The sequence below is a fragment of the Plecotus auritus genome, assembly GCF_963455305.1.
Source record: "Plecotus auritus genome assembly, chromosome: 6".
NCBI classification, from domain to species: Eukaryota; Metazoa; Chordata; class Mammalia; order Chiroptera; family Vespertilionidae; genus Plecotus; species Plecotus auritus.
Genome location: NC_137773.1, coordinates 89,849,346 through 89,983,865, shown reverse-complemented (window position 1 = coordinate 89,983,865; position 134,520 = coordinate 89,849,346). Strand labels below are relative to the sequence as shown.

At 48.1% G+C, this 134,520-nt stretch overlaps 6 protein-coding genes, 1 long non-coding RNA gene and 1 pseudogene across 27 annotated transcripts; 6 read left to right on the top strand and 2 right to left on the bottom strand.

The window, feature by feature from the left end:
* Positions 1 to 3,000: 3,000 nt before the first annotated feature.
* On the top strand, positions 3,001 to 34,096 carry LOC308251449 (putative KRAB domain-containing protein ZNF788). Of its 5 annotated transcripts, XM_080674854.1 has the most exons (5): positions 3,001 to 3,132; positions 5,526 to 5,722; positions 25,366 to 25,492; positions 31,522 to 31,594; positions 32,148 to 34,096. In XM_080674854.1, exons 2-5 carry the CDS (start codon positions 5,660 to 5,662, stop codon positions 33,628 to 33,630), a joined length of 1,746 nt encoding a protein of 581 aa, XP_080530980.1. In that variant the 5' UTR covers positions 3,001 to 3,132; positions 5,526 to 5,659; the 3' UTR covers positions 33,631 to 34,096. The 5 variants fall into 5 exon arrangements, 4 of the variants coding, with proteins under 4 accessions (XP_080530980.1, XP_080530981.1, XP_080530983.1 ...); XM_080674855.1 differs by lacking the exon at positions 3,001 to 3,132 and having other exon boundaries at positions 5,608 to 5,722; positions 32,151 to 34,096; XM_080674856.1 differs by lacking the exons at positions 3,001 to 3,132; positions 5,526 to 5,722 and adding an exon at positions 14,180 to 14,331.
* Positions 11,434 to 12,272, top strand: LOC308251450 (high mobility group protein B2-like; annotated as a pseudogene). Its single transcript has 2 exons — positions 11,434 to 11,728; positions 11,806 to 12,272. The product of its transcript is annotated as a high mobility group protein B2-like (transcript).
* An 18,501-nt stretch (positions 34,097 to 52,597) lies between the features above and the next one.
* ACP5 (acid phosphatase 5, tartrate resistant) lies at positions 52,598 to 56,339 on the top strand. 7 transcript variants are annotated; one of them, XM_080674850.1, is made up of 6 exons: positions 52,604 to 52,644; positions 53,918 to 54,009; positions 54,236 to 54,496; positions 54,699 to 54,826; positions 54,951 to 55,296; positions 55,691 to 56,339. In XM_080674850.1, exons 3-6 carry the CDS (start codon positions 54,236 to 54,238, stop codon positions 55,940 to 55,942), a joined length of 987 nt encoding a protein of 328 aa, XP_080530976.1. In that variant the 5' UTR covers positions 52,604 to 52,644; positions 53,918 to 54,009; the 3' UTR covers positions 55,943 to 56,339. The 7 variants fall into 7 exon arrangements, with proteins under 7 accessions (XP_080530978.1, XP_080530976.1, XP_080530979.1 ...); XM_080674847.1 differs by having other exon boundaries at positions 52,611 to 52,969; XM_080674848.1 differs by having other exon boundaries at positions 52,613 to 53,188.
* Positions 56,340 to 65,117: 8,778 nt separating this feature from the next.
* ELOF1 (elongation factor 1) lies at positions 65,118 to 70,474 on the top strand. Of its 2 annotated transcripts, none has more exons than XM_080676770.1 (4): positions 65,118 to 65,191; positions 69,237 to 69,370; positions 69,495 to 69,565; positions 69,862 to 70,474. In XM_080676770.1, exons 2-4 carry the CDS (start codon positions 69,255 to 69,257, stop codon positions 69,924 to 69,926), a joined length of 252 nt encoding a protein of 83 aa, XP_080532896.1. In that variant the 5' UTR covers positions 65,118 to 65,191; positions 69,237 to 69,254; the 3' UTR covers positions 69,927 to 70,474. The 2 variants fall into 2 exon arrangements, with proteins under 2 accessions (XP_080532896.1, XP_080532897.1); XM_080676771.1 differs by having other exon boundaries at positions 65,168 to 65,376.
* Positions 70,475 to 73,859: 3,385 nt separating this feature from the next.
* On the bottom strand, positions 73,860 to 81,112 carry CNN1 (calponin 1). 2 transcript variants are annotated; one of them, XM_080674351.1, is made up of 7 exons: positions 80,974 to 81,112; positions 78,877 to 78,998; positions 75,793 to 75,859; positions 75,559 to 75,696; positions 75,288 to 75,398; positions 74,700 to 74,846; positions 73,860 to 74,619 (listed from the first exon to the last, which is right to left on the bottom strand). In XM_080674351.1, the coding sequence occupies exons 1-7, from the start codon at positions 81,034 to 81,036 to the stop codon at positions 74,374 to 74,376; spliced, it is 894 nt and encodes a 297-aa protein (XP_080530477.1). In that variant the 5' UTR covers positions 81,037 to 81,112; the 3' UTR covers positions 73,860 to 74,373. The 2 variants fall into 2 exon arrangements, with proteins under 2 accessions (XP_080530477.1, XP_080530478.1); XM_080674352.1 differs by lacking the exon at positions 75,288 to 75,398 and having other exon boundaries at positions 73,866 to 74,619; positions 80,974 to 81,103.
* Positions 81,113 to 85,228: 4,116 nt separating this feature from the next.
* LOC308252405 lies at positions 85,229 to 93,674 on the bottom strand. Of its 5 annotated transcripts, XR_013961028.1 has the most exons (5): positions 93,567 to 93,674; positions 93,184 to 93,472; positions 92,915 to 93,091; positions 86,888 to 86,980; positions 85,250 to 85,867 (listed from the first exon to the last, which is right to left on the bottom strand). It is a non-coding gene; the product is annotated as an uncharacterized lncRNA (long non-coding RNA). The 5 variants fall into 5 exon arrangements; XR_013961027.1 differs by lacking the exon at positions 86,888 to 86,980 and having other exon boundaries at positions 85,229 to 85,867; XR_013961029.1 differs by lacking the exon at positions 86,888 to 86,980 and having other exon boundaries at positions 93,016 to 93,091.
* A 104-nt stretch (positions 93,675 to 93,778) lies between these two features.
* Positions 93,779 to 114,218, top strand: ECSIT (ECSIT signaling integrator). 3 transcript variants are annotated; one of them, XM_080677023.1, is made up of 9 exons: positions 93,786 to 93,869; positions 94,074 to 94,215; positions 103,165 to 103,271; positions 107,382 to 107,799; positions 108,162 to 108,385; positions 112,841 to 112,898; positions 113,008 to 113,156; positions 113,316 to 113,421; positions 113,851 to 114,218. In XM_080677023.1, exons 2-9 carry the CDS (start codon positions 94,074 to 94,076, stop codon positions 114,099 to 114,101), a joined length of 1,455 nt encoding a protein of 484 aa, XP_080533149.1. In that variant the 5' UTR covers positions 93,786 to 93,869; the 3' UTR covers positions 114,102 to 114,218. The 3 variants fall into 3 exon arrangements, with proteins under 3 accessions (XP_080533151.1, XP_080533149.1, XP_080533150.1); XM_080677024.1 differs by having other exon boundaries at positions 93,802 to 93,869; positions 94,074 to 94,128; XM_080677025.1 differs by lacking the exon at positions 94,074 to 94,215 and having other exon boundaries at positions 93,779 to 93,869.
* Positions 114,219 to 114,642: 424 nt separating this feature from the next.
* On the top strand, positions 114,643 to 133,882 carry ZNF653 (zinc finger protein 653). Of its 2 annotated transcripts, none has more exons than XM_080672327.1 (9): positions 114,643 to 114,948; positions 122,723 to 122,766; positions 124,788 to 125,003; positions 129,942 to 130,553; positions 130,681 to 130,822; positions 130,938 to 131,049; positions 132,292 to 132,406; positions 133,186 to 133,285; positions 133,479 to 133,882. In XM_080672327.1, the coding sequence occupies exons 1-9, from the start codon at positions 114,656 to 114,658 to the stop codon at positions 133,654 to 133,656; spliced, it is 1,812 nt and encodes a 603-aa protein (XP_080528453.1). In that variant the 5' UTR covers positions 114,643 to 114,655; the 3' UTR covers positions 133,657 to 133,882. The 2 variants fall into 2 exon arrangements, with proteins under 2 accessions (XP_080528453.1, XP_080528452.1); XM_080672326.1 differs by having other exon boundaries at positions 130,681 to 130,861.
* The last annotated feature ends 638 nt before the right edge of the window (positions 133,883 to 134,520 follow it).

Genomic DNA, 134,520 nt, shown 5'->3' with positions numbered 1-134,520 from the left:
TGAGGGCTCCTGGACTGAGAGGGGGCAGGCTGGGCTGAGGGACTCCCCCTCCAGTGCATGAATTTTCATGCACCAGGCCTCTAGTAATATATGAGTTTATAGGTAGTGCTTTTTCCCCCTTTAAATCAGTTAATATTTCCATTTTGAAACCTGTTGGATTCATAGATGAAGTGTATTTTTTTTTAATATATTTTATTGATATTTTTACAGAGAGGAAGGGAGAGGGATAGAGAGTTAGAAACATCGATGAGAGAGAAACATCGATCAGCTGCCTCCTGCACACCTCCTACTGGGGATGTGCCCGCAACCAAGGTACATGCCCTTGACCGGAATCGAACCCGGGACCTTTCAGTCCACAGGCTGATGCTCTATTCACTGAGCCAAACTGGTTTCGGCTGAAGTGTATTTTTTAAGTATATTTTCTTTATTAATTTCAAAGAGGGAGAGAGAGAGGGATATCAACGATGAGAATCATTGATCGGCTGCCTCACACCCTACACTGGGGATTGAGCCCACAACCCAGGCATGTGCCCTTGACCAGAATCAAACCCGGGACCCTTCAGTCCACAGGCCAAAACGCTATCCACTGAGCCAAATTGGCTAGGGCTGAAGTGTATTTTTAATATGCAGTTGGGTTTAATTTTTTCATAATGTATTTGTTGTGTGTTAAGGGAATATTGGAAAATGAAAGTTTGGTTTTTGTTGGGATTTTCCTACTGGTTTTGTGACAGTTCCTGGATATCCTTAGTCCATTATATATATTCTACATTTCTTAATGAGAAAGCTCCTGTTGGGGTATAGGGCGTATAGGAGTCTTTTTTCATGTCCCACACTAATAAACGATTGGAATGCATTTTGTGTTAAGTATATGATAGTTTCATGTGAATTATTATTTTCGTGTGGATTTCTCCTTGGCAACACCAGGGTGTTGTGAGCTAAAAGGATGTCAGAGTCAGTGGCAGAACATATATGATGAGCTGATTCCCCTTAGTCACAGCTGTCACATTTATCAGACATGCTTTCTTAATTATTTTCACAATACTTAAAAATTGACTTTAAATAAGAAAACAAATGATTTGGAATTTGTTGAAATAAGTCACTCCATTAGTGTCTTTCTCCCCACACCTCTTTACTATAGAGGCATCCAAGGGTCTCCAAATCCATGGTGGACATCAATTCCCCAGGGCCATGGTCAGCAAACTGTGGCTTGCGAGCCACATGCAGCTCTTTGGCCCCTTGAGTGTGGCTCTTCCACAAAATACCATGGCCTGGGCGAGTCTATTTTGAAGAAATGGCATTAGAAGAAGTTTAAGTTTAAAAAATTTGGCTCTCAAAAGAAATTTCAATCGTTGTACTGTTGATATTTGGCTCTGTTGACTAATGAGTTTGCCGACCACTGCCACAGGGCATTCTCATTCAAGAGACTATTTTCCTCAGCCCATGCTGTATACAGTTAGAGCAGCCATTGCTGGCAACTGAAAAAATCCTTTTGTAATGGAGGCCCTCCCAGGCCTTGAGTTGATCTTGCTCTGCAGTCTGCTTCTCCTTTTGCCTTAGGTCATGAATGCGGGACCCTTGGGCTTTCTAGCTGTAGTTCTCATTGAAGAGATACTAGTACTTACAGCACAGAGCTGAAAATGGTGCCCCTGGTATATCCCACCTATAAGAGGAAGTGTGTTTCTTTAACATTAATGCAGTCTGTTTTGAAGAAGGTAACTTCTAGACATACTGGCCACTTTGGGAATCTCTTGGGAGCACATGAGATTCATATGCTTTATAGACAGTGTGCCTCCACCACACTTGGTGGAGTCCCCTGCAGAGATGCTGCATTTTGTCCTTAGATTGAACAGGCCATCCCTGATTAAAGATGGGACACAAGCAGCAGATCTGTTAAACGCCACACAGTCATGTTAGCATTAGAGAGCATCAGACTTGCTTTCTTAATTATTCCTACAATACTTAAAAATTGATTTATTTTAAATGAGAAAACAAATGACTCTAGAATTTGTTGAAATAAGTCGCTCCGTTAGTGTCTTTCAGACACTAATCGAACTCACTCATTTTTTGGCATTAGCCAATATCTAGCTGTCTCATCTTACCAATAGCAGTAACTCCTTATCCAATGTCACCCCTTTGGCATAACGAACTCGGAATATCTTGCTTTACAGTAACCAAGTCAAGTAATGGGTGGAAGCCTCAACACTCTAAGCAAAGATCACAATAGAGCTAGACTCATTATTTAGAGGCCCGTTGCACGAAGAGATTTGTGCAAAAGGCCTTCCATTCCCTTGGCTTCCAGCACCGGTTTTCCTCCAGCACCCAGGACCCAGGCCTTTGCTCCAGCCAGAGTCTGCCATCTTCGTCTTCACTGCAGACTGTCTTGTCTCCGCTCCTGTAGATCCCTTCACTCACCCCCCCCCCCCCCCAGCCCTGCCTCTCATAGCAGGCATCCTGCCCCGCCTGGCCACTCCATGCCTGGAGCAGCTGCATGGCCGCCATCTTTGGCCTTCTAATTTGCATACTCACTCTGATTGGCTGTGGGCATAGTGGAGGTACGGTCAACTTACATGTTTGTCTATTATTAAGTAAGATGATGAGGTCATTTTTAAATGGGATTACAGTTCCCTAAGTGGCTTTGCAGCCCATACCAACCCCTCATCCAGAAAGGACCTCAGACCCTCTCGTCCCAATCTGGCTTGGGCGCCCCTCTTGTTCAGGACAAGGGAGTCCCTCTATCTGGAAACTGAGTCTGGAATTTCCAGCGCACACATGGTCCCGCTTTCAGAAAGCGCTACAGGAAGACACCACTGCTCCTCTAAAGCCATGGACCAGTTGGTAAAAAGCAAACATCCCTAATAGAGACGTGTTCCCGCCCAAAAGCGGAAGCTGGTTCTGCTCTTCCATCTGACTTGTTCCATCGGTTGTCACTCAGGAATAAGGGAGGCGGGTCCTTGCGAACTGTTCAATCAGGGCCACAGCAGGGCAGGGGGGTGGGGCGATGCTCAGGAAACTGCTTGGGTTTCGCCTGCGTTTAACCGCCTGGTCCTCTGGTACAAGTCAGTACCGGTGTGACTTGTACCGGCCAGGGAAGCCGCAGGGACGACACCGGGAGATTCCAGAAGCCGGGAAATGGTGAGAGTGCGGAACCGGGTGTCCCAGGACCGGCCGAGGGCCTGATGACGGGACCCGGCCTCCCTGCGGTCACTTCCGGAGTCTGCGCCGCTGGGACCTCAGTCCCCTCGACCCGGGCCAGAGTTTCTCTGGGCAGCTCTGCGTCCCCAGCCCCGCGTCACCCCAGTTGGTGCGGTGACGTCCGGGAGGGTCTTGAGGGGTGGGGAGGACAATCGTGACTCATTCTGCGGGGTTTATGCATGGGAGGGGCTGTGGCCTGTGGCGTTCCCAGTCCCTCCTTTCTCCCCAGGGGACACATTTTCTCCTGAGTTTTTCCAGTGTGTGGCAAGCAAAGTCCTTCAAGTCTACAACCCATTAATACTAAGATGGCCAAGCTGAGGATCCTTTCATACTTATACATTTATTTTTGCATTGCACAATTAGAAAAAGCTGCTATAAAACTAGGCAGAATGAATGGAAAACATTAAATTGGCCTCAGCTTCCATTTAGATAAATGGATCAACCTATCATACTGTTTAAGTGCCAACTCAATTTTTATTTTTATTTATTTATGTATGTATGTATGTATGTATGTATGTATGTATGTGAATCCTCACTCAAGGATAGCAACCAAGGTACCTGCCCTTGACCGGAATCAAACCTGGGACCCTTCAGTCCGTGGGCGGATGCTCTATCCACTGAACGAAACCAGCTAGGGCTCAACCCAATTTTTGAGGTATTAAAAATGACTGTCCTTATTTTAAAAGGGGGAAAGTCATGTCCTGACCGGTGTGGCTCGGTTGGAGCATTGTCCCATACACCAAACGTCACAGGTTTCATTCCCAATTAGGGCACATGCCTAGGTTGCAGGTTCCATCCCCAGTCTGGGTGCATGTGGGAGGCAAAGGATTGATGTTTCTCTCTCTCCCTCTCCCTTCTCTCTCTAGGTTCAATAAAATAGATAGATAGATAGATAGATAGATAGATAAATGGTCATTTGAAACCTGACTTGTCAAGGACAGATATAAATTGTAAATGCCTCCAAAACAAAATTTGGATTCAGCTGTGCTCTGTGTGTGTGTGTGTGTGTGTGTGTGTGTGTGTGTGTGTGTGTGTGTGTGTGTTGTAAATGTGAGATAATTTTCTACCTCTGGATGGTATTGTTAAAATTAATTTTAAGGCAAGTGCCTGTAAGAATTGGGTTCTCTAAAATTCTCAGATATACAGACTGACAGATGTCAGAGGGGAGGGGGATTTTTGGACTGGGGGAAAAGGTGAAGGGATTAAGAAAAAAAAGACTTATACAGAAAACAGTATGGTGATTATCAGAGGGAAAGGGGGATGGGGGAAAATAGAAAAGGGTAAAGGGGAGGTAAAAAGAGGAGTGGGGAAAGTAGATGAGGGTAAAGGGAGATAAATGGTGACAGAAGGAGACTTGACTTTGGGTGGTGAACACATGATACAGTTGATGTTTTATAGAATTGTACACTTGAAAACTATACTATAATTTTATTAACCAGTGTCATCCCAGGAAATTCAATAAAAATTTAAAATAAATAAACTAACTCATGCTTTTCACATGATCTAAGATTAATCCTTAGTAAATTAAAAGCTAGTTTAAGTTCGTTGGCTTAAGTAAAACAGACATGTCTTTATTTTGCCTGGGTTTTGCAAAGATAAGTCCATGTTAATAATGACTTTTGTGTCAATGAAAAATGTTTCTAGAGATTATAAAATGTCCAAGCTAAAGAATGCAAAATGATTACTTCTTATTCTTCAATGGAAATTGAGGTTTTAAGGGTTAAAATCTCAATTATATGTTAGGAGTAACTGCAGTCTTTCAGAAAAGCTCCTGGAGCCCTAACTGGTTTGGCTCAGTGGATAGAGCGTCGGTCTGTGGACTCAAGGGTCCCAGGTTCGATTCCGGTCAAGGGCATGTACCTTGGTTGCGGGCACATCCCCAGTAGGGGGTGTGCAGGAGGCAGCTGATCGATGTTTCTCTCTCATCGATGTTTCTAACTCTCTATCCCTCTCTGTAAAAAATCAATAAAATATATTTAAAAAAAAAAAAAAAGAAAAGCTCCTGGAACACCTCAAGAATTGAAATTGCACAGGGAGCATTGTAAAATAAGTGATGATCTTCTAGGTTATATTGTATGGGTAAACAACGGTTATAAATTTAAGAATAATCAGTGCTATAGGAACCCCAAGATGTTCACGTGGTTCTTCCCTGCTCCCTGACTCTCCCTATTTAGGTTTTTTCATTCCTTCATATATCCCAGTGAATTTAAGCTGAACTTAGATGCAGGAACCTATGAGCTGATATTATTAAAAGGAAACATCTTACACTATTGCCATGTTTTGATAGAGTTATTTCAAGGAAATGCCAAGTTGGTAACAGTTTTCTTTCACAGCGAGCTCCCAGAAGACAGAGACTTTAAAAAACATTGATTGCCACCTGGAGATGTTGTTTATTGGAAAGGACAGCTAATAAAAGACACTCCAACTTCCTTGGAAAGGATTTTATCAGTTGCCTAACTGGAATTGGATGCCTACCTCTGTCTGTGGACTTCAAAGACTCTTTGAGGATGAGGAGCCGCTGACACCAAAGGTAGACAGCTATCCCAAGTAATGGACCAGATCTGTATATTTGCAGATTGATATTGAACTCAGAATCCATGTTATTTGATTGTCTTTACCTGACAGCTGCTGATATTAGTCATAATAATAGTTATACTTGTTCTTTGGGTGTTTCCATCTGTTCCAGCTGTTTATGATGGCTGGACATGTCTCAGATATCTGTTAATGCTCTTTTCGTGGCTCCTATAAATGTTCTACTAAATGCCAAGGAAGGATGAGAAGGCAAAACTTGGATCATGATAATTAATAGGATAGAAATGATTCATAATGTTTTTTCATAATGAAGGCCATAAGATCTGATTGCCTTCCATTTACCTGCCCTTTCCTTTTTTGGGTAAGATTCTGCTTCCACTCAGATCCCGTCCCCAGGGGACTTCCTAGGAATGAGCCTTCCTAGTGCTGTGAGACCACACTATCCGACCAAAAGGTTGGTCATCAATGCATCCTTCGGATTGATTTATGAGTAAAAGGGGAAACTGTGGAGGAAAAAAGGGTTCTATGAACTGTAACCTCACAGGGTGATCTGCTCATAAATCACTAACTGGGCAAATCATGATGAGTGGTCACAACCCAGGCCTATAACTTCTTTAATGAAAGTTTTTATAGCATCTAGGTTAACTCAGCTTTGAAATGCCAGAAGTGGGGTGTTAACCCTCAAAAGAGCACATAGTATTGTTAACTATCTATAATTCAATCCCTGCCTTTCTTCAGTCTTCCTTACATCCCCTTCTTAATTTTAAATGCATAAAAAAAACCTGCAAAACTGTTACTCTCAGGAACATTTGAGGTCTTGTTCCATGGCTATGTCATCAGTTTGACTCAAATAAACTCATAAAAATTCTCCCTGGGTTCGGACATTTCTTTCGTTAATACAGCATCACATTGCAGGTGTTAAACTGTGTTTCCCTTTTTCTTTCCTTGGGTGTTGTGGTTTGTTTCTGAGGGCTGTTCATTGCTTTTGGGTGATTTCAAATAAAATCCCAGGGCTTAGACTTGCAACACATGTTTAAGTATAATCAGTTGTTTACAGAACAATTTCTCAGCATGGAAATAATGAATTACCATTATTTTCTGAAAGCAGTAGATAGTTGAGGGTTTTCTTGTTGAGTTAGCAAAATACCTTATAATTATTTTCCCTCCTTTACACATAAATACTGGGTTTAAGTGCTTTTGCAGAATTGTTCAAACACTGGGTTTATGTGGTGCTTAAAATATAAATGGTGGTTCAGAGCAACTCCACTGGGAAGCAGAGCCTCAGGTCAGTGACACGAAGCTAAGACCCCCCCCTCCACACACACACACACACACACACACAAAGGGTGTGTGCCTGCAAAGGGAAGTACTTAAAGGCCCAGTTATTCTTCCAGAAGCACCTCCCCTGCAGGTGTCCTACCTGCTCACACCCACCATGGAAGGAGCCTTTACACTGAGAAGCTACAGCCCTGAAAGCTGGGGGTGCAGGTGCACCTGGGTGAGGGGGTGAAGACCCTTCTGAGGTTTTAGTTGTGCTTCCCCTGCGCCTGTTTCTAGGCATATAGGTTGGAGTTTTGCATCCCCAGTGTGGGTGCACTCAGAGTGTCATTTGTGCACATTGAGGAAGTCTGAAAGAGCAGTCTGTGTCCTGGGTTAGGGACTGTGAATTTGGGAGTTCGTTTGGATCAGAACCTTCAACTAAATCCAACTGAGCACTTCCTCGCTGTGAGCTGAAGCCTGAGAGAGGGAGCATTTCCATTATCCCCCGGGGAGAGGAGGGTGTTGGAGCTCCCAGGCTTTATTCCTTGGGCCGCTCAGGTGTCCCTCCTCACCTTTCCCAGGGATAGATCCACTCCAGGGGTTGTCTCAACCTGGAGAGTCTAGGATGTGGAACCTTCTGAAAATGGCTCTCCTTCTGTCCTGTGGGAAGCAGGCTGCTCATCTGAGCTGAATCCAATACTTGTTTCTTTCCTTCGGGTCCTTTATCCACTGAATAGTGCAGCCTTTTGCTCTAGTTTCCCTGAGAGCTTGGACTCTGAAACTGTAAGATGACTGAGAGATATGAGGTGAGAAAAGCAAGAAAACTGTGGAACCAAGTAGAATTTTTATTCCTTTATGCAAGAGAACTTGAAGAAATTAGTTGAGTTGCCCCATGTCCTTTTAGTCAGCAAGAGATTTGAAATTTTCTTTGTATGGTTTATACTTTTATAACTATTAGTGTTTAAAGAATTTAAATAATAGAATGGTTAGTAAATAGTAAATTATGGTATATATAAACTTTTGTGTTTATTTTTTAATATATTTTTTTATTGATTTCAGAGAGGAAGGGTGAGGGAGAGAGAGCTAGAAACATCAATAATGAGAGAGAATCATTGATTGCTGCCTCCTGCACGCCCCACACTGGGGATCGAGCCTGCAACCTGGGCATGTGCCCGGACCAGGAATCGAACCGTGACCTCCTGGTTCTTAGGTCGATGCTCAACCATTGAGCCATGACAGCTGGGCTCTGTGTTTATTTAAAATAAATCTGTAAGATAGCAAAGTCTAAGGTAAGATGACTCCCTGCAAATATCTTCTGGCCCCTCCAGCACTGTTACTCCAGCCACCCCCAAATACAGTTTTGATCATTTCTTGAGCCTCCTGTTAGTGTTTCTCTATATAAAAACAAGCCATTGCAAGTACATATTTTCTTATGTATGTTCTTCCTTGTAATAAGCTGTTAGACTCCACATCTTTTGTTGTTTGCTGACAGCTTAAGCCTCCCCCCCACTCTTCTCTTGTGACCATACCTGGACCGGCCAATGAGAAAAACTGGGGCTTCCTCCTCTGGCACTGGCTTCAGATTCCAACCACACAAGCCCCAGCCTATGTGCAGAATCTTGCTCAGGCTCCACCCTAACCCACAGCAGACACCCAAACCAAGCTCCTTTCCTTGCTTCCTGAAGCCATTTCAGAGCTGCCTAAGAGGCCGCCCTGCTCTCTCCAAAGACCTCTATTATGCAGTTGTAAGCCTTTCCCTGCCTACCCTCTGGGCCACACTAGAATCGGTCTCAACATGAGGACCACACCTCTGCAGGTAAAGGTAACATTTGGGTATGTAGGCAACATGTCCCCACGTGACCACCAATATGCATTTGTCTCTTGCTTTAACTTGCTCACCTGTTCTGCTGCCTGCTGCCTGCACTGTGGCTGCTGGGCTCTGGGAAGCTGGTGCTGTGAGCTGTGCCACAGGGTGTGGCATTGCTGAGACTACCAAGACTCAGTTCTATGTGCAGCCGACCAGAGTGGGCAGTTTTAAGAAATTCTAGACATTTGGGAGCAGGAGTGTGGGGTTGGGCCCCTCCTTAAAGTGGTCCTAGGTGTTGCCTTTGCTGGGATTTATCTGTGTGTTAGAGGGAAGCTGTGACAGAGGCTGGGTTGGCCCCAACATGCCCTGGAGTCAGGGGTCGAGGGAAAGACTACACCCTGTGGGAAAGGTGGGTCCATCTCATGGTCACTCCTGAAACATCAGTTATTTACAAAGAGGAAGAGAGGGTACAAGGTAGTCAGTAGGTAGCCAACTGAGTCCACTCCCCCACCCTCACCACCACCCATAAGCACCTCGGCTGCGGCTGCTCCTACCTCTACTGCAACACAGAACCTGCCCTTGGGGTTAAGGAGACAATACCCATGGCACCCTGTGGCACAGCCAAACCTGATTTCAGCTTAGGTCCTTGAACTCTATAATGCAACAACCAGTTATGGTGGAAAGGCTTCTAAACCTGACAGTGCTGGTTAGAGGCTCTCTGCAAGAAAAAAAATGATCAATGCTGGCATACCTCATTTATTTGTACTGCTTTATTGGGCTTTGCTTTATTGCACTTTGCAAAGGTTGCATTTTTTACAAACAACACCTTCCACCAGCACAAAGATCACAGCTCACTTTATTGCTATACTTACTTTCAGTGTGATGGTTTGGAACCAAACCCATGATATCTCTGAGGTATGCCTGCACTAGAAAAGAGAGAGCACACCCTTTCCTGAAGTAGAGCAGATCTTCAAATAATGTGGTTTTGTTCAAGGTCATTTTGCTATAAAGTTGATGAGGGGAAAAGTGAGACAAAGCAGCGAGCCTCATGGGCACTGGCTCACGCCACTGGAGAAGCCAAATGCTGGGTCACTCTGCTCTTTCCAGAGGTGGAGGAATCCCAGGCCTAGCAAGGAGTCTCCTTTGGCAGTGACGCGGGCTGCTTTGGAGAAGGGATGATGTGGGTAAAATGAAACTGTTAATTCTTACTGCCTACAGTGTGTCTGTTCTCAGTTAATTTGCTCAGCGGTGTGCTGCAACTTCTCCACTGGACCCTCAGAAAGATACTTTCATTCTTGTGTGGGTGTCAAAATCAGTGCACTCAGGAGATTTTGGTAGAAAACTCATATTCCACCATCTGCTGAAATGTCTTTCACTTGTATTTACACCATTGATGTTTAAAGTGATTATTGAAATAGCTGGATTAATACCTACCATATTTTTATCATTTTTATTTATTGCTCTTGTGTTTTCTTGTCTTCCACTTCTACCTTTTCTGCCCTCTTTCTTTTTGAGCATTTTACCAGATTACATTTTTGTCTTCTTTTAGCATATCATGCTGTTTGGTTTTTTTACTTTCTTTGTCATTGCCCTTGAGTTTGCAGTATACATTTATAACTAATCCAAGTCCTCTCTGAAGTAACACCATAGCACTTCACTGGGTGTGCAGGTTTCTTATAACAGAGAGTTCCCAATTTCTCTCTCCCTGTCACTTGTAACATTCCTGTCATTCAATTCACATATTCAAAAGCTATAATTACTGAACATATTGCTGCTATTATAATTTTCAACAAAATGTTCTCTGTTAGGTTAGTTAAGAATAACAAAACAGCCCTAGCCGGTGTAGCTCAGTGGAGAGAGCGTCGGCCTGCGGACTGAAGGGTCCCGGGTTCGATTCCGGCCAAGGGCACATGCCCGGGTTGTGGGCTCCATCCCCAATAGGGGGCGTGCAGGAGGCAGCCGATCCATGATTCTCATCACGGATGTTTCTATCTCTCTATCCCTCTCCCTTCCTCTCTGAAATCAATAAAGAAATATATTAAAAAAAAAAAAAAGAATAACAAAACAGGCTGAGGATTGGCTAAGTCCATGGTCGGCAAACTGCGGCTCGCGAGCCACATGCGGCTCTTTGGCCCCTTGAGTGTGGCTCTTCCACAAAATACCACTGCCTGGGCAAGTCTGTTTTGAAGAAGTGGCGTTAGAAGAAGTTTAAGTTTTAAAAATTTGGCTCTCTTCCCTTAGCTGGTCTGGCTCAGTGGATAGAGTGTCGGCCTGCGGACTGAAGGGTCCCAGGTTCGATTCCGGTCAAGGGCATGTACCTTGGTTGCGGGCACATCTCCAGTAGGGGGTGTGCAGGAGGCAGCTGATCGATGTTTCTCTCTCATCGATGTTTCTAACTCTCTACTCCTCTCTGTAAAAAATCAATAAAATATTTTTTAAAAATAAAATAAAATAAAATAAAAAATTTGGCTCTCAAAAGAAATTTTAATCGTTGTACTGTTGATATTTGGCTCTGTTGACTAATGAGTTTGCTGACCACTGGGCTAAGCGATAAACCAGTTCACGCCAGAACCCAGCGAGGGACCGGCCGCTTGGAGGGACTCTGAGGAAAACCTACCACCAGGTGGACACCGTCTGTCATCATGGGTAAAGGAGACTCCAACAAGCCAGGCGCAGGATGTCCTTGTATGCCTTCTTTGTGCAAACCTGCCTGGAAGAGCACAAGAAGAAACACCCCGACTCTTTCCTCAATTTTTCCGAATTCTCCAAGAAATGTGTGGAGAGATGGAAGACCATGTCTGCAAAGGAAAAGTCAAAGTTCGAAGATATGGCAAAGAGTGACAAAGCTCGCTATGACCGGGAGATGAAAAATTATGTTCCCCCCAAAGGTGACAAGAAAGGAAAGAAAGAAGATCCCAACGCTCCTAAAAGGCCTCCATAAGTTTTTTGTTTTTTTAAATCGCTCAAATTGCCCCTTGCTTTTCCAGTTTATTAACTCTGTTACTTCCTTTCAGATCTGCCTTATTCCTGTTTTGCTCTGAACATCGCCCAAAGATCAAAAGTGAACACCCTGGTTTATCCATTTGGGGTACTGCAAAAAATTGTGTGAAATGTGGTCTGGACAATCAGCCAAAGATAAGCAACCATATGAACAAAAAGCAGCTAAGCTAAAGGAGAAATATGAAAAGGATATTGCTGCATACCATGCCAAGGGCAAACGTGAAGTGGGAAAGAAGGGCCCTGGCAGGCCAACTGGCTCAAAGAAGAAAAACGAACCAGAAGATGAGGAGGAGGAGGGAGAGGAAGAAGATGATGATGATGATGAAGAAGATGAAGAATAAAGGCTGTGCTGTAATGATGTGTGCGGAGTATGTGTGTGTGCTCTCAGGCAATTGTTTTGCTAAGAATGTGAATTCAAGTGCAGCTCAATATTAGCTTCAGTATAAAACCTGTACAGATTTTTTTATAGCTGATAAATTCTTTGTAGAGAAAATATTTTATAAAAAAAATGCAGGTTGTAGCTTTTTGAGGGGCTACTACAAACAGATTTTAAGGCTTCTGATGTTAAATGTTTCTAAATATTTAATGGTTTCTTTAATTTCTTGTGTATGGTAGCACAGCAAACTCATAAGAATTAGTACCAATAGTAGTAAATTTTGGGTTTTCTAGACTGTTGCATTTTGTGTCTTTTTTAAGATTTTGTAATAAAATTATGTATATTAAGAAAAGAATAACAAAACAAATTATCTTATTTTACCTTTATTTATTCCTTCTCTAACACTCTACTTTTCTTTATCATTCACCTTCCTCCTGATGAATTTCTTACAAAGCAGGGATATTGGTGACAAATTCCCTCAAATTTAATCTGTCTTTATTTCTCCCTCACTTTTGAAAGATAATTTGACTTTACACAAAATTCTAGTTGGGTGGTTTCTCTTCCAACACTTTATTTCACAAAACTCTCTTCCTGCTTTTATTGTTTCTGAGACAAAGTTCCATTTCATTTTTATCTTTGTTTTTCTAAGGTTCCCCCTTCTTTTAGATTTTATCTTTGACTTGCTGTCCCCAGACACTTCTATTATGTCATAAACCCTTTTATATATTTCTGGCAGCAATATGTTGTCAGCCAAACCTAGAGTGGGGGCTCACCTGATTCTACAAGTGAGCATAACAGTTTTAGAAGAGGTAACATGATATATATTCTATAGATAAGTACTCCAAATCTTTACATATCAATACATATAATCTGTTCTTAAAAGGTACATATGATGACAAATCTATGTAACCCATTTTTCTAAATAGCCACATGGTTTGTTACCAATTTCAGCTGCCAAAACCATGAATGAAAACTCAGATTGCCACTTTACAGGGCAAACAAACATATGCAAATTATATTATTTGAAAAACTGAATTCCTTTATTGTTGTTAATCCTCACCAGAGGATTTTTTCCCACTGATTTTTTAGACTAAGTGGAAGGGAGGGGGAGAGACAGAGAGTGAAAACATTGATTTGAGAGAGACACATTGTTTGGTTGCCCCCCCCCCCTCACCCCCGCCCCGCCCCCGCGGAGGTTGAGCTTGCAACCTAGGCATGTGCCCTTGACTAGAATCCAAATAGAACCCTTCAGTCTGCCAGGTGACACTTCAACCACTGAGCCAAACCGGCTAGGGCCTGAATTTCTTCTTAAAAATTTTATCATCAAATATTAACACCCTTGGGATCAAGATTCACAAATGGTCTGTGGAAGTGGGGAGGGTCTCCTGATGTTTCTGTCATGATTTAGCTCTGTTATGCCCCATAAATGACCACTGTCCTGATTCTTTATTCTTTGCCATCTATTATTTTTCACTAAGCAGTGTTCTTTCAGTTTTGCCTCCTTTGACCTTTCACCAAATGGGTATTAATGGGGTTCCTTGAACAGATTTCCGGTGGTTACTTTGCCTCATATGTTTCACACATGCTGGCATCTGGGGCCTGGTCTAGGACTGTGGGTTTCAAACTTCCCTCCAGAGCCAAGTGCCCCTGACACCACAGGATTCTTTAAAGTATCAGATGAGTGCGTATGAGGGACAGAAGGGCCGACCTTTCCCCTCCGGAAATGACCAAATATCAAAATGGACCCAGACTGATCTTTATCTATGGTGAGGTCATTTTTTAAGAGAATGTGAAGAAGAGTCATAGTTCTGTGAACAGCCTTATGCTGGGAAGGGCAGATTGTGGCCCACTGCCATTGGCTCATAGACCTCGGCCTGCTGTCACTCAGTCGTGATAGGGCGGGGCCTTGAAACTGTCCAATCAGAAGAGTTCTTGGTAACATTTGTGGGCGTGGCGCTTTGTTAAGGGGTGGACTGCGCGTTTGGCGTGGACTGCTCGCCGGTAGCTTCTAGCGGCTAGCGCCCCTGCCACGCTGTGGGCCCTCTCTCGCTCCTCGGCCTGAGGGGGCTAGACACGTCCTCTGTGGTTGTGGCCAGCGCTCGCCGCTTGCCGCGGGAGGGAGTCGGAAGGTGGAAGGCAGGGAGCTCCGGAAACCCGAGAAATGGTAAGTGGGCGGGGCGGGTGTCAGGAGACCAGGATGAGGAGCTGGTTGGCACCAGCTGAGGTGGGACAGCGCCTCCCCGAGGTCCCTTCGGAGTCTGCGGACCCGGACCCGAGTCGCTGGGACATCGGTCCGCTCCGGCACGCAGCGCGGGGCCTCGGCGGCAGCCCGGCCTCAACAGCAGCCCGGACCCGGCGAGCCTTCCCATCACTGCGCGTGGTCGCCTCCCCCCCGCATTGCGCCGTGACCACGGGAAGGGTCACCAGGGGACGATCGTGACTCATTCCCCAGGGTTCTGCGTGGAGGAGCTGTGGTGTGTGTCCCCTTTCTCTTTCTCCCCGGGGGACTTGTTTTCCCCTCACTTTTCCAAGTGTTTGGGAAGCAGAGCCTCAAACCCACCACCCTGTCCCCTCAGCCTAACTCCTCCGAGGGCTGGCAGTAAATCCCTACATTTCCGGATTACCTACCACCCCCACCCCTGCCCAGCCCCCCATTCCGGAGGCCATCTTACCCCCCAAGTCACGGCCTTTTATTAACTAGTTGTCTTCTGCGGTGCATTTCATACAGACTCAGTGTGTTATCACTCATCTACTGAGCCATGGGTGGCTCTCTTCGGGAATTTATTTTTGTGTATATTTTACAGGAGAGGAAAGTAGGGAATAACCATATGAAATCCCCTTTCCTGTGGGAACAGACATTCTATGGGAAGCCCCTTGGGTGATTGTCCCGGGAAACTCCTGGGTGACAGATGCTTTCAGCGCAGTTCCAGGTCAGTCCTGCCCCTCCCTAGGTTTGTCATTTTGAAAAAAAAATTTATTCACTTGAAACAGTTTTTCAATAAATTAAACATTGTTTAAATCACTAGAGCTTGGGATACAGTAAAAGTATTTACAAAGAGGCAATAAACAGGTGAATATCAGGAAAAAATAAAATACTTCATTATTACATATATGAGTCAAAATTTTTGTTTCCCTTTTCCCTTCCTCCCCCATCTTCCCCCACAACCCCCACCAAATGGGTGTAGTAATATTCTGATGTCTGTTGTCTTTTTTGTTTGTTTGTTAATCCTCACCCTAGGATATTTTTCCTTTGATTTTTAGAGTGGAAGGGAGAGGGAGAGACAGAGAGAGAAACATTGATGCGAGAGAGACACGGCGATTGGTTGCCTCCGGCATGTGCCCCTGACCAGGGCTGGGGGGATCAAGCGTCCCCTTGATGGGAATTGAACCCAGGACCCTTCAGTCAGAGGGCCGATGCTCTGTCCGCTGATCCAAACCGGCTAGGGCTGTTATCTTTTGGGTGATTTCAAGTGGCACATCCATTGACTATCCTCTCCCGCCCACCCCCCCACCGAATGCTCCCCTACTGGGGATCAAACCCACAATCCAGTTATGTGCCCTGACCAGAAATCGAATTGGTGATCTTTTGGTGCACGGGACAACACTCAACCAACTGAGCCACACTGGCCAGGGCATAGTTACTAATTTTTTTGAAGTCAAATAGTTTTTTAAGATATGAAATGATGAGACTTCAGTTTTTTTTCAGAGCATTTTAGGTTTACAGAAAAATTAATCGGAAAATAGTTTTCATTTGGCCCTCTACAGCCACACTGTTTACACTGTTTGTCACATCTCCTATTACTGTGTTATATGTATGTGTTATAATTGAGGGACCAATGTTGATGCATTAAAGCTCATTGTTTATATTAGCATTGATTCTGTATTATAAATCTGCTAGAGGCCCAATGCACAAAATTCGTGCTAGAGTAGGCCTTCGCAGCCACAGCAGCTGCCTGGATCCTTCCCTCGCAGCCACGGTGGCTTCCTTGATCCTGTGGCTGCAGCCCCAGCTTCATCCGGAAGGTCATCCAGAAGGACTTCCAGTCTAATTAGCATATTACGCTTTTATTATTATAGACTAGAGGCCCAGTGCATGAATTTTGTGCACTGGGGCGCCCCTCAGCCCGGCCTGCACCCTCTCCAATCTGGGACCCCTCAGGGGATGTCCAACTGCTGGTTTAGGCCCCATCCCAACTAGCAGTTGGATATCCCTCTCACAATCCGGGACCGCTGGCTTCTAACTGCTTGCCTGCCTACCAGCTTGATCGCCATCTAACCGCTCCCCTGCCAGCCAGATGGCCCCCAACTGCCCTCCCCAGCCAGCCTCAATGGCCCCCAACTGCCCTCCCCTGCCGGCCTCATGACCCCCAACTGTCCTCCCCTGCTGGCCTCAATGGCCCCCAACTGCCCTCCCCTGCCAGCCTCATGACCCCCAACTGTCCTCCCCTGCCGTCCTCATGGCCCCCAACTGCCCTCCCTGGCCAGCCTCACGGCCCCCAACTGCCCTCCCCTGCTGGCCTGATTGCCCCTAACTGCCTCTGCCTCTGCCCCCACCACTGTGGCTTTGTCTGGAAGGAAGTCGGACAGTCAGAAGATGTCCCGTCTCCCGGTCTAATTTGCATATTATCCTTTTATTAGTATAGATGGGTTTTGATAAATGTATAATGACATATGGCCATTATTTCTATATCCTATAGAATCATTTTACATACCTCAAAGTACCCTGTGTTCCACCTATCCATTCATCCCTCCCTCCAACCCCTAAATTCTTCACAAGCAAAAATCTTTTTACTGGCTCTTCCAGGGTGTCATGTACTTGGAATCATATAGTATGTAGTCTTGTCAGAGTATCTCCTTTCACTTAGCAATATACTTTTAAGTTTTCTCCTTGTCTTCTCATGGCTTGAAAACTTATTTTTTTCATCACTGTACAATATTTCATGGTATGGCTATACCACAGGTTGGTTGGTTATTCTATTGAAGGATATCTTGCTTAAGTCTTGGCAGTTATGAATAAAACAGCTATAAATATCTGTTTGAATGTTTCTGTGTGAATACAGGTTGAAATTGCCTGTCTTCCAAAGTAGACATACCATTTTCCATTTCCACCAGCAGTGAATAAGGATTTCTGTAGCTTAACATCTTCGCCATGTTTGGTATTCTGAGTCTTGAATTTTATCCATTGTAATAAGTATCTAGTGGCATCCATTGTTGTTTTATATGCAATTCCCTAATGATATTTGATGTTGAGCTTATTTTCATATGCTTATTTGCCATTTGTATATCTTCTTTATGATGTGTGCTTAGATCTTTTGCCCATTTTTCATTGGATTATCTGTCTTTTTTTTTTTTGGCATGAAATATTTTTATTAAAAGTTTAACCTTAATGAGGAACTGCATTCAAGATACAGGATTAAAAATACACTTAGCAGACATCTCAGTGCAAAGAAATAAAAATAGAATGGAAGGTACTGAAGTAGCAGAAGGCAGTTAAACGCTTTATATAAGTAAAAATACTTCGCTTTTATAGAAAAAAATGGGTATATCAATGCAAGTCTCACTTAAGCAAAAAGCCATTTTTTTACATGCAATAAACCTTAATATTTCAAGAAAAACAATCTTAAATATAATAATGTTACATGCAATAAACATTAATATTTTAAGAAAAATGATTTTAAATATAATAATGTTACATGCAATAAACCCTAATATTTTAAGAAAAAAAATCTTAAATATAATGTTACATACAATAAACATTAATATCTCAAGAAAAGTAATTTTAAATATGATGTTACATGCAATAAACTCCAATTATTCAAGAAAAGTGATATTACATATAATACATGCAATAAACATTAATATTTCAAGAATAAAAGGATTTTAAGTATAATAATATTACCAAAACTGTACTAACATAGTGTGATATCACAAAATTAAAAAGTTGTAGGAAAATCTCCAAATAACAGGATAACTTCTATTATATTCTAGAATATTTTTTCCCTCTGGCTCTATTTTTGCTCATCAGTTTATGTTGTTTATTATATTCCACAAATGAGTGAGATCATATGATATTTATCTTTCTCCAACTGGCTTATTTCACTTAGCATAATGCTCTTCAAGTCCATCCATGCTGTTGCAAATGGTAAGAATTCCTTCTTTTTTAGCGCAGCGTAGTATTCCATTGAGTAGATGTACCATAGTTTTCTAATCCACTCATCTGTTGATGGGCACTTAGGCTGGTTTCAACTCTTAGCTATTTTAAAGTGTGCTGCTATGAACATAGGGGTGCATATGTCCTTTCTGATTGATGTTTCTGATTTCTTGGGATATATTCCTAGATGTGGGATTATTGGGTCAAATGGGAGTTCCATTTTTAATTTTTTGAGGAAACTCCGTACTGTTGTAGTTGCACCAATCTGCATTCCCACCAGCAGTGCACCAGGGTTCCTTTTTCTCCGCATCCTCACCAGCACTTGTCGTTTGTTGATTTGTTGATGATAGCCATTCTGACAGGTGTGAGATGGTACCTCATTGTTGTTATATTTGCATCTCTCAGATAATTTGTGACTTTGAGCATGTTTTCATATATCTCTTGGCCTTCTTTATGTCCTCTTTTGAAAAGTGTCTATTTAGGTCCTTTGCCCATTTTTTGATTGGATTGTCTTCCTTTTGTTAAGTAGTGTGAGTTCCTATCTGTCTTCTTATTGTTGAGTTTTAAGAGTTCTTTGGACATTTTAGATACCAGTCCTTTATAAGATTAGTGTTCTACAAAGATTATTTTTTCCCGATCTGTGCCCTTTTCGTTCTCTTACCACTGTCTTTTGTAGAACAGTGGCATTTCATTTAATGAAGTGATAGTTACTATATGCTTTTGGTGTTCTATCCTAAAATTTATCAGTTAACATAAGATCAACTTGAATTTTCTTCTATGTGATTTTCTAGGAGTTTTTTACTTTTGCTTTTTACATTTAGATCTATGATCTATTTTCTTTGAGTTCACTGATCCTTCATTCTGCTTCATCTAGTCTGCTGTTGAGCCCCTCTATTGTGTTTTTCCATTTAGTTATTTCATTCTTCAAGCTGTGATTTATAATTTGTACTTTTATGTTTTTCTTTGTTGACATTCTCACTTTGTTCATTCATTTTTCTGAGCTAAATGAACATCTTTATGACTTTTATTTTGAATTTTTATCAGGTACATCATTTCCTTTTCATTAAAGTGTTTTTCTGAGGTTTATCTTATATTTTGTTATCTTATATATTGATTTTTTTGTTTGTTTTTCTTGACTCTTTGTGTTGAGTTCTATGCATTAGATAAAACAGCCACCTCTTCCAGTTTTGAAGGAGTGACTTTATATAAAAGGTGTATTTTATCATTCAATACTGCCTTAGCTCTTGGTTGTCTCTTAAACCTTTATCATTGTCCAATAAGCCCATTTCATTTTTAGTGCCTCCTACTAGATGAAGATGGGCAAGACCTGTCAGTATCCCAAAGGAGAGAATCTCAGTGAGCACTAAGACTCAGACATATTGGAAGCCAGACCCTCAGGAGGCAGGGTGTGTTTTGTTGTTGTTGTTGTTTTTATTGATTTCTTTAGAGAGGAAAGGAGCGAGAAAGAGAGAGAGAAAACATCGATTGGCTGCTTCCTGCATGCCCTTCTCTAGGGATCGACCCCGCAACCTGGGTATGTGCCCTAACCAGGAATTAAACCAGTGACCTCTTGGTGCATGGGAAACGCTCAACCACCTGAGCCACAGCGGCTGGAACAGGCAGCAGCTTTTAAATTATGCAGTACACCTCTTTCAGGGGAAGACTGGTAGATGGGCATTTCTGTCTGCTCCTTCTGTGCTGAGCTCTGGGGTGATAGCCAGTTACGAACTATTTCTTAGCCACCATCCTGTGAACCCATGACACAAGCCCGGCAGGCCACCAGAGCCAGGCTGTTAAGAATGTGTTCTTTGGGCAGCAGACACAAACGCCAGGGCACCAGACATGTATACAGGCTCCTTTCTTGGATTCACCGATGAGCTGGGGCTGGGGCAGGATGGGGGAGAGGGTGACGATGGCACCCTCCATCCTCCCCAGTCTCTGGAGAGGAGGTATTTGGGCCCTAAATATGTGTTTAATTAGAAGCTACCCCTCAGGACATAGCTGTGAAGGTAAGCTAATAATCTTCTTTCACACATACTGAGAGCCTAGAGTAAGGCCGATGGAGGGCGCAAAGATGGTTACCTCCAGCCTTGGTCCCTAGAGAGTATCTCAGTAGGCCTCTAGGTGTGTGTCAAACCAGAAGCCTGCCCTTCAGGCCAAAGCTCCTGGACAAGCAAATAAGTCTCTTTTGCAGAAAGACTGGAGTATTTCAGCCTGCTGTCTCAGTGCTGTGCCAAGACTAGTTTCTCCTTTGTTGTTCATGGGACCCAGGAACGAAAACCCCACGAGTTAACCAGAGCTAGACAATTGATGTGTCTCCTGGGCAGCAGCCACAAAAATCGGGGCACCTGCCGAAACCGGTTTGACTCAGTGGATAGAGCATCGGTCTGTGGACTGGGGGGTCCCAGGTTCGGTTCCGGTCAAGGGCATGTGCCTTGGTTGCGGGCACACCCCCAGTGGGGGGTGTGCAGGGGGCGGCTGATTGATGTTTCTCTCTCATCGATGTTTCTAACTCTCTGTCCCTCTCCCTTCCTCTCTGTAAAAAAATCAATAAAATATACTTTAAAAAAAAAAAATCGGGGCACCAGACCAAGTGTAAAAGCTCTGCAGGAGATACTGGTGAGCTAGAGCAAGGCAGAAGTAAAATGTAAGTATTGCACCTGCTAGGCTCAGTCTTTGTGGAGTATTTCAATAGGTCCTTACATGTATGTTAAATTAGATGCCTGCCTTTCAGACTGCAACTGTGAAGATAAGCTAATAGGCCTCTTTCACAGAAAGACTGGGTATGTCAGTCTGTTGCCTCTCTGCTGTACCCTCAGTGTGGTAGCCAGTTAAGAACTCTTTCTCAATTTGTTACATTCTTTTGGGATCCTCAAGCATAACCCCGGAGCCAGGTGATCTGTCCACCAGAGCCAGGTGATCTAGAGTTGTTTCCCGGGTGACAGCTGCAAAAATTAGGGCACATGTCCAAGGGCACAAGCTCCTGCAGGATATTGGATTGCTGGAGAGAGGCAGAGGAAGAGTGCAGAAATTGCACCCACAGACCTCTGTCTTTGGAGATAATTTCAGTAGGTCCCTAGATTTGTATTAAAGTAGACACCTGCCGAAACCGGTTTGGCTCAGTGGATAGAGCGTCGGCCTGCGGACTGAAGGGTCCCGGGTTCGATTCCGGTCAAGGGCATGTACCTTGGTTGCGGGCACATCCCCAGTGGGGGGTGTGCAGGAGGCAGCTGATCGATGTTTCTCTCTCATCTATGTTTCTAGCTCTCTATCCCTCTCCCTTCCTCTCTGTAAAATATCAATAAAATATATTTTTAAAAAAATAAAATAAAAATAAAAAAATAAAGTAGACACCTGCCCCTCAGGCCAAGGATCTATATATATAAAAGGCTAAGTGTCCGTCCGACTGGTAGCTATGACACACGCTGACCACCAGGGGGCAGATGCTCAATGCATAAACTGCCATCACGTGCACTGGCCATTTAAAAATAAACAGCACCGCAGACCTGGCACCAACAAACCAACACTCAGCTTCCCCCAAGTGGGACACAGGCCCTGCCACCACCCTGGAGCGACACCCCACCAAATCTCAGCCAACGCTGCCAAGATGCATGGTGCAAAATGTGGCCCACAGCCCGGCCCAGCCGGGAAACAGTGGCTATGGGCACTGGGTAATGACATCACGTAGCAACGCCCGGCTTCCTCTCCCTAGCAACTAGCATCTTTGGAGTTTGCTTTATAACCAGGTGCAAACATTTCACCGTTTAACCAAATGTTTGTGAATTCTTTTCCCGTGCCTCATCTCATTTGATCCTCACAGAAGTCCTGGAATAGGTAGATAGATGTGGAATCCTATTTTCTTTTCATTAGCAAGACACGAATAGCAATATTAAAATATTTCTTCTAATGTGCATGAATCTGTGCACCGGGACACTTGTTTAAAATAAGCAAGTAAGCCTCTTTACAGAAAGTCTGGGCACTTTTCAGTTGGCTGCTGGGTGAGTCCACACACATGAGCTCTTTAAGAACTGTTTCTCAGATTACTATAGCTTTGTTGGTCTCATGGATGCAGCCCATTAGCTTTCAAAGGGGCGCATCGTCAGGTGCAGGCCTTAAAAGTTGGGGTGCCAGATGCAGGGTTCAAGACCTTTGCTCCTGAAGAAGAAGTTTAGGGTTTTCAGTTCCATCCCAATTATGGGTTTCTACAGCAGGAGTAGGGTTCATGGCAAGTTTGTATCTCAGCCTCTCCTACCTGCTTTGATGTGTGTTTTATTTCAAGGAAATTGTTCTGTGTGTAGCTGTAGATTTGGTTGTATCTGTGGAGGAAATGAGTTCAAGATTTCTCTTACATCACACTTTGAACTGGACTATTTTATTCTGCTTACTTTGGGTTTGATTTGCTCTTTTTTTAAAAATATATTTTATTGATTTTTTTACAGAGAGAAAGGGAGAGGTGTAGAGAGTTAGAAACATAAATGAGAGAGAATCATTTATCAGCTGCCTCCTGCACACCCCCTACTGGGGATATGTCCGCAACCAAGGTACATGCCCTTGACTGGAATTGAACCTGGGACCTTTCAGTCCGCAGGCTGACGCTCTATCCACTGAGCCAAACCAGTTAGGGCTGATTTGCTCTTTTTTATTGTTTCCTCGGGGAGATGCTAACTTCATTGATTGTAGATCATTGTTTTTCTCTAGTGTACTTGTTCAGTGCTATAAATTTTTTTCTAGGCACTGCTTCTACTGCATGCAGACAACCTCTGATATGTTCTACTTTCATTTCATTTAGAGATGGTCTCTGACTTACAGGTTTTCAACTTTACACTGTTGTGAAAGTGATACCATACAACCATTTTGTTTTTCACTTTCAGTACATTATTCAATAAATTACATGAGCTATTCAATACTTTATTATAAAATAGGCTTTGTATTAGATTATTTTTGCCCTACTGTAGGCTAATGTCAGTGTTCTGAGCACATTTAAGGTAGGCTAGGCTAAGCTATAATGTTTGGTAGGTTAGATGTATTATATGCATTTTTAATTGCCGGTGGGTTTATTGGGATGTCACCCCTTCATAAATCAAGGAGCATCTGTAATTCAAAAGAAGCTATAATTTCTCCAGAGATCTGTTTGATCCTGTGTGCTATTTTTAGAAGTGTTGTTTAGGTAGCATTCTTCCTCCAGGGAGCACACCCACACCATTCTTCCCTCTCAGGCATGCATCTTCTAAACCCTAAGAGTCCCCAGGAGACTTGCTACCAGGGGAGCAATGGGTGGCAGCAGCTTGTCCTGGGCTAACCCCCTGAACCTGTCTCCAAGGCCCCCTTTTCTCTGATTTTCAGTGAGCTGACAGCAGCCCCACCGTGGCTCACTTCTGTTGCTGTGACCTTTACTTCTCTGTGAGCCAAAGCAATCCTGCCCAGGCTCATTTCTTTCCTGTAACCTTTCTAGGGAGCCAAAGCAGCCTTGCCGAGGCTGCTTCTACCCTAGGCCCTTCCTTGTGTCACTGTCCCTAGCTTTAATAAACATACTCTCAAAATAAAAAGTGAAAGTGTTGTTTCATTTCCATGTGTTTGGGTGTTTACCAACTCTTTTCCTATTACTTACTTCTATATTAATGCCCCTGGGATCTAAAAGCATTATTTTGTATAATTTCTGTTCTTTCACATTTGTTAAGGTGTATTTTATATTCCAGAAGGTGGTCTGTCTTGATGAATGTTTCATGTGAACTTGAGAAGAGTATATATCCTGCTGTTAGTGGACGAAGTGTTCTATGGATTTCATTTAAACCAGTTGTTTGATGGTGCCGTTTGCTTTAACTACAGTCATGCACCACATGATGACGTTTTGGTCAGCAACGGAGTTCATATATGACAGTGGTCCCTATAAGGTTATAATGGAGCCGAAAAACTCCTATTGCTTAGTGGCGTCATAGCTGTCATAATGTCATAGCACAACATGTTACAGTTGCAGGGTCTCCTAAGACCGTCGGAAAACACAGATATTTACATTACAATTCATTAACAGTAGCAAAATTACAGTTATGAAGTAGCAACGAAAATAACTTTATGGTTGGGGGCACCACCACATGAGGAACTGTATCAAAGGGTTGCGGCATTAGGAAGGTCGAGGACCACTGGCCGAGAGGATCTCATAAAGTAGCACACTGTACAGGCTTGTAGCCTAGGAACAGTGGACTATACTTTACAGCCTGGATGTTTAGTAGGCTACACCAGTGGTCGGCAAACACATATGGCTCGCGAGCCGCAGTTTGCCGCTCTGTTGACTAATGAGTTTGCCGACCACTGGACTAGCCCATTCCATGTCTCCACTCCTCCTACCAATCTTGACATGGATTCTTCTGTATATCCTTAGTTGTAGGACTTCTGTACAGCTAGATATCAGGTGGTTCTAAATGATGGATGTTCTATAGTTTGTTACAGAAACCAGAGAAGAACCAAGCAACACTCAGAGAGATGGAGTTACATTTATTACGCACGGGTCCAGAGGAAAATGTATCTCAAATTCTGGGCCCCAACGTGGAGGAACTTTCCCTATTTATATGTTTTTACCTTCTTTGTCTCCCAAATATGGGGTGTTTCGGCCCCCTTTGCAGAAAGAGCCCCTATGTGCTGGGGCCTTGAGACCTCAACCAAAGGCTTGGCCTGGTGCCAGCACTGATAATTTCATCCGGGGAAGGTTTAATGGCCTCTCTGAAGTGGGAGTAGTCTTATTTTCCTTATTATTTAAGCAAGCAAGCATTTACAGAAGCGAAATACCAGGGTTAAAATTTCAAACAGCAGTTTTTATATAAGATGGATGCTTCAAGTTCAGTTGTAATTTTGTGTGAGGATGCGAGTACTGCATAATGCTGTTAAATTTATGAGGAAATAAGTATGGACAGAGTATTTGTTTCTGATGACCAAGACATAAAATAAATGTTGAGAAACCACAGAATCCTATGTAACCCTTCTATAAATTGAGTGTAAATGCCCAGTGCTATCAGATTGACGCATCCTACTATGTAGATATTTGCAATGTTTTAGGACTCAGTGACCTTTGAGGACGTGGCTGTGAACTTCACCCTGGAGGAATGGTCTTTACTGGATCCTTCACAGAAGAAACTCTACAGAGATGTGATGAGGGAAACCTTCAGGAACCTGGCCTCCATAGGTAAGAATGACGACTTTGTTACTTAATTTGTCAATTAGAGATCAAGTATTTTTTTTTATTGCTTTTGCTGCATCCCAGAAGTTGTGACATGTCATATTGTCATTCTCATTTGTCTCTATCTTTTGATCTCACCTTTTATTCTTTGACCCTGTCAAATTTTTAACAGCGTGTTGTTTAATCTCCACATATTTGTGGGGTAGGTTTTTTTTGCTTTCTTTTTGCAGTTGATCACTAATTTTAAAGCATTGTGGTTGAAGAATATATTGGTATGAGTTCAGTCTTTTTTTTTTTTTTTTAGATTTTGTATTGATTTTTAGAGAGAGAGAAGGGGAGAAGGAGATAAACATTGATGTGGAAGTGAAATATCGATTGGCTGCCTCCTGCCCACCCTCCACTGGGGATCGAGCCAAAACCTGGGCATTTCCCCCAACCGGGAATTGAACCAGCAACTGAGCCAGCAACCTTTCCGTGCATGGGACTACGCCTAACCAACTGAGCCACATTGGCTAGGACGAGTTTAATCTTCTTAAGTTTGTTGAGGCTAGTTTTGTTACCCAATATATGGTCTATCCTTGAGATTCTTCCATATGCACTGGAGAAGAATGTATAATCTGATATCCTGGAATGAAAGGCACTGGAAATGTCAATTATGTCCATTTCATCTAATGTGTCATGTAAGGCTGATATTTCTTTATTGATTTTCTGTGTGGATGATCTACCTATAATTTTTATTGATTTCAAGGAGAAACATCAATGATAAGAGAGAATCGTTGATTGACTGCCTCCTGCATGCCCTCTACTGGGGATTGAGCCCACAACCCAGGCATGTGCCCTGACCTCCTGGTTCATAAATCAACACTCAACCACTGAGCCACACTGGTCAGGCTATAATTGTGTTTTTTACAGTTTCTCCCTTTAGTTCTCTTAGTAGTTACTTTATATTTTGGTGCTCCCTAACTGGGTGCATATATACTAAGTGGCCAGATTATTATGATCTCTGAACACATAACAATCTGGCCACTCAGTGTATATCCTATATAATAAAAGGCTAATATGCAAATTGTCCCCTCGACCAGGAGTTTGGCCAGCAGGCAGGCCGGCCAACCACCCATTTCCCCTCCCCCTGGCCAGGCTGGCCGGACCCCACCCATGCATGAATTCATGCACCAGGCCTCTAAAATAAATGAATACACACACACACACACACACACACACACACACACACACACACTGAGTGGCCAGATTATTATACATTCAGAGATCATAATAATCTGGCCACTCAGTGTATATTGAAAAATATTATATCTTTTCTTTTAAATTTTCATTTATTTACTTATTTTTATTTTTTTTAATCAATGATTTTTTTTCATTGATTTCTAGAGAGAGTGGAAGGGAGGGAGGAGGTGGGGAGAAAAACATTGACATGTGAGAGAGACATCAGTTGGTGTCTCCTGCATGCACCCCTACTGTGGCTGGGGAACCTATATCCAAGGTAGGTGCCCTTGACCAGGAATTGAACCCACAACCCTTGGGCCCACAGGCTGGTGCTCTAACCACTTAGCAAAACCAGCCAGAGCAAGGAGTGTTTTATCTTCTTGAGGTAGTTTCCCCTTTCTATATATATAAAAGGCTAAGTGACCGTTTGACCGGCAGACCGGCCAGTATATATGACGTGCACTGACCACCAGAGGGCAGACCCTCAACACAGGAGCTGCCAAGCTGCGGTGACTTGGCAGTGGCGGTTCTCTGGGTGACACACCCCGGAACCAGAGAGAAGGGAGCCTGATTCTTCGCGGGGCCGCACGATTCCACTTTCAGCTGTGGGTTACCGAATCTGGTTTACTGCCGAGCTGCGGTTCTTCTAATTAATTTCCTTTCAATGTGCACGAATCTGTGTACGGGGCCACTAGTATCATTATAAAATGTCTATCTTTGTCACTCATTACCTTTCTTTTTTTTTCAATTTAATAAATCTTTATTGTTCAGATTATTACAATTGTTTCTCCTTTTCCCCCCACAGGCCCCCTCCACCCGGTTCCCACCCCACCCTCTGCCCTTACCTCCCTCCCACTGTCCTCATCCATAGGTGTACGATTTTTGTCCAGTCTCTTCCCGTACCCCCCACACCCCTTTCCCCCTGAAAATTATCAATCCACTCCCATTCTATGCCCCTGATTCTATTATATTCACCAGTTTATTCTGTTTCTCAGATTTTTAATTCACTTGACTTTTAGATTCACTTGTTGATAGATATGTATTTGTTGTTCATAATTTTTATCTTTACTTTTTTCTTCTTCATCCTCTTCTTAAAGAATACCTTTCAGCCCTAACCGGTTTGGCTCAGTGGATAGAGCGTCGGCCTGCGGACTGAAGGGTCCCGGGTTCGATTCCGGTCAAGGGCATGTACCTGGGTTGCGGGCACATCCCCAGTAGGGGGCGTGCAGGAGGCAGCTGATCGATGTCTCTCTCTCATCGATGTTTCTAACTCTCTATCCCTCTCTCTTCCTCTCTGTAAAAATCAATAAAATATAAAAAAAAAAGAAAAAAAAAAGAATACCTTTCAGCATTTCATATAATACTGGTTTGGTGGTGATGAACTCCTTTAGCTTTTTCTTGTCTGTGAAACTCTTTTCTGACCTTCAATTCTGAATGATAACTTTGCTGGGTAGAGTAATCTTGGTTGTAGGTTCTTGCTATTCATCACTTTGAATATTTCTTGCCACTCCCGTCTGGCCTGCATAGTTTCTGCTGAGAAATCAGCTGACAATCGTATGGGTGCTCCCTTGTAGGTAATTAACTGTTTTTCTCTTGCTGCTTTTAATATTCTTTGTCTTTTGCCCTTGGCATTTTAATTGTGATGTGTCTTGGTGTGGTCCTCTTTGGATTCCTTTTGTTTGGGGTTCTGTGCGCTTCCTGGACTTGTAAGTCTATTTCTTTCACCAGGTGGGGGAAGTTTTCAGGCATTATTTCTTCAAATAGGTTTTCAGTATCTTGCTCTCTCTCTTCTTCTGGCACCCCATAATTCTGATGTTGGTATGCTTGAAGTTGTCCCAGAGGCTTCTTTGCACTATCTTCAAATTTTTGGATTCTTTTTTCTTTTTGCTTTCCCAGTTGAGTGTTTTTTGCTTCTTTGTATTTCAAATCTTTGACTTGATTCTTGCATTCCTCTAGTCTGCTGTTGGGTCTCTGTATAATATTTTTTATTTCAGTCAGTGTATGTTTAATTTCTAGTTGGTCCTTTTTCATATCCTCGAGGGTCTCATTGAATTTATCGGCCTTTTCTAGGAAATTCTTCAAAAACCTTATAACCGTGGTTTTGAACTCTATATCCAGTCGTTTGTTTTCCTCCATTTCTTTCGTTTGTGATCTGTTTCTTTGTCTCCGCATTTTCGCTGCTTCCCTGAGTTGGTAGGGTGGCTTTGTGTGCTAGGTGTCCTATATGGGCCAGTGGGTCGGCCTCCCGGTTAGCTGAGGTGGACACTCTTTGTGCACCCCTTTGTGGACTGTGTGTACAGCCTTGTTGTAGTTAAATCTTGATTGTTGTTGGTGTCACTGGGAGGAATTGACCTCCAGGCCAGTTGTCTGTGAGGACCCGCTCTGTCTATAATGGAAGAACTGCTGCGCTGGTGACACGTTTAGGGACCAGGACTTGCTTCAGTGGGGCTTTGGTGCTCACTGAGTCTGCCTCTTGATGTGTCACTTATGGATGGATATGAGTAGTTGAAATCTGGTGTCGTCTCACACTGACCACTAGATACACTAGCTTCTGAATCTCCAATGGGGTGCTGGTCAGCTACTGTCTGAGGCCACCCAGCAGGAGGTACAGCGAGAACTACAGTTTTCTCCTCTTTGCTTGGGGTTTGGAGGTTTTGGAGCTGTCTGACCAGAGCTGCAGTTTGTTTGGTTAAGATGCGATAGGGCAGACCATTTATATGCAAAAGCCGCTGCGTGGAGCTTGGGTGAGTTTGTAGATTGTGCGGGTCGGGGTCTCAGGGAGTCACTAGGCTAGAGCGTGGCAAACAGTGATGGCTGCCAGTCAGCCCTCTCTGCGTTTCCGCATTTCCAAGTCCCCGCATCTCGCGCCCCAGCACAGTAAACAATGATTGCTGGACACACCTCTGCAAGAAAGTCACCCTCACTTTCCCACCCGATGGCAGACGTCCAGCTTCTCCCCGTAGGAGTTTGGGTCCCCAGTGTCTCCCCAGAAACTGGAGTTCAGAGTAATCTGGAGCTTGTCTCCCTTTGCGTTGAAAGAAGCAGCGCACCCAGACACCTGCCGCCAGCCCGATTCACACGCCTCCGTACCTCAGCTTTTCAGCACTGTGCATGTCTCAATGCTCTTTTCTCTTTCCTTCTAGTTGTAGAACTTCCACTCAGCCAGCTTTCCCATGGTTCTGGGTGATAGACGTTTTGTCTTTTAGTTGTAGTTTTGAAATTGTTGTGTGAGGCAGCAGTTTAGGTGTTTACCTATGCCGCCATCTTGGTTTCCAGTCTTATCTTGAAATCTATTTTGTCAGATATAAGTATGGCTACATCTGCTTTTCTGTGTATGCCATTTGCTTGGAGAATCATTTTACACCCTTTTACTATAAGTCTATATTTGTCTTTGCAGCTTAGATGTGTCTCCTAAAGGTAGCATGAGGTTGGGATTTGTTTTTTGATCCTCTGCCACTCTGTGCCTCTTTATTGGTGAGTTCAGTCCATTGACATGTAGGGCAATTATTTAATGTCTATGGTTTTCCTGTAGCCATTTTACCCTTTGTTTTCTGGTGGCTCTGTGCCTCCATGGGTTCTTTTTACTTTTTTAATCTTTATTGTTGAAAGTATTACATGTGTCCTCTTTTTCCATTGGTTCTTTTCCTTTGTGTTTCTCTCTGTTGTTTTTGTTTGGTGGTATTTTATATTTTTTTCTCTGTTTCCTCTTTTTTTAAGTTATGTGCCTCAGTTTTGTTTTTTGTTTTTGGTGTGGTCAAAATTAGGTTTATATAAAAGAAAGTTTCATATATATAGTAGCCCTTTCTCTTCTGAATGCATCTAATCTCCATCCCCCTTTTCAAATTCAGACCTTAACCATATCCCTTTGTCACAAATTATCCCTATTTACTCTGTGAGTTCATTTCTGAATTGCAGTATATATTGCCTTCTTTCTCTATTTTAATGTTATTACCTCCTCTAACCTTTATGTGACATTTAAGTGTATAATACCCTATTCTAAAAAAGGGGTTGTAATATCCTGATTCTTTGTTCCTGTTGGTGATCTTACTCATAGTTTTGTGACCTTTTGTTCTTTGTTTCAGGTATTATAACCCCTTGAGTATTTCCTACAACATGGGTCTTCTTGTGGTTTATTCCCTCAGCTTCTGTATGTCTGGAAAAGTCTTTATTTCTCCTTCATATCTAAAGGATAACTTTGCTGGATATATTATTCTTGGCTGGTAATTTCTCTCTTTTGAGAAATTGCCGATTACCAGATAACCGTGGCCATACCTCTGTGCTATGTCCTTGCACAGGTCACTAGCTTCAGCCACAGCATGTACTGACTACTCCTGCAGGAATGCTCATTGTATCTCTCTGCCCCTCTCTGCTGAAGGGAATGTCTGTGGCCACTTGATTCCTCCCCTCTCTGGGCTGAGACCTGCATTGAGCTTCGGGCTGTGAGCTCCAGGCTCTGTCTCTGGCACCATCTCAGCTCTTCTTTCTTCCCACCTTTCCAGTTTGCTCCCACTTCCCACCTTCATATGTTTCATTGTTTGATCTCTCAGATGTGTTTGTGCATTGAGACAAAGCAGGGAGTCCTTTGTTGAATGATAGCTGTTCAAATTGTTGAAAGTTTAAGGGGAGAAACCAAGGGGACCTCTCACGCTGCCATTCTTCTGACCAAGAACAAGTATTTCATGCACATCAGTATTGTTTCAAGATGTGGAAAAATGAATATATTAGTAAATACTAAGCATGGTCACAACTCATCATAGACTTAGAATCTAGTAATTTTTTTCTAACTTCTAATAATTTGGAATTGTTTTTTCTAGGTACGCATTTAGAGAAAAAATGGGAAGATCATAACATTGAATATCAGTACAAAACCCAGGGGAAAAAACTACGGTGAGTCACTCAATAAACAGCATTGTTCCACATAAGAATTCTAGTATGTCATGTTATATTTATTTTAATATTTTTTTAAATTTTTTTATTATATATTTTTATTGATTTCAGAGAGGAAGGGAGAGGGAGAGAGAGAAACATCAATGATGAGAGAGTCACTGATTGGCTACCACCTGCATGCCCCCTACTGGGGATCGAGCCCACAACCCGGGCATGTGCCTTTGACTGGAATCAAACCTGGGACCCTTCAGTCCACAGGCCGACACTCTAACCACTGAGCCAAACCAGCTAGGGCTGTCATGGATTTTTTAAAACAAGCAAATAAAACAGTTTCTACTTCAATTTATTTGCCCTTAACCTCATATATTAATATCACTGTTTTCATAATAACCAAGGTCTAGTCCTTTTACAGAGCATTCAGTATATTGAAACAATTCAGAAAAGACAAAAAACCTTCACTTTTGTTATAAATTATAAAAATGTAATCCAATACCCTCCTAAGAAATAGGAAATTAACAAAGAAATCACTAATAATGCTTCTCATTTTTTACAGAAGTTATATGGTAGAAAACCTCCAAGAAAGCAAAGGAGGTAGTCAGTGTGGAGAAACCATCAGCCAAATTCCAAATCCTGATCTGAACAAGGAAACTACTTCTGGAGGACAATCACTTAACTGTAGGGTGTGTGGAAAAGACTTCATGCGTCATTCATCCCTGAATATACACATCAGATCTCACACTGGACATAAACCTTATGAGTATCACAAATATGAAGATAAGCCATATAAATGTAAGGAATGTGGGAAAGCCTTCAGTTACCACAAATCTGTTCACAGACATGAAAGGACTCACACTGGAGAGAAACCCTATGAATGTAATGAATGCGGGAAAGCCTTTATGTGGCTCCCAACCTTTCAAACACACATGATAACACACACTGGAGATGCTCCTTATAAATGTAAGGCATGTGGGAAAGCCTTTCATTCTTCCACTTCATTTCGAGCACATGAAAGAATGCACACTGGAGAGAAACCCTATGAATGTACACAGTGTGGTAAATCCCTGAGATCTCTTCTAGGTTTGCGAATACATGAACAAAATCACACTGGAGAAAAACCCTATGAATGTGAGCAATGTGGTAAAGCCCTCAGTTGTGCCAGTTCTTTTCGAAGACATGAAAGGACTCACACTGCAGAGAAACAATATGAATGTAAACAGTGTGACAAAACCTTCAGTTCTCCTCTAGGTTTACGAATACACGAAAGAATTCACACTGGAAAGAAGCCTTATGAATGTAAAGAATGTGGTAAAGCTTTCATTTCTCTCTCAAGCATTCGAACACACATGATAACACACACAGGAGAAGAACCTTATAAATGTAAAGAATGTGGGAAGGCATTTGTTTGTCCTAGTTCTTTTCGATCACATGAAAGGACTCACACTGGAGAAAAACCATATGAATGTAAACAGTGTGGTAAAACCTTCAGTTGGCCCAGTTCCTTCCGAATACATGAAAGAACACACACTGGAGAGAAACCCTATGAATGTACAGAATGTGGGAAAACCTTCATTTATCGCACAACCTTTCAAGGACACATGAGAAAGCATACCGGAGAGAAACCCTACAAATGTAAAGAATGTGGGAAATCCTTCATTTCTTCCTCAAGTGTTCGAACACACATGATAATGCATACTGGAGATGGGCCTTACAAATGTAAGGTATGTGGGAAAGCCTTCAATTTTCCTAGTTCATTTAGGGTACATGAAAGAACTCACACTGGAGAGAAGCCCTATGAATGTAAAGAATGTGGTAGAGCCTTCAGTTGTTACACATCATTTCGAACACATGAAAATACTCATACTGGAGAGAAACCCTATGAATGTAAAGAATGTGGAAAAGCTTTCATTTATCGTACTACCTTTCGAGGACACGTGAGAATGCACACTGGTGAGAAACCATACCAATGTAAAAAATGCGGGAAAGCCTTTAGTCGTCCCAGTTCCTTTAGAAGGCATGAAAGGTCTCATACTAAATAGAAACTTCTTTAATGTAAGCAATGTGGACAAAGACATCAGTTGGCCTTCATCCTTAAATGTGAAAACTCCCACTAGAATGAAACCCTGTAAATATCAGTAATGTGAGAAAGCCTGATATAAATTAATCCATATATAATGTTTTGGAACACTATAATATGAAAGAATTATTATAAAAGTTATAAATGTATTGTCTCTATCAGTGCCTCATTTTTAAAGTGGGCCTCTGAAGTGTGGATATTTACTGCTTCCAAAAATGAACATTGAGACAATACTCTTCAAGCAATACTACATAAGATTAATAGATATTTCCTCCTTAAATCAGTTAACATTTTTCTCTTACCATTTTGAAGACCATTTGATCTATGGGTAAATTGAAGTGTATTTCTAATATACAGGTAAGCTTAATTTTTATGTTTCCATTGTTTTGTAAATGAGCAATTAATAAATTATATTTTGGTATTTGTTGGGATTTACCTACTGGCCTCCTGTGCCAAGTACTGGATATTCCTTGTCCCATCTTCCTTATAAGAAAACTACTCTCTTTGTTTTGGCCAGAAGACCCTTACTCCATTTTCCTTGCTAATAACAGGTGGCATAAATTTATAAATATCGCAAAGTTTATCATAGAGTACGGTCTCATGTGAATGACAGTTGATCCTTGAATAATGCAGGTGTTACAGGTGCTGACCTCCCACACAGTTGAAAATCTGAGTATAACTACAGTCAGCCCTCTACAGCCTCAGAGCTGATGTTCGGACTGTGTAGGTCAATTGAAAAAAATCCATGAATAAGTGGATCTGCACTGTTCAAACCCATATTGTTCAAAGGTCAACTGTATTTACATATTTTGCCCTTTGCTGTTTGTCATTCCTTCAGGCTAGGACTTTAAATAATAGGCTTTGCATTAAGACAGATCTGTTGTTGGACAATAAAATATAGAATTGGAGATGACTCTCTTAAATTGTATTTGGCACTAGGTAAGTGACAACTTCTAAAATCTATCTTTTATGGTTCCATGTAAGCTGCAGCTGAGAAGAAAGAGGAGAAAGAGGAACCAGAGGAGTCAAATGATGATATGGGAGTGATATGATTTGAAATTGTTCTCTTACCAATTTTAGAGAGATGGTTACAAAAGGCCCATATTTTTGTCTTGATTCATCATGGTCACTGAATAGCTTTGTCTGAAGATGGAAGTGATTGACATTTCACTCTTCAACACAATAAGAGACGGCAAGGCCAGCTCCCATCCACTGGAACACCTTCCCTGCTCATGATCTAAATACTGATATGTTTCCTACAGTGTATTGGACAGACACTGTTTATTATAAAGTACATCAGTGAAAACATATAAATCCCCTTAGTAAAGCACATGAAACGTTTTTGTCTCCTTTATAACTCAAATGAGTCCTATATGTTTAGGTAACTAGTGAAAGAACACAAACCTAGCAAGGGAGAAAGACATGACCACTATTCCAATCAGGCCTTTGTTACTTAGAGATCATACTCTTTTAAAAAAAAAAAATCTTTATTGTTCAGATTATTACAATTGTTTCTCCTTTTTCCTCCCATAGCTCCCCTCCACCCAGTTCCCACCTCACCCTCTGCCCTTACCTCCCTCCCACTGTCCTCATCCATAGGTGTACGATTTTTGTCCAGTCTCTTCCCGTACCCCCCACACCCCTTTCCCCCTGAGAATTATCAATCCACTCCCATTCTATGCCCCTGATTCTATTATATTCACCAGTTTATTCTGTTCATCAGATTTTTAATTCACTTGACTTTTAGATTCACTTGTTGATATGTATTTGTTGTTCATAATTTTTATCTTTACTTTTTTCTTCTTCCTCCTCTTCTTAAAGAATACCTTTCAGCATTTCATATAATACTGGTTTGGTGGTGATGAACTCCTTTAGCTTTTTCTTGTCTGTGAAACTCTTTTCTGACCTTCAATTCTGAATGATAACTTTGCTGGGTAGAGTAATCTTGGTTGTAGGTTCTTGCTATTCATCACTTTGAATATTTCTTGCCACTCCCGTCTGGCCTGCATAGTTTCTGCTGAGAAATCAGCTGACAATCGTATGGGTGCTCCCTTGTAGGTAATTAATTGTTTTTCTCTTGCTGCTTTTAATATTCTTTGTCTTTTGCCCTTGGCATTTTAATTGTGATGTGTCTTGGTGTGGTCCTCTTTGGATTCCTTTTGTTTGGGGTTCTGTGCGCTTCCTGGACTTATAAGTCTATTTCTTTCACCAGGTGGGGGAAGTTTTCAGTCATTATTTCTTCAAATAGGTTTTCAGTATCTTGCTCTCTTCTTCTGGCACCCCATAATTCTGATGTTGGTATGCTTGAAGTTGTCCCAGAGGCTTCTTTGCACTATCTTCAAATTTTTGGATTCTTTTTTTCTTTTTGCTTTCCCGGTTGAGTGTTTTTTGCTTCTTTGTATTTCATATCTTTGACTTGATTCTTGCATTCCTCTAGTCTGCTGTTGGGTCTCTGTATAATATTTTTTTTAAATATATTTTATTGATTTTTTACAGAGAGGAAGGAAGAGGGATAGATAGTCAGAAACATCGATGAGAGAGAAACATCGATCAGCTGCCTCCTGCACACCTCCCACTGGGGATGTGCCCGCAACCAAGTTACATGCCCTTGACCGGAATCGAACCTGGGACCCCTCAGTCCGCAGGCTGACGCTCTGTCCACTGAGCCAAACCGGTTTTGGCTGTATAATATTTTTTATTTCAGTCAGTGTATGTTTAATTTCTAGTTGGTCCTTTTTCATATCCTCGAGGGTCTCATTGAATTTATCGGCCTTTTCTAAGAAATTCTTGAAAAACCGTATAACCGTGGTTTTGAACTCTATATCCAGTCATTTGTTTTCCTCCATTTCTTTCGTTTGTGATCTGTTTCTTTGTCTCCGCATTTTCGTTGCTTCCCTGAGTTGGTAGGGTGGCTTTGTGTGCTAGGTGTCCTATATGGGCCAGTGGGTCGGCCTCCCGGTTAGCTGAGGTAGACACTCTTTGTGCACCCCTTTGTGGGCTGAGTGCAAAGTCTTGGTGTAGTTAAGCCTTGATAGCTGTTGGTACACTGGGAGGAATTGACCCCCAGACCAATTGGCTGTGAGGACCCACTGTGTCTATAATGGAAGAACTGCTGTGCTGGAGACACGCTTAGGGAGCAGGACTTGCTTCAGTGGGGCTTTGGTGCTCACTGAGTCTGCCTCTTGAATGTGTCACTTATGGATGTGAGTAGTTGAAATCTGGTGTCGTCTCACACTGACCACTAGATACACTAGCTTCTGGATCTCCAATGGGGTGCTGGTCAGCTACTGTCTGAGGCCACCCAGCAGGAGGTACAGCGAGAACTACAGTTTTCTCCTCTTTGCTTGGGGTTTGGAGGTTTTGGAGCTGTCTGACCAGAGCTGCAGTTTGTTTGGTTAAGCTGCGATAGGGTAGACCATTTATATGCAAAAGCTGCTGCGTGGAGCTTGGGTGGATTTGTAGATTGTGCGGGTCGGGGTCTCAGGGAGTCACTAGGCTAGGGCGTGGCAAACAGTGATGGCTGCCAGTCAGCCCTCTCTGCGTTTCCACATTTCCAAGTCCCCGCCTCCACAGTAAACAATGATTGCTGGGCGCACCTCTGCAAGAAAATCACCCTCATTTTCCCACCCGATGGCAGACAGTCCAGCTTCTCCCCATAGGAGTTTGGGTCCCCAGTGTCTCCCCAGAAACTGGAGTTCGGAGTAATCTGGAGCTTGTCTCCCTTTGGGTTGAAAGAAGCAGCGCACCCAGACACCCGCCGCCAGCCCGATTCGCGCGCCTCCATACCTCAGCTTTTCAGCGCTTGTGCACGTCTCAATGCTCTTTTCTCTTTCCTTCTAGTTGTAGAACTTCCACTCAGGCAGCTTTCCCGTGGTTCTGGGTGATAGACGTTTTGTCTTTTAGTTTTAGTTTTGAAATTGTTGTGCGAGGCAGCAGTTTAGGTGTTTACCTATGCCGCCATCTTGGTTTCTCCTAGAGATCATACTCTTGATGCTAATTTCTTAACATGCCTCATCTAGATTCAAAACATACCTAGTTTAGCACAGGTCATCAAGGTACTGTGGGTCTTGGATATAGAGGCGTGAAACATATCTGTGGTCCTGGTGCTCATATTTTTGGAGAGAAGGGAGATGGTTACAAATGGTAACACTTTGGTTTATAAGATGAAAATAAGGGCTTGGATAGAATGTAAAAAATAATGTGAGCAATGTGAGCCCAGCCAGTGAGGCTCAGCGGTTGAGCATCGACATATGAACCAGGAGGTCACAGTTCGATTCCTAGTCAGGGCACACGCCCAGGTTGTGGGCTCGATCCCCAGTGTGGGGCATGCAGGAGGCAGCCGATCAATGATTCTCATCATTGATGTTTCTATCTCTCTCTCTCTCCCTTCCTCTCTGAAATCAATAAAAATACAGATTTTAAAAAATAATGTGCGAGATTAGGGCAGCTGGGAGAAACACAGCAACGGAAGTAAATGAGCCGCTTCTGCTCTTACATGAAAAGAGCTTGATGCCATCAGTTATATTATTACAAGAAAAAAGTTGAATGAACTTAAATTTCAACAGAGATTTGAGGTTATAGGCTAAACCACTGCCCTGAAAACTGGAGGGACAAGAGAATATAGAGAACAGACACTGACTGGGAGCAAAAGCTATTGGAGCCAGCAAACTGTGGTAACACAGGAATAGGTGAACTGCTGGAGACATAGTATGGACTTGAGAATATTCTGGGGCCCAGTCATAGGGTACCCCCAATAACTCATAAAGTTTAACTCAACAACCCAAAGCCTAATGCTTTATACAGTAAAGGAGAAAAACATCTTGAAACATTCTGTTCTCTGTACCTTATGTCATCCCTCAAAGAAAATTAATTTGCCAAAGCCTTATCTGACCTGGGGAAAAGGCGGTTAGCTACCTCCAACTGTTCTTTTCATTTTTAAAAATGTTTTTATTGATTTTTTTTTTTTTTTTTTTTTAGAGAGAGAGAGGAAGGGAGAGGGATAGAGAGATAGAAACATCATCGATCTATCAGCTGCCTCCTACTGAGGGTTAAGCCTGCAACCCAGGCATGTGCCCTGCCCAAGAATAGAACTGGTGACCACTTGGTGCATGAGACTACACTCAACCATTGAGCCACACCAGCCAGGCCAGAACATGTTTTTAATGTTATCTTCTGTGCTGTTCCTAAGTTTGCTATTAAATTACATTAAACTATAAAAAATATAATAAAATACTTAGGAACAAATTTAACCAAGGAGGAGAAAGAGATGTATACTGGAAACCACAAGACATTCATGAAAAATTGAAAGAGACAAGTAAATGAAAGGCTATTCCATGTTCATGTACTGGAAGAATATTGTTAAAATGTTCATACAACCCAAAGTCATCTAAAGATTCAATGCAGTCCCTATTAACATTCCAAAAATGACATTTTCTACAGAAGTGATCCTAAAATTTATATGGAACCACAAAGACCCTGAGTAGCCAAATCAATCCTGAGAAGAGCAGTTTCCTGATTTCAGAAACCCTTCCTGCCCTGGCTGGTGTGTTCAGTAGTTAGAGTGTCAGGCCATGCACCGAAGGGTCACCAGTTGGATTCCCAGTCAAGGGCATGTACCTGGGTTGCAGGCTCAATCCCCAGTCCCAGTCAGAGTACATACCCAAGGTTGCGGGCTCTATGCCCAGTAGGGGGCATGCAGGAGGCAGTGATCAATGATGTTTCTCTCATTGATGTTTCTATCTATCCCTCTCCCTACCTCTCTCTCTATAAATCAATTAAAAAAAAATTTTTTTTTTAAAGTTTCTCACCGCCCTGACTGGTTTGGCTCAGTGGATAGAGCATCGGCCTGCGGACTGAAGGGTCCCAGGTTCGATTCCAGTCAAGGGCATGTACCTTGGTTGCGGGCACATCCCCAGTGGGGGGTGTGCAGGAGGCAGCTGATCGATGTTACTGTCTCATCGATGTTTCTAACTCTCTATCCCTCTCCCTTCCTCTCTATAAAAAATCAATAAAATATATTTAAAAATAAATAAATAAATAATAAAAAGTTTCTCACCATCTTTTAAAAAAAAATGGGTTAGCCCAGCCAGTGTGTGTGGCTCAGTGGGTCAGCATCAACCTATGAACCAGGAGGTCATGCTTGGATTCCCAGTTGGGGGTGTGCCAGAGGCAGCCAATCAATGTTTCTCATCACTGGTGTTTCTATCTCTCCCTCTTCTTCCTCTCTGAAATCAATACAAATACATTTTTAAAAATAAAGTATTTTAAAAATGGATTAGAGGCTTAAATGTAAGACCTGAGCCCTAGCTGGTTTGGCTCAGTGGATAGGGTGTCAGCCTGAAGACTGAAGGGTCCCGGGTTTGATTCACGTCAAGAGCATATGCCTGGCTTGTGGGCTCCATCCCCAGTAGGGAGCATGCAGGAAGCAGCCGATCAATGATTCTCATCATTGATGTTTCTATCTCTTCCCTCTCACTTCATCTCTGAAATAAAAAATAAAAGTAAGACCTGAAACCATAAAACTTTTAGAAAAAACATAGTCCATAAGTCCCTTGATGTAGGTCCTGATATGATTTTCTTTTTTTTTTAATATATTTCATTGATTTTTTTACAGAGAGGAAAAGAGAGGGATAGAGAGTTAGAAACATCAATGAGAGAGAAACATCGATCAGCTGCCTCCTGAACACCTCCTACTGGGGATGTTCCTGCAACCAAGGTACATGCCCTTGACCGGAATCGAACCTGGGACCTTTCAGTCCACAGGCCGACGCTCTATCCACTGAGCCAAACCAGTTAGGGCCTGATACGATTTTCTGAATCTGAACGAAAACAAAGGCAACAAAAGCAAAAGAAAAGTATAAACAAATGGGAATACATCAAACCAAAAAGGTTTTGTACAATTAAGAAAACCTTCAACAATCAACAAAATTATTAGCCAACCTACCGAATGGGGTAAAATATTTGCAAATCATATATTCAATAAGGGAGTTAGTAGCCAAAATATGTAAAGAACTCATGCAACTTTTAAAAAACACACACAAAAAAAATACAATGAAAAGATGGGCAGCCCTAGCCGGTTTGATAGAGTGTCGGCCTGTGGATCAAAGGGTTCTGGGTTTGATTCTGGTCAAGGGTACCTTGGTTGCAGGCTCCTCCCAGGCCCAGACACTGGTCAGGAGCTTGAAGGAGGCAACCAATTGATGTTTCTCTCAGATTGATGTTTCTGTCTATCCCTCTCTCTTCAACTCTCTCTAAAAAGGTCACGGGAAAATATCCTCGGGTGAGGATTAACAAACAAAAAAAATGGGCAGAGGCCGAGGCGGTGTGGCTCTTTGGTTGGGCACCATCCATGCACCCAAAGTTCACTGGTACTATTCCAGGTCAGGGCACGTGCCCGGGTTGCTGGCTCGATCCCCAGTGGGGAGCTTGCACAGGGCAAGCCAATTAGTGTTTCTCTCCTATGGATGTTTCTCTCTCTCCATCTCCCTTCCTCTCTCTGAAGTCAATAAAAAGCATTAAAAAAAAAAAATGGGCAGGTAACCTGAATAGACATTTTTCCAAAGTAGACATACAGATGGCCAACACACATATGAAAAGATGCCCCCCATCACTAATCATGAGATAAATGCAAATTAATTCCACAATGAGATATCACCTCACACCTATCAGAATGGCTATCCTCCATAAATCAGTAAGTGCTAGTGAGAATGTGGAAAAAAGGAACCCCTCGTTCACTGTTGGTGGGAATGCAGACTGGTGCAGCCTCTGTGGAAAACAGCATGGAGGTTCCTCAACATTTTAAAACGATATCTGCCATATGATCCAGCAATTTAAGACAAGAGATAAACGCTGGTATTTGAAGAAAACAAAACACTAATTTGAAAAGATATATATACTCCTATGTTCATTGCAGCAATATTCACAATGGCCAAGATTTTCTTTTTTCTTTTTTTAAATATATTTTATTGATTTTTTTACAGAGAGGAAGGGAGAGGGATAGAGAGTTAGAAACATCGATGAGAGAGAAACATTGATCAGCTGCCTCCTGCACCCTCCCCACTGGGGATGTGCCCACAACCAAAGTACATGTCTTTGACCAGAATCGACCCTGGGACCCTTCAGTCCGCAGGCCGATGCTCTATCCACTGAGCCAAACTGCTTAGGGCAAGATTTTCAACCTAGGTGTCCAACAACAGACAAATAGATAAAGAATGTGTGATTATATATACATATATATACTGACACAATCAAATATTATTCAGTAATTTTAAAAAATGAAATCTTGCAATTTGCAACAATATGGATGGACCTAGGGGGTATTATGCTAAGTGAAATAGGTCAGACTGAGAAGATAAATACTGTATGATTTTATTTATATGTGGAATCTTAAAAAGCAGAACAAATGAAAAAACAAAACAGAAACAGACCCATAAATATAGAGAACAAGCTGATGGTTGCCAAAAAGGAAAGGAGAATGGAAATCTAAATAAATAAATGGCAAAAAAAATAAATAAATAAACAAATGGTTAATTCTCACCTGAGGATATTTTTCCATTGATCTTTTAGAGAGAGTGGAAGAGAGAGGAAAAGACAGAAATATCAATGTGAGAGAAGCAACATATTGTTTGGTTGCCCCCTTTAGCTATCAGCCCCTAGTACCTCTGCCCCACCCAACCAACAGCCCTAGGCATCACTAAAATACTTTCTAGTAAATTTGCCCATTCTAGGTATTTCATATAAATGGAATCCTACATTATGTAGGATTCTTCCACTTAGTATAATATTTTCAAGGTTCACCTATGTTGTAGCATGTATCAGTATTTCATTTCTTTTTATTGCTTAGTAACATTTCATTATATGGATACACTATGTGACATTCTTAAAATGACAAAACTATAGCCCTAGCCAGTTTGGCTCAGTAGATAGAGCATCAGCCTGCGGACCAAAGCGTCCCGGGTTCGATTCTGGTCAAGGGCACGTACCTTGGTAGCAGGCTCCTCCCCGGCCAGAGCCCTGGGCAGAGCGATCATTGTAATGTAACTGTTAGGTGTCTTGATTGTGGTAGTAGTCACACAACTTTACTCACGTGATAAAACTGCAAAGAACATACCGGTGCATGTAAATCTGGTGAAATTGTATCAATTCCCTGGTTGGGATAGTGTACTCAAGTTATGCAAAGTGTTACCATTGGTAGAAAGTGGGTGAAGGGTATACTAGATCTCTCTATTATTTCCTACAACTGTATGCAAATCCACAATAATACCCAAAGTTGTTTTTTTTTTAATGTCACTAAAGTTTGACCCACACTTAAGGGGAAGGGCTCAAGCATTTGAAGGGAAGATGTTATAGACTGAATATGTGTGTCTCCCCAAATCCATATGTTGAAGTCCTAACCCAACGTGATGGTATTAGACATGGGGCCTTTGGTCGGTAATTCAGGTCACATGAGGTCTGAGGGTGGGCCCTCATGATGGGATGGTGCCCTGATAAGAAGAGACAACAGAGGTATCTCCCCCCACCCTTGTCCCCACCATGTGAGGACATAGCAAGAGGTGGCTGTCGGTAAGCCAGGAAGAGAGCACTCACCAGTAATTGAATTGGCTGGCACCTTGATTTTGGACTTCCCAAGTCTCCAGAACTGTGAGCAATAACTGTCTGTCCTTCAAGCTACCTTGTCTGTGTTTAGAATCCTGAGCTGATGAAGAATGAGAGCAAAGAATTAAACCCATCACATCAGAGATGTGTCACAGAGCGACAGTGTGTTGAGGTTAAGCCTGAGCTTTGCAGTTGGAAAGAACAGAGTTCACCTTGGACAAGCCACTTGAGCTCTCCGAACCTCAGTTTGCTCTTCTGTCAAGTGATAAGGCTGTTGTGAAGCCACCTTTAAACTGCATGACACATGGGCTGGCATCAGGTGAGCCTCAGTGAGAAGGGCAGGTGCAATTGTTCATGCAATGACACTGTGGGGTAGGCAGGGCCCCGTCCTCCACGACTTCAGGCAGTAGGCTGACAGGCTTGGGCCTCCTTCCAGAGCTGGGAGCCATGGGAGAAGTGGAGCAGGGGAGAGGCAGGGAAAGATACCCTTGAGACCGGGATGGACAAGCAGGAATTAAAGGCTGCGACAGGCACCCAACGCCCAGGTGATGGGTGTCTGGCCCTGGGTGGTGGCCATGGGGATGGCAGGTGTGAGAGGAAGAGAGGTGTTCAGGACAAGTATAGGCGTGGTAAACTCATTACCCAGGTTGGGAGGAGCAGTTTAGGGGATAAGGAGTATATCAGGAGTTCAGTTTTGACCTAGCTTTATAAATAAATGGCAAAAAAAAAAAAATGCCCTTCTTTCTGCCCAGGATAACTTTTCTTTTCTTTTTTTTTTTTTCTTTTTTCTTTTTTTTGTTTTGTTTTGTTAATTCTCACCTGAAGATATTTTTCCGTTGATCTTTTAGAGAGAGTGGAAGAGAGAGGGAAAGACAGAGAGAAATATCGATGTGAGAGAAACACATCGATTGGTTGCATGAGCCTGCAGCCAAGGTATGAGCTCTTGAGCCCTTGAGGGGAACCGAACCTGGGACCCTTCAGTCCGCAGGCCATGCTCTATCCACTGAGCAAAACCGGCTAGGACCAGGATGGCTGTTCTCACTGTGCCTTCCTGAAAAACTCCTACTGGTCCTTGAACGCGGACCAAAGACCCCTCCTCTGAAAACCTCTCTCTAGAAGCCAACACAATCTGCAATTTCCTGAGAAGAGCGAGGTTCATCGGTTACCCTGCAAACATCTGACTCCCCACACATTCACTCCTCACTCCTCTGGGAGAGTGTCTAGGACAGTCCTTGGCTGAATCCATTGCAGGACCCTCTGTGCGGCGCACAGTGGGCTGGGAAGAAGCCTTTGCGCACCAAAAAGGAAGAGCGGTCATCCGATGTCGCTGCAGTTCAGGCTGTAGCCACACGAGGGCAGCAATGAACAGGTCAAGGATCCTGAAGGTATTCAGGCTCCGGCGTTCTGTTCCTTTTTTTTTTTTTTTTTTTTTTTTTTTTAATTTAATGAATAAAAGGGGTATAACCTCCCAGGACCCAGTTTTTTCCATCTGCTCCAGGCACCCAGTGGAAGTTATGCAAAACCTAAATCAGATCACTCCCTCCTCTACTGAGTTCTCCACTGAGCCCACCTCACTGGGGATAAAAGCTCCTCCCCGCAGCCCCCACAGCCCCACGCGATCTGCCCCACACACGCCCTCCTCTCCTCCCCGCCTTCATGTCCGCCCACTGTCCCCCTCGCTCCCTCTGCCCCAGCCACACTAGCCTTTCGGTTTCTAAAATCAAACAAACTCATTAGTGTCTGGGTTTTGGGTCAGCTTCGGTGCCTCGAATAACCCATCTTCTTAGTTACTTTGTAAATGTTTAATCCGTTTAAGCAATACCTTGAGAAACACGGTTTCCCTTCAGCCTGTGATTCCAGCTGCAGCTGTTATGTGACTTTTACACCTGGCCACGTGGACCATCGCTTTCCAAGAGGCCATTGGATCCATGTAGAAATGCAGTGGGTTGAATTCGCTTAAACATTTTATTTATTTTCCCCTTTTAGCATGAGTACTGAAACACTTTACTTTTATTTTTTAATATCTCAAGAAAAACGATCTTAAATATAATAATGTTACATGCAATAAATATTAATATCTCAAGAAAAATTATTTTAAATATAATGTTACATGCAATAAACATTAATATTTCAAGAATAGAAGGATTTAAAGTATAATAATATTACCAAAACTGTACTAACATAGTATGATATCACAAAAGTTGTAGGAAATATTAAAAATATGCAAATAACAGGATTACTTTTATTATATTCTAAAACTTTTTTTCCCTCTGGCTCTATTTTTGTTCATCAATTTATGTTGTTCATTATATTCCACAAATGAGTGAGATCATGTGATATTTATCTTTCTCTGACTGGTTTATTTCACTTAGCATAATGCTCTCCAGTTCCAGCCATGCTGCTGCAAATGGTAGGAACTCCTTTTTTACCGCAGTGTAGTATTCCATTGTGTAGATGTACCATAGTTTTCTGATCCAGTCATCTGCTGATGGGCACTTAGGCTGTTTCCAAATCTTAGCTATGGTGAATTGTGCTGCTATGAACATAGGGGTGCATATATCCTTTCTGACTGGTGTTTCTAGTTTCCTCAGATATATTCCTAGAAGTGGGATCACTGGGTCAAATGGGAGTTCCATTTTTAATTTTTTGAGGAAACTCCATACCAGTCTGCATTCCCACCAGCAGTGAAGGAGGGTTCCTTTTTCTCCACATCCTCACCAGAACTTGTGGTTTATTGATTTGTTGATGATAGCCATTCTGACAGGTGTGAGATGGTACCTCATTGTTGTTTTGATTTGCATCTCTTGGATGATTAGTGACTTTGAGCATGTTTTCATATGTCTCTTGGCTTTCTGAATGTCCTCTTTCAAAAAGTGTCTATTTAGGTCCTTTGTCCATTTTTTTAAAAATATATATATTTTATTGATATTTTACAGAGAGGAAGGGAGAGGGATAGAGAGTTAGAAACATCGATGAGAGAGAAACATCGATCAGCTGCCTCCTGCACACCCCCTACTGGGGATGTGCCCGCAACCAAGGTACATGCTCTTGACCAGAATCGAACCCGGGACCCTTCAGTCAGCAGGCCGACGCTCTATCCACTAAGCCAAACCGGTTAGCCTTTTGTCCATTTTTTGATTGGATTGTTTGCTAAGTTGTGTGAGTTCCCTACAAATTTTGGAAATTAAACCCTTATCGGAGATAACATTGGCAAATAAGTTCTCCCATGCAGTGGGCTTTCTTGTTGTTTTGTTGATGGTTTCTTTTGCTGTGCAGAAGCTTTTTATTTTGATGTTGTCTCGCTTATACATTTTAGATGGCCTTTATTAAAGTGATAAATTTTATTCTTTAATCTGCTAAATGCCACCACCAAGCAAGCCCTTCTGAGGTCCTTAGCAGTTATTATAAATTTGAACATTAAACATATAAATAGGGGGCAATGTATTATCTTAAACATTCTGTACTGCTTCTAAACTCAAATTATCATATACTCTTCAATTTAAAGTTATCAGCCTGAAATCAATTAGTCATCTCTGGAAGGAGCCACAAAAATCTCGTAAGCTTGTTCCCTCCAAGTGGTGGCCGGGGTAAGCTGGGGGACAGAGTAGGAGGGAGGCTTCTCACTGTAAACTATTTGGGATTTTAAAAATTGAGATTAGGGGAGGGGGCTTCAACTTAATACACATAATAGCCCTGGCCGGCGTGCTCAGTGCTTAGAGCATCGGCCCATGCACCCAAGGGTTGTGGGTTCCATTCCAGATCAAGGGTATGTGCCTTGGTTGCAGGTTCAGCCCACAGGATGCCTGCAGGAGGCAACCGATCGATGTGTGTGTGTGTGTCTCTCTCCCTCTCCCTCCCTCCCCCTCTTCAACGCTCTCTAAAAATCAATGGAAAAAATATCTTCGGGTGAGGATCAACAATAATAATAATACACGTAATAGTGATGGTAATAATAATATTAAGCGGTGGCAGCTGGCTTATAGTTTGTGATTGCTCCGGGCAAGGTGTTATTCCGCATGTTCCATCTGCGGCAGGTCTTTTGGTTCACACAACATCCTGAATTGAGCGACAGTAACATCATCCATGTTAAAGATGAAGAAATGAGGCACAGGAAGGTACAGTCCCCAGCCAACAGTCCTACAGACAAATGCCATAGAGGCGCTGGAGCGTGGACGCAGGCAGACTGGAGCACTCAGGCCCGGCCATTTGAGCAGCCGTCCAGAGCGCCAACGCTGGGTCTCGCAGGCTCATCTCCCTCAGCAATCGTCCACGCTTTCGTCAACGTGACTATCTAGGTAAATATTGTTTTCCTGGTTACAAAAATATTACCAGCCCGGCTAGCGTGGCTCAGTGGTTGAGCGTTGACCTATGAACCAGAGGGTCATGGTTCGGTTCCCAATCGGGGCGCATACCCAGGTTGCAGGCTCCATCCCCAGGAGAGGGCTAAAGGAGGCAGCTGATCAATGATTCTCTCTCATCATTGATGTTTCTATCTCTCTCTCCCTTCCTCTCTGAGATCAATACAAATATTTAAAAATATATTTATCACCAGCTTATAATGTTTAAAGAGGAATTAAGTAAAGAAATTAATAAAGAAGAAATTAATAAAGTCCCATAGCAGCTCTCCCCAGAGGATACCACTCTTCATTTGGTTCCTGTTGGCACCAGAATTTCTTCTTGGTGTGTAGCACCGAGCACTTGCAGTTTTGCATCAAGATATAGTGTGACTGCCCTAATTGGTTAGGCTCAGTGGATAGAGCGTCGGCCTGTGGACTGAAAGGTCCCAGGTTTAATTCCGGTCAAGGGCATGTGCCTGGATTGTGGGCACATCCCCAGTAGGAGGTGTGCAGGATGTGGCTGATCGATGTTTCTCTCTCATCGATGTTTCTAACTCTCTATCCCTCTCCCTTCCTCTCTGTAAAAAATCAATAAAATATATATATTTTTAAAAGATATAGCATGACTGATGGATAGGTAGGTAGGCAGGTAAATGTAGACAGTGATAGAGAGATATCGGTAAACAGAAATATAAAGATAGATGTATAGACAGTCAGTTGGTATACATTTGTCTTTGACTTGCTTTGTTCCAGAACAATCTTTTTTTAATGTTTTTATTGATTTCAAAGAGGAAAGGAAAGGGAGAGAGAGACAGAAACATCAATGATGAGAGAGAATCATTGATCCGCTGCCTCCAGCACACCATACACTGGGGATCAAACCCGCAACCTGGGCACGTGCCCTGACCAGGAATTGAACTGTGACCTCCTGGTTCATAGGTCGCTGCTCAACCACTGAGCTATGCCGGCCAGGCCAGACTGATTTTAAAAACACAGCTTGGACCCCATCCTCCAAACCTGTCACTCTCCAGATCAAGGGCCCACTCCTTAGCTCCAGGCCCTTTTCCTATGGCCCCTTCAGCCTCTGTTCCCCACCTCCTGATACCTTCCACTGGCCTCTGCCCTCCGGCTCTCCTCATACCACTCGTGCCAGTCTGGTGCCTACCTCCCCTCACTGACTGGTGCTTGTCAGAAGTAATGTTAGCCCACTGCCCACCCTGCCCCCACTGAGTGTACATTGGGTGTCCACTCAGACCTGTATTCATGGGAACTCTTGGTGGGGAGGATGGGAAAAGGGTGCTTGACAATGGTGGACACTGAGAAGTGGGTGCTGGGGTGCTAATTGTATCCAGGTAGTCTGAGGAGGTGGCACTTCAGCCAAGTACTCAATGACAGAAAGATGGGGGGAGCGTGGTCCAGCGGAGAGAACAGCAAGTGCAAAGGCCCTGAGGTGGGAATAAGCCTTCGTGTGACTTGAGGGCTGTGACCAGGATGTGAGAGAGATGCCAAATCTAATCAGGGGTCACTGAAGTATCTCTAAGATATTCCAAGGCAGATTACCAACCACAACAGCACTAACATTAGAACCGAAGCAGCCAGAACAGAGTTGGTGGAATCCGCTCAAGGCATGAAGCCAGGAGGGGGGCCAGGGAGGCTGCACATTCAAACCAGAGGGAAGTGGGGTCCTGAAAGGGCACCCCTTCGCTCCATCATCCCCCGAATGAGCAACCGCCTTTGTGCGCCTGGATTCCAGATGCCAGGGAAACACAACTGGGAGCCAGACCAAGACGTTCTTGTCCCAGTGGAGATCTCTCTGGCTGGGTGACAGACCAAAATCAAGATGTGTGGCTTGTCGGGTCATAATAAGGGTGACAGAGGAAAATGCAGCAGGAGAGGGAGTCAGATGGGGGTGGAGGGTGCATTTTAGATAAAGAAACTTGAATACAGCGGCGGCGAAAGGAGCACAGGGTTGCGGGGCGGGGGGGGGGGGGGGGTGATCTGGAAAGGGAAGAGCCTTCTAGGCAAATGGAACAGCAAATGCCAAGGCCCTGAGGTCAGAGTGTGGCCCTATTCCAGGAGGGTAAAAAGACCCCAGAAGAGCAAGGGGAGAGGGGAGGAGTGGGCAGGGCACAGAGGTGCCAAAGGAAGAGCTCAATCACGAGATTGACGTGGCTGTTGGGAAGCCAGGCAGGACTGGGGGTGGGCGGGAGGCTCTGAGCCAGACCTGGATCCACCCTCACAGAAAATCAGCAGAGGAGGGACCCCGGGCAAATGGAGGGAGAACAGCGTATTCAGAATCCGGGAGATGACAGAGCGATAACCAAGAATCCACCAGTTTCACTGCACATGTTGCACAAAGTCATGTGCACAAGCTTTTGCATACTTTTTAATTATATATATATATAATGTTAACACTTTAAGACTTCATAAAATAGTATCACTAGCATCCCATTTTTCTGTTTCTTATTTTTGTATTTTGTTCATTTTCACCCAAGGATATTTTTCCATTCATTTTTAGAGAGAGTGGGAGGGAGGGGTAGAGACACAGAAAGAGAAACACTGATGTGAAAGAGAGACATCAGTTGGTTGCCTCCTGCATGTGTCCCAATCAGGGCTGCCAGAGATCAAGCCTGCAACCCAGGTAAGTGCCCTGGACTGGGATCGAACTTGGGACCCTTCAGTCTCGGACTGACGCTCTCTCCACTGAGCCGTACTGGCCAGGGCCATCCCATCTTTCTGAAGACAAATGTAGGCATAGAAAAATCAACGGAAAAGAAAAATGAATGAATAGTGACTTTCCAGGCAGAGAGATTACTGGAGAGTGTAATTCTTTTCTTTGTGCTTTTCAGTATTTTCCAATTTTTCTATAAAGACCATGTCTTACAATAAGATAAAAAGTATATATATTTTAAAAAATATTTTTAAATATATTTTTATTGATTTCAGAGAGGAAGGGAGAGAGGGATAGAAACATCAATGATGAGAGAATCACTGGTCGGCTACCTCATGCACGCTCCCTACTGGGGATTGAGCCCACAACCCAGGCATGTGCCCTTGACTGGAATCGAACCCGAGACCCTTCAGTCCGCAGGCCATCGCTCTATCCACTGAGCCAAACTGGTTAGGGCTAAAAAATATAAATTTGCGTGGTGTTAAAAAAAAAATACAGAAAGCATAGATTACTCCTAAAACACTCCTGTACCAACCATGTGAAGAAGCAAATGTTAACATTTGGTCCTAATTGGTTCTGATCATTTCTTTTTCCCTTTTTTGTGAAAACAAACAAACAAAACACACACACACACACAAACAAACAAACAAACAAACAAAAAACCCAGTAGGGATGGAGTTGAAGGCCCTTCCCAACCCCTTTGTCCCCCCACCCTGATTCCACTCCCCTGCCTGTCTCCCCAGAAAATAGCCCCTGCCCTGAACCTGAGGGGCCTGTTTCCTGTACTAGTATTTCCATTTGACCACAGATATGTTAAGAGGAAGTCTGTATTTGTTCTGCTGGCAAAATAATTAACAGGGCTTTTTAAGCAACACTCCAAACAGTACATAAATTATACAATGGGACGAGAACGCCCACCCCAAAGAAAGGAGAGCCATTAATGGCTAGCATATAAGTTTCTCCAGCATGTCAGCCCAGCAGGGAGGGCTTTCCTGCCTGTGCTGCTCACTGCTGTGTCAGCCCGTACTGGGCAAACAGTAGTGCTTAATACATGTTGAAAACATTCTTAAGTTTCTTGGATTAAACCCATTTTCAAAGTAAACTATTTTAATTTGGAGTATTTTAGATTTACAGAAAAGCTGCAAAAACTAATGCCAAGCGCTTCGACAGGCTCCTCACTGTTTCCCCTGTAGCCATAACCACCTGTAACTACTAAGAAATTGTGTTTCACCGAAACCGGTTTGGCTCAGTGGATAGAGCGTCGGCCTGCAGACTGAAGGGTCCCGGGTTCGATTCCGGTCAAGGGCATGTACCTTGGTTGCGGGCACATCCCCAGTGGGAGGTGTGCAGGAGGCAGCTGATCGATGTTTCTCTCTCATCGATGTTTCTAACTCTCTATGCCTCTCCCTTCCTCTCTGTGAAATATCAATAAAATATATTTAAAAAGCAAAAAAAAAAAAAATAAATAAAAAATAAATTGTGTTTCTTGGTTGTGTTACAATTACAAAACTGTAGGCTTTGGTTGGGTGTCACCAGTTTTTGCACCAACGCCCTTTCTCTGGCCCAGGACCCCACATTTCATTGGGTCCTCACGCCTGCGGGGTCTCAGCCAGTCTGTGACACACCTCGGACTTTTTTCTTCTTCATGACTGGGGCATGTTTGCAGAGCCCGGATTCTTCTGTCGAAAATCCCTCCGCTGAAGTGTATCTGGTATTGTGCTCATCATTAGCCCGAGGCCCCCGGCTGCTGGAAGAAACCCCAGAGGTCAGGCGTCCTCCCCACTGCATTCTATCAGGGCCACGGGATATCAAGCACTGGCCACTGGGATGTTAGCCAGGGCCATCTGGTTAGGGTGGTGTCCGCCAGGCGTCTCCACTGTGACGTTCCCAGCTTTTGCTTTTCCATACCTTATTCACTGGATGAGAGTCAATCACTTTTGAGCCCTGTCACACTCAAAGGGAGGACGCTCCATCCTCAGTGGACAGAGCGTCGGACTTCGGGCTGAAGGGTCTGGAGTCGGATTCTGGTCAAGAGCACAAGCCCGGGTTGCCCCCTCGATGGGGGGGCGGGGGGGAGGCCTGCACGAGGCAGCCGATCAATGATTCTCTTTCATCATCGATGTTTCTATCTATCTCTCTTAAATCAATTAAAAAAAATTTTAAGGAGGCTGGAAAAACTGAGTTCTGGCTCCCGAGGGGCCTTTGATTGACATGATTTGGAATTCTTTCTGAAGAAGATTTGACTCATTTGCCCTCACACCCATTTTAAAGACCAGAAGACTGAGGGTGGAGACTTCCTCACTAGACGGTGGCCCAGCCCAGGGCAAGGCCCCACCCAGCGCTGGACCAGGGCCGTGGCGCCCCAAGTGTGAAGGCAGGTGGCGACTCTGGGCCCGCGTGGGGGAACGGGGAGGAAATCGGGTCCGGAAGCCGCCGTCCCGAGCCCTAATCGTGTCTGCGCTGCCAGCGCCGTGAGGAGTGGCGGCGCGGGGTGGCTGGGCAGGATTCCGGGGCGTGGCTAACCCGGCCAGGTGGGAGCGCGGGGCCCCAGAGGACACCTGGGCCCGCCCCGGGCTCGCGGGTCGGGTGGCCCGGAGCTGGGCCTCCGCTATCTGAACGCGGGGCAGCCCCGCACTTGTGCAGCGCGGCTCCCCCGGCGCCTGGCGTTGACCTTGACCCCGGGCCCCAGCCAACCACAGGTGAGACCCGCCCTGCAGGTGTAGACTTGCCGGCCGACTCCCTTGGGAGGGGTCTCCCCGGGTCCTTGTGACCCACTTCCTGTTACCCTGGGCTGCGGCGAGGGACTGCCTGCCGTGCTGGGTGACCCCGGGGCCCCTGTGCACCCTGCGGGGGCTGCAGGCAGCAGCCTGAGTGTGCAGGGACTATTCCGGCCAGAAGAGGGAGGCCGCGAGTGGAGGGTAAGTCATCCGGGCCACCCGTGCTGGGGCCCCGGTGCCCAGGCGCCTGTCCCAGGGGCTGGGGTTACTCGGAGAGCCTCCCAGCCCTGCGGAGAGTGTGAGGGTTAAAAGCCCGAGGTCACATGCAGTGCCATCAGCTGCCTCCCGCCTGGGTTCCTCCTGCAGGAATGGGGGCAGGGAGGAGAGGAAGGTGTGGGCAGGACTTCCTGGAAAAGGGGGACCCTACTGTTGGGGGGAAGGGGTGACCCTGGGACACACACTCAGATGTTGTCAAACACACACACACGCAATTCACGCTAGAGACACAGTGCAGGCACACAACACGACCCAGGCACAAAAGAGGGACTCCCAAGTCATCGCCCCACACAGCTTCTGGCGCACATCACAGACACCTGGGCCTTGCCTGCTCGGGGGGCACGGGACTCCCAGGCACACGGCAGACATGTGACCTTGGCAGCTCAGACACAGGCAGGACGCGGACACCCAGATGAGTCTGGCTGGGTCACACACAGCATGCAATAGCGGCACCTCAGGCCCACAGCACAGACAAGCTCCCAGGTCAGAGCTGTGACTGCGGTGGTAGGTGGGGCTACACTTGTGTGCCAGACTCCCACCCATCCACTGCCCATGGCTGGGGAACTCCACGGCTCACATGACCCAAGGGGAGGGCTTCTGGAACAGCCCTGGAGAAACTGCCTCATCCTCACTAATGATCCATTTCCGCCCCAGAGCATAAAGGCTCGGTGACCCTGGCCAGTCCTGCCCTGTAACGCAACTGCCCCTTGGACTGTGCCAAGTGACTGGCCAGTGCCTCTGCCAGGGTGAGTGCTGGGTCCAGGATGAGGGAGGGCAGAATGGGCCTGCGTGGCCACCCTTCCTGGCCCCTGGCCGGACACCACCTACCCGCTCACCCTCCCAGCCAACTTTGCCCTGAAGTCCTGGGAACTAGGGCACCCGGGGGTTTCCTGCTGGGCTACAGCAGGGCAAGGGAGTGTCTACTGCCCACGCCTCAGCCAGGTCCCCAGACACTTGTCTCTCGCCTCCCAGATGGACACAAGGACAGTGCTGCTCGTCCTGCAAGCCTTGCTGCTGCTCCCCCTGGCTGATGGCACTGCCCCCATCCTGCGCTTTGTGGCAGTGGGTGACTGGGGCGGGGTCCCCAATGCCCCATTCTACACAGCCCGGGAAACGGCCAACGCCAAGGAGATTGCCAGGACTGCAAAGATCCTAGGCACAGACTTCATCCTGTCACTGGGGGACAATTTCTACTTCACCGGCGTGCAGGATGCCGAGGACAAGCGGTTCCAGGTGTGTGCCACTGGAGTGGGGGCGGGGGACACGCGGAGAAGCCGTGGTCAACTTTCGACTCTGAAGGAGGCAGAGGGAAGCCGCTGACACTTGTGGGGACCTAGAGCTCTCAGGGTCTCTCTTGTCCTCGGCTCCTGAGTTGGTGGGGGCATTGGGGTACTGCTTGACCCTGGGGTGAGGGTGCCCTTTCTGTCTGCTGCAGGAGACCTTTGAGGATGTGTTCTCTGCCCCCTCCCTCCGCAACGTGCCCTGGTACGTGCTGGCTGGCAACCATGACCATCTGGGCAACGTCTCCGCACAAATTGCCTACTCCAGGATCTCCAAGCGCTGGTGAGCCTGCTCCCCACCCATCCCCCAAGCCTCACTCAGGGGCACAGAGGGGCCCACTGGCCTGAGCGGACCCTGGGGCCTCTCCCCACAACGAGTGTGCACACCACCCCTGTGCCCTCCATAGGAACTTCCCCAGCCCTTACTACCGCCTGCGCTTCAAGATCCCACGGTCCAATGTGACCGTGGCCATCTTCATGCTGGACACAGTGACACTGTGTGGCAACTCGGATGACTTCCTGAGCCAGCAGCCACAGAGGCCCCGTGACCCACAGATGGCCCGTACACAGCTGTCCTGGCTCAAGAAGCAGCTGGCGGCAGCCAAGGAGGACTATGTGCTGGTGGCCGGCCACTACCCAATCTGGTCCATTGCTGAGCACGGGCCCACCCACTGCCTGGTCCGTCAACTGCAGCCACTGCTGGCCACGTACAAGGTCACCGCCTACCTGAGTGGCCACGACCACAACCTACAGGTGAGGGACCTGCAGGTGGGGTAGGGTGGGGAGCCAGGTAAGGGGCCACCACCCCAGTGGATGTGCCACATGGCACATTGGGATCCTCCTGCTGTTTGGGGTTCTCCTAAATGTCACGCTCCCTCAAACTCTATGTTCTTTAACCAGGGAAACAACCCAAAGTTCCCCCAAAGCTATCATGATGGCTACCAGTTGCCAGTAGCTTACGCAGTGCAGACTTGTGAAGTAGGATCGATACACTCCTATAGCTGGGGAAACTGAGGCCCACAGGGGGTTTATGTTGCTTGCCCAAAGTGACTGGAGACCCCGGACTCAAGAGAGGTGGGCACAAAGCCCGTGGTTGGCCTCACTGAGGGGCTGGGGGCTCCCCTGACCCCGAGTCCTCCATCCACAGTACCTTCAGGATGAGAACGGCATCGGCTACATACTGAGCGGGGCTGGTAACTTCATGGACCCCTCGAGGAGGCACTTTCGCAAGGTTCCCAGCGGCTACCTGCGCTTCCACTACGGGGTTGAGAACTCACTGGGCGGCTTCACCTACATGGAGATCAGCCCCAAAGAGATGAGCATCACTTACATCGAGGCCTCGGGCAAGTCCCTCTTCAAGACCAAACTGCCCAGGCAAGCCCGGCTTGAGCACTTGTGAGGGGCCGGAGGCAGAGACTTCCCTGCCAGTGGGGTCATGGGCCCCATTGGGACCCCTGCCCCTTGGCAGGACTTCTCAGGGGCCTGTGGTTCTGCTGAGCAGGAACCACGCTCTTGAACCTGACATCCTTCTGTCACTGCCAAATATTCAATAAAAGAATAGATGCGCCCTGGCCGGTGTGGCTCAGTTGGTTGAGCGTCGTCCCATGCGCCAAAAGGTCGCCAGTTCCATTCCATGTTGGGGCCCATACCGAGGGTTGCCTGTCCCCAGTGGGGGAGCATGCAGGAGGCAGCCGATCAATGTTTATCTCTCATCAATGTTTTCCTCTCTCTCACTTCCTTCCCCCCGACTCCCTTCCCCTCCCTTCCTCTTTCTCTAAAAAAAAAAAATTGTTACCAATAAAAACATTAAAAAAAAAAATAGATGCAAGACTGCAAATGTCCCTTTCCTGACCCTGGCAAGTTGCGTCACCTGGGTTCTAGAGTGTCTGCCCCCCACCCCTTGCTGGCCTGTAACTCCATCTCTTAACCCCATCCACAGCCAGCTGGCCCCCTACATGGATATGATTTTAAGGAAGGACTGAACAGGGCACACCATTCCCTTCCTCCTCTTCTCCCACAGATAGGCGTCTCCCCAACCCTAAGGGACCCCACAAGACTTGCAACCAGGGGAGCAACTAGCAGCAGCTCGCCCCAGGCTCACCCCCTGAACAACCTGTCTCAGTCCCCTTTTCTCTGCCTTCCCAGTGAGCCTTGCAAAAGTGCCTCCTTGAGCCCTTCCTTGTTTCACTGCCCTGAGTGTGCTTTTGCTTCGGTCAATAAATTCTTGCTTGCTTTGCTGCACAAAAAAAAAAAAAAAAAAAAAAAAAAAAAAAAAAAAAAAAAAAGGCCAAACAGGAAAAAAAAAAAAAAAAAGGTACAAAACAAGCCTTCCTCTCCCAGCCCATCTCCCTAGGGACAGCCACACCGTCACTGGTGCCTCCATCAGCAAAACATCCCTCTTTATGCAAAACAACATCTTTCCCACACAGTTCTGCACCTGCTTTCTAGTTAACCACGACTCTTCTTTCTACTTAACCACAATTCAACTGTCTGTAACAGAACACTCATTTTGTTCATTTCAACATGAAATTGCTAATAAGGTCATATGGCTCAAGGTGGTCTCCCACCCACCTCCCTGTCTTTCCCTCCCCCTCTCCTAAAAAGAAACAACTTTTTATGACGGCTTTGTTTCTTTCCGTATGTCTCAATGCAAATAAAGACAAGTGTGAATGCCTTTGTCTCCTCACTGATCTGCACCTGGTTTTGTGTGTGTGTGTGTGTTTTTCAAACCAACTTTATTTAGGTGTAATTGACACATTTAAAGCATACAGTTCCAGTCAGGCTGGTGTGGCTCAATGGTTGAGCATCCGCCCAAGAACTAAAGAGGTCATCGGTTCGAATCCGAGTCAAGGCACATGCCTGGGTTTGGGTCTCGATCCCCAGTAGGGGGCCTGCAGGAGGCAGGCTCTCATTGATATTTCTCTCTCCCTTCCTCTCTCTAAAAAAAAATTAATTAAAAACCATGTTTTTAAAGCACACAGTTCCATAAACACCTACCACAATTTAGATACAGGAATAAGCATGTCCCACATCCCCAAAGGTGCTTTCCTGTCCCTGCCTGTTATACCTGGAGATCTGCCTATCTGCTCTCCGTGGCTTCCGGCTCTTCTGCGGCTACGGCTACGGAGGCCCCACTGTGTGCCTGCTCCACTGCCTATCTAACCAGCCATCTCCTGAGGGTTGCCAGGATCGCATCCAATTGCTATCCTCAAACAAAGCTGCAATCAATGACCCTGTCCCTATTTCCTGCATGAGCAGGTAAGTTTGTAGAATAAACAAGACACATTCCAAAGAGCAGGACTGCCGTTCTTTTTTTGTTTGTTCTTTTTCTTTTTTTTCTGCTGCTGTTCCTTTTAACAGGCACGGAGCTTCCACCTATGTCACCGGTTCCTTGCTGGGGCCCTGTTGAAATCTCCAATCTTTTCCTTTTACCAACATAGTTATGGAATTGTATGCATTCCAGGCTTTTGTACATCTGTGCAAATATGTATGTAAAAAAAAAAAAAGTCCAGAAGTAGAATTGTTTGAGGGCCTGTTTCTTTTTCTTTAAGAGGATTTAAAAAACATTTTTGATTGATGGATGGATGGATTGATTGGTTTTAGAGAGAGAGAGGGTGGGAGGGAAGGAAGGAGAGAGAGAGAGAGAGAGAGAGGGAAAGAGAAACATCAATTTGTTGTTCCACTCATCTATGCAGTCACTGGTTGCTTCTTGTATGCCCTGCCCCGATATCGAACCCGCAACATTGGCGTATTAGGACCACACTAGCCAACTGAGCTACCGGCAGGGCTCAGGCCTGTTTCTTATGGTGAAGGCTGAAGGCTGAAGGCTGCAGAGAAGCCAGTTCCCCTCTGGGGAGAGTTGAGTAACAGCCATCCAGCTCCAGGCCAGTCACCGAAACTTCTCCTTTGGTCCGCCCTCAACTGCTGCTTCAGCTGCTCCAGGGCAGGGACGCCAAACAGCCTAGACACAAAGTAACCGAGGCCACTGCTGGGAGGAACCCGGGGAAGGGGCACCTTCCATGGGCTACTTAAGAGATGTCCATAGTGTTGAATTTGTTACAAGATACACGTGTTACTGCTAAAATTAAGCAAAGCGATCTTACCCAAAGACCAGCCCTAAGTACTTTACAACTGAGTTTACCCGGCTGGCATTATTACCAGCCAAGCTTTATGCCCCAAAAAACAACAACAAAAACCATCACTTCTAATCCTGACCCGCAAGGGAAGGGCCATAATCAACCTTGCTTCTCAGAGGACATTACAGAAACTGAACGGATTGCGTGCCCAAGGTCATGCCTAGGAGTTGGCAGACTCTCAATCTTAACCGCGACAGTCACCCTGCCTCTTCCCACTGACTCAGAGGCTCTGGGCAGAAAGGGGTCTGAATCAGAGGTCAGCCCAATGTCCTATTGGTGGGGCCTAAAGCGTGGAATTAGCCCAATGTCCTGGGTCACAGGGCCCAGAGCTTGGAAAGGAGAAGTGACACATCAAAGCTGACACAGGGAGTGAGTGGCAGGGATGGGGTTGGTCCCCTCCTCCACGACGGCCAAGTAATTGCTACCATGCACCAAGAACAGAGTCCTCTGCAGAGAGCTGGGGACACAGGAGCACCCAAAAGAATAAGGCAGGGTAGATAGTGATGCTCAGAGAGCTTTGGTCCGGCTCAAGGAACAATGCCAATCAGCACACAGCCATTGTTAGAAAGATGCCTTCTCAACTGCAAGGATTAAAATGACAGAGTTCCTCAAGGGCAGTTGCAGAAACCACTCTTCTCACTCTTCCTAAGCAACCACTTCTGATTCAGTCATCACGGATATTATCAGGCCCCTCTCCACTCTTCACGCAGAGTGCCAGAATGGGCACCATCACCCTCAAGCAGCAACAGGTTGTCTCCAGAGAGTCAGGCCACACCCACCTCCTCACCAGCTTCCAAGAATCATGAATCAGAAGGTGAGAGACCTGCCTTACCACACAGCAAAATGCACTGTCATCAGAACAGCACAACAGTGCCCTACTAAAATTAAGCAAAGCTGTCGGGTGGTGTGGCTCAGCAGTTGAGTGTTTACCGGAAACCAAGAGTTTACCGGTTCAATTGGTTTGATTCCTGGTCAGGGCACATGCCCGGGTTGTGGGCTCGATCCCCAGCAGGGGTGTGTGCAGGAAGCAGTCGATCAATATTGCTCCTCTCTCCCTCTCCCTCCCTCTCTAAAAATACAAAATATGTATTTTGAAAATATTAAAAAAATATAAAAACCAGCACAACATTGGCTTCAGGAAAATGCCCAGAGGGAATCCAGAAATTCCAAGAACACATGAGAATGTGATATAGGTTGAAGGTGGTATTGCAACTTTATAGAAAAGGGATAATTTGCCTTGTTGAATTGCCAAGAAGACAGAGCCTGAACCCTACTTCCAACCATATACAAGAATAAATTCCAGAGGGATCACATATTTCAGTGTAAAAATAAAAGAGTAGAAGATGAAAATGAGTATCCCCAAAAAGATCCGAATGAGATGGTTCATAGTAGTTCTATTCATCATTGTCCCAAAATTGGAAACATCCCAAATGTCCAGCAGTAGTTGAAAGGATAAACAGGCTGGTATCCTATCTAATAAAGAGGGAATATGCTAATTGACCCTCACACTGTCACAAAGATGGTGGCACCCAGAGCCAATCAGGAAAAAATATGCTAATTGACTGTCCTGCCCTTAAAGATGGCGGCGCCCACAGCCACAAGATGGCGGCACCCAGTCCCCTCAGCCCCACTGGGGTGCCTGCCTCTGGAGTCTCCCAGTCCCCTCAGCCCCCCAGCCACCCAGGGCCAGCCCGAGGCTCAGGTAACCAGGGCCAGCTGAGACTTGTGCTGCCAGCAGTGGCAGCAGCAGAGGTGTGATGGGGCATCACCTTCCCCTGATTGCCGGGTCACCTCCCGCCCCTGAGGGCTCCTGGACTGTGAGAGGGGGAAGGCCGGGGAGAGAGAAACCAAGATGGCGGCATAGGTAAACACCTAAACTGCTGCCTCGCACAACAATTTCAAAACTACAACTAAAAGACAGAACGGACACCATCCAGAACCACAGGAAAGCTGGCTGAGTGAAAATTCTACAACTAGAAGGAAAAATAGCCGAAACCGGTTTGGCTCAGTGGATAGAGCGTCGGCCTGCGGACTGAAGGGTCCTGGGTTCGATTCCGGTCAGGGGCATGTGCGTTGGTTGCAGGCGCATCCCCGGTGGGAGGTGCGCGGGAGGCGGCTGATCGATGTTTCTCTCTCATCGATGTTTCTGGCTCTCTATCCCTCTCTCTTCCTCTCTGTAAAAAATTAATAAAATATATTAAAAAAAAAAAAAAAGAAGGAAAAAGAAAAGCTCACAGAGAATTGGAGGTACGGCAAAGGGGCTTTGTGCGCGCAGAGAGGAAGGGCGGCTGAGAGCCTGGCTGACTTTCTCTGGTGGAAGGGGGAAGGAAGCCTCCGACTGCACTGAACCCCAGTTCTGACTGCACTGAACCCCAGTTCCGGGCGAACCACTGGGGACCCACGCTCTTACGGGGGGAGTCTGGACTCTCGGGCAGAGACTCGAGCTGGGAAAGGCAGAAGTCTGAAGGCGCACGCGGGCCAGTGCGCACAAAGGCTGCGGAGGTTGCCACAGGCTTTCCCTAGTGGAAGGGAGTCAGAGGATCCTGACTGCACTGAGCCCCAGTTCTGACTGCAGTGAACCCCAGTTCCAGGCGAGCCCCTGGGGACCCACGCTCTTGTGGGGGGAGTCTGGACTCTCGGGCGGAGACTCGGGAGCCGGGGAAGGCGGAGGACTGAAAGTGCGCACGCGCGCGCGTGCCAGTGCGCACAAAGGCTGCGGAAGTTGCCACAGGCTTTCCCTAGTGGAGGGGAGTCAGAGGCTCCTGACGGCACTGAGCCCCAGTTCTGACTGCAGTGAACCCCAGTTCCAGGCGAGCCCCTGGGGACCCACGCTCTTGTGGGGGGAGTCTGGACTCTCAGGCGGAGACTCGAGCTGGGGAAGGCGGAGGACTGAAAGCGCACATGCGCGCAAGGGCAAGGCTGACAGGAAGCCAAGACTGAGACTCCACCCCATCCAAGCTGAGCACAGAGCCTATTGCAACTTGGCAACTCTAATCCTATAAGGCTGTCTCCAGCACCGAACTTCTCCCAGCATAGACACAGCTGATCCTTATAGCCAACTGACCCAGAGGTCAATTCTTCCCAGTGATACCAACAACAATAAAGACTTAATTTCAACAAGGTTGTACACACAGTCCACAAAGGGGTGCACCAAGAGTGTCCACCTCCAGTTAACTGGGGAAGCAGACCCACTGGGCCTTATTGGAAACCTAGCACAAATATCTACCTTACCAACTCAGGGAAGCAGTGAAAATGCGGGGTCAAAGAATCAGATCACAAACGAAAGAAATGGAGGAAAACAAACGACTGGATATAGAATTCAAAACCACGGTTATAAGACTTTTTAAGAATATCCTAGAAAAGGCCGATAAATATAACGAGACCCTCGAAGATATGAAAAAGGACCAACTAGAAATTAAACATACACTGACTGAAATAAAAAATATTATACAGAGACCCAGAAACAGAATAGAGGAACACAAGAATCAAGTCAAAGAATTGAAATACAAAGAAGCAAAAAACACTCAACTGAAAAAGCAAAAAGCAAAAAAAAAAATCCAAAAAGTTGAAGATAATGTAAGAAGACTCTGGGACAACTTCAAGCGTACCAACATCAGAATTATGGGGGTGCCAGAAGAAGAGAGAGAGCAAGATACTGAAAACCTATTTGAAGAAATAATGACCGAAAACTTCCCCCACCTGGTGAAAGAAATAGACTTACAAGTCCAGGAAGCCCACAGAACCCCAAACAAAAGGAATCCAAAGAGGACCACACCAAGACACATCATAATTAAAATGCCAAGAGCAAAAGACAAAGAGAGAATATTAAAAGCAGCAAGAGAAAAACAGTTAATTACCTACAAGGGAGCACCCATACGACTGTCAGCTGACTTCTCAACAGAAACTATGCAGGCCAAACGGGAGTGGCAAGAAATTTTCAATGTGATGAATAGCAAGAACCTACAACCAAGATTACTCTACCCAGCAAAGCTATCATTCAGAATTGAAGGGCAGATAAAGAGCTTCACAGATAAGAAAAAGCTGAAGGAGTTCATCACCACCAAACCAGTATTATATGAAATGCTGAAAGGTATTCTTAAAGAAGAGGAAGAAGAAAAAAGTAAAGATAAAAATTATGAACAACAAATACATATCTATCAACAAGCGAACCTAAAAATCAAGTGAATTAAAAACCTGAGGAGCAGAATAATCTGGTGAATATAATAGAATCAGGGGCATAGAAAGGGAGTGGACTGACAATTCTCAGGGGGAAAGGGGTATGGGGGGTTCATGAAGAGACTGGACAAAAATCGTACACCTATGGATGAGGACAGTGCGGGGGAGGTAAGGGCAGAAGGTGGGGTGGGAAATGGGTGGAGGGGAGCTATGGGGGGAAAAAGGAGAAATAATTGTAATAATCTGAATAAAGATTTAAAAAAAAAAAGAGAGAGGGGGAAGGCCGGGCTGAGGGACCCCCCCCCCCTTCCAGTGCATGAATTTTCATGCACCGGGCTTCTAGTATCTTCATAAGGGAATATAATTCAACATAGAAAGGAACAAACTGCTGATAGATACAACATAGACTCGAAGGTAGTAAGCTGAGTAAAAGAAGCCAAATCCAAAGGCTACATATTGTATTAATCTGTTCATGTGACTTTCTGAAAAAATATAAAGCTATAGGAAATAAAAACAGATCAGTTGGTGCCAGGGGCTAGGGGCAGGGAAGGAACTGACTACAAAGAAACAGCAGGAAACTTCTTGGGGTGAAACATTCACTATCTTGATTGTATAGTTTCACGTGTATATGCATATGTCAAGACATAAAATGTCAGTTTAAATACATGCAGCTTATTATGTGTTGATTAGCCTATATAATAAAAGGCTAATATGCAAATTGTCCCCTGGATGGGGAGTTCGACCAGGGGGCAGGGCCAGCTGGCCAACTGCCTTCGGCCTCTCCCCCCAGCCGGCCCTGCTCCCAATCAGCCCCCCACTCCACCCCATAGGGGTAGGTGGGCAGGCCAACCTCCCATGTCCCTCCTCACCCCCATCCCGCCAGCCCCATCTGCCCTGACCCCACCCGAGAGGAAATTTGTGCACGGGGCCTCTAGTATTGTTACAGAAAACTGGAGAAGAACCAAGCAACACTTAGAGAGATGGAGTTACATTTATTATTATTATGCGTAGGCCCAGAGGAAAATGTCTCTCAAATTCTGGGCCCCAACATGGAGGAACTTTGCCTATTTATATGTTTTTACCTTCTTTGTCTCTCAAATATGGGGTGTTTCCGGTCCCCTTTGCAAGTTCTTAAAGAGCCCTATGTGTTGGGGCTTTGAGACCTCAACCAAAGGCTTGGCCTGGCTCCAGCACTGATAACTTCGTCTGGGGAATGTTTATGGCCTCTCTGGAGTAGTCTTATTTTCCTTATTATTTAAGCAAGCAAGCATTTACAGAAGCCAAAATAGCAGGGTTAAAATTTTAAACAGCAATTTTTATATAAGATGGATGCTTCAGTATCTCAATAAAGCTGTGAAGGAAGGGAAGGAGGCAGGGAAAAACTACCCTTCAGCAAATAGAGCATTGTTGAAATATGATTTATGTAGCTACTAAAAACAAGCGTTATCTGTATGTGTACTGACCATTAAGTGGAAATAGCAAGTTGCAAGGCAGCGGTTCATTGTATGATCCCACCTGTGTGTGTTCAGGTTTGTAACCAGCACTGGGAAGGGGGCTTCCAGAAAGGCACTTCAAAGGGTAACACTGCCCCCTCGTGGAAACCTTGGAGATAGGTTTATTTGACATACATATTACAAGTTTATTTTCTGAACACTCTAATGAAACAGTTCTTACAAGATCACCAATGATCAAACGCAGAGCTGTAGCAAGATCCAAAGGTTGTTAAAGTTGGAGAACAGCGTCTTACAAGCTCCCCCTCACCCTGATCCAGCCATAATAGTATTTGCAATTCCTTAGCACCGGTCATTTTATTTCATTTTTCTATAGCAAAGGTGGAAATTGATGAAGAATAAGCACAGACTATCACATGGGGAGGGGGAAAGAGTCCCCAGCTCCGGGATAGTTTAATGTGTCCCACGTTGGGGAGAGCTGGGTGGGCTGCGAGGGGCTGGGGCTAGAATCTGGAGAAGCAAGTAAGACATCCCCAAGAAGATACTGCAACCGAGGACAGGATACCTTTCCAGCTCAGGAATGGCCGGGCCCAACGCCCCTGGAAGGCGGGAACTGCCGCCCCTGGGAAATGAAGAGAAGTAGTACGCTTAAGCGCTCAAGCCCATGCGCAGGCGCACTGCGAAACTCCCGCCGGCTCCCCTCCCCGCCCATGAGAGTACGCATGCGCACAAAAAGATGTTGGCGGAGGGGGTCCTGCTTATTGGCCTATCCCGGCTGCGGGTGGGCGGGACGCGAGGGGATAAGGGGTTCCGCTTCCGCTGAGAGACGGAAGTCACTGTCTCCCGGGTGAACGAGGCTGTCGCAACGAGAGAAGGCTTGTGCAGGTGACGGTTCACGCGGGAGGGCGTTGGAGCCGGGCGGGCTGGGTGCTCTTCGACTCGGGACCGCTCACGGGGTACCGGAGGAGGCGCCGAGGGCCCGGGGGTTGGAGGGTGGTCCGTCAGGGAGCTTGACTCCCCCGGGTCCCAGCCGGCTAAGCGCGCTGCTCGAAGGCTCCGCCGAAGCCTGGGTAAGCATGAAGGGACCGCTCACCCTCCGCCACTTGAGTCTCGGCAGGATCGGAGGCCGACCCCCTTCCATCCCTTTGTCGGCGCGTTTGGCCGCCGTCACCGAAGGACCGGCCGAGGAACCTGGGGCTTTATGGCAGGCCAGCCCCCTTTTCTGTGGTGGGGTGGGTTATTGTAGTCACCGGGTAAAATGAGATGGGGCGGGGGGGAGACATCTGTAGCTTCTGATTCAGGAGACTCATTTATTCATTCAACACGTAGTTATTGAGCGCTTAATGCGTACCAGTCACTATGCATGTTGAGGTTTCAGCAGCGGGCAAATCACGCCCGACCCCTCCAGAACTGACATCCAGTGAGGGTAGTTCTGGGGTGAGGCTCAGAAATCAGACTTTTCGGAGGGCCCCCAGGTGATTCTGTTGCAGGTGGTACCCAGGGCTGGACTTTGGAGAAAAACTGCCCTGGTAGGTGAGAGCATGGGCTCCAGAACTGACTACACCTTACTGAAGTCTGCAGGGTTTTGTGGGGTCTGGCTGCTGCTTCCCGCTTCTGTCTCATCTCATACCCGTCTCCCCATTGTTCACCGAGCTTCAGCTGTACCAGCCTTTCTCTTTCTCGAGAAAAGCTTCTGCCTCGAAGCCTTTGCAGTTGCTGTTCCCTCTGCCTGGACTGACTACCTTGCATGGTGCCTTCTCATCATTCAGGTCTCATCTTAAGTGACTTATGCAGAGGGTCCTTCCCACTCTGCCCTTATCTGAAGCAGCCCCCCTTCCGGAAGTGTTTAACCTTGTAGGACTTAACAATATTTGGAGTGATTTCCCTTAGTAGTTAACTTGTTAAGGGTCTGTCTTCGTCCACGACCATAGAAGTTTCACAAGAGCAGAAACCTTGCCTGCCTTGATTGCAGCATTGCTGTGGGGTAGTGTTGGGCCTGGCATTACTTTATTCATTCATTGGCTCAGTAAATATTTGTTGAGTGCTAGCTCTGTGCCATGAACAATTCTCGGCTCCGAGGATACGAAGAAATGCCAGAAGTCCCTGCCCTCGTGGAATTTACATTTGGAGATGCAGGGAGACCAATGAGGAGGTTGTTGTGATAATCCAAGCCAGAGATGACCAGGACTCGACTCACACCAGGACAATAGCCCTGGAGGTGGTGAGAAGTGGTCAGGTTCTGAATGTGTTTTAGAGGAGCAGCAGGATCAGGATCAGATTAAGAGCTGGGTGTAAGAGAGAGAGGAATCGAGGATGAGTCCTCTGAGGTTTTTGGAAAGATGGATTTGCTGTCTGCTGAGATGGGGAAGACTGGGAGAGAGGAGGTTGAGGTGTCAGGAGCTCAGTTTTCGACAGCTTACTTTTAAATGTTTGTTAGCATCAGATGGAGGTGTGACCAAGAAAAGTAGAGGGGCGAGTCTGTGGTTCAAAGGACACATCAATGCCACAGAGGCAGGTGGCATCAGTGTAGAAGAGGCATTTGAAGCCTTGAGGCTGGGTGAGATCTCCATGGAGGTGAGTATCGGCAGAGGAGAGGGCCCCAAAGATTGAGCTTGTGGACTCCTCATTAGAGAATTGGGGGGCGAGGGAGGTCAGCAGCAGCAGAGTGAAAGGAACTGTCAGGGAATCAGGGGTGTAAGAGTGCGGGTTCTGAGGGTCCCATGGGAAGGGCAGGAAGAGAAAACCAGTGTGTCCAGTGCCCTGAGGAGTGGGGACTGCCCCTTGGGACGGGCAGCATGAGGCAGGTGGTAGAGAGAGTATAGGAGGGAAAACAGCTCTACTAGAAACTGCAGAGAAGGAGGTGTTTTGTTTTGTGGTGGTTTATTTGTTTTTTAATGATGGGAGTGTGTTTGTTAATGACCTGGTAGAGACAGAAAACGTGATGTTGGGATCCAGGGCACAAATTGTTTTTATGGGGACCTCAGACATCCGTCCAAGGCAAAGGAGGGAAGGCCACATGGGATGTTCTCTGCCAGCTTTTTTGTTACAAAGTGACTTGGACGCATCCTCGGTTAAGATTGAGGATGTTGCCACAGCATGGATGGACCTAGAGGGTATTATACCAAGTGAAATAAATCAGAGAAAGACAAATACCATATGATTTTACTTATATGTGGAATATAAAGAACAAGATAAACAAGCAAACAAAACAGAAACAGACTCATAAATGTGGAGGACAGACTGATGGTTGCCAGAGGTGAGGGGCTTGGAGCTCGCTGAAAAAGGTGGAAGGAATTGAGAAATATAAATTGGTAGTTACAAAATACTTATGGGGATGTAAAGTACAGCCTGTTAGGAAATACAGTCTAATACTGTATGGTGCAGTTGGGTACTGGAAATATCAGGGGAATACTTTGTAAAGTATATGATTGCCTAACAACTATGTTGTACACCTGAAACTAATACAAAATGTTGAATGTAAACTGTAATGAAAAGTTAAAAAACAATTTTTTAAATATATTTTTATTGATTTCAGAGGGGAAGGGAGAGGGAAAGATAGAGACATCAATGATGAGAGAGAATCATTGATTGTCTGCCTCCTGCACCCTGGGCATGTGCCCTGACTAGGAATCAGTGACCTCCTGATGCATAGGTTAACACTCAATCACTGAGCCACTCTGGCCAGGCTTTAAAAATTTTTTTTAATGAATGAGGATGTTACATAGAAAGTGATTGCTACATATGAATGAAATTCTGGTCTGTCTTCTGGCAGATTGCCAACCTCCCCTGTCATGGAGGAATGATCATAGAACCAGCAGTGGAGAGAGAGAGAAAGACAGAGTATGATTGGGAGAGAGGGGGAGCTCATTGGAAGGCTCAGGAATGGTGAATGCAGAGCCCTGAGCCCAGCGCCTGGCATAGAGATTCGTTCAGTGGTCTCTGCCTCTAAGACATATGTCCCAATGGCACCTAACTAATTTTTAACAACACTGTTCTTTAGTGTTCGATAGAGCCCCTGCCCATCACAACCTTGGAGGTCGTTGTGGACTCTTCCGTCTCTCGCCATACCCACTCATTCCACTGATTTGTCTCTTCAGTCTCGCCAGCTGCTTCTCTCCTCCCCAAACAGCCCTGTCCCAGTTCTGACTTCCATCTTTGCCCAGACTTTTAACCTGTATTCCTCAGTCCCTTAAAAGCACAGGGTGAGGTTGTTATTTCTCTCCCTGGCCATCAGGATCCCTCTGTTCCCTCTTCAGCCTGCCCCTCCCCCACTTGCATGGTCCCCAACTGCTAGCCCAGCACTCAGATACCTGCCCCTCAGCCTTCTACATGGCATTTCTCTTCTCTGTCCAGTAACCCCTCTTCTGTGGATAGGCTGCCCAGGGAGCCTGTCGGAGGCTCTGTCAAATCCCTTGAGTGTCATTCCTCCTGGGTGGTCCTTGCATGTCTTTTGACAAGAGGAGCAGCTGCTCCTAAAAATCATCGGCTCCAGAGCACTTAGGCTCTGCCCAGCCCTGGGCAACTGGCCTGTCAGTCACTCCTGTTATCCTCACCAGGAACAGTGGCCTCCTGTGTAGGTGCCAATGATGGATGGGCCATATACAATGCAAGCACTTAGGATTCTGTCAGCCCCTCTGAGGTAGCAACCTCATCTCTATCTTATAAATAAGGAAATTGAGGCACAGAGAGATTAAGTAACCTATTGGAGGTCATGTAGTAAGTGGGGGGTGGGGCAGGATTAGAATCTAGAACCTGCTCTCACCCCCTCTACCCAAAGTGCATTGGAATTGTCTGCTGTCTCCAGAGGGTGCCATTGTGCAAGTCCTCCTTTCACTGTGGGCCTGCCGCACCATCTTCCCGGCTGCTTCCCAGAACATCTGGAGGGCCTCCTGGGTCCCGTGAGTCGTTGACATCTGTCCTCCCCTCACAGGTTTGCCCTCCTGCAGACATGGGGCGCAGAAAGTCAAAACGAAAGCCACCCCCCAAAAAGAAGATGACAGGCACCCTAGAGACCCAGTTCACCTGCCCCTTCTGCAATCATGAGAAATCTTGTGACGTGAAAATGTGAGTGGGGAATGGGGGCCAGGGATCCTGCCTCATGGGGCCTCCCTGCCCTCAGTCGGGAATGGGCTCCCCCTTAAATACAGGCCTCTTTGCTTATCAGTCCCTCTATCTCCTCCCATTCCAGGGACCGTGCCCGTAACACCGGAGTCATCTCTTGTACTGTGTGCCTAGAGGAATTCCAGACGCCCATCACGTGTATCCTTGGGAAACTGGGCTTTATCCAGGGGGTGAGGATGGGGTGGTCAGGGCTGCCCTGCCCAGGGTGGGCTGCTCAAGGGCAAGGGGTAGAATCAGCCCTTGCATCTCGGGCCTTGCTGTGTATCCTGTGCAGGGCTGTGGCCACTCAGAGGAATGGGTGCTACCTGCTTGCTTAAGTGGGGTGATAGTGTGCAGGGCAGGGGTCTAGCTGACATCAGCGTGAGCAGCAGGGGTGTATACGGGAAAGGGGAGGTGTCGGATGCCAGCAGTTGCCCTTGACTTCAGCGGCTCAGATCTATCAGAACCAGTGGATGTATATAGTGATTGGATAGATGCCTGTGAGGCCGCCAATCAGTAGCAAAACAGAGGACCCACCCCCTTAGCAGCCCCGCTGCCGAGGACCAGCCCACTGGGTACCAATCCAGAGACATTCCTGAGGTCCAGGGTGTGGGTCCAGGGCCTTCGCAGCCCCCTGCCTGTGTATGGAGTGGATGTGGATGTGAATGTTTGGCTGCAAGTATGGCCATGGGGATGTGCTCATGGGCAGGGGGCTCCGGGGGCCTGAACTGCCTCTTTGGCTCCAAAAGCCTTTGACTTGCTCCCTCTTTCGGCCCTTGACCCCCTGGCTCTGGAGCCCTGGCTTCTCCAGGGGCCAGTGTCCTGACATCCTGGGTGAGGGCAAGACCACAGAGACAGTCTCAGGACTCTCCGCCTCCTCACCCCCTCTCCAGCACCTTGCCCGTGTGAACTGGACCCACGCCCTCCTCCGCCTTTGAAGGACTGTGGCCTGGGATTCAACACCACTGGATGGGGGCCCCGGTTCATGTGTAGTTGCTTTTATAGAAGGGGAAGGGGCTGGGTTGGGGACTGTTAGTCACCAGCTCTTTAATAAAGCAGCCGATGCAGACTCCTGGCTCTCTGATTTCCTGGGTTCTGGTCAGCCCCCTCGGCCCAGTGAGGGGGGAGAGGGAGGCCTGGCAGGCCATTGTAAATGGGGTTTGGTCAGTCCTTCCAACTATCCAACACTTGTCCACTAGACAAGCATCCAAGGTAAAACCATGGTAGTGCTGGGCGCAGGGAACTCGGATGACCCCACAGACATGTGGGCAAGCATTTATTTTTTATTTATTTATTTTTTATATATATTTTATTGATATTTTACGGAAAGGGATAGAGAGTTAGAAACATCGATGAGAGAGAAATATCGATCAGCTGCCTCCTGCACACCTCCCACTGGGGATGTGCCCGCAACCAAGGTACATGCCCTTGACCGGAATCGAACCCGGGACCCTTCAGTCCGCAGGCCGACGCTCTATCCACTGAGCCAAACCGGTTTCGGCTGGGCAAGCATTTAGTTCCAGTGAGAAATAGGGCAACAGAGCCTGGGGTGCGTGGAGCATGGTGGTCAGGGAAGGCTTCTTGGCTGACGGAGGTAACTCTCAAGGGCCACCCTCTTCAGTGGCTTCTCTCAGGCTTGTCTGTCTTACCCCCTTGTCCCAACAGCCACCCCGTGAGGCAGGTACCGCAGGCTTGCAGGTGAGGAAACAGGCCAGAGATGGGAGGTCACTGGCCCAAGGTCCCACAGCCAGAAAGTAGCACAGCTGGTCCTTAAACCCAGGACACCTGGCTTCACCACCCAGAGTATAGGCTGAGAGGACAGCTCTTGGTTTTGTGGGGGCTGGGGAGCTCTGGAGAAGAGTAACGGTCTTCAAAAGGGACCTTTGTCCCAGGCTGATGAGTCTCGAAGGCTGGAGGTGGTGCCAGATGCAGGGGTGTGGTACAATATGTATTGATCTTTGTCCCCATTCATGGCTCAGAGCTACTAAAACTCTTGGAATTTCCAGTGCGATCACCCAGGATGGAGCTGGTCACCAGAAAGATCAGGTGATTACTGAGGGGAACTCCCAGCCACCTCTGGGAAGAGTCAGGGAGAGACTACAGGTTAAGCTCTCTAAAAACTTCAATAAGATTTGGTGAACAGTTGAAACCTGTATAATTTTTTTAAAATATATTTTTATTGATTTCAGAAAGGAAGAGAGATAGAAACATCAACAATGAGAGGGAATCATTGATTGGCTGCCTCCTGCACTTTGGATGGAGCCCACAACCCAGGAATGTGCCCTTGACTGGAATTGAACCTGGGACCCTTCGGTCTACAGGCCAACACTGTTATCTACTGAGCCAAACCGGCTAGGGGGAAACCTATGTAATTTTATCAACCAGTAAATTCGATTTAAAAATTTAAGTAAATAAAAGGTTTGATGAGCTTCCAGGTTGGTGAACTGGGGAGGTGCTGGGAAGGTGGTGGGTACGAAGCGCATGGCGGCTCCGCTCTCTTTCCCCAGCCTTGCCCTGTGCAGCTCTTCCTTTGGGCTGTTCCTGGTTTACGCCCTTTTATAATAAACCTGTAAGTGACCTGTTTCTCTGAGGACTGAACGATCTAGAGCCAGTTGGTCACAAGCACCTGGACTTGCAATTGGCAGCTGAAGTGGGGGAGGACCAGCTTGTAGGACCGAGCCCTTCTTCTATGGGATCTGACACTATCTCCAGGTAGTGTCGGAGTTGAGTTCCTTGCTTGGTAGTGTTGGAAAAAGCACACATCTTAGCATGGCTGATGGTGAGCACCTGGGCACTGCACAGCGCCCTCAGATGGTCTCCTGGTTATGAAGGTCCTGACTCTAGCCTGGGGCAGGTCCAGCTTCACCTGAGCCTGAGCAGCAGGGGACCTGAGTTTTAGATTTCTCGTTGGTACAATGGGAAGGATGATGGAACCTTCCTCCAGGGGCCACATTGTGGATGGAGGTGCCTAGTTTGGTTTGAGGGACTCTAGAATCCACCCTGGATGTTGAAGGATGTGAACAGTTAAATGGTGAGTTGGCAGGAAGCCCTGACCACCAGGCCCAGCTACTGAGTCTGGCATGCGCCCCCTGAAGTCCACCCTGCCCTGAGATGCTCCTTCCTGGTGCTCCCCTCTCCGCCAAGGCCCCAGGTAAGGTTTGGTCCAGACAGGAGTCAGTGGTCATGAGCAAAGTGGTGGACGGGCCTGGGTGGGATTGCCTCCGGGGTCCAGGAAAAGGGGTCTCAGTCCTCTGGAATCCAGGGCCCGCCCACCCCAGTCTCACTGACCAAGTGCTAATATGGTGCTGTTTTCCACAGGAGGCAGGGCCCAGAGCGTGGATCCTCAGTGTAGCTTCTAGAGCTGGCCCTCGGGGAGCAGGACTCACAGTAGCCAGGCCAAGAGCGCCTGGAATCCAGTTTACAAGGCCCCAAGGGCTAAATCATCTGCATGTAGGTCTTCTGATGTCTGTATGCAGATCCCCCACGTTCCAGCCTCATCCCCTGCCCCGGGGAGGGGAGTAGAGAAGGCTGCGCTGTGACCCCTGCATGGCTGCATCCTCTCCTTGGAACCCTGACAGTTGGTGGCTTGCAAGAGGGATGAGTGGGGCTGACGTCACAGAACAGAGTCCCCTCTGAAACAGGGAGGATGGGCGCCTGGCCACAGACTTCTAGGGTCCTGGAATGGCAGGCGAGACTGGGGGGTCAGCTGTAAGAAGAGGGCAGAGTGAGCCTGGCGCATAAGACAGCCATGCCCTGCAATCAGCTACTCAACTGCTCTGTGCCAATCAGTAAAGGCCATTGCTCTGGGCTCCCAAAATGCCCATCCTCACCCACTGCCCTGTCCCCTCACCCCACACACATTGCAATCCAGGACTAAAGGGGTCCCCTGCCTACAGGGCCCTCTAGGACCCAGCTTGGCCATTGGTCGGTGCCAAACATCCTATTTGGAGAATTCATTTAAGCTTCCCCATGAGCCTTGCTGTCCCCATTTTCCTGATGGAAAAACAGACCTGAAGAGGGGAAGTGACTTGCCCAAGGTCACCTGTCCCGTCTAGCCCATCCCAGCACTTGGGTTCTTTCCTCACAACTCACAGGCCCCCTGGCAAAGTACATGGGTACTGAGCATGTGTGTGTGGGTATTGTGTACATATGTGAGAGGGTTGTTATGTGTCTTTTTATGTGGGAGTGTATACTGCATGTGTGAGTATCTAGGTGCCTCTAAAGCTGCAGCAAGCGTGCGCACACCATACCCACCAAGAGGTGTGTGTGTGAGTGCATGTCCGTGTGTCCTGGGTCCAGCCGAGTGGCTGTGAGCCTGTGTGTATAGAGTGTGTGAGAGTATGTGTGCCTGTACAGATGTGTGTTTGGTTAATGCAGTGTATCTGAGCAAGGCTGTTTGTGCATGTGCAAGAGCCATACAGGCTCTAGGACAGAGCAACCTGAGTCTTCAGATGATTTTATAGCCATTTATTGTGCTCCAGTGAAATAGAAAAAGAAAGTGCTCGCGTTACAAACACCGCTGTCACATCCACATACGCCAGTCGCTGCAAACCAAACTGCGTGTGTCCGCTGGGTCTCTGGGCATGCAGTTGGCTCCCATTGTGGGAATGGGGTGGAGGCAGGCTGAGCCTGGGCTCTGGGGGCTTTGCTTGGGGGGCTTCTTGTCCTGGGGGGAACCCACCTGTGAGGGAGCGGGGGACAGCTGGGGTAGCTTTGCTCAGTGCGTCCTTTGGATGCTGCTGGGAACACCTGGCTCGCTGTTGGACCCTGCAGTGCTCCAGGGAGGAGAGCCCCCTTCCGTTCCCCCCCCCAGACCCCCCAGTCTGCTCCTCCCCCCAATGCTAACCCTGTAGGCAGGTGCCTGGGACTGGAGGGCGCCATGCAGGGGGCAGGGGTTAGCGGGGCCGGGCTAGGCCCTGCTGAGCAGCAGCCAGCCTCCCTGGGGGGAAGGCAGGAGGCCCAGGGCCCTAGGCAGAATTGTAGTAGTTGTGTGGGTGGTGGTTGTGGGCAGCCTCGCCCAGCTCCGGATACTCGGGCGTCAGGCAGTACTTGGGGTCATAAACCTGGCGCGGCAGCCCATACACCGTCATGCCCCGCTGTGAGGCCCCCTTATTGCTGCCCATCTGCAGGCTGACGTTGAGAGTATCGCAGTGCTCCATGCCCAGCCCTGGCTCGAAGATCTGCCGCTTGGTCCCGGGAGCCGTCATGCCGGCCTGCGGAGGCAGCGCAGTCAGGCCGTGGGCATGGCGAAGGGCAAGAGCCCCACCAGCCCACCCCATGGCCCCCCACACACCTGGCTGGCTCCCTTGTTGGTGCCCATCTGCAGGCTGATGGTGGCCTGGTCCAGGGGTTGGTCTGTGCCCAGCTTGGGGTCGTAGAGGTGGCGCCGGGTACCATAGGCCGTCATGCCCTGCTGGCTGGCAAACTTGTTGGTGCCCATCTAAGGATCCAGAAGGAGAGTCATTTCAAGGTTACGGAGCCTCACCACGGATCACAGATGTACCGATGCCCGTGGACACTCACATGGCCCTCCAACAAGGCACTGTTTCCACTCAGGCTACAGACTGGAAGCCAAGGCCCAGAGAACGTGTCACAGCTCAGTGAGTGGCTCAGAGCACCCAGGCCTGACTTCCAGGTTCAAGTCCCAGCTTGGCCACTCGTCACCTGGGAGAGCCTGACAGCTGAGCCAGCGTCTCCAGACCTGTTCCCATATAAATGGTCTGATGCTAACAGCCTACCTTCTAGAGCTGCTGCGGGAATGGGTTAGGTACAGAGAGCATCAAGGCCAAATGCGCTGTCCCCAAAGCCCACAGGGACCAGGATGCCTTCCCCCCTCAACCTCCAGCCCAGGCAGTGAGACGCAGGTGGGGAAAGGCAGTACCTGCAGCCCTATGATGTTCCGCCCCTCTCGAAGCTTCTCAGGCTCAAATTTCCGCTCCTGCTTCTCTGCATACTTCACACCCACATTCACCTTATTCCCTTTCGTCTTGGCCTGGGGGAGCGTAGGGGGGCGGGGACTGAGGAGGGAGCCTCGGGCTGCACTGCCCCCTCCCACCCACGCTGGGTTCAGGGACGTGAGTGGCCCCACCTGAATTCCAGCCCAGACCGCCCACAGTCCCTCCGCCCCATGCCCACCTTGGAGCCACACTCACCATGCTGGCCAGGGCCAGGAGGGTGGACTGCACCTGGGTGTAGTTGGTGTTCTCGAACAGGTCATTGGCCTCAAAGATGTCGTGGGGCCTCACCCCGTACTTGGTGATGGCTTTGATGAAGTTGCCTATGTTCTCCAGCTGGAGGGGCAGGGGGCAGTCAAGGCAGGGGCGAGGCAGAGGGTGGTGCTGAGGGGCTGTGGCGAGGGGTTGAAAGAGTTAAGAGTCTGGGCTCACCTGGTGCCAATTTTGTGTCGATTCATTGACCTTCTTCACAGAGCCTGGCTGGAGCTTATTGATGAACCTACAAGGAGTAGGGGAGAGGAGTGACAGAGGTGACCCCTGCTGCCCCACCCATGCCCAAACCAACCGGACAAGGGGTCAGGATGACAGTCTGTAGGTGACATCCATGTTGCTGTTTCCCACTGCAGTTGCTCTCACTGGGATCCCTCACCAAAATCCACCCCCAAAACACAGGCAGGACCAAGATGGGAAACCAGCCTGGCTGGTGTGGCTCAGTGGTTGGTTGAGCATTGATTTGGTTCCTGGTCAGGGCACATGCCTGGGTTGTGGGCTCAAGCCCCAGTGTGGAGCATGCAGGAGGCAGCCGATAATGAATCTTATCATCGTTGTTTCTGTGTCTCTCCCCCTTTCTTTCTGAAATCAGTAAAAATATTGGGGGGAGGGGAGGAGAAGATGGGAAACCAAGTGCAGGAAGCTAGACTCTCCCTGTCAGTCTCCTTGTTGAAGGTATGTGGGAGTCCCCTGGTGTGCCCCACCTCCTGGAGCCCGAGCGCAGTCTCCTTCACTCCTACACCAAGGAGAGCCTGCAGCTCAGGCCTCCACCTTCTCTGCCACACTCACCCCCTTGACCTCATCCAGTCTCTTGACTTCAAATGCCACTGATATGCCAGCCACTCCCCAGTATCTCCCTGGAGCCCCGGCCTCTCACTCTCCAACCCAGCTCCATACACGGACGTGTCAAATCAAACGCACCCACCCTGGACCCAACACCCTCCTCTCCCCACTTTCTCCTTCTCTCCAGCTCAGGAAACCCACCCTCCCAGGGGCACAGGCAACACCCTCAGACTTGTCCTTGACACTCTGCCTTCTGTCACCCCACACCCAGCCCCTCAGCAAGTCTCTGGCTCTGCCTTCCGAAGACCACAGCTTCCCACCGCCCTACTCGGAATCCCCGGCAGCGTCTCTCCTGGGCGTTTACAGCGGCTCCCTGTGGGCTCCCAGCTTCCACCTCATCCCCTACAGACCCTTCATCTTGCAGCTAGAATGGCCTTTTAAAAACAATTCCAGTTACTCCCCACTTCAAGATGCTGCCATTGCCCTAACCGGTTTGGCTCAGTGGATAGAGCGCCGGCCTGTGGACTGAGAGGTCCCAGGTTCGATTCCGGTCAAGGGCATGTACCTTGGTTGCGGGCAAATCCCCAGTGGGGGGTGTGCAGGAGACGGCTGATCGATGTTTCTCTCTCATCGATGTTTCTAACTCTCTATCCCTCTCCCTTCCTCTCTGTAAAAAATCAATAAAATATATTTTAAAAAAATAAAAATATGCTCCCATGGTTTCCTAACTCCTTAGCATAACTACCAGGCCCCATGTCATCAGGCCCCCAACCGACCCCTCCACTTCCCCAATCGTCCTGTGCCAGCCACTCCCCTCAGGGCCTTTGCACTGGCTGCCCCCTTGCCTGGCCCCTCTTCCCTCAGACACCCGCCTGGTCTCCTTCACTTCGCCCAAGGTTCTGCGCAAGATTACCTGTCAGAAAGACCTCCCAGACCATTCTGTACAAAGCAGCTGCCTTCACCTGACCCGGCCTCCATCCTCCCCCACGACTCTCTTCTCACATCACTTCCCACTATAAGCAAGTATGTGATTGTCTCATCGATTGTGGAATCCATCTCCCCCACTAGGACTAAAGCTCCCTGTGAGCTCCGAGGGAGGCTGCTTTGTTCCCTGACCCCGGGGCCTAGACCTGACACATAGCGGAAGCTCCATCAATGCTGGTGAGCTGGGGGACCTGGGTGAGTGGCTCTGCACTCTTTTTTTGTTTGTTTGTTTGTTTGTTTGTTAGTCCTCACCTGATGATATTTTTTTCCATTGATTTTTAGAGAGAGTGGAAGGGAGGGAAGGAGGGGGAGAGAGGAGAGAGAAACATCAATGTGAGAGAGACACATCGATGGTTTGCCTCTTGCATGTGCCCCCAACCGGGGCCGGGGAATCAAACCTGCAACCCAGTTACATGCCTTTGACCGGGAATTGAACCCACAACCCTTCGGTCCAAGGGCTGATGCTCTAACAACGTAGCCAGACCGGCCAGGGGGGCTCTGCACTCTCTAAGGCCCAGCAGCCCTGACTGAGCTGGGACACCAGGCTGTCTCCCTACTTCTTGTCCCCAGTGCATATTGTAGAGCAAGAGACTCCTGTCTGCCCCTTCTCAGCACCTAGGGCTGGGTAAGGAACATCGCCCAGGGCACACTCTGGTCTTCACGGTCACCCTGCCCTGGGTCAGACTCGGAGACACAGACAGGACCCCTGCTGGGCTCAGGGCCCTGCCCAGCATTGGAGTTGTTGAAGCTGGAATCAGGGCTTGGGAGCTGTGAAGGCTTGCATCTTTTTTTTTTTTTTTCAAAGGCTTGCATCTTTCTCAGTGATTTGAGTTCTGAGAAGGGTAGAAAATCAGAGCCTACTTAAATTACTGTGGCACATCCTTATGTCACCAGCCAAGCCAGCGATGGACAGCCATTGTTGCCTGTTGTCTTTTAGCTGTGACCTCTCTTTCTTGGGACGCTGGAGGCCATAAATGGGCCTGTGTGTGTGGTGGTTAAGATACTAGAATCTGCCTGGCTGGTTTGGCTCAGTGGATAGAGCGACGGCCTGTGGACTGGGGTCCCGGGTTCGATTCCAGTCAAGGGCACGTGCCCAAGTTCGGGCTCATTTCTCCAGTAAGGGGCATGCAGAAGGCAGCCAATCAATGATTCTCTCTCATCTTTGATGTTTCTAACTCTCTCTCCCTCTCCCTTCCTCTCTGAAATCAATAAAAAATTTTTTAAAAAGATGCTAGAATCTGGAGTAATTTCTGTTGGAAATGCATGGGACTTTGGGTGAGGTTTTACTTGACTCAGTCTCAGTTTTCTTTCCTATTCAATGGGCACAATGGTTATTTGCCATCTCAGAGGACTGTTTCAAGGTCTAAGATATAAAGTGCTCAACCCAGCTCATGGTCAGTGAAGGGGTTGAGGTGGAGAGATGAATACCGATTGGGGGTGAGCCCTAGGCAGAGTCTGGGCCAACAGTGCCCCACTCACTCGCAAAGAATGATGCCATCTTTGAGGCCGTCCATGAAGTTGGTGCCTATGCGGCGTCCTGTCACCCCCTCAATCCACTCTCGAAGCTCCTGTTCCCGCTGGAGGTCGTACTTCTGGGCCAGCTGGGGGTCGGGGGCACAAAGATGATGGTGAGGATTTGGGGGGCAGGCTTTGCTCCCTAAGCCTGATCTCCTTCCCCATCCCTTCCCAACTAAGGCAATTCTGCCAGTGTCCATGGGTGGGGGTGGGGGTGCCTTAAGGGGCGGAGGGCCAGGGCTGAGGTGGCACCTGCCCAGGGGGCCATTCCGGGCATTCTGAGGTTTGGCACCAAGAATTCAAACGGGTGGGTGGAGAGGGGGATACTCTGAGTTGGTGGGTGGTGCCTGGCCTCCTGGTTTCCCCTCCAGGCCAAACTTGGGGCTTTGCTTTCCCTGGCCCTGCCTCCTCTTCTTCACCCCCTCCCTTGTAGTCCCCCCCCCCCCCCCCCCGCCTTCCTGGAAGACTGGGAGCCTCTGGCGAAGGGGGAGGAGCCCTGAGGAGGTGCCCTGGATGCTGCCTTGCCGGGGAGACTGCTCTGTCTTGCATCTCTGTCTGTCTCCAGGTCGTCATCTGGGGCTCCAGCTCTGGCAGAGGGTTGGGCCTCTTACTTCTGGCTCCGAGCGCTGTGTCTATTTCTCTGTCTCTCTCCCACTCCCGGGGTCCTCTGTCTCTCTCCCAGCTATGTCTGTCTTTACTTGGCCCTGTCTGCCTGTCCCCATCTCTCCTTGTCTGGCTGGGGGTGGGCCCATCATCCATCTGTGGATCACTCTCCATTTCGGACTTCAGGTTCCCTGCCTCTGGTGGGGGTGGGGCTCGTCTGTCTCCCCCCTCTACCCCACCATCCGAGTCTCAGTCTTATCTCACCCCTGGCTCGCCCTCCCCCATCTGTTTCTCTCCTGTCTCAGGCTCCCAGAATCTCCATTTCCCTAGAACCCTCGGCCTCCAGCCCAGATAGGCTCCCAGCTCCTGGGGGACCTGACTATCCCTTCTCCTGGGGGAGGGGACGGGGGAAGGGAGTGGACCCCTCACCTGGCCCCGGCCCTGCCACCCCCCTCCCCACCAGCCTGGCTTTATAAAGCAAACCGGCCCTTATATAGCACGGCCCTGGGGCTGGGCTCCCCAAGGCCTCCTTATATGGCGTGGCGGCTCCTCTGGGCTCTGGGGCCAGTGCTGGAAGGGGGGGCAGAGGCGGGGAGCATTGGGATGTGTCTCCCGCATGAGCACCCGCCCCCCACCTGCTCCCTTCTCCAGCCACGAGGATCCCTGACCAATACTAGGTTCCAATACTAGCTCCCCACTTCCTCGCTCCCTGGCAAAAGCCATCCTGCACCTCAGTGTTCCCCTCTGTGGAATGGGGCTGGGACTCCTCCCCTGGCAGGCCTTATGGGGGCATTCCAGTGGGTTGGAGACTTCAAGTTCGCTCCCTTGGAGAAGCTGACCCCATCCTGGTGTAGAAGGGGGGCGAGGCCAAGGGCATAGCTCTGCACCTCCCTTTTGTAGGACCCTGGCTACTTGCCTCTCCACTTGGAACCTCAGTTTACCCATCCATAGCATGGAGGTCATGTCTCAATGCCTTCCTAATTCCGAAATTAGGAGACCCCTGCCCTGTTTCTAATGCCCACTCTGCCCTCCTCAGCTGCCTCCTCTCCCTTCACTTTCTAGGCTTCACCCCCCAGGAACCCCAGCTCTTAAGTGTTCCCCAACTTCTTTGTCAGCCTGGGGGAGTGGGGAAGATCAACAAGCCTCCCCCAGCCCACCAGGAAAACAAAGGGTTCACAGGGGATTCTGATGAAGTGGGGTCTTCACAGTGGAATGGCCGCTCTTGTTTACCTGAGGTTTTCTGCGTGCCCCTCACTCCTCCCCTCCCCCCAGCAGCAGCTGCGGGCTCTGGGATGCTCAAGAGGGGGAGGAAGGTAACTTCTATGGTATACTTGTCCCTCTTCCCTCTCAGTTTCCAAGTCACATGGGACAGGCAGGGGGGCGTCCAGGGAACCCCAAGAGCGGGGCCTCTGGCCTGGGAGGGTGTGTAGGCCACCAGGGGCGGCCCTTTAGCCCTACCTTGTTCTTGACCTCGGCTGACAGACCGTAGGCGGGGCCTCGGTTGAAATGGGCAGAGGACATGCTGGCCGGTGGTGGCAGTGGTGACGGTGGCTCTGAGGACGCTGCAGCAGCTGAGGCTCTGTCTGCACCCTCTTCCCTCCTCACACGTTTTTGAAGCTACGGAGGCGGCCCGGGCCTCTTCCAAGGCCGTCCCATTGGCCACAGGGGCCTGCCAAGGGGCGGGGCGCCCCCCCACCTTGGCCACCCCCCTTTCGTGATGTCAGGGCCTTGGTATTGGGAGTTGATTGTGTCATTGTTTCCACCTAGGGGGGCGGCCTGGGTTATTCTTTTGTGGGGGGCTTAGCCAGACAGAGGCCAACCTTACCCTACTCCTCCCCAACCCCCACTGTTCACTGGGCCTCTGGCTGGATCTCCCAGTGCCTGTGTCTGTCTCAGAGGTTATTGGCATCTCTGACGCCATCTCTCCATGTCTCTCTCCAGTCTTGTGGCAGAACTGCCACTCATGGTAGTTAAACCGCCCTCGGTTTAACTCCAGAAACCAACAGTCCTTAACTATAGACAACTGCCTTCTCTCTGAGCCTTTGTTATCACATCTGTAAAATGGGCTAATGATAATGCCTGCCTTGTGAGAATCAGAAGAAGCGAGGCCTCTGACGTGACCAGTGCAGTGCCTGTCATAGGGGAGAATTCAAGAAATAGCAGTCCTTTCCGCTGAGAATCTGGCATCCCACATCTGTCTCCTGCAGCAGCCCCTCATAAGATCCTGGGGGGAGCAAAGATCCTGGATCTCACCCTCCCCATCTACCTATGGGTTGAATGTGTTAGCAGGTTTCAGGCTGTGACATCCCCATACATCCTGTCCCAGCCAAGATGACCTGGAGGGAATATCTGCAAGCAGTCCCAGCTAGCCAGATCTCACTCCTGGACCACAGGGTAACATGCCCACATATGTCAGGGCCATATTAGTGACACCTGGATGACATGTCAGCAATGTACCATCTACTAATATGTTAAGGACATCCCATTGGCTGGCCATATGCTAAAGGCACAGCTGTGATATAATATGACAATAGCCCTTATGTCAGGTCCCGTTGCAAGCACTGTACATGTGTCAACTCAATCCTCACAACACCCTCAGAAGTGGACATTGTTTTATACACAATCTAAAGATGGGAAAACTGAGGCACGAGGTGTGGAATCACTTCCCCAGTGTCACACAGCTTGCCCATGGCAGAGCAGGATTTGAACCCAGGTCCCTGCCCTTAATGCTAAGAGGCAAAGGCTCGTTTCTCAACCTCAGCATGCACTGTTATCATCAGTGGGGCGCGTCCTGGGCAGCATCTGGGTTTCTGCTACTAGATACCAGTAACACTCCCTTAGTCTTGACAAACAGAAATGTCTCCAGACATTGACACATGATCCTGGGGGAGGGAGGAGGGCAGATCTGCCCCATTCGAGAACGACTGGGCTAAGGCAATTAAGGACCAGTTGTGGCATGTTGAAGATACATTGAAATACATAAAGGAACTAACAATGAACTCCTGGTATGTACTAAGTGCATTGGATCTGTTAACTCATTCCTCACAACAGCCTGTTGAAGTGGGGTCGATAGGAGGCACAGAGAAGAGAAGCCGACTGCCCGGGGCACCCAGCACGAGGTGGCAGAGCCAGGATCGAACATGCCATGCCGGGATCCTGACGACGCAGAGCGGCCCTCGGCCGGCCACAGGTCGCTACTGCGCATGCGAGGGCCCGCGCCCGGCGCTCGCGCCCGGCGCCCCCTGGCGGCCGGGACGGGCGGGACGAGCCTGGCAGGGACCCGGCGGCGATGACGCGCTAGCTGACTCACCGTCCGCCTCCGGCCGGCGGCCGCCTGGCCATTTATAGCATCCGCGCGGGCTCTGAGGTCACGGCCCAGGCACGACGGGGGCGGGGCGGGAGCACTTGGCGCAGCCGCGACGGGGCAGCCCCGGGTCTCCCCGAGGGTGGCCTTTTCTGGGTCTATCCTGTCCCTCCGGTTCTGGGTCTGTGTCTGTGTCTTACATTCTGTCTCTAGGTCGTTCCTGGTCCCTCCGCGTCGCCCAGCCTTTTTCTGTCTCAGCCTTTGTCTCAAGTTGGGTCTATGAGTTTGCCTGCCTCTGTCTTTCTCCGTCCTCATGTCTCCTCTCATCTCTCCATCTCTGTGTCTCTGGGTCACGTTTTCTTCTCCCCTCCCTCCATGCCTCCGTCCGGTCGGTGGGAGTAGAGAGAAACAGAGGGGCCGAGCCATCCCGAGGCCCCCACCTCGGGACTTCCCCATCACTGGCTGCCCGGCGTGCAGTCCACTCCGCTCCTAGGGAGCTTTTCCCAGGCCCCAGGCCACAGTGCCTCAGTTTCCCATCTAAAAGATGCGATCTTGTAAGAACAGAGCTTCCCAAAGGGTTCATTTAGGTCAGTTTTGAAAGAAAAGCCCTGGCATTTCTCAACCTTAGGGAGCCCATAAATCTTCCCAACTCTCAGCGCGTGCACACACACACACACACACACACACACACTCACACACACACACACACACACACCCTCTGCACTCGCCTGTCTCCAGATGCAACCCAAAGTTCCCGTCCCCCTTTAACTGCCTATCTTGGCAGCCCCACTTGGCCAGCCCCCTCCTCACCTAGCGTTCCCTCCTGAAAACAGGAAGAGGCTGTTGTCCATAATGGCTATTGTTTTGGGGGGATTCACTCCATGCCAGGCACAACCTCATTTAATCCTCACCACCACCCCCTGAGGGTGGAAACTCTTAGGCCCCATTTATAGATAAGGAAAGGAGGTTCAGAGAGGCCAGGCCACTACCCCACCAGCACGAAGCTCCTACAGCTCCCGGATCCTCCCACATGTATTTCTTCAGTGCCCAAGCGAGCTCCCACCTCAGGACCTTTGCACTGGCAGTTTCTTCCACTTGGACACGTGTCCACAAGATGCCTACGTGGCCTTTCCTCACTTCCTCTGCTCTAATGTCACCTTTTCAGAGAGGCCCTTCCTGACCACTTGCTTTAAAACAATAGCATCCCCTGCCACCAGACCAACCCTGAGAGGGTGGGCACAGGGGAGGGGAGATGTTCACTTAAGTGTTTTCACCTGGCATAAAATGTCTATCTCCATAAAAACTTTTATTTTACAAAGTGATCTTTTTATTTTTGTGTTGCTAATTGCTTAAAGTGATCTTTTTAAAAATATATATTTTATTGATTTTTTTACAGAGAGGAAGGGAGAGGGATTACGGAGCTAGAAACATTGATGAGAAATACCGATCAGCTGCCTCCTGCACACTCCCTACTGGGTATGTGCCCGCAACCAAGTTACATGCCCTTGACTGGAATTGAACCTGGGACCCTTGAGTCCGTGAGCCGATGCTCTATCCACTGAGCCAAACCGGTTAGGGCTACAAAGTGACCTTAAAGCACCTCCCCCCTCTAGCTCTTTTCCTTGCTTCTTTTCTTATCATCTCCTATTTGCTTATTATCTCTCATCCAGCAACAAACTCCACAGGGCAGGGCTTTGCTTGTTCACTGCTCTATCCCCAGTGCCGGTAAGGTGCCTGTCCATAGCAGGTGCTCAAAAAAATGCTCAGTGTGTAAATAGAATTAAAGGGAGTGAGCCAGGTCTCTCAAACCCATGTCTGTCTGAGATGTTGCTACTTAACCACACACAAAGGACTGGCACAGATTTTTATATATTTTATTGATTTCAGAGAGGGAGAGATAGAAACATCAGTGATAAGAGAGTCATTGATAGGCGGCCTCCTGCACACCCCACACTGGGATAGAGCCCGCACTCCAGGTATGTGTCCTGACCAGGAATCGAACCCTGACCTCCTGGTTCATAGGTCAACGCTCCACCACTGAGCCACGTCAGCCGAGCAAGGGTGGGCACAACTTCCCAGTACCTCCTGGATGTAGGACAGTGGAAGGTGGGGTTATCTTTGTGTTTGCGTTCCAACCCTCCTGAGAAGACCAATTGGAGGGTGGAGAGGAGGTTGGTTCACAGGCTATGGCTTCAGTTATTCCAGGACATTCTACAGCTGCCCATTCTCTGGTCCAGCCTGGAACTTTGCAAGCTTTGTAGGAGGAATATCTAGATCAAAAGAACTAGATGGGCAGTTGATGATAAGACTGGCAAAAATCGGAATACTTGACCATAGTACCTGGGAGGCTGTGGGAACGCTGTGGATGAGAGTGGGCAAAATGACAAGTATCCTTATCTTTTTTTTTTTAATATATTTTATTGATTTTTTACAGAGAGGAAGGGAGAGAGATAGAGAGTTAGAAACATCGATGAGAGAGAAACATCGATCAGCTGCCTCCTGCACACTCCCTACTGGGTATGTGCCTGAAACCAAGGTACATGCCCTTGACTGGAATCGAACCTGGGACCCTTGAGTCCACAGGTCGACACTCTATCCACTGAGCCAAACCGGTTAGGGCAAGTATCCTTATCTATTCTGATGGTTAATTTATGTGTCAACTTGGTTGGCTACACAGGGTGTCCAGATATTTAGTCAAACATTATTCTGGGTGTTTTTGGATGAGATTAGCATTCAAATTGGCAGACTGAGTAAAGCAGGCTGCCCTCCTCAATACGCACGGGTGGGCCTCTTCCAATTCAAGTTGGAGGCCTGAATAGAACAAAGCGGCTGACCCTCCAGGGAGAAAGAGAAGGTCTCCTGCTTGAGTGCCTTCAGATGGGACATTGGTCTTTTCCGCCTTCACACCAGAACTGAAACGTCAGTGGCTGGATCTCAAGCCTGTGCCAGCTTTCAGACTACAGCTTATACCATTGGCTCTCCTGGGTCTTCAGCTTGTAAACTGCAGATCTTGGACTTCTCAGCCTCCATAATCATGTGACTCAATTCCTTAGAATAAATAAGGAAAAATATTCCTTAGAATATTCTGTTATAATCATATATATAAATCACATATTTTCTTTATTATATATAAACTAGAGGCCTGGTGCATGAAATTTGTGTACTTGGGGGAGGGGGGTCCCTCAGCCTGGCCTGCGCTATCTTGCAGTCCAGGAGCCCTTGGGGGATGTCTGACAAAGCCCGCAGTCAGACATCCTTAGCGCTGCCACGGAGGTGGGAGAGGCTCCCACCATTACTGCTGCGCTTGCCAGCCATCAGCTCAGCTTCTGGCTGAGCAACACTCCCCCTGTGGGAGAGCACTGACCACCAGGGGGCAGCTCCTGCATTGAGCGTCTGCCCCCTGGTGGTCAGTGCATGTCATAGCTACCAGTCGTTTCGCCATTAGGTTGATTTGCATACTAGCCTTTTATTATATAGGATCATATATATTGGGTGGGGCAAAAGTAAGTTTACAGTTGTTCATATGGAAAATATGATAACATCCTATCTAATAAAAGAGTAATATGCAAATTAACTATCACTCTGCTACACCAACAAGCCAAGCCCACCAGCCAATCAGGAGCAAGTATGCAAATTAACCCAACAAAGATGGTTGCAGCCATGGAGCGAGCAGGAGGCCTGGGTTTCCCCGGTAATGCAGGAAGTCAAGCTTCCTGCACACCCTGGCCGGCCCAGGCCTCCACTCAAGGCTACAAAGTTTCAATTATAGAAGATAAATAAATCCCAACAAAAATGGCTGCGGCCACGGAGCAAGCAGGAGGCTTGGCTCCGCTCAAGGCTACAAAGTTTCAATTATAGAAGATAAATAAATCCCAGATACCAGGGCCTCCGCTTCAGTCGCTGGGGGGCGTGGCCGGCCTGCAAACCACCACAGGCCCCTCGCCCAGGCCGCCCCATGCCCCAAGGGGACCCCACCCTGATCCAGGACCTTTCAGGGCAAACCAGCTGGCCCCCACCTGTGCACCAGGCCTCTATCCTATCTAATAAAAGAGTAATATGCAAATTTACCATCACTCCAACACAAGATAGCTGCCCCCGTATGGACCCAAGATGGCAGCCACAAGATGGCCAGCAGGGGAGGGCTGTTGGGAGGGACCAGGCCTGCAAGGGAAGGCAGTTGTGGGTGATCAGGCCAGCAGGGGAGGGCAGTTGGGAGGGACCAGGCCTGCAAGGGAGGGCAGTTGGGGGGCACCAGGCCAGCAGAGGAGGGAAGTTGGGGGCGACTGGGCCTGCAGGGAAGGGCAGTTGGGGGAGACCCAGGCCTGCAGGGGAGAGCAGTTGGGGGGGACCAGGCCTGCAGGGGAAGACAGGGGTGACCAGGCCTGCAGGGGAGGGCAGTTAGGGGTGACCAGGCCTGCAGGGGAGGGCAGTTAGGGGCAATCAGGCTGGTAGGGGAACAGTTAGGCATCAATCAGGCTGTCAGGGGAGTGGTTAGGGGGTGATCAGGCTGGCAGGCAGAAGCAGTTAGGGGCAATCAGGAAGGCAGGCAGGCGAGCAGTTGGGAGCCAGCAGTCCTGGATTGTGAGAGGGATGTCTGACTGCCCATTTAGGCCTGATTATACCGGGATCGGGCCTAAATGGGAGTTGGACATCCCTCGAGGGGTCCCAGATTGGAGAGGGTGCAGGCTGGGCTGAGGGACACACACCCCCATGCACGAATTTCGTGCACTGGGCCTCTAGTTCTCATATATAAAAAGCCAGGGGCTGTCATGACTGAAAAACTGGACGGATGACCAAACAGCAGGCTGTGTGGGGTGACCAGGTCGGCAGGGGTTAGTGAGGGACGACCAAATGACTGAACAGCTGGCTGTGTGGGGCGACCAGGCCGGCAGGGGGGTTAGTGAGGACGACCAAATGACTGAACAGCCGGCTGTGTGGGGCGACCAGGCCGGCAAGGGGGGCAGTTGGGGGCGACCAGGCTGGCGGGGCGGGGGGGGGGGGAGTTGGGGGCAACCAGGCCAGCAGGGGGGACAGTTAGGGATGATCAGGCCGGCAGGCAGAGGTGATTAGGGGTGATCAGGCTGGTAGGGGGGTTAGTTAGGGGCGATCAGGCAGGCAGGCAGGTGAGCAGTTTGGAGCCAGCAGTCCCAGATTGTGAGAGGGATGTCCGACTGCCAGTTTAGGCCCAATCCCTGGGATCGGGCCTAAGCCAGCAGTCAGACATCGGGGATCGGGCCTAAACTGGCAGTTGGACATTCCCTGAGGGGTCCCGGATTGGAGAGGGTGCAGGCTGGGCTGAGGGAAATTTTGTGCACTGGGCCTCTAGTAAGTAATAATACAAGAATAAACTGTTTCTCATACTAACAACTGTAAACCTACTTTTGCCCTATCATATATATATATATATATACATTGAACCTGGGACCCTTCAGTCAGCAGGCCAATGCTCTAGCCACTGAGCCAAACCAGCTAGGGCAAGTCTGTAGTTTATTAATAGTATTGTGCCAAGGGTCCCAGGTTATATATTTATATACATACTTAGTCCCATTTCTCTGGAGAAGCCTGTCTATTTAGTACACTTTCTGAACCAGCTTTTTTTTTTTTAAAGAATAGTCCTTAGAAGTACAAGTGTAGGTATGAAGAATGAGCTATGTGCAAGAACACTGATTTCAGTGGCCTTCTTAATAATAAGTCACCCTATAGCTCTACCAAGGAACAAGTGAGATAGACAAAGCTGAAGGCAGAATACGCAGTGTTTTGTTTAATTTAAATAAAGGCACTGTGGTGCTGTGGTTAAGGGTAGGGGCTCTGGATCCATATTCCATGGGTTTGAGACATACCCTGGTGCTTCCTGGCTGTGTGACCCTATACAGGTGGCTTAACCTCTCTGTGCCTCATTTTCTCCTCTGGAAAATGGGCATATTAATAGTACCTGCTTCATAGCTTTATTTATTTATTATGTTGTTGAGATAAGACTTACACACCCAGGCAGCATGGCTCAGTGGTTGAGCATTGACCTATGAAATAGGAGGTCATGGCTTGATTCCCGGTCAAAGCATATGCCCGGGTTTCAGGCTCGATCCCCAGTATAGGGTGTGCAGGGGGCAGCTGATCAATGATTCTCTCTCATCATTGATGTTTCTCTTTCTCCTTCCTTCTCTGAAATCAATAAAAATATACTAAATAAAATAAAAAAATAAACTACAGACTTGATTCAGATTTCTTGTTTTCCTATTCATGTTCTCTTTCTGTTTTAAGATGCTATAGAAGGTCCCTCATTGCATTTAGTCATGTCTCCTTAGACTTCTCCAGTCTGTGACAGTCCCTCAATCTTTCATGAACTTGACACTTCTGTAAAGTACTGGTCAGTAATGGTGTACATTGTCTCTCAATTTGGTTTGTCTTGATTAGGTTGAGGTTTTTGTATTATTGGGAAGGATACCAGGATACCAGAGAGGTGATGTTCTCTTGGCGGGGGTGGGGGGAGTTATGATGTTACTATGACTCATCGCTGGTGATGTTAACCTCGGTCCCTTTGATTAAAGTGGTGTCTGCCAAGATCCTCCACAGTGAAGCTGCTAGTTTCCCTAGGGTTGTTTTGAGGACTGCATGTTAAAGAGTCTACATAGTTCACACATACCGTTGTTGTCTGTGTTAATAAATACAAAAAAAATACGTAAATGCTTGTGTTTGTACTTCTGCAAAATAAATAAGGCTCAGTGGTTGAGCGTTGACCTATGAACTGGGAGGTAACTGTTCAATTCCTGGTCAGGGCATGTGCCCAGGTTGTGGGCTTCCCATGTGGGGTGTGCGGGAGGTGGCCGATGGGTGATTCTCTCTCATCATTGATGTTTCTATCTCTCTCTCCCTCTCCTTTCCTCTATGAAATCAATAAAAACATATTTAGAAACGAAAAGAAAAGAAGAGCTGTAACTGCCTCAAGAGGGAAATGGCCACTGGGAGCTCTGAAGCCAGGTTTTCAGATCAGCCACCCTATCACTGCCTACATCTGCCCTCACCCCCGTCCCAGTTGAGCAGAGCTAACTGCGCCTGCAACTTAGCGAGGGGTGCCCAGGAGAGGGCAGTAGTGCCCCCAGCAGCTGTCCAAATGGCTATCAACGTGCTGGGGAGGGGCTGTGCAAGCCATCCTGGGTCAGTAGCTGATTGGCTGCAGTGCTCCTCAGATCAGCCAATCACAGGAATCTTGATGGGACAGATCTGCGGTGGCTGCAGAGTCTGTGAAGCATCCCAAGGGTGGCTGCGTCTCCTTGTCAGCACCCTGCGTCATGGAGGCCCAGGGAGTGCTGAAATGGCTTTATGGGGGAAAATAACCATCCTTGTCTGGAGTCTCTGCCATTCCCAAGTCCCCATTTTATGCGATAACCCACTTAGGTTATTAACAGCTTATTTGGGGAGCCCAGGAGCCTCCCTCCAGTCTAACCTTATCTCTTATCACTTATCTTTTTTTAGGAGATTTAAAAAATTGTAGTAAAATATAGAACATAAAATTTACCATTTTAAATGTACAGGTTTGTGCCGGACCAGCATGGCTCAGTGGATAGAGCATCAGCCTGTGGACTGAAGGGTCCCAGGTTCGATTCCAGTCAAGGGCACATGCCTATGTTGCAGACTCAATCCCCAGTGTGGGGTGTGTAGCAGGCAGCCAATCAATGATTCTCTCTCTTGATTAATGTTTCTATCTCTCTCTCCCTTCCCTTCCTATCTGAAATCAATAAAAATATATTAAAAAAACAAACAAAAGGGAAAAAAACTATTTAAAAATCTATATATATAAAAGCCTAAGCGACCCTTACGGCAGAACAACAGGAATGACCGGTCGCTATGATGCACTCTAAGCACCAGGGGGCAGACACTCAACGCAGGAGCTGCCCCCTGGTAGTCAGTGCACTCCCACAGGGGGAGCATCGCTCAGCCAGAAGCCGGGCTCACGGCTGGTCAGCGCAGCTGCCATGGCATTGGGAGCTTCTTCTGATGCTGCGGCAGCCCTACCGAGTGTAGGCAGCAGGCACAGCAGGCCAGGATGAGCATAACTGGCGCAGTGCCTGGCCCCAATTTGGGCTCCCCTCTGGCCGCCTGCTGCTTGGTGCACTGCTACATCCCCCGAGGGGTCATGGACTGTGAGAGGGTGCAGGCCAGGCTTCGGGACCTCCCCCAGTGCATGAATTTTGTGCACTGGGCCTCTAGTAAATAAATAAGTGTACAGGTTTATGGTACTAAGTCCAATTATGTTGTTGTATACCACCACCCACCTCCAGGACTTTTTTCATCCTTTAAAAAGGAGGCACTCAATAAATGCTTTTTGAGCCCTAGCTGGTTTGGCTCAGTGGATAAAGCATCGGCCTGCGGACTGAAGGGTCCCAGGTTCAATTCTGGTCAAGGGCACATGCCCAGCTTGCAGGCTCAATCCCCAGTAGAAGGTATGCAGGAGGCAGCCAATCAATGATTCTCTCTCATTATTGATGTTTCTATATCTCTCTTCCTTTTCCTTCCTCTCTGAAACCAATAAAAAATATCTTTTAAAAAATGCTTGTTGAGTGAATATGAGCCTTCTGGTTGTGGATGGGCACAGCCTCAGGCTCCTCTGCACAATTTCCACCACTTTGGGCCTGAGTCCAAGTCTGCGGCAGGGTTTAGGGGAGCTCTTCCACATCTCTCAATCCCTTCCCACCGGCTCCGGGACATGAGGGCTCCGCCACCTCACGCCCTGGACAGTGTGATACGGTACATCTATAGAATGCTGAGGATGTCCAGGTCCAGCATAGCCAAAAGTCAAAACCCCTCAGACTTTAAAACAACATCACAGTGATGCCAGCTGTACAACTTCAACCATGGGCACACCACTCAGTAAGGCCACTAACAAATTAACAACTTTCAGGGGCAGCTTGCTGTACTCAACAACCAATTTTGGACAGGAGAGTGGGAAGTCAGGGTGAGGGAGGAAAAGGGGAATTGCAGGAAGACGCTCACTTGTCTCCAGACCCAAGTACCCAAAATTGACAAAGGGCTGAGAGCAGACACAAACTGGCATAGAAGTCTTCAGGTAGTAGTGCTGCCTACCCTGGGGCTGGGGAAAGTGGCGGGGAGGCAAAGGTAGGGTAATTAGTCAGGTGTGTGGAAGGCAGTCACATGAGGCTGTCACAAGGGACAGTTGCTGGGGTTTAAAGGTTGGGGTGAGCATCAGGACCAGGGGTCCTCAAACTTTTTAAACAGGGGGCCAGTTCACTGTCCCTCAGACTGTTCGAGGGCCGGACTATAGTTTTAAAAAAAAACTATGAACAAATTCCTATGTGCACTGCAGGCCCGGGACGAGTCGGCTGCTAAGCAGGACAGGCAGCGGCACCCGGCGGGCTGGATAAATGACCTCGGTGGACCGCATGTGGCCCGCGGGCCGTAGTTTGAGGACCCCTGATCAGGACAGTTGTGACAATTGTCACAAAGGACAGTTTCTAGGGTTTAAATATTGGGATGAGCATCAGGAACATTCATTCATTCATACATTCATTCATTCATTTTGTAACTAACATCTATCGAGCACCTACCAGGCCCAGTCCCCAATGCTAGGGACAGTATATACAACAAACAAAATCTCCCTCTTCTCATGGAGCTAATATTAATAGTGCACAGGAGATGTTCAATACATGGTGGGGATGGGGGGAGAGGCAGTGTCCCAGGGATCTGAGAGAGGTGGTGAAAGCTCAAGAGAAACTGTATGTTAACCCAGGAACAAATGATGTCCTAGTTGCAGTGGATCAGCACCAAGTGTGGAGGGAGGTGGGCAGGGGATTGAGTGAATGTGACCCAGGGCCCACCCAGCTGAACCCCATCTACCATGGAGCAGGTTACCAGAGGCATCAGCCAGTCTGTGGGTCAAAGGGAGCATGGAGCCCACTGACCCACCCCCACACTTCTGGACAGCCCTGTACAGGGTAGCTGGGGGCCTGGCATGGAGGGGTCAAGGCCCTGGGTCAACTTCTGCCTGGGCTGGGGTAAAGAGAGAAAGTAGGCTGGCCCATGAGGCTTCTTAGCTGTGCCATCCTTACTCAGAGAATCTTCCTCGAGGGGTTCCTTACTCACCTGAAGACCTTCAGCAGTGTCCACCCCCTTCCCCATGTTACCGGCTCCCCGCCCCCACCGGAGCTCAGAGTAGGGGTGAGAGTGAAGTGGAGAATATCCACCTGCGCCCAGCTGACTCATGGAGTGAGGCTGATGTTGATAGTATCCACGGAGAGTAGGTTGTACCGCCAGAGGGCGCTGATGGCCAGGAAGAGGAGGATGGTCAGGCACCAGGAGAGGGAGGTGGGGTTTGAATGAGGGCAGAGGGGGCTACCCCGCCCCCTCACTACCTGGAAGCCTAGGCGTGTGTCCAAGGCGCTCCGAGGCTGTGGAGCACGCGCTGGATGAGCGCCCAGAAGCTGGCACAAGACGAAGTCAGTAGGCAGAACCACAGGGGGTTGAGGGAGGGGGGACCATAGGGACCAGCAGGGAGAGTCATTGCTCTGTACCCATGTCCACGCCCCAGGTACCTCCTCTGCCCGACTGCCCAGCTCCTGCAGCCGTCGGGGTGGATGCCAGCTGCACCATCTCTGATGTCGCCATGCTCGGAGGCAAAGGAATTATCCCGGGATCATGCACCTGCCGCCAGAAGGAAAAGATACAAATCCAGGGACCCAGGCACTGCATTTTCACACACTTGGGAGTACTTCCACCCTTACTATTTCATTCCCACCTGGATTAACAGGCTTCCAGCCCAGGAATGACCCAGTCACTTCTTCCCCGGCCTTTCTCAGTTCCCAGGTCTGGGATGCGGTTTGCCTTATATGGGACAGGGGCTGGCTCATTATTAGGCAGCGTTAATATCGTTCTCCCTTTCTATTGGTGCTCCTCCCTTTGGGGCGGGACCTCTTTAAACCCGCGTTCTTGAATGGCTGTCTCTCTGACGGCCCGTGACCCGGAAGCTCTCTGGGCAACATGGCGGCGCCCAGAAGCCAGATGTAACTGGCTCAGAGTCCGCGGCCGTCCGCGTTAGTAGGTAGGTTGTGTGTGGGGAGGCGAGCGCGAGCTGCAGGGCTCCGGAGCGGCCTGTTCTGGGCCGACAGCGCTGGAGAGCGGCTCCAGAGGGACCCGGCTGCTGGGCCAGGGCACCATGACCTTTGCGCTGCGGGGCGGAGACGTGCCGGGAAAGGCCGCTCTCCGTGTACCTACCTTCTCACGTCTTTAATCTTCCATTTTGCAGATGAGACAGCCGAGGCTCAGAGAGGTTAAGGCTGTCTCCAGCGGGCACGCCGCAGGTGGGCAGCTAGGCCAGAATTCGAACCCGCGTCTGCCGGTTTTCTCCCAACGATCCCAGAATCCTGGCAGCCAGCCTCAGAGCTGCTGTAGGTACACCCCGCGTGGGGTTCAGATTTATAAATTATCGAGTTTTGTAGAAGCTTGGTTCTTTCCATTCCAGTGACCTTGTTAGGCACCTGCCATATACCAGGTGTTGTCCCTGGTGCTGGAGAGGCAGCTATGAGGAAGGCAGAAAAAAATCCTCCATCTCCTAGGGGGCGAGGGTGGGGAGGAGCCAGACATTGAACAAGTCAGAAATAAAAATGAACGGGTGATTTCAGATGCTAGTAGTTGCTAAAAATGTATTCATCGGGGTGAGGGGGCTTTGAACAGGGAGTGAGGCTGCTGTCAGGGAAGGCCTTTCTTTCATTCGAATATGGGCTTGAATGACTGGAGATAGCTGTGGTCTGATCCGAGGGAAGAAATTTCCAAACAGAAATTTGGAAAAGCAAGCGCAAAGGTTCTGAGACTAGAATAAATTTATCTTTTTTTTTTTTTAGAATAAATTTATCTTGTTTAAGAAACAGTGTAGCTGGAGTTATAAGAGTTGAGTTTGGAGGAGTAGACCCTGTCTGATTTTATCTTACGTGTGTTATTTTAGGCAGAGAATACTGAATTCAGTTCATGTTTTATTTACTTTTTATTTTTTAAAATAGTTTTTATTGATTTCAGAGAGGAAGGGAGAAAGAGAGAAAGATACTATAAACATCAGTGATGAGAGAATCATTGATTGGCTGCCTCCTGCACACCCCACACTGGGGATAGAGCACACAACCCGGGCATGTGCCCTTGACTGGAATCGAACCTGGGACCTTTCAGTTCGCAGGCCGACGCTCTATCCACTGAGCCAAACCGGCTAGGGCTACTTTTTATTTTTTTTTAAATAGTTTTTATTGATTTCAGAGAGGAAGGGAGAAAGAGAGAAAGATATAGAAACATCTGTGATGAGAGAATCATTGATTGGCTGCCTCCTGCATGCTTCACACTGGGGATTGAGCCCACAACCCGAGCATGTGCCCTGACCGGGAATCAAACCATGACCCCCTGGTTCACAGGTTGACACTAAACCACTGAGCTACACTGGCCAGGCTTGTTCAAATTTTTTAAAGCTCCCTATGGTCAGGGTGGGAAGAACTGACTGGAGGCGCATAAGGGAAGAAGTGGGAGGCTGGGAAAGAGGCCGTTGAGGCGCTGGCCTGCAGATGGAGAGAAATGGATGCACTTGGGATTGGTGTGGAAGTAGTCACCAGAACTACTTAATGGATTAAATGGGGGCGTGAGGGACACAGTGGACTCAGCAGTGACTCCTAGGTTTTAGGCCTGAGAGACTAGGAATTGGTGGTGTTATTGGCCAGGATGGGGAGCAAACAAGTTTAAGCAGGGATATCAATTTGGCGCAAATTAAGTTTGAGACAACTGGGTATATGCCAAAGTGGCAATTAGGTACGAAAGCTGGAGCTTAGGCGATAAACATTTGGATCCATCAGCTCATAGATCATCATTTCTCAGACTTTAACACACATAGAAGAAACCTGGACACTGGTTAAATGCAGATTCTGATTCAGTAGGTCTGAGTTAGGGCTAAGACTTTGCATTTCTAGTAAGCTCCCAGATGATAATACCAATGCAGCTGATTCCTGAAACACGCGTTTTGAGTGGCCAACATTTAAATTAGGGTCTTGCCCTACCTGGTTTGGCTCAGTGGATAGAGCATAGGCCTGAAGGGTCCTGGGTTCAATTCTGGTCAAGGGCACGTGCCCAGATTGCGGGCTTGATATCCAGTGTGGGGCTTGTAGGAGGCAACCGATCAATGATTCTCTCTCACCATTAATGTTTCTATCTCTCTCTCCCTCTCCCTTCCTCTCTGAAATCAATAAAAATATATTTTAAAAAAGAAAATAAAAAAAAAATAAATTAGGGTCTTAATCTTGGCTGCGTGTGAGAGTCATTGGGGTGTGCTAAAATGCTGGTGCCTAAAAATCAATGGTAAAAAATATCCTCAGGTGAGGATTAACAAAAATAAATAAATTCTATTTCTATATACTAGCAATGAATAGTACAGAAATGAAATTAAGCCTAGCTGGTGTGGCTTAGAGGTTGAGTGGTGACCCGTGAACCAAGAGGTCACTGGTTCCATTCCAGTCAGGGCACATGCCCAGGTTTGATTCCCAGTAGGGAACGTGTAGGAGCCAGCTGATGTTTCACGATTGCATCCATATTTCTCTCTAAAAATAAAATGTATATATATATATATATATATATATATATATATATATATATATATATGAAATACAAGTAAATTTAACAAAAGACTGAAAATTATAAAACATTGTTGAGGGAAATTAAAGATCTAAATAAATGGAGACATAAATAAATAAAGACATAGCCTATGTTTGCGGATCAGAAGACTTAACATTATTATTAAGATAGCAATAGTCCCCAAATCAATCTACAGAGTCAATACAATCCCTATCAGAATCCCTCTGGCTTTCTACAGAAATTGACAGCTGATTCTAAAATTTATATATAATTGCAAGGGACCAGGAATAGCCAAACAATCTTATAAAAGAAGGACAAAGTTGGACTTATAGTTCCTGAGTTAGAAAACTACAATAACCAAAACTGTGTGATACTGGTATAAGGTTCAACATAGATCAGTGGAATAGAATTGAGAGCCAAGAAATAAACCCTTACATTTATGGTCAATTGATTTTCACCAAGAGTGCTAGGACTATAAAATGAAGAAAAAATAGTCTCTTCAATAAACAGGCCTAGGACAACTGGATATCCACATGAAGTGGACCCTTCTGTCACACAATACACAAAAATTCAAAGTGGATCATAGACGGAAATGTAAGAGCTAAAAGACTGAGAAGAAAGAGAGAGGTAAATCTTTATAACCTTGGGCTCAGCATTTTTTTTTAGATACAACATCAAAAGCAGAGCTATAAAAGAAAAACGTTAATTGGACTTCATCATAATTTAAAACTTGTGCTGCAATGATAACAAGGAAGTGCAAAGAAAACCTAAAGAATGGGAGAAATTATTTTTAAATCATAATGGTCTGGTATCCAGGATATATAAAGAACTCTTTACAACTCAGTACTTCAAAAGAAAACCCATTTATTTTTTATATTTTTTATTTTATATTTTTATTGATGTTAGGAAGGGAGAGGGATAGAGAGATAGAAACATCAATGATGAGAGAGAATCATTGATCAGCTGCCTCCTGCACACCCCCCACTGGGGATCGAGCTTGCAACCCAGGCATATGCCCCTGGCCGGAATCAAACCTGGGACCCTTCATTCTGCAGGCTGACGCTCTATCCACTGAGCCAAACCAGCTAGGGTGAAAACCCATTTTTTTAAAAATGGACAAAGCATTTAAATAGACATTTCTCCAACGAAGATACACAATGGCCAATAAGCACATGAAAAGATGCTCAACATCATTAATCATTAGGGAAATGCAAATCCAAACCTCAAGGAGATACCACTTCACACTCAGTAGGATGTCTGTAGTAAAAAAGACAGTAAGTATTGGCAAGGATGTGAAGAAATTGGAATCCTTATACATTGCTGGTGGGAATGTAAAATGGTGGAGCTACTTTGGAAAACAGTTTCAGGGGCTCCTCAAAATGTTAAATATAGTTACCATATATCCCAGCAATATGACTTTTTTTTTTTTTTTTTTTTTTTTTTTTGCAAATCACATCGCACTTTATTGCTCACACAAATTCCTGGTGCCGTGGGTACAGGCTTAACAGGGTCCCCAAAGCGTGGCTTCCTCTGGAGGCAGCTGTGGGGCCATCTGGTGGCTGGCAAAATCTGGTGGGTTTCCATGGTTTTTACCACCCAAGATCTCGAGAAGACTCTCCTGACTCAACCTCGTCTCTGACAGATCAGGGAGTTGAATCGAGGCTCAATGGGGGGTATTAGCCATCTTCTGCCGTTTGGCGTGAAGCAGGACACGGAGCGAGTGTGGATGGCCAATCGATCAATAGTCTCTGGTTTGGGTCCCCGTTATATAGCCAGGTTGTTTACCCACGGCAGTCCGGCAGTTCAGGTGCTTATCAATTAGGGTGCAAGACAACTTTCTATCAACATGCCACATGTATGCACTTAAAAACATGTTTTCAAACAAAGTAAGTTCAAAACAAGTCCTTATCTATGGGGTATACGCTTCTAACTTCACAAACATGTTTTTCAAAAATGTTCAGAACATCACACAGGTGTTTATCACACAAATATTTTTCTACTATAACAAAGAGCATAATACTTAGCTCAAATTGTTAACTCTAAAACTTATAAAACATGATTAGAAAAGTGTGTGACATCATTAGCATGTCTATAGTAAGAAATTGTGAAAAAGAATATAAATGGAGCCCTAACCAGTTTGTCTCAGTGGATGGAGCGTCGGCCTGCAGACTCGAGGGTCCCAGGTTCGATTCTGGTCAAGGAAGGGCATGTACCTTGGTTGCAGGCACATACCCAATGGGTAGTGTGCAGGAGGCAGCTGATCGATGTTTCTAACTCTCTATCCCTCTCCTTTCCTCTCTGTGAAAAATCAAAAAAATATATATATATTTTAAAAAAGAATATAAATGGAGATGCTTCAAAATGGAGTAGGGAACTGCCAGCCCAGAGGAGTTGCCTTGCATGTCTTCTTCCTTTGGAATGTTAAAAATGGGCAAATTTTCTTCTATTCATGTAATTGTTCCCCTTCCCTTTCTCATAAGTAACTCCTGCCTTCACCTCCTAGTCAGAAGACTGGGTTTCCACCTAAATCAGTGCTTTACAAATAGCTACTTTTGGATTCAAATAAATGCTTTGTTGCCTCGCACTTTGACCTTTTATTTTTAGACTAGCATAATTATGTTGATTTATAAAAGGTGCCTATTAGTCATTTCAGTTGTAACTGAGGTCATTGGTTTTCTTTTTCTTTTCTTGGTTATCCCCTGTACTCTGTTTCCCCTTCCTGTTAGTCTTCTTTTTTTTTAAATTTAATAAATCTTTATTGTTCAGATTATTACAATTGTTCCTCTTTTTTCCCCCCACACTTCCCCTCCACCCAGTTCCCATCCCACCCTCTGCCCTTACCTCCCCCCCGTTGTCCTCATCCATCCATAGGTGTACGATTTTTGTCCAGTCTCTTCCTGCACCCCCCATACCCCTTTCCTCCCGAGGATTGTCAGTCCACTCCCTTTCTATGCCCCTGATTCTATTATATTCACCAGACTATTCTGTTCATCAGATTTTTTATTCACTTGATTTTTAGATTCACTTGATAGATATGTATTTGTTGTTCATAATTTTTATCTTTACCTTTTTCTTCTTCTTCCTCTTCTTAAAGAATACCTTTCAGCATTTCATATACTACTGGTTTGGTGGTGATGAACTCCTTTATCTTTTTATTATCTGTGAAGCTCTTTATCTGACCTTCAATTCTGAATGATAGCTTTGCTGGGTAGAGTAATCTTGGTTGTAGGTTCTTGCTATTCATCACTTTGAATATTTCTTGCCACTCCCGTCTGGCCTGCATAGTTTCTGTTGAGAAATCAGCTGACAATCGTATGGGTGCTCCCTTGTAGGTAATTAACTGTTTTTCTCTTGCTGCTTTTAATATTCTCTCTTTGTCTTTTGCTCTTGGCATTTTAATTATGATGTGTCTTGGTGTGGTCCTCTTTGGATTCCTTTTGTTTGGGGTTCTGTGCGCTTCCTGGACTCATAAGTCTATTTCTTTCACCAGGTGGGGGAAATTTTCAATCATTATTTCTTCAAATAGGTTTTCAGTATCTTGCTCTCTCTCTTCTTCTGGCACCCCCATAATTCGGATGTTGGTATGCTTAAGGTTGTCCCAGAGGCTCCTTATCTCCAAATTTTTGGATTCTCTTTTCTTTTTGCTTTTCTGGCTGAGTGTTTTTTGCTTCTTTGTATTTCAAATCTTTGACTTGATTCTTGCATTCCTCTAGTCTGCTGTTATGTCTCTGTATAATATTTTTTATTTCAGTCAGTGTATGTTTAATTTCTAGTTGGTCCTTTTTCATATCCTCGAGGGTCTCACTAAATTTATCGGCCTTTTCTAGGAAATTCTTGAAAAACCTTATAACCGTGGTTTTGAACTCTATATCCAGTCATTTGCTTTCCTCCATTTCTTTCATTTATGATCTGTTTCTTTGTCTCCACATTTTCGTTGCTTCCCTGAGTTGGTAGAGTAGCTTTGTGTGGTAGGTGTCCTATAGGGCCCAGTGGCTCAGCCTCCCCAGTTACCTGAGGTGGACACTCTTGGTGCACCCCTTTGTGGACTGTGTGCTCAGCCTTGTTGTAGTTAAGTCTTGATTGTTGTTGGTATCACTGGGAGGAATTGACCTCCAGGCCAAACTGGCTGTGAGGCTCAGCTATGTCTATGCTGGGAGAACTTCTGTGCTGGAGACACTCTTATGAGACAAGACTTGCAAAATTGCAAAAGCCTCTGTGCTCAGCTTGGATGGGGCGGAGTTTCAGGGCAGAACAGACAGCCTTGGTTTCCCGTCAGCCCTGCCCTATGAGGCCCCTGGGTCTCAGTGTCCCTTGGTAATCGCTGCAAGCACCTCTGAGAAAAAGCCACCCTCGAGTTTTGCCCGCTGCCAGACAGTCCAGTTTCTCCCCAAATGAGTCGGGGTTCCCAGAAACTTGCCTGGAACTGGAGTTCAGCGCAGTCAGGAGCTTCCGTCGTCCTCCCACTTTAGAAAGCCAGCGGTGCACTCAGCCGCCTGTGCATTCAGCACTCAGTTCTATCTGCACACGCGTGCCTCCGGACCTCTGCCTTCTGCAGCTCCCAAGTCTCAGTGTGCTTTCTTTTTTCCTGACAGTCCAGATTCCCCCCCGAATGAGTCTAGTTTCCCAGCATCTCGCCCAGGACTGGAGTTCATTGCAATCGGGAGCTTCTGTCTCCCTCCCGCTTTAGAAAGCCAGCCGCGCACTCAGCTGCCCGTGCACACAGCTGCCTGTCCTCTCCACGTGCGAGTCTCCATACCTCAGCCTTTTGCAGCTCTTCTGAGTCTCAATGTGCTTTCCTCTTTTCTTCTAGTTGTAGAATTTCCACTCAGCCAGCTTTCCTGTGGTTCTGGATGGTGTCCGTTTTGTCTTTTAGTTGTAGTTTTGATATTTTTGTGTGAGGCAGCAGTTTAGGTATTTACCTATGCCGCCATCTTGGTTTCTCTGCAATATGACTTCTAAGTGTATACCCAAGAGAAGTGTAAACACATGTTCACACAAAAGCTTCTACACGGATGTTCATAGCAGCATTAGTTATAGTAAAAGAGTGGGAACAACCCAAATGTCCATCCGTTGATGAAGGGATAAATAAAACATCTATAAAATGGGAACTTTTTGGCAATTAAAAGGATGAAGTCGGATACATATTACAACATGGATAATCCTTGGAAACATGCTAAATGAAAGGTGTTAGCCAGAAAAGAACATATATCGTATGATTTCATTTATATGAAACTAGGTGCTCAGTGCACAAAATTCGTGCACAGGTAGGGTCCCTAGGCCTGGCTGGCGATCAGGACTGATTGGGGCCTTCCGGCTGCTGGCCAGGGCTTTCCTTTGTTTCGCACTGCCCCCTGGTGGTTAGCGCACGTCATAGCGAGTGATTGAACTCCCAAGGGGACACTTTGCATATTAGCCTTTTATATATATATAGAGGCCGGATGCACGAAGATTTGTGCAAGAATGGGCCTTCCTTCCCCTGGCTGCTGGCACCACCTTCACTCCGCCTGGAGCCACCTTTCTGCCTTCGTTCCGCCCAGAGTCACCTTTTCGCTCTGGCCTAGAGCCGCCTTTCCACCTTCCCACACTGCCCAGAGGCCTGGAGCAGCTGGGGCGGTGCGGAACGCCCCCGGCTGCTGGGCGCCTGCGTATGCAAATTAACTCTCCATCTTTGTTGGGTTAATTTGCATACTCCTGATTGGCTGGTGGGTGTCACAAAGATACGGTCAATTTGCATCTTTCTCTTTTATTAGTGTAGATGCCCAGAGTAGGCAAATTTATAGAGATGGTAGATTATTGGTAGTCTAGGGTTGAGGGTGAAAGGAAATCAGAGTGATGGTTAATGTTTTTGTTTTCATTAGGTTTTGTTTTTAGGGTGACAAAAATGTTCTAAAATTATATTACTGTGCTGGTTGCATAACTCTGAATATACTAAAAACAAGATTGAAGTTTATACTTTTTTAATTAAAACTTCATTGGTTTTTTAAAAATATTTTATTGATTTTTTACAGAGAGGAAAGGTGAGGGATAGAGAGCTAGAAACATTGATGAGAGGGAAACATTGATCAGCTGCCTCCTGCACACCTTCCACTGGGGATGTGCCCGCAACCGAACCTGGGACCTTTCAGTCCGCAGGCCGATGCTTTATCCACTGAGCCAAACTGGCCAGGGCTAAAACTTTATTGTTGAAAGTATTACATATGTTCCCTTTTCTCCCCCTGAACTTTTTATTTTAAAACGGTGGACTGTATGGTATGTGATTAAAGTTAAGAAATGCCCTTGTGGGGCCTTGCCTGAATGGCTCAGTTAGTTTGAGCATTGTCCAGTACACCAAAGGTTGCAGGTTCGATTACGGGTCAGGGCACATACCTAGGTTGCAGGTTCGATCCCCAGTTGGGACATGTACAGGAGGAAATTGATCAATGTTTCTCTCACATCAATGTTTTTCTCCCTCCTCTCTCTCTAAAATCAATAAAAACATCCTCTGTAAAGGATTAAAAAAATAAAAAAAAAAAAACCTGGGAGGGAGGGTGGGGAACCACTGCAGCAAATTTCTCTAGATAGTGAAGCAAGGACCCTTGATTGTAACAGTCATTTAAGCTCCATCCTGTGGATGAGGAAACAGTGGGTCTGGTGAGGTAGGTATGCAGTCTGGAATGTGGCCTCTGCCACGAGAGGGGTCTCATCTCCTTTAGCAGGTTGGGGTGCCAGGCTGATGCTGTCTCTTCTCCCTTGTCCAGGTGGTTGTCCAACAAGCAGAGGCATGAGCTGGGCCCAAGCCATCATGCTAGCTCGGGGCTGGAGAGGCATCTGTGGCGCTGCCCTCACGGGAGCCCCCTTCTCTCAGGTAATTGCCAACCAAGCAGTCATCAGGGTGGAAGAAGGGAGGGACGGGGGCAGGCAGGCCTAGGATTTGGCAGGCAGGTCTAGAATTTGCTCCCAAGCCTTTCAGAATCCACCCAATGAAGCCAGCTCTGGGGGGGCGGGTGTGTGGGGGGTCCGGTCTGGGCTGGCCACTGGCCTGTCTGCTCTGAGGACCAATTTAATGTTTCTTATTTATTTTAAAAAGTGCTGGTGCCCACAGGTATGAGGGAGAATTTGAAAATAAGGATGTATGAGCCAACCAGATTTGAGTGGTGACTCTGGGTACCTCCTACATCCACTTACAAGGATGTGGGCAGAAAATTAAACTTCCATCCCTTATCCAAAGTGATGACCCAAGGCGATCAATGGCCATAGATTGAAACAACAATGATGATGGTGTGATACTGTTAAAAGCTCTCTTATTGAGCCCTTTCTCTGTGCCAGGCCCTTGGCTATGCATTTAATTAGATTATCTCCTTTGTGGGGTTACACTTTTTTTTTTTTTAATTGATTTTTTACAGAGAGGAAGGGAGAGGGATAGAGAGTTAGAAACATCGATGAGAGAGAAACATCGATCAGCTGCCTCCTGCACACTCCTTACTGGGTATGTGCCCGCAACCAAGGTACATGCCCTTGACTGGAATCGAACCTGGGACCCTTGAGCAGACCGACGCTCTATCCACTGAGCCAAACCGGTTAGGGCTGGTTACACTTCTTTTGGGCATTCTAGAGCTTCCTTTTCAATTTTTTCCTTATGCACATACCACTTGTAGTATTATTTGCCTACACTTTCACTTTAAAGGAATGTTTGTTTATTTGTTTTACATCACCTTATGTAAGCAAGACTTCAGGATGGCTATTGGGGGCAGCAGAGAAGAGACTCCAGTCCCAGCTCTGCTGCTCGGCAGCTATGTTACACCAGGCATCCCACTTCACCCCACTGGGCCTCAGTTTCTTCATCTGTAAAAGGGTACAGTAAGTACTCAACAATGCCTGGAACATAAGAATACTCAGTAAACATTCAGTTCAAATTAAAATAAGAAATTTGTTGTTTATCATCTAAAGTAGGGGTTGGCACAATTTTTTGTAAAGGGTCAGAGAGTAAGTATTTTTGGCTTTGCAGGACACACAAGCTTCATCACAACTATTCAATTCTGTCACAAGCCAGTCATAATGAGCATGGCTGTGTTCCAATAAAACTTTACTGACAAATGCAGGCAGCAGTCTACTCTAATGTTGAATCCCTGTAAATTATTCTTTATTTCAGTTAGTGTATGCTTAATTTCTGACTGGTCCTTTTCCAGAAATTAAGCATACACTAACTGAAATAAAGAATAATAAGACTAAGATCCTTGAAGTCTGGTTAAGTCCCTTGAAGGTCTCATGAAGATCCTTGAGTAACCTTATAACCATGGTTTTGAATTCTGTATGCAGTAGTTTGCTTTCTTCTATTTCTTTCATTTGTGACATGTTTCTTTTTCTCTGCATTTTGGAGAGCTGCTATGTCTGCTGGAGTTGGTAGAGTAGCTTTGTGTAGTAGGTGTCCTATAGGACCCAGTGGCTTAGCCTCCTCAGTGACCTGATCTGGGCACTCTAGGTGTGCCCCTGTGTGGGCTGTGTGTATAGCCTTGTTGTAGTTGAGCCTTGATTGCTGTTTGTGTCATTGGGAGGAATTGACCCGCAGGCCAATTGGCTGTGAGGACCAGCTGCAACTACAGTGGGAGAGCTGCTGTGCAGGAGACACACCTGTGGAGCAGGACTTGCTTCAGTGGGGCTTTGGTGCTCACTGAGTCTGCCCCTTGAGTGTGTTGCTTCTGGATGTATAGAGTTGTAATCTGGTATGGTCTGAGCTGTCCACTGGGTGGACTGCCTTTGGGGCCTCCCAGGAGGTGCAAAGTCAGCCACTGCCTGGGGCCACCTGGTGGGAGCTACAGAGATCTGCAGATTCCTTGTATTTGTATGGGTTTGGAAGTGCCCAGGCGAGGCCCAGCTGTGAAGCAAGGCAAGCTGGTGCCGTGCTGGGTCTTGGGCCTTTTATTGATAGGTATGGGGCACTCTGACACCAGCTTTGGCTTGTTTGAGATATTTCAGCAGAGTCTGAAGCCTGAGCCAGGACCGGCCATTCATATGGAAAAGCTGCTGCCAACAACTTGGGTAGGGCTGCAAATTGGATGGGGCCAGGTTTCAGGGAATCACCAGGGTGGAGCAAACAGTGTTGGGGACTCAGGTATAGTTGCCAGTCAGCCCTGGGACAGGGGAGGTCTTGGCATACGAACAGTGACCCCTGTGAGCACCTCTATCTGATAGAAGATGCCAGACAATCCAGTTCCTCCCCGTATGTGCCTGGGTCCCCCAATGCCTCCTGGTACTGGAGCTCAGAGGTATCGAGTCCAAGTAAGTTCATGCCCGGCCCTTTAAGAGGTACACCTGGGTCTCTGGCAGCCTCCATGTCCCTCAGCCATAATCCCTGCTGGTTTTTACAGCCTGAAGTTACGGGGAGTTCTCTTCTGAGCTCTGGGACCCGGGATGGGGGATCTGGTGTGGAGCTGGGACCCTTTGCTCCTCACATTGGCCTCTGCAGGGATGATCTCCCTCTGGATTAAAAAAATGCCACATGTGGGTGTTGGACCAGCCCATTCCATGCCTCCAACCTTCCTACCAGTCTCAACGTGCTTTCTTCTTTACTCTCTAGTTGTAGGACTTCCATTCAAACAGCTTTCAGGCAGTTCTGAATGATAGTTGTTCTGTATTTTAGTTATAATTTTGATATGGTTGTGGGAAGCAGTGAGCACCAGCATTTACCTTGGCTGCCATCTTGGTTCCTCCCAAAATTCTAAAAGTTTTGAGGCTGCATCATGACAAGGGTCTGTCCTCCTGTCTGGCCACCACTTAGCTCTAGAGGCAAGAGATGTTACCTGTTTATTGTATTTCCTCCCAGACATATTTCATAGATGCAAAGTATGTATATCCATATAGTCAATTCTCATTACTCACAGTATTTATGGTCTATAAAATTGCTGCATACATTGAATTAGCGATTATTGAACCTTTGCTTCCAGGTGAAGTATGAGGAAGGGTTCCTGTGAGCCTCTTGTCACATTTTCCTCAACCAATCATTACGTAACCTTATTGTATGCATATTTCTGTTTAAAGGGACCTTATTTAATATATATTGTTGATTAATTAACATTGAACTCACAGTCAACAGCACTATAACTCATGCCTAAATGAAGTTTATCTACCACATTTATTTTCTCTGTAAGCAACAGCAGAGCCTTCTTGTAGATAGGAGCGCTAAAAAGCACTTCTGTACCACGTTTGGGGACCATTTTCAATAGCAAAATCACCAACAAAAAGATGTGAGAAACATGCACTAAGTAAGCCTCTGAAAGGACACTTGACAGTATGAGAGCCAAACAAGAAGGCAGCGCATCATCTTGTTCAACCTCAGCCACATGTGTCCACGAAAGACCAGGAAAGTGCCATGAGGGAGTACTGACTTGGAGATTACACATCAATTTTAGCAAGTAGGCAAATTCAGAAATACGGAATCCACAAATAATGATGATCTACTGTATGTAAGTTTGGGGATTTTTTTTTATACATACTCTAAACAGTTTCACACCCTCCTTTTTTTAATTTAATGAAATACCTTGAAGATCACCCAAATAACACAAGACCTCCTCAGTGTGTCTTAGAGCAGCAGGTGTGCTCCTTGTTCAAGTTCATAGCCCTTTGCTTTATCATTTCCTTGCTGATGCACATTGGGGCCATTTCCACCGACATAGCAGATGTACAGTCATTTGGTGCAGGTGTGTTTAGAGCTGTTAGATTTAATTATCAGGTGCAGGATTGCTGCCACAGAAGGGGTGTGTTTGTCCTCGTGAATATTGTCGAATTGTCTCTGAAGAGGTTTTACCATTGTGTTCTCATAGTCTGTAATGGTGGTTGATCTTGGATTTGGAACCACAGCTTACCTCCTCAGAAGCCTTTAGGGATACCTACTGGCATCTTTCCCAGGAAAGAGCAAGCCCGGCATTCCCCGAGGGGCACAGGGAGGTAGCAGATTTCAGCAGTGGTTCTCTGTCCCCAGGTACCCTTCCAGGTCCCTCGAGGCCTCCACTGCAGTGTCGCCACCCACAGCTCTGACTCATCTCTGGTCCCGAGGCCACCTAAGCCCCTGTGGCAGCCGGCCAAGCCCCTATCACCCCACGAAGAGCTGTTTAGGTTGGCGCCAGATGGGGCCCGGGACAAAGCCAGTTTTGTGCAAGCTGTGCAGAACTTTGGGCAGCACAACGTGCGCAAGCGGGGCCACGTCGACTTCATCTACCTAGCCCTGCGCAAGATGCGGGACTACGGCGTTGAAAAGGACCTGACTGTCTACAACCTGCTGCTTGACGTCTTCCCCAAGGAGGTCTTCAAGCCTCGCAACATCTTCCAGAAAATCTTCATCCACTACCCACGGCAGCAGGAGTGCGGGCTTGCTGTCCTGGAGCAGATGGAGAACCACGGTGAGGCCAGCAGGCTTAGGGTGGGGGAGTGGCTGCCTCCCACTGCTGGGTCTGGGCCCCTACATCCCTCTATGGCTCTGATGTGTGTCCTCTCTTTCTGCCTGCTCCCCTCCTCCCTCTCTTTCAAATCTCTTTTTGGCTCGCATCCCTTTCCTCTCTCCCTCTGACTTTTCCTTTAAATTCTCTCGGATTCTGTCCTGTGGCATCACTTCCCTGACTTCTGTTCTCCCTGTTTCTTGCTCTTTCCATCTGGTCCTTGCCATAAATTCCTCTTGGGCCCGGGCTCCTCTGTTGGCCTCTGTCTGCCATGTCTCCCCTCTCTGCCCCCTCCCTGATGCTCTGTTGCCATCCACCTGGCACAGGGGTGATGCCCAACAAGGAGACCGAGTTCCTGCTGATTCAGATATTTGGGCGCAAAAGCTACCCCATGCTCAAGTTCGTGCGCATGAAGCTGTGGTTCTCCCGCTTCAAGAACATCAACCCCTTCCCTATGCCCCGGGACCTGCCCAAGGACCCTGTGGACCTGGCCACGTTGGGCCTGCGACACATAGAGCCTGACCTCAGCGCCAGGGTCACCGTCTACCAGGTATTCAACCCTGTCTGGGCTGGGCTCCACCCTGGGCTGGGCTCCCCCTTTACTCAGCTGAACCCTCTGCTATATTCCTGTCCCTCACGCCTACCGCAGCTTGACCTCTGACCTCTGCTCCTACCCCACTCCCCACATGCACTATAATCCAGGCATCTGCCTTCCTTTCTGTTCCTTGAGCAATCTGCCAGTTCCCTCCTTGGGTCTTTACACTTTACACTCACTCACTCTTCCCTGAGGACGTCACATTCTTCTAGTCTAGTCTCAACAGCACTGTCCCTTCCTCAGGGTCCCCTTCCTGACCACCATTTCCCTGTAATGAGTTTGGTTGCTCAATCACTGTGACTCAGTTTCCCCTGTGTCTCCCAAGGCCCAGCACAGGGTCTGTCACAAAGCTCAGCAGTTGTTTGTTGAATGACTGAGTGAAATATTCTATATCCCCACCCATGTTCTGAGGGCCCCACTCATGCTAGGTCACACGGGGGATCCAAAGAGAGCCCCTCACAGCATTGGTCTGGTCATAGAGGCCAACCCTGGATAACAATTCCCTCAGAGCCACTGGTTCTAAGACAGAGAAGCCCTGGGGGCCATGGTAGCCCAGAAGGGGCAGGGAACCAGGAGGGCTTCTTGGAGGAGGTGAAGGTGAGCTTGGCTTAGACAGGACAGGAGAGGCAAGAGTATTCCAGGCAGAGGGAGCAGCATGGGGCAGGGCTTTAGGGTCGGGGGAGATGCTAAAAGGTCTTCCTTTGGTGCAGAGGGTCTGGGTTGAGGAGAAGAGGCTAGGAGGACGATGGGTTAAAGAGCTTGTTTTTAAACCTGTTGCTGAGGAGAGAGCCTAGAGGAGGGATGGTGTGGAAGTCATGTTTCTGGAAGGAGTTGCAATTTCAAAAGTGCCCTCTAGTAGCCATGTGGATGGTATTGGGAAGTGGGGGGAGAAGACAGAGGGAGTAGGATAATGGGTGGTACAGCATCCAGGTGAGAGAGGTCAGAGGTAGTTTTTAACTCATTTCTTAATTTTGTAAAGTAATGCAATAAAAAGCCAAACAGTAAACAAGAACACAATGAAGAGTTCTCTCCTTTCCTGCCCTTTAGCCTGTCTCCCCCAGAGGAATTAACTTCCATGTCCCCTTCCAGAGAGATCCAATGTGTTTGCAAGCAGATATACTTTTTTGCATATACTGTGTATATAAATATTCCATTTCCCCTGCCTCATTATGAAAAATACATACAGCCCTATCTGGTTTGGCTCAGTGGATAAAGCATTGGCCTGCGTACTGAAGGGTCCCGGGTTCGATTCCCGTCAGGGGAATATGCCCGGGTTGCGGGCTCAGTCCCCAGTAGGGGGTATGCAGGAGGCAGCCATTTAGTGATTCTCATCATTGATGTTTCTATCTCTCTCTTCCTTTCCCTTTCTCTCTGAAATCAATAAAAATATATTTTAAAAAAATACATACAGAAAGGTGGAAAGCATGATAAAATCACTGACACTACCCAGATTTAGACTGGAAACAATCCAAGTATCCATTAAGAGCAAATTGTCATGCAGACTGCACCTCGGTCAAAGATTTGGGGAAAAGGCAAAGTGAAAGGATGAATTATGCACAGTGGTATAGTCAGCTATCTTCAGTGAGAGGGAGGGGATATAAAAGTGCATATACCTATTTGCCTATTTTCACAAAAATAAATAATGCAAAGATATGTCAGAAATGGGTAGAAATTATAATCTCTGGGCAGGCCAGGAGATGGGGTAGAGAGAACTGGAATGGAAGAGAGACGTGGGTTTATTTAATATGGATTGGCTTTTAACCTATGCAAATATGTAAAAATAAAATAAAAGGGGGGAGGGATAACTACCAAAATTGAAAACAAACAAAAATGGATATAGCTAAATATCTAATTGATAGCATAACTTAGAAGAGAAAAAAATCTTCTCAGTCACTGTCATCTGTCTTTCCATCTTTAGTGGCATGTATTCTAAGAAACAAGATCAGAGAAATCCTGAACTTGATCCCATAGCATTATGGTAGTAGTAATATCAAAACTATTTATGTATAAAAAAAGCCACTATGTATATTGATGGGCAAGTCAAATAAGTGCATGTATTACTGCTGATAGGAACCAAGGTTTTTAGCATGAGAGAAAAAGATATGTAATTAAATGTTATTTTAAAAAAACTCCATGGTGTTAAAATTTTTTTTAAATTTTATTGATTTTAGAGAGAGGAAGGGAGGAAGGGAAAGAGAGAAACATCTATTTGCTGTTCCACTTATTTATGCATTCATTGGTTGAGTCAATTTTTTGCCCTGTTGATTAAACCCACAACCTTGGCATATTGAGACAGCTCTAACTAACTGAGCTACCTGGCCAGGCATGTTAAATTTGAAATTAAGAATCAGTATAAATACAGTCAAACCTTGTTTCTGGTATGTCTTCCATCTCAAACAATTTGATTCTCAATCTAGTTGTTCTTAGAAAAAAATGTCTCATTTGTTGAATGAAACTTCGAACCAAACTTTGGTTTTTGACCTGACAGTCCTTTCATGCTGATACCTCATCATGACAAAAAGCATCTCTTAGGCAACAAACAAAGGAGAGAATGCAACAATTTTAAAATGTAAAGAGGCCATCAAGAGTGCTAATGTTGCTAAGGGTGTGAAAGAAACAAGGATCACAAGCAACTGAAGAGACAGGAAAACTGTTGTTGATTTGGATAACCAAAAAGCAGTTAGCCAGCCACGGCATTTCAGAGGCCCTGATGTATGATTGCTGCATGCTGACTTAAAAGACACCCCTGGAACAAGTGCTGAAAGTGATTCCTTTAAACCTAGTAAGGAGTGGTTCGATAAATTTAAGAAAAGTAGTGTTTATTTATAGATTAGACATGTACTGTATATAAGGAAGGTTAAAACAGGGAATCATTTGGGGTCTGGAATGGATTAATTCAATTTACATTATTTCTAATGGGAAAAATGATTCAGTTTTCAAACAACTGCTTCTCAAACAGCCTTCTGGAATGAATTGAGTTCTAGAACCAATTTGTATGTTGTCCAGTAAAAGGGCCCAAGAGCAAAACATTTACTTTTTCCACCCCCCAAAAAAACACTTTTTTTTTTTTTAATATATTTTATTGATTTTTTACAGAGAGGAAGGGAGAGGGATAGAGAGTTAGAAACATCGATGAGAGAGAAACATCGACCAGCTGCCTCCTGCACACTCCCCACTGGGGATGTGCCTGCAACCAAGGTACATGCCCTTGACCGGAATCGAACCCGGGACCCTTCAGTCCGCAGGCCGACGCTCTATCCACTGAGCCAAACCGGTCAGGACCCAAAAAAACACTTTTAAAAGCATTTCTCCTGCCCAGGAGTATAGCTCAGTTGGTTAAGCATCGACCCATGCATCAAGAGGTTGCTGGTTCAATTTCCAGTCAGGGCACATATCTGGTTTGCAGGCTCAATTCCCAGGCAGCCAATGTTTCTCTCTCACATCAATGTTTCTCTCTCTCCCGCTCTCCCTCTAAAACTCAAAAGTTAAAAAATAAACTTAAAAAAATTTTTTTTCCTAAAGGGGGTCAAATATATGGTGACGAAAGGTTGGACTTTGGATAGTAAACAGATGATGTATCATAGAATTGTACACTTGAAACCTATATAATTTTATCAATGTCACCCAATAAATATAATAAAAAAAGGAAGTGTTTCTCCAGTGGCAGAGCATTACACACTTTCTGCATCTTGCCTTTTGCCAGTTTCACTTAATAATATGCTTGGTGGTTCTTCTATGTTTGTGCCCACAGATCCAATGAATTTTTAACCTGAAAGGATGGATGATGTGTGCCAACAATTGTCTACTCTTAAGATACTTTAGTCAAAACATATGTGCACTTTTTTTGTTGTTTATCCTCACCTGAGGATATTTTTCCATTGATCTTTTAGAGAGTGGAAGAGAGAGGGAAGGACAAAGAGAAACATCGATGTGAGAGACACATTGATTGCTTGCCTCCTGCACACTCCTGACCAGGGCCTGGGCTGGGGAGGAGGCTGCAACGTGCCCTTGACCAGAATCGAGCCAGGACCCTTCAGACAGCAGGCTAATGCTCAATCCACGGAGCCAAACCAGTTAGGGCTGCTCTTGGCATTTTAGAACCATCTGAAGTAAATTACCCCTATTTGAATTGGAAAAACTAAGGCACAGTTACAGCAACTTGGCCATGGTCACACAGCCCGTGGCAGAGCCCCGATTTTAATGCAGGTGGGTGGCCTCCAGGGTTCCAGCTGTGTGAGCATCTGAAATGTTAGTGGTTATTATGCTGAATTGGATAAAGTGAGGAAGGGTTGGGCTTGAGTGACATGTAGGAGGCCCAGTAGACAAGCCCAGAATTTGTTGGGGACCCCCCTTCCCCATTTCCTCTGTAGGGGCTGAAAGCCAAAAGCTTCCACCCGTTCTTTTTTGCAGATGGCTTCATCCAAAGACTCCACAGGTACAGCAGATTCCACTGAGCAGCATATTGTAGGTAAGGCCCTGCGTATAGAGCAGCTGGGTTCTCACTGGGCCTGCTGGGTGGGCTCCTTGGGCCTTTGGACTCAGCCAAGGCCCCTTGAGTATGCATGTTGCCACACCAGGTATCCAGAGTCCCGATCAACAGGCTGCCCTGGCCCGCCACAACCCAGCCCGGCCTATCTTCGTTGAGGGCCCCTTCTCCCTGTGGCTTCGCGACAGATGTGTCTACTACCACATCCTCAGAGCAGACTTGGAGCCCCCTGAGGAGAGGGTAAGGGCCCAAATCGTGAGGGGTGGGCTGGCACTGCCCTGAGGGCTAGTGAGGGCTCACAGATTGGGGTGGGGTGAGTTTCTGGTGATGGTAGGGAGGAGGCTGCAAGATCCTGAGCCTCTGACTCTGTCTGTACCTCCTTCCCCCTTCCTGGGGTAGGAAGTGGAGGAGATTCCAGAGGAATGGAACCTCTACTACCCCATACAGCTGGACTTGAAGTATGGTAGAAGCGGCTGGGATGACTACGAGTTTGACATCGATGAAGGTAAAAACTGGGATGAGCAGGACTCCAGATACAGCATGGGATGAGATGTAGCCTGCAGGGTTGAGGCAGACCTAGCAGGTGCCCAAATACACACACACCTGAGGGGATCCAGGCCTGTCATTTCTCCATCATGGAGTGCCTCTGTGCTGGTTACCCAATGTGACCAGGGCAGGGCCAGAGGGGGAACAGGCAAGTTATATTCTGGGGAGGAGCAGGTGGGAAGTGGGACTTTCCAGTGGAATCTTGAAGAACCAGGAGGCATCACACAGGTGAAGCATGGAATGGGCAGTTCAGGCAGAGTGTATATGCTGTGGGAAGACTTGGATACAAAAGAAAACCAAAGGGGAGCTTAAAGTCCCTGTCCTTGGTCTGGAAGGGGAGTGGGTTACAGTCCCACTGCACAAACTGAGGGCCTGTCTCTCCCAACAGTGGAAGAAGGCCCTGTCTTCGCCATATGTATGGCAGGTGCCCATGACCAGGCTACACTGGCCAAGTGGATCAAGGGCCTGCAGGAGACCAACCCAGCCCTGGCCCAGATCCCCGTGATCTTCCGCCTGACAGCGTCCACTGGGGAGCTCCTGGCATCCTCTTCAGGACTGGAGGAGCCCTGCCCGCCACCACCCCAAGAGGAGGAAGAAGAGGAAGACAATACCCAGCGACAGCAGCAGGGCCAGAGCTGAGGCCTGAGCAGGCACAGGGACCTGGACTGGTGTGGAAGCATGAGATAATCTTTGTACAGCAAATAAAAGTTTCTGGTTTAGGGCTGCTATCCGGCAGTGTGGCATCCCTGCCCTTTTAATGCCTGGTGGCATGGCTTTTCAAGGGCTCTCCGGCATCCAGGACTGACAGAAAGGTCAGATCCCTGGCCTCCCCTCTGCCTTCACCTGACAACTCCCACCCTCACCTTGTCATCTCCGGCAAGCACTCAGGTTCAAGATGCAGAAGTAGTCCTCCGCCCTCCCCCCCCCCCCCCAAGGTCTACAGGTTCATCTACCTCTTTCTTACGGGGCTGCTCTCAAACCTTCAGCTCCTCCCTCCATCTCTATTAAGTGATTAACAGAAAAAGTAGATTAGGTTGTCGCACAAGTTTGTTGGACGCATGCGCAATATCCTCTCTGTCTCTGGCGCTGCGGGGCAGTGAGTCCAAGAGAAATTTCCCGGCGGCGCGGAAGATGCGCGCCACTTCCGGCCGGGCTCCTAACAACGGGGGAGGCTGGTAACCAAGGAGGGGGGGATGGCGGAGCGGGCGCCCGAGGCAGAGGCGGAGGCTGAGGCGGGCGCAGGCGGGGAGGCAGCGGCCGAGGAGGGCGCGGCGGGCCGCAAGGCGCGGGGCCGGCCGCGACTCACGGAGTCGGACCGGGCCCGGCGGCGACTCGAGTCCCGGAAGAAGTACGACGTGAGGCGCGTGTACCTGGGCGAGGCGCACGGGCCCTGGGTGGACCTGCGGCGCCGCAGCGGCTGGAGCGACGCCAAGCTCGCCGCCTACCTCATCTCGCTGGAGCGCGGCCAGCGGAGCGGTCGGCACGGGTGAGGGGCCTCAGCCCGAGGGAGAGAGGAAGGGAGGGAGGGAGACGCCCCCATCCCCCGCTGAGCCTGGTCCCGCCCCCTCCGCCCAGGCTCTGCCCCTGGCACCTCTGAGCTCCGCCCAGCGGCCCGACCTGGGTCTCCGACTACCGGTCCTGGGACGTGCCTCGCTCGCGGCCCCGCCTCCCGTCGCTCTGACCGCCCAATCCTAGGATGCGTCCATCCTCAACCCGCCTCCTGGGCGTTTGGCCCCGCCCTCTAAGCGCTGGCTGACCAATCCTGGTACGGGCTCCACCTCCAAGCGTTCTAACTGTGCAGTCCCTAGAGGAGCGGCCCCGCCTCCTGAGGCCTCAGTGGCCAGAGGTCCCTACTGTCCCTGGTGTTTCATAGGCCTTGTCCCCTACAATGTAGCCTGAGACTGGACTGCATGACTGCACACCCTGGGCCACCCAGCCCTGCTGCTCATGAGGTTCCGATGCCCCAGCTAGGACAGAGTGGTCCCATTCCCACAATCCTAGACCCCACCTACCTTGAGGACCCCTCACAATCCAGATCGCATTCCCCTAACGGTTAGGGCCTAACCTCTTGGCTCTAAGGAGCAACTCAGCCCAGGGAGACTCAGGTGAAGAGGAAGCCCTGAGTTAGCCACACAGGTGGAAGGCAGAGAGAGGCCTTTGCAGTCTCAATTTTGAGAATGAGCAGTGTTGGAATTTTCCGCTTCCAGCCTTATAGGTTGAGGTGATGTTTAAATGAGTTAAACTACAGCAAAGGCCTTAAGACAGTGCCGCCACTTAGCATTCCAGGTATTAACTGTTAGGATGATATTTATTCTGTATTACAAGCAGTTCTGTGACAAAATCCTTGTTCTGCTTGCACGTTTCTCTGGGAGGGGGGCAGAGGGGGGGTCTGAGGGTCAAGAAACAACCTGCCTCCTGCTGAAATTGTACCCACCTGCTTCTCAGAGTGGCAGGCTAGTTTAAATGCCCAAGAGCAGGGCAGGAAATGCTAGGTGCTTAAAAAATCTCAAGCCAATGTTCCACTATTGGAATTTCTGATTCAGTTAGTCTGATGGAGCTGCAGACCCTGTATTTTTTTATGCAAAGCTTCCAAGGAGACTTGATGTGCAGCTGGAGAACCACTGGCCAGAGGGAGCCCCTGGAGGTTCCTAAGCTGAAAGTGGTATTTGCAGAAACTTGGTTTGGCTGAGTAGGGGCTGTGTGTGCAGGACTAGGGCAGCGGCACTGAAACAACCCAGGCAGTGTGTGGTAAAAACTTGGCCCAGGGCCCATGGGTAGTTGGGAAAATACATTAACCTGGGTGAGGGATATCCTATAGGGAATAGCCATGACCAGAAGTAGGAGGTCAAATTATTTCAGTTGTTCAATTATTTATAACCTATCTTGTACCTGGAAGGATTTCAGTTCAAGGGCTATGAAACATGAACACGAAAGCAGAAGTTAAAATCAGGGTGAAAAGAGAAAGGAAAATGAGTGGCACAGTGAGGCCATGATCAGTGCTGTTGGATTGAAGCATTAAGTCACAGGGGACATGACAAGGGCAGTTTTGTGGCATGATAAGGTAAAAATCTGACCAGAGGGATTCAAGAGGCGTAAAGTGGGAATGGTGAATGGAATTTGCCTTGGTGCTTTCTAGTGGGAAAAGGGAAACAATGGTCATAGTGGAATTTCCAGTGTTTCTTCATTTGTTTAAGGAACATTTTTTTAAAAATTTAATAAATCTTTATTGTTCAGATTATTACAATTGTTTCTCCTTTTCCCCCCCAAAGTACTCCTCCACCCGGTTCCCACCCCACCCTCTGCCCTTACCTCCCTCCCACTGTCCTCATCCATAGGTGTACGATTTTTGTCCAGTCTCTTCCTGCACCCCCCATACCCCTTTCCCCCTGAGAATTATCAGTCCACTCCTTTTCTATGCCCCTGATTCTATTATATTCACCAGTTTATTCTATTCCTCAGATTTTTTTTTGATTTTTTTAAATATATTTTATTGATTTTATACAGAGAGGAAGGGAGAGGGATAGAGAGTTAGAAACATCGATGAGAGAGAAACATCGATCAGCTGCCTCCTGCACACCCCCCACTGGGGACATGCCCGCAACCAAGGTATGTGCCCTTAACCGGAATCGAACCTGGGACCTTTCAGTCCACAAGCCGACGCTCTATCCACTGAGCCAAACCGGTTTCGGCCTGTTCCTCAGATTTTTAATTCACTTGATTTTTAGGTTCACTTGTTGATAGATATGTATTTGTTGTTCATAATTTTATCTTTACTTTTTTCTTCTTCCTCTTGTTAAAAAAATACCTTTCAGCATTTCATATAATACTGGTTTGGTGGTGATGAACTCCTTTAGCTTTTTCTTACCTGTGAAGCTCTTTATCTGCCCTTCAATTCTGAATGATAGCTTTGCTGGGTAGAGTAATCTTGGTTGTAGGTTCTTGCTATTCATCACTTTGAATATTTCTTGCCACTCCCGTCTGGCCTGCATAGTTTCTGTTGAGAAATCTGCTGACAATCGTATGGGTGCTCCCTTGTAGGTAATTAACTGTTTTTCTCTTGCTGCTTTTAATATTCTTTGTCTTTTACTCTTGGCATTTTAATTATGATGTGTCTTGGTGTGGTCCTCTTTGGATTCCTTTTGTTTGTGGTTCTGTGGGCTTCCTGGACTTGTAAGTCTATTTCTTTCACCAGGTGGGGGAAGTTTTTAATCATTATTTCTTCAAATAGATTTTCAGTATCTTGCTCTCTCTCTTCTTCTGGCACCCCCATAATTCGGATGTTGGTATGCTTGAAGTTGTCCCAGAGGCTTCTTACACTATCTTCAACTTTTTGGATTCTTTTTTCTTTTTGCTTTTCTGGTTGAGTGTTTTTTGCTTCTTTGTATTTCAAATCTTTGACTTGATTCTTGCGTTCCTCTAGTCTGCTGTTAGGTCTCTGTATAATATTTTTTATTTCAGTGTATGTTTAATTTCTAGTTGGTCCTTTTTCATATCCTCGAGGGTCTTGCTAAATTTATTGGCCTTTTCTAGGAAATTCTTGAAAAACCTTATAACCGTGGTTTTGAATTCTATATCCAGTCGTTAGTTTTCCTCCATTTCTTTCGTTTGTGTTCTGTTTCTTTCACGCCGCATTTTCACTGCTTCCCTGAGTTGGTAGGGTAGCTTTGTGTGCTAGGTGTCTTATAGGGCCCAGTGGCTCAGCCTCCCCAGTTAACCTGAGGTGGACACTCTTGGTGCACCCCTTTGTAGACTGTGTGTACAGCCTTGTTGTAGTTAAGTCTTGATTGTTGTTGGTGTCACTGGGAGGAATTGACCTCCAGGCCAATTGGCTGTGAGTATCAGCTGTGTCTATGCCGCGAGACCTTTTGTGCTGGAGACAACCTTATAGGACCAGACTTGCAAAATTGCAAAAGCCTCTGTGCTCAGCTTGGATGGGGCGGAGTCTCAGGGCTGAACAGACAGCCTTGGCTTCCTGTCAGCCCTGCCCTTGCGCGCGCCTCCAGACCTCTGCCTTCCGCGACTCCCCTGAGTTTCTGTCTGACAGTCCAGATTCCCCCCGTAAGAGCGTGGATCCCCAGGGGCTCGCCTGGAACTGGGGTTCAGTGCAGTCAGAAATGGGGTTCAGCGCAGTTAGGAGCTTCTGACTCCTTTCCGCTAGGGAAAGCCTGCGGCAACCTCTGCAGTCAGTCTTCTCTGCACGCACTCGCGCCTCCAGACCCCTGCCCGCCACGGCTCCCCCGGGTCTCCGAGTCTCCGGGTGCCTTTCTCTCTACCTGACAGTCCAGACTCCCCCTGTATGAGCCTGGGTCCACGGGGTTTCGCCCGGAACTGGGGTTCAGTGCAGTCGGGGGCTTCCTTCCCCCTCCTGCCAGAGAAAGCCAGCCAGGCACTCAGCCACCCTTCCTCTCTGCACGCGTGTCTCCGTACCTCAGCCCTCCTTTGCCACTCCTCTGATTCTCCGTGAGCTTTCCTCTTTCCTTCTAGTTGTAGAACTTCCACTCAGCCAGCTTTCCTGTGGTTCTGGATGATGTCCGTTCTGTCTTTTAGTTGTAGTTTTGAAATTGTTGTGCGAGGCAGCAGTTTAGGTGCTTACCTATGCCGCCATCTTGGTTTCTCCTGTTTAAGGAAGATTTAATGAGCACCTACTATGTGCCAGGTGCTCATTAAATGCCAGGGTACAGCAATGAACAAAACAAAGGTAACTGCCTCATGGAGTTGACATAAAGGGCAGAGGGTAGAGGCTTTTCTAGTGTGCAAAGGCTTGTCTACTGCAGATAAGAAACAATAAATTATGTAGCATGTGAGAGATTGATGGAAGCTATGGATAAAACAAAAGTGAAATAAGGGAAGAGGAATCAGGAGTATGAGCTGGAAGTTTAAATAGGGTATTAGGGTGGAGCCACCTTGAGAAAATAGCATTTAAGTATACAGCTGAAGGAGGCCAGGGTGAGCCGTGCAGATATGCAGGGGAAGAGTGTTGGAGGAAGAAGGAATAGCAAGTGCAAAGGCCTGGAGATGGGACCCTGTCTGGTGCCCTGATATGTACATGGTACAGTGAAGGGAAAGTGTGGCTGCAGCACAATGAGGAGTGGGAGAAGATGAGGGCAGGGAGGTGCAAGGAGGACTGATTTTTTCTTCTAGTGAAAAAAATCTAGTGGGAGCTCTGGTGGGATTTTTTTTTTTTTTTTTTTTTGCCTTTGTTAAGTGCAGAATTTTGAGTTCCCTTTATAAGTGCAGAGAAGTCATGTATCTGGCTTACATGTTTAAAGAAGCACTCCTCAGGGTGTGTGTGGTGGGAGGAATGGGTGGGGTATGAGTTGAAAGAAGGTTGGCCAAGAGTTGACAGTTATTAAAGCTGGTGATGGGTTCAAGGAAGTTCACTCTACTCCTCTCTAGCTTTGTATGTGTTTGCATTTTTCTTTTCACATCTTAAACTCCTAACAAGAAAATCAAAAGAATCATCCTGATTCCTATATTGAGACTGTGGGAGGGGAGGGCAGGAGGAAGAAGGTGACTACACTGGTCCAGGTGAGCCAAGGTGGGGCTGGACCCGAGCAGGGTCATAGGGAAATGGAGAGAAGTGGTTGAACTTGGGACCGGCAGTGTTCTCTGATGGGTGTGGATATGAAAGATGCCCCAGGTTTGAGCCTGAGCACCTGGAAATTTGCAGTTGTTGTTAACTGAGAAGGGCTATGTTGGGGGACAAAATGACAGCTTGCATGTGAGACTCCTACATGGGGTGTCAGGGAGGTGGTGGAGGTGCTGTTGTGGTGGGGAGAGAGCCAATCAGGAGATGCAAATGTGGGATCACCAGGGTGGTGATGGTATGGTGATGGATGCACATGGACCGAGCACACAGGTCTGAGCCCTTTGCTATTCTCTGTGCTTCCAGAAGTCAGGGAGATGAGAAAGAAGCAGCAGGTGGAGGAACAGGTAGGGTGGTGTCCCGGAGGCTAAGGGTCAAATACTGGGGGGCCGAATGAGGCAGCCATCCCTGGTGGCTATAACTGGGCAGTTTGTGGCATGGTGGAGAAAAATGCTGACCTGAGGGGCTCAAGGGAGATGAAGGAGCAGACATGGAAACCAAGAGTGTAGACAACTCAGTCGAAGAGTGGTCAAGGGATGGGGCAAAAGTTGGTAGTGAAGGGGCTCAAGGTCATTTTAACCCAAGATGTTAGAAATACCAGCTTGTTTGGATGCTGGTGGGAATATCAAGTCAAAAGTAAAATCGAAGGGCAGAGGAGAGCAAGGGACTGTTGTTGCTGGCCACCGTTTGGGGCTGGCCACTGAGAGGAAAGTACAGCCAGGCCCTGGAAAAGCCTCCACAACTGTTGTCCTCAAATGCAGGTGGTGGCCACTGCAGGGAGTCACAAATATGGTAGAACTTGGAGAAGCAGGCAGTGAGTGAACGTAGTTTGAGTTGAAGGAGAAAGTGCTGTGTTAAGGTCAGAATGTGGCCTGACTTCCTTTAATCCTCACAGCAACTCTGTGTGGGAGGCACTGCTGTTATCCCACTTCACAGATTAAGAAACAATCTGAGGGGATGACACTGCTTGAGATTACACAGTCAGTAACAGAGATGAGACTTGAACTGGGATCTGACCAACGCCAAGCCTATTCCCACCACAAACACTTGCCTTCTCAGCTCCCCAGTCATGGCAAGGCCTTGAGTGATTGTAGGTGGCATGATTGTTTGGACTTGGATCTGGCAGCCTGGCCCCTTAGAGGGGGTAGAGGCTCCTGGGATAGGGCAGAGGGGAGCAGATCCCAGGGCAGAGGTCAGAGCCTGGGGCAGGAAGGACAAGGGAGCCCTGAGGAGCTGTCCTGGGACCAAACTTGAGGTGTGGCAGCTGAGAATTGTTATCAAGCTGGATAGGGGACTGAGGGGATGGGCATTGGAGCTGAGGAGAGACCCTGGATTGGCTGTCAGGATATTTGTGGTAAGAGCATGGCCCTGGCCACAGCAGGAAGGTCAGTGTTCCAGGACCTGGCTCTGTGATAATATTAATAATCATAATGATCATTGTCACCATTTGCTGAATGATTACTAATTGCCAGAGCTGCACCAAGCTTTTTACAGTACGTATAATCTCATACCAACTTCATAAGGGGAAACTGAGGCACAGGGCAGCAAGGTCACTCACCCAGGGTCACAACACTTACTGCTGCAGTTTAGAAGAAGAACAAGGAAACAGCCAGGGTGAAGGGAGCAGACCTGGAAGCCTGGTGGCAGGAAGGCAGAGGGAAGGCCCTACCAGGTCTGAGAGAGATGGCTCCAATGTACCTGCCCTCAGTATGTGTAGAGCCAGTGCTGGGCTATAGCCACGTGGCTCGAGTGGAGTAAGGAACCCATCCGGCAGATATGATGGCCGTCCCAGTGTGGGAGGCCATGAGAGCCTGGGCTTTGGGCCTGGCCCTGTCAAGGCATTAGGGGTCAGTTAATTAAATTGACCAAATATAGCAGGCTAATTTTTAAGTTGATAATTTTGTATGGCCCTGGAATGATGTTATACATATCCAAATGGCCTTTGGCAGATAAAAGGTTCCCTACTCCTGATCTAGAGGTTCAACAAGGGAAAGATCTCCCAGACCCCCTCATAGTGTTGGCAGAATTCAACACTATGAGGGGGTCTGGTTGTAGGACTCGGGGTCCCTGCGATCTTGCTGGCTGTAGGCAGGACTGCTCTCAGCTCCCAGAGGCCATTTGTTCTCAGGTCCTTGCTACGTAGCCCCTCATTGTCCCCCTCATATCCTCAGCCTCTGATTTCTGATATTAGCTGGATCTTTGTAAGGGCTCTCTCATTAAATCAGGCCCACCTCAGTAAGTTCCCTCTTGATTAATTCAGTCACCTAGCCACGGGAATGGTATCCATTCATATTCACAGGCATGCCCCACTGGTGGGGAGAGGATTGTACAGGGTGTGTGATCCTAGTGGGTGGGATCACGGGGCCATGAGAGGTCAGAACGAGGTACTGACTTTATACCCCTTTCTGACCTCTCCACTCCCTGGCCACGGGACCCTGAGCTTGTGGTCTCACCTCTCTGAGCCTCAGTTTCCCACTCTGTGAGGTGGGTGAGGATACTAGACTCCCCTCTAAGGGCTGTTGTCCATGTGGGAGAGAACCCAAGTGAAGGGCCATGAGAACAGACTCAGGAAGCAGAAGCTAACATCTTGCCCCACAGCAGGATGCAGGATAGCTGTCATTATCTCATCATCAGTCAGGCTCTGCGTCACTCCCCCTGCCTCTCTCTGTTACAGGAAGCCTTGGGAGCAGGTCCCCAAAAAGCCAAAGAGGAAGAAAAGTAAGTGGGGCTACAGCCAGGGGGGAGGGGTGGATCTTGGGAGTTACTGGCTCTGTTGTTCCCTCCTTCCTGGCCTCCCTCGCTCCCTCATTCTGAGACCATTTATGGAGAGCCTGCATGTGCCAGGCACTGTGTGGAACAGGCCAGACCCAGCCCTGCCCTCACAGAGCCCACAGTCTCCTGGGAAAGACAAGGGACAGGCTGAGCAGGGCTGTGACGGAAGGGGGAGGTAGATTAGGGCACTGGGGCCCAGAGGAGGGACCCCACCCAGCCCAGGGTTGGACCCACTGAAGGAACCTGTGCTGTGCCCAGCAGGGGTGCCCTCATCATCTCTCATCATCCCCATCTTACACATATAGAATCCAGGAAGACCTAGTCACTGCCCCAGGCTGCACAGCTGGAAAGTGGCAGGGCCAGCTGCAAACTCAGGTCCTCATGTCTCCAAAGTAGTCCCCTTAGCTCCTCTGCTCTCCTGCTGGTGTGTGGGAGTCAGCCAGGGAAGAGCCAGGCAGAGCAGAGGGAACAGCTTGTGCCAGGGCCTAAAGGGCATATTGTGTGCCAGGCTCAAGGGGAGCTGGGCGTGGGCAGTCAGAGCAGAGGCCTGGAGTACATCCCTCCTGCTCCTGAGCACGGGAGCTGTGGGTCTCGAGCTATGTCCAACAGGGTGAGAGCCAGCTGTCCAGGGACAGCCTTCTGGTGGCAGTGAGCCCCTCCCACTGTCATAGTTCTCAGGGACCAGGTGAGCTAAGACTGTGACCCCAAATCCCAACGGGGTGGGGATGAGGATAAGGAGGCAAGTGCTAGGCTAAGGAGGTGGCTTGCTGGTGGTGTCCTCATGGTTGTCACTGTGTTGGAGGCCCTGGGCACCATTCCTAGGCCCAAGGACCTTTCCTGGGCCCACTCCTCATCTAGCCTGGAAGGTCGGAGGCACTCCTTCTTCCCACTTTGTTGAGGGACCAGGATCATCACACATATCGCTGGTACCAGTTCTTAGGCACTCACAACCCCTTTCTGTGCCCTGTCAATGTCTTCACTCTCTAACCCCTTCCCTGTCAGCCTTCAGAAAATGGGGACCCTTACTCTCCCCTGACCAGAGGGGTCAACTGAGGTTCAGAGAAGCCAAGTCACTTGCCCGGAGCCACCCAGCTAGGAGTGGTAGAGACAGGATTTGAACCCTGGTGGGTAGGCTCCACTATTCCCACCCCCTCACAATATGCGCTCATCTAGCACCTACTGTATGTAAGTGCTGAATATGCAGAAGGAACCACACAGATACCATAAGTGGCCCTGTCCTTAGGGAGCTGACATCTAGTGTGGGAGGTGAGCAAGAATCATGAAAACAAATAAGCATAGATAGCATGTAAGTGCTACCTGTAGAAAAAGCAAGCAGGTCAGGTTAGCTAGAGGGACAGGGAAGAGAGGATGGCTGGCCAAGGGAAGACCTGATAAAGGTGGAGGTGGCAGAGGACACAGCCAATGCACGGGCTCTGAGGCTGGACCCCTGAGGCTGGAGGGGGTGAGCAAGAGGAAGGGTGTGAGGAGGTTAGGACACAGGCGTCTGGGCAGAATATGTAGACCTCTGGGAGGAGTGTGACTTTTCCACCCAGTAAGGTGGGTGCTATGGAAACTTCTGAGCAGAGGAGGGAGGTGACCTGACTCAATGTTCACAGGCGTCCACTGGTGTCTCTGGAAGGAATAGACTGTAGGAGGCCAGGGTGGGAGCAGGGGCAGGGCAGGGGACTGATCGTAACAATAGGAAGCAGCTAAAAATGACTGTGCACCTTCTATGGCCTGGCCCCACTGTTTATATGACTGTTCATCCAGTGAGGACAGTCTGTTATCTCCAGGGTGTCTCATCTCTCTGAGCCTCAATTTCTTTACCTATAAACGGGACAGGCCTGGACAGGGTTCAGGACGTTGTCTCAACCCCCAAGAGCCAGAAGGCCCGGGTGATTGTAGGGGCCACACAGTCGAGTGGCTTAGCCATACTCCTCATGCCTGACCTGGCCCTGTGTGCACAGGGCGTCGGCGCAATGTGAACTGCCTGAAGAATGTGGTGATCTGGTACGAGGACCACAAGCACCGCTGTCCGTATGAGCCGCACCTGGCCGAGCTGGACCCCACCTTCGGCTTATACACCACAGCCGTGTGGCAGTGTGAAGCCGGCCACCGCTACTTTCAAGACCTGCACTCACCCCTGAAGCCACTCAGCGACTCAGACCCCGACAGTGACAAAGGTGGGTCCACAGAGTGAGGGCATAGAGTCACCCTGGACTGCCCGCCCTCCTGGGTCTTGCTAGCCTTAGGCCAGTTTCATAAACTTCTCAGCAACTAGATGGCACAGGTGCTGGCTTCAGGGACAGAGCACAGACTCCGTGCAGCCTGCAATCTCTGAGCCCTTACAGATCCCAAGACACAGTTCCCGCTTTACAGAGACAGCTGAGGCACAGGGCAGTTTGCCCACCTGTGCCCAAGGCCAGGCTCAGGCAGGGCTGGACTTGGGGTCCAGGAAACCTGGCTTAGTAGCGGGAGGGAGGGTTGGGTGCTGGGCGTCAGACTCCACAGGGTGGCTCTTCTCTCCTGGCCGCTTTCTCCCTCCTCTATTTTCTCCAGCCCTTTCTCGGGTTCAAGGTCTGTCTCACCCAGTCTCATCCTCTTTCCCTCTCTCTATCCTCCTCTCCTCCTCACTTCCTGTTCTTTGCTCTCTGTCTCTCTCATCTGTCCCTGTTTTGTCCTCTCTCTCTCTTGCTCTGTCTTCAGTCTTCTTGCTTCCCCTTCCTCCCCACATTGTCTTTCTGTGTCTCCCCTCCATCTCACACCCTTTCCATCTCTCATTTTCTACCCTCTGACACCCTGCCCTTCCCATCTCTGTCCCTGCTCCTCTCCTGCCATTCCGCATTGGTCACACCCAGGGGCTGGCTGCCAGCTCAGGACTGGGAGGGACTCAGTTACGAAGGTCCAGTAAGACCTGGTGGAGGAGCAAGGGTATGCTCTGGGTAGCGAGGGGTTGCCCACCTGCCTCAGAAGCTTGGCATGAGCTGTGAGAAGAAGTGTGAGGCCCGCGGATAGGTGCCCTGCCAGGGCTGAGGGTGAGGTCAGTCACCAGGGCTGAGTCCGAGCTGGCAGGCATTTGGAGCAGATGGCATCCCAGCTGGTGAGGGGAAGCCGTGGGCGAGAGGTGTTCCAGGTGGGCACCCTGGCCAACAGCCATCCCATTGTGTGTCAGTCAGGTTCCCAGTGTGAACCTGCCCCTCAGCCATCCTGTCCTGTACTCTGCTCCAGGCCCACCCCAAAACTCCCCGAGTCCTCCCCACAGTCCTGTCATTAGACCCACTGAGCAGTCGAGGAAACTAGGGTTTTGGGAGTAACATGACTGACCCATCTGGTGATGGATCCAGCTTGGATGGGGTGACACCCAGAGAAGGTCTCTTGCACCCCAACCTAACTTTTACACTGGCAGCTTCTGGGGCTGGGCCCTTGGGAATGAGCACTGGGATCAATTCCAGGTCTGCTCTGGCTGCTGGGGGCTGGCGAGAGAGTGCTGTGCCCCACGCCTGCCCTCTTCCCTCAAGGAGCACTCTTATCTGCTCTGCGCCTGGGGCAGCCTGCCACCTCTCACTCAGTAACAAGACCCCTCCCTCCCCCGAGGGACTGTGGGAAGCCAGGGGTACATGGTCATTTCTGTTGTGAGTGTTACTATCATCTTGAGCAAGATCCAGTGTCAGCCTTAGCAGCCGGTGCTGCACTCAGGGACCCAGGGATCCAGCTATGCTCCCAACTCATTAGGTGATAGCCCCTTCAGGGTACAGCCAGGGCTCATCCCGTTACAGGGTGTTGGAAGGATGGGCTGATCCCCATACTGTTCCTGTTGCCATCCCAGGGCCTGCCTCATGGATGGGGCAATGGGTATTAAAGGTAGTGGAAAACATCGGTAGGGTGCTTTCTCCAAGCCTGGTACTGTCCTAAGTCCTTTACATGTATTTACTCATTAAATACCCAGAGTACTCCCTGAGGTAGGTACCAAGATATCTCCAGGCCCAGATGGGTTACATAAGGCCCCTATGATTACACAGCTGGAAGAGCAAGCACTGAGACCCCCTCCCCCTGCTGCAGTCTGGCTCCAGTGCCTGCACTCTCCATGTTACCCTCTGGGGGTATAGAAGGTGTGGTTCCCATATAGTGTGTCCCAGCTGTCACGAGTGTGTAATCTAAGGGACAATCACTCCTTTTGCCTGTCCCCAGCTTCTCCCTGTGTAGGTAAGATGTTATCCCCCTTGGCCTTCATCACAGCCTTGGTGGGAGAGTCATTCATTTTTGCAAATGTGTTGCTCATTGTGTACCATATAGCCTCTGGGCGCTGGGGATTGTGCACAGGGACTCCTGTCCTTGTGAAGTTTACTGTCTAGAGGGGAAGCAGACAGTAAACAAGGTAGACAAGTAAAATCCAGAGTACACTGGAATATGGGAAGTATTTGCGGGGGGGAAGTAAAGGAGAGAAAAGGGTGCTATTTGAGACAAGGTGGTCAGAGGCCTCCCTGAAAAAAACACCATTGATGAAGGGTCTGATGAAGATAAGGAAGGGAGCCCATACAGGTGTCTGAGAGAAAAGGGTTCAGGTAGGAAGTGGCAAGTGCAAAGGCCCTGAGGCAGAAAGCTGTCTAGTGTCTCAGAGCTCGGGAGGGAGGTCAGTGGGGCTGGAGAGGAGGTGCAAGCCATGTTACCTGCATGAGAGCTTTGGCTGCTATGCCAAGTGAATTGGAAAGGGTATTTTTTTTATATATTTTTTTAAATTTATTTCAGAGAGGAATGCAGAGGGAGAGGGAGATAGAAACATCAGTGATGAGAGTCATTGATTGGCTGCCTCCTGCATGCCCCCTACTGGGGATCAAACCCACTACCCGGGCATGTACCCTTGACCGGAATTGAATCGGGGACCTTTCAGTCCGCAGGCCAATGCTCTGTCCACTGAGCCAAACTGGCTAGGACAGGTATTTTTTTTTTTTTAATGATAAGCATTGTATGATAGTCTGACAGCATTTTTTCTTTCTTTTTTTAATAATATATTTTTACTGATTTCAGAGAGGGAGAGAGATAGAAAACATCAATGATGAGAGAGAGTCATTGATTGGCTGCCTCCTGCATGCCCCCTACTGGGAATTGAGCCCACAACCTGGGCATGTGCCCTGGACCAGAATTGAACCCGGGACCCTTCAGTCCGCAGGCCAATGCTCTATCCACTGAGCCAAACTGGCTAGGACTGGGAAGGGTATTAACTGAAGTAAGGCCGGCTGCTGAAATACACATGCCTGCAAATTGCCTTCCATCCCAGAACCCAGGTTCTTTCCGTCCTGTGGCTCCAGCCTCCTCTGAGTTCTGATCATCTCTCATCATCCCCATCTTACACATATAGAATACAGGAAGACCTAGTCACTGGTTTATGAACTTCCACAGAGGTAGAGTTCATGAACCACTCACATTTCATTGGGACTCAGCCATATGGCCACACCTATCTGCAAGGGATGCTAGGAAATGTAGTCCATTTGGGTGCCAGGAGGAAGAGACACTGGTTTGGTGAGCAGCTGGCCTCTCTCTTTCACAGAAAGTGACGAGCAGGTTCTCAAAGAGGGATATGACCTGAGTAGGTGTTCACAAACTCCCTCTGGCCACTCTAGGGAGGACAAAGGGGGGGGTGAGGGTGGGAGCTGGGGGATCAGGGAGAAGGGACTACATGGTTCAGGCAGGGAATGATGGGGCCATGACCAGGTGTGTGCGGGGGAGGTGGGAGAAGCTGTTGGCCTTTGGATGTATTTCGGATGCAGCACCAGTAGGTTTTGCTGACAGTTTGGAAGTAGGTGTGAGAAAGAAGTCAAGGATAGCCCCAGGACTTGGCCTGAGCAACTAGAACAGAGCTGCCCTCTCTGGGACAGGGGCATCCATGAATGCTGCAGGCTTTTTCTGAGAAGGCTCAGAGCCCAGAGTTGCTGAGAGTAGTGTGAGATGCCTGTGAGATCCCCTTGGGGGGTGGTTCAGCAGAGAAGGCGGGTGGATGTAATAGTCTATAGCTCCACAGGAGGTGTGGATGGGAACTGCTCACATGGCAGCACCAGGGTATAGGTAGTGGCAACACAATAAAAATAGGTACTTGATCTTCGTTCTTAATTCCTGGCACAGAGCTCCTAAAACCCTTGGAATTCCTTGAGCGAGAGGAATGCTTTTCGTTATCCTGAGTCCTGTTTTGGAAGGAGCCCCTTTGAAACACACCTGGGCTCTATGCTAACGAGGTGACTCAGGGAGGGACCCTTAGGTAGCTTCAGGAGGAGGGCTGGTCACCAAAAAGACCAAACACATGATTAGAGGCGCAATCTCTCTCAGCCCCACACCCAGTCCCCGGGGCTGTGGACAGGGCCTGGAGGTTGGATTATTAAAGCCTCTTGAACAGTGTGGTTCAGAGAGTTTCTGGGTTGGTGAACATGTGGAGGCATGGAGAGGGTGGCACACCTGGAGAGGGCATGGCAGCTCCGTGACCCCGCCCCTGTACCTTGCCCTGTGCATCTCTTCCATCTGGCGGTTGCTGAGTTTTGTCCTTTATAATAAAACTGTCATCGGAAGTGAAGCATTTTCTTGAGTCCTATGAGCCATTCTAGCAAATTATCAAACCTGAACATGGGTCGTGGGAACTCCTGGTCAATAGCTAGGAGTGCAAGTGGCCTGGGACTTACAGGTGGCCTCGGGCTTGCAGCTGGCATCTGAAGTGGGGTCGTTCTTCTGGGGTCTGATGATAACTCCAAGTGGGTAGTGTGAAAATTGTATTGAACTGCTGGACACCCAGCTGGTGTCAGAATCAGGGTAGGATTTAACACTATCAGCCCGGCTGAAACCCTGCGGTGATCTGATCGGAGCACTCAGGAGAGGCCCCAGCTAGAACCTTCCAGACCTTTAAGAGCGAAAGAGGCTGCGAAGGAGCCACCACGGAGGAGTCAGGAAACTGGAGCGGGCCAGAGGCAAAGGGAAGGGAGCATCTTTGAGGAGCAGGGGTGATTGAGGAGGATGGGGACTGAGAAGTGACCACTGTTAGAGCCAGTGAGGAGTCGCAGCACCCAGCACCTTATGAGCCCTCAACAAACACCAGCTGCTGCCACCACTATTGTAACCATCTCTTTCCTCTGTCACCACAGTGGACAACGGCCTGGGGGCCGGCAGTTCCAATTCATCCAGCTCCTGCTCTGGCTCTGACTCTGAGGAGCCCCCTGAAGGCCAGCCAGCCAAGGTGACAGTTGCAGCAGCTGCTGTTACCCCCACCAGTCCAGCGGGCAGCAGTGGCCTCATCACGCAAGAGGGTGTGCACATCCCTTTCGACGTCCACCACGTGGAGAGCCTGGCTGAGCAGGGCACTGCACTGTGCCCCAACCCAGCAGGCAGCGGGCCGGAAGCCCTGGAGACTGTGGTGTGTGTGCCAGTGCCCATGCAAGTGGGCCCAGGCCCTGGCACCCTTTTTGAGAACATGCCCCAGGAGGCACTGGGCGAGGTGGTAGCCAGCTGTCCCATGCCAGGCATGGTGCCTGGCTCTCAGGTGATCATCATCGCAGGCCCAGGCTATGATGCCCTCACAGCTGAGGGCATCCACCTCAACGTGGCAGCAGGCAGCAGTGCGCCCAGCGGGGGCCTGGGTGACGAGGTACCCTGCACCATGATGGAGGGTGTGGCAGCCTACACCCAAACGGAGCCTGAGGGCAGCCAGCCCAGCGCTATGGACCCCACCACCATGGCAGGCATGGAGACCAAGAAAGGTCTGGGGGACCATGCTAGTCTGGGGGTGTTGGGAGTACCTGGGAGGGGGAGGGCGAGGAGGGGCCCCAGAGTGGGCTCCTCGAAAGCCTTAGTCCCCACGGACACCTGCCCTGTGTCACCCCGTAGAGAAGGAGGACCTGTACATGCTTAAGAAGGAGGAGAAGGAGGAGCCTGTGGCTCCAGAGCTGGCAGAGCTGGCAGCGACAGTGCCTGAGAGCGCAGAGCCTGAGGCAGAGGCAGACGGGGAGGAGCTGGACAGCAGTGACATGTCAGCCATCATCTATGAGATCCCCAAGGAGCCTGAGAAGTGGGTGTCAGGCGGGCGGGGCAGGGTGAGGACTGGCTGGTGTGGGAGCCCTAACGTCATGGGCCTTCCTCTCCAGGAGGCGGAGGAGCAAGCGGTCACGGGTGATGGACGCTGATGGCCTGCTCGAGATGTTCCACTGTCCCTACGAGGGCTGCAGCCAGGTGTATGTGGCTCTCAGTAGTTTCCAGGTGAGGCTACCCCCCAAAATGGCTGGGCAGGGTCTGCTTCTGTGTCCAGCAGCCTGTGGCTGGTGGAGAGCCCCACCAGCCCCCAGCAGGTGCCACAGGCCTGCCTCCCACATGCCCGCCTCCCACATGCCCACCTCCCAAGTGCCCACCCGCCTCCAGCATACCTGTCCTGCCTCACCAGCCACAGCCTCTCTCTGCACCCCCAGTGGCTGCCTGCTCCTGGCCTGGAGGTGCCCCCCACACTCTTGCTCTTCTAGCTGCCCAAACTCCTACTACCTCTGCCCACGCCACCCTCTTGGCTCAGGATGCCCTTCTATCAGGAGGCCCACCCTGGTCCCCCAGGGTGGTAGGGCCTGCAAGCCTCAGGTCACTGTACCACCAAGACGTACCTGCAGGTTGCCCACTGGGCCTGGGACACCCCAAGGGCAGAGACAGGGCCTTATCATATCCCCACTCTGGGCAAAGGAGGTGTCACAAGTTGGCCCTTGAATTTGCCAAATCATGTTTTCATTAAGCACATATTGAGCATCTCCCAGTGCCAAGCCTGATGCTGGGCACTGAAGCTACAGGTGTACTAGCAAGCTGAAGAACTAAGGAAGACCCAGCCAGCGTGGCTCAGTGGTTGAACATCGACCTGTGAACCAGGAGGTCCCAGTTAGATTCCCAGTCAGTGTACATGCCCGGATTGCGGGCTCAATCCCCAGTGTGAGGGGTGCAGGGATCAATGGTTCTCATCATTGATGTTTCTATCTGTCTCTCTCTGTCCCTTCCTCTCTGAAATCAGTAAAAATATTTTTTAAAAAAACAACACAAAGGAAAGAGTGAGGGCTTTCTGCTCCAGGCCCGGGGGGGCAGTATAGCACCATGGCAAAAGAGCCTGCTGTGGACTGACAGCCCTAGAATCCAGTCCCAGCCCTGCCACTGCCCAGCTGTGAGACACCAGGCAAACTACTGAGCCTCTGGAGACTCAGTTTCCCCATCCATAAACGGCTAATGGCGGGGCCCTTCACAGGGTTATGACAAGATTCACTGATGCCCCAACCCAGAGCCTGGCTGGAGTAGATGCTTGGTAAAACTGATTCCAGTTGTGTCCCTGGGCCCCAACTTGGAGCTGGCAGTCCATCCTAAGGACAAGGGCACCCCTCTTCCCTCCTCCAGTGAAGTTGCCCCAGCCTGCCTCCCAGCAGTCCTCATCTGTCCCTGTAAAACCCACAGCACCACTCCTGCCCCTCTCGTCTCCAGAACCATGTCAACCTTGTGCATCGAAAAGGGAAGACCAAAGTGTGCCCTCACCCTGGCTGTGGCAAGAAGTTCTATTTATCCAACCACCTAAGGCGACACATGATCATCCACTCAGGTAAGGCCCTAGGGCACAGGAGCCTGGACCTTGGAGCCAGAGCAGGTTCAGGCAGGGTCAAGCCTGGGCACAGGTCTGCCTATCTCAGTTTTCTGCCTGTCCCCACATGGACTAGCTTGAGATGGTGGAAGTGAAGCACTTAACCTGGAGCCCACGGGGCACCTCCCTGAGGCTGCACTGCTGGAACTGTGTCAAGAGAGCAGAGCGAGATTAAAGAGTAAGCTGCATAAGCCACAGTGACACTGACTGTTACAACTCATGTGGAGCTAGGCTCATTGGCCTCCTGACTCCTCCAAGCAGATCTCATGCTGGAGCAGTTCCAGGCTAGGAACACCCTGAAGGGGCATCAGGCTAGGAACAGGGCCTCTGTTTCTTCTGCTCCAAACACCTCCTTGACCCAGAGTGTGGGCTGCGACACAGCAGCCAGCGCTGGTGCCTGTGCCCAGCGGGAGGGCATGGATTTGGATTTTTTGAGATCAGAACTTCGGATTTTTATGTGAAATTGTGCCAAAGTCCAAATATTGGGGTCAAATTCAAACCCATCTGCACCCTGTGCTCCTCAGGAACTGGAGTTCACATTCCATCTCTGCCTGGGGCGTTCCTGGGCAGCGGCCATGAGCCTCCCCTTCATTAGCCTCTCTGGTTATTAAACTTGACATTCAAGCCTGGAGGGTGTGGGGGTTTGGTTCATCTGCGCCCTACCTGGTCTCTCTAGTGCAGTGGAGACACTCCACAGCCCCCTCCCCAAGGGCAGAGTCCTCAGCCTGTGTTTCCCCCAGGTGTCCGGGAATTCACCTGTGAGACCTGTGGCAAATCCTTCAAAAGGAAGAACCACCTGGAGGTACACCGGCGCACACACACTGGCGAGACACCCCTGCAGTGAGTGACAGGCGTCCCGAGAGGGTACTAGGAGGGAGGAGATCCGGGCCTGGACCAGCACAGAGCAGGTCCCACAGGCGAGCTCCATCCTGGGGTTGCCATACCAAATTCCATCTGCACTCCAGTCCCAGATGGCGCCAGCCCTTTCTGGGGCCGGCCCTGCCCTCTCTGACTGTGCCCTGACTCCTGGCAGGTGCGAGATCTGCGGCTACCAGTGCCGGCAGCGTGCTTCGCTCAACTGGCACATGAAGAAGCACACAGCAGAGGTGCAGTACAATTTCACGTGCGAGCGCTGCGGGAAGCGTTTCGAGAAGTTGGACAGCATCAAGTTCCACACTCTCAAAAGCCACCCAGACCACAAACCCGTCTGACCCACCCTACCAATGACCGTCCCTATTTATTTGTCCACTCTGATGCCACTCCTGGGCCTACTGGGCCTGGATTGCATGGGGGCCACCCCGCAGGCGGGAAGGTGATGCCCCTGCCCCGCCCAGGGCTGGTCCTCCCCACCTTCTCGGGAGCTGGCAATGGGGGCTGCACTGCTGGAACTATGTCAAGAGCAGAGCAAGATTAAAGAGTGAGAAAGTAGATGCCCTCCCCCTAGACCTGGATGATTTGGGGGTGAGGGGGTCTCTTCTCCAACCTGGTCCCATCCTGAGCGAGGCCGGGGGTGAGGGTGGGAGGTAGGGGAAGTCATACTGGCAGACCAGGGACCTTTCCCTCTGCCTCGGTTGCCTGAGCAACCCTGAACACTCGCTCCTCACAGGGCCAGGGCTGGGGGTTTGGGGACCCAGGGAAGCCACTTGACATCTCCCAGGACTCAATCCTGACTCAGTGCCAATTTCTCATGGGTCACTCATTCCCCACCCTAGAGAGGTCAGGGACCAGTTTGGGAGATGTTCAGTAAACCATTAAGACATCTATGGCTGAGACAAGCACCATGTAGAAAATAGTGTATTAGTCTTTGGGGGTGCTGTTTAGGTCAGTGGTCAGGTAGTATTTGAACATAGATCAGAATGACAAAAAAGGTTCCATCCCAGAAGAAAGCTGAGGGAGGCAAATCCCAGGCTGAAGGAACAGCCGGTGCCAAAACCCCGAAGTAGAATGGGCTCGGAGTGTTCCTGGAACAGGAAGCCGCGGGGGAAGGGAGTTGGCATCGGCGGGGCGGCTGCTCTGGTCCCATTACCTGGAGGAGGATACTGAGGCCACCTCGTCATCCCGTAGACTGCCAGGGA

Excerpts from the sequence above, each read along its gene's own strand:
- ELOF1 (XM_080676770.1), top strand. The coding sequence starts at position 69,255 with ATGGGGCGCAGAAAGTCAAAACGAAAGCCACCCCCCAAAAAGAAGATG. Across the intron at positions 69,371-69,494 it reads AAATCTTGTGACGTGAAAAT|GGACCGTGCCCGTAACACCG; the intron begins GTGAGTGGGGAA and ends CTCCCATTCCAG. Across the intron at positions 69,566-69,861 it reads ATTCCAGACGCCCATCACGT|ATCTATCAGAACCAGTGGAT; the intron begins GTATCCTTGGGA and ends TCAGCGGCTCAG.
- LOC308251449 (XM_080674854.1), top strand. The coding sequence starts at position 5,660 with ATGCCTACCTCTGTCTGTGGACTTCAAAGACTCTTTGAGGATGAGGAG. Across the intron at positions 5,723-25,365 it reads AGGAGCCGCTGACACCAAAG|GACTCAGTGACCTTTGAGGA; the intron begins GTAGACAGCTAT and ends GCAATGTTTTAG. Across the intron at positions 31,595-32,147 it reads ACCCAGGGGAAAAAACTACG|AAGTTATATGGTAGAAAACC; the intron begins GTGAGTCACTCA and ends CATTTTTTACAG.
- ACP5 (XM_080674852.1), top strand. The coding sequence starts at position 54,236 with ATGGACACAAGGACAGTGCTGCTCGTCCTGCAAGCCTTGCTGCTGCTC. Across the intron at positions 54,497-54,698 it reads CCGAGGACAAGCGGTTCCAG|GAGACCTTTGAGGATGTGTT; the intron begins GTGTGTGCCACT and ends TGTCTGCTGCAG. Across the intron at positions 55,297-55,690 it reads GCCACGACCACAACCTACAG|TACCTTCAGGATGAGAACGG; the intron begins GTGAGGGACCTG and ends CTCCATCCACAG.
- CNN1 (XM_080674351.1), bottom strand. The coding sequence starts at position 81,036 with ATGTCCTCTGCCCATTTCAACCGAGGCCCCGCCTACGGTCTGTCAGCC. Across the intron at positions 78,999-80,973 it reads CAGCCGAGGTCAAGAACAAG|CTGGCCCAGAAGTACGACCT; the intron begins GTAGGGCTAAAG and ends CCCGACCCCCAG. Across the intron at positions 75,860-78,876 it reads GATGGCATCATTCTTTGCGA|GTTCATCAATAAGCTCCAGC; the intron begins GTGAGTGGGGCA and ends TACTCCTTGTAG.
- ECSIT (XM_080677023.1), top strand. The coding sequence starts at position 94,074 with ATGAGACAGCCGAGGCTCAGAGAGGTTAAGGCTGTCTCCAGCGGGCAC. Across the intron at positions 94,216-103,164 it reads CAGCCAGCCTCAGAGCTGCT|GTGGTTGTCCAACAAGCAGA; the intron begins GTAGGTACACCC and ends TCCCTTGTCCAG. Across the intron at positions 107,800-108,161 it reads GGAGCAGATGGAGAACCACG|GGGTGATGCCCAACAAGGAG; the intron begins GTGAGGCCAGCA and ends CACCTGGCACAG.
- ZNF653 (XM_080672326.1), top strand. The coding sequence starts at position 114,656 with ATGGCGGAGCGGGCGCCCGAGGCAGAGGCGGAGGCTGAGGCGGGCGCA. Across the intron at positions 122,767-124,787 it reads AAAGCCAAAGAGGAAGAAAA|GGCGTCGGCGCAATGTGAAC; the intron begins GTAAGTGGGGCT and ends CTGTGTGCACAG. Across the intron at positions 130,554-130,680 it reads AGGCATGGAGACCAAGAAAG|AGAAGGAGGACCTGTACATG; the intron begins GTCTGGGGGACC and ends GTCACCCCGTAG.